The sequence below is a fragment of the Labeo rohita genome, chromosome 8 (assembly GCF_022985175.1).
Source record: "Labeo rohita strain BAU-BD-2019 chromosome 8, IGBB_LRoh.1.0, whole genome shotgun sequence".
Lineage (NCBI taxonomy): Eukaryota > Metazoa > Chordata > Actinopteri > Cypriniformes > Cyprinidae > Labeo > Labeo rohita.
The window spans coordinates 22,254,998-22,399,176 of record NC_066876.1 but is presented as its reverse complement, the minus strand read 5'-3'; the positions used below and the strand labels follow the sequence as shown (position 1 = coordinate 22,399,176).

Genomic DNA, 144,179 nt, shown 5'->3' with positions numbered 1-144,179 from the left:
AACAGACTCTTCAAGTCTCTCTGACTTAGTGACTTTTGCTCTTCAAGAATAATGAACATGCTTAGAAATGTTTCTCCTCAAACAAACAAAATGGGACAACAGAAGTGTTATGGCAAGGGATAGAAAAAGGGAAGAATTTCTAATGCAGACCCATAAACCTGCAAAAGAGCATGAAAAATGGGGTCATTGTTATGTGGCAAGTTTAATTTGTAGCTCATCAGCTCAAACTCCATAAGGACTCTGAATATGCCGCCTTCATAATCGGGTAAGCTATTATAAATCTGATCTTTTTTATACCTGTAACCTGTGTGAAAATCTCCAGTAGCTGTAGAGATACATTTCACATCAGATCAACCCTGAGCTGACACTCTTAGAGCAAGGAATTAACTGAAGCTCTGATGTGACCGCATTGCCTACAATAAAATAAAATTTCATATTTTCAGTGCAGTGCGTATATATAGCCTAATTATTATTAAACATGTTAAGTAACAGGTGTTGCATATCTGCAAAATGCAAAGAGAAAAAAAAAATCTGATCGAATCACCATGTGTTGATATTTCATACTAATTAATCCTTAAGTTTTAGACTGTTAAAACGTGTTAATTTTAAAGCTGTGATTCATGAGCAGTCAGACTGTATTGAATAAACTGGATAACTTGTATGAATAGATGTGTTGTAGTATTTCTAGTATATTTATTTTTAGTATTTCTTCTTTACAGAAACACTATGTTGTTCTTTTACTAAATTTTATAATGTACAGTGAAGTTTTTTTTTTTTTAAGTCATTTTCTTGGTATTTATGGAAGCCCGTTTCCACCCTTGAATAAAAAAAAGGTAATACAATTGACTTTTTTCCTTGCAATTTTGAGTTTACATCTTGCAATTCTGACTTTTTTTCTCAGAATTATGAGATATAAATTTGCAAATCTGACTTTATTTTTTGCAATTGTGAGTTTATATCACTCATTTCTAAGAAAAAATCAGAATTGTGACTTTATTTTTTTCCAGTTCTTACTGTATAACTTGCAGTTGCAAGTTTATATTTCACTATTCTGACTTCATAACATGAAATTATTTGAACATGAGTGTATATCTTACAGTTCCAAGAAAAAAAGTCAGAATTGCGAGTGTGTATCGCACAAAAAAAAAAAAAAAATCTGTATCTGAGACAAAAAGTCGCAATTACCTTTTTTTTTTTTTTTTTTTTTTTTTTTATTCAGTGGTGGAAACAGGCTTCCATAGTATTTATACATACTGTTCAGAAGTTTGGGGTTGGTAAGGTTTTTTTTTTTTTCTTGTAAAATTTTTGAAATTACAATTTAATAATATAATATTTTAATGTAATATTTATATATGTTTTACAATTTAATTTATTGCTGTGATGGCAAAGCAGCCATTATTGCAATCTTCAGTGTCACATGATCCTTTAGAAATCATTCTGATATGCTTATTTGAATGTAGAGAAACACTTTGTATTACCAATCTTAAAACAAATGTGGCTGGGCGATTTTGGCAAAAAAAAATGTCACGATAATATTTTTCTTATCGGTCAATATTGATAATTATCACGATAAATGTCAAATCTTTATTTCTTTCAGGTTTAAAGTCAGATTTTTGCTCCAAAGTGAAAGGTGTAGAAACCACACCATTAATTTTCCTTAACAAAATGAATATCTAAATAGAAAAAATAATTTCTGCTATAAGTTATACTGTTTCAAATCAAAGAAACAGGTTTGGGTTGTCTGATGATGATGATGATGATAATAATAATAATAATAATATCACCTTTTTTCATCTCTTAGAAATGCACATTTGATAGCTTGAGGATACAGAGGTAAATTTTTTTGTTCATTATCAGTCAGTAACATCTATAAAAATTGTAGCAACCTCAGTTTTATATGGTAAAATTTATTCTGTGGTTTATTCAGTTTTTTTTTTTTTTAAATTAAGCATTGGTTTCCCATAGTAACAAGCATACATTTTAAAGCATGCTAACAGTTAAAACCCCATGTAATGGTACCTCAATACCATGGGAAAAAAAATACCACTACATGGTTTTATAGGTAGCCTGTTTGTATAAAAAAAAACGGTAGTCTTAAAACATTTAGTATAAATGCAAACATTCTATAGCTTAATCACAAATGCATACATACTATAATTATATACCATTACTCCTGTAATAAAATTCAATGTAAATATCCCATGTTGCTGCCACAATACCATGGTGCAGTGAGTGTTAAATCCATGGTAAATGATGGCGATATGTAGATGGAAAAGCCTTTTGACTGTCTCGTTGCACACAGCTTTAAACTAGTTTGAATCACAGAATCATTTGTGTTTATCTCTGAATTCAATTGTTTCACTCTTGTTTCACACTCAAGTTCGTTATTTCAATGTAGGCGCGCAGCAGCTGCGCTCATGAAGTAAGCGACGCGAGATTATAACAATAAACGCATCTTTTGTAGTGAGCTTGCGCAGCGCAGCAGTTTGAACTTTGGTCCGAGCAGATAAACTGTCCGTGAGGCGCGATTCAAATGAGTTGCGCTGTTTTGTTCTGCTTTTGGCACATAAAAATTATATTGAACATTTATTGAATTCTTCATATCGTTTTATCGAGAAAAATTATATTGCGATAGTTATCGTTAATGAAATTTCGCCCAGCCCTACTTTTAATCAATAGAAACAAAGATTTTTTTTTTACATTATACTGTATATGTTTTTGCTGTCACCTTGGAATAAAGCTATTAATCTCTTTAGAGAATTTAAAACAAAAAACTTTCTGACACCAAGCAATAGTATATTGTATATTGTTTTGTAGTTTGAACAGTTTCCTTTTAGAATTCAGGACAGATTTCATTGAACATCAAAAAACAAGTGAGTTTTGATGGTTTCATGTTCTCGGCAGACAATAATTCACCTAAAAAAACACAAATCTTGTTTATTCCTTGTGTAACCTTGGATAGTTTCGTTTCTGGTTTTGAGGATAAAGGCAAGACAAGCAACCTGTCGATGCTGGCATGTGTCTAATTTGGCTGTTTCCACCAGGTTACTGAAGTTTGCCTTTGATCACAAAAGGAAAATACTTTCTCTTTTTGTTAATTCCTTTGTTTTATTTTCCTAATTCTGCACGGTTATTTGCTTTTTATTATTTACATTTATTATTGTTTCTCCACTGCTGTCCACGACCCTATGAGAACAGATTTGCGATTCATTTTTAGGTCACGACCCACCAGTTGAGAAGTGCTGTGTTAAAACATTTACTGCCTGCAGCAATAGAAGCTTCTGAGAGAAAGAGAGAGGAGGACCACATTTCTGTTTCCATACTTTCATTAAAACCATAAAAAACACTTGAGGAAAATGTCATTTAAAAAATGTACTCAGACTTTGCTTCACTTTTAATGAATTTGTTTGTGAGAAGATGCAACAGAGAGAAACTGAAAAAAAATAAAATAAAAACAAAGCAAAAGCCGAATATGAAACCAAGACACGAGAGAGTCAATACCAAATCTCCCAACACAGAGAGTGTCTGATGTTCTGCTGGATTCAGGGCATGGATTATGAAATTATTCAACCCTTCTCCCTTAGCTCAGATGAATAAATGTGAATTTTAGGAAGCAACCGCTTCCTTGCAGCATAAATTACGTATGCCGGTCTATTTAGCCCGTCAACATTGTCAGACAACCCCTCAAAGAACCAAGCAGGTCTACCGAATTAGACTACTGACGTAATTCAGACAATCATTGTAGATAACCCTTTCAGAGCCATGCATCTTTTTAAAAAGTACATTTCAGATACAAAGATGTAGAATTAATCTGCATTCACATACAGTATAAGAAAACAGTGTTTTCATAATTTATTTCAGAGGCTGTGAACTTTTTGCATAAGGGATTGTGGGTTTCCGAACAGGAAACTAAACAAAGCCATCACCAGCACATTTCAGAAAAGTGTTATGTGTGTAATAGAAGCATTGAGCCATTCTCATAAATGTCAGATGGCCACCCTTCAGGTCTGTTTTTATGAGGCAGACACAGGGAATATAGCGTGAACTAAAAAGGTCGTTCTGATTTCTGGCTTCACTCCTTCTTCTGTAATTCCTGGGTGGTGTGGCTCGTTTCCCTTGAGTCTTGCTGTATGTTTTTATTTTAGTATTGCCTTGTGTCTCACAAACCACACAGTAGAGTCATTCGAAGTTAATGTCATTTGAGAAAAGCACCGGGAGCTCTTTCAGGGTAAGAGGGAGCTACTTTTTGAGAGTTTGAAAATGTCTCTAAAAGACGTTTTTTTTTTTTTTTTAATGGTCAAAAAAAGCATTCCTTTTTTACATTTTTAAGACAACATCTTCTTTCTCCTTACACGTGTCTATAGTTTGTAGTTTTATTGACTTCAGCATGTGTTTTAAGGCTTTCATTCACAGTAGAATCAAATCTCAAATGGCCTTTTGAAAACATCCAGGCTTTTTTGTTAATGTTTCTATAAGTTAGCCTCATCACAATGAGGCAGACCTTGTCTGAACCTGAGCTTATTTTAAGGAGGAAAACACAATTTCAACATGTACAAGAATCAAGAACAGTAATTTTAACGGCACAATATGTACGTTTTCGCATATTCAAAACAAACAAAGAAACAAAGGCGTAGTTTGATCTTCATCCCCACAGCCGATGCAATCCGTCGGAACTCGGGCACACTGAACACTGTAGTATGAAGCGGGGTGGGGTCATTGTTGGGGAAAGTTACTTTTAAAAGTAATGCATTACAATTTTGCATTACTCCCTGAAAAAGTAACTAATTACGTTACTTAGTTACTTTTTATGGAAAGTAATGTGTTACGTTACTTTTTAAATCTGGGCAGGGTTTGCTTCTTTGTTTTTAATATAAAACAATTCTAATGTAAAAGCCCTTTTACACCAAAAGAAAAAAAAAAATGAATTCACCTCAGGCTGAAAGAAAAGTACATTTATGCAGGAGATCACTCTTCAGCTATAAAAAAATGAAGCACAAATGTTAGTTCATCTAAAGTAATTTTTGCTTATTAGTATGGTTGAATTGCATCATCGCAGGTCAGCAGCAAATGCGACACAATAACACGGTCCATTACACTAGTTCAAATTGATTATTTCTCTGGATTTAAATGTTCTTTGAAACATTTGGGATAATGTAAGTACACAAGTCAGTAAAATATATAACACTCCTCTAGTGGTTTTTGGATATTTTAATAAAAAAATCTTATATATTGTGCCTTTAAAGAAATGGTTAAATATTGAATTAACATTTAGATGCAGGGAGTATAACATAAGTTTTTAATGTTTGTAATATTGGGTCTTTTTATAATGTGTCTGAATCTTTGATGTAATATTCCTCCGTTTATATGCTGCAACATCAGTAAGATATGTAAATTAATTAATTAATTTCATAACTGAATTCACTGCAGTTTGAATTTAGATAATAATGCTAATTGGAAATGATTATAGTTCATTCTTGACAATAAATTTTCATTATTTAAATTTTTAAATCATAGAATATGAATAATAGGTTAAAAAGAATAGCATTTATTCAAAATAGAAATCTTTTCTAACAATGTAAGTCTTTACTATCACTTTTTATCAATGTAACTCATCCTTGTTGAATAAAAGTATTCATTTCTTTCAAAGAAAGAAAGAAAGAAAATATTTACTGACCCCAAACTTTGAACAGAAGTGTATATTGTTACAAAAGATTTCTATTTTAAATAAATGCTGTAAATTGCAATAATATTTCACAATTTTTTTCTGTATTTTTAATCAAATAAACACATAGAAAAACATAAAAAATCAGCAGTGTATATATTTAAACATGTTTTAACATGTTTTTTATTATGCTCACCAAGGGTGCATTTATTTGATCAAAATAAATTAATTAATTTCAAATCAGTAATATTGTGAAATATTATTACATTATTACATTTTTCCATTTTAATATATATGTCAAATGTAATTTATTCCTGTGGTGACAAAACTGAATTTTTGGCAGCCAATCATCATTGCTGGTGCAATGTAATGTAATTTTTTTGTGAAAACCATGATACAAGGTTTTTTTTTTTTAATTATTTGTTCAGCCTTTATTTTAAGTGAAGTTTTGTCACTTGCTGATTTAAGCGTCTGTGAAACATTTGAACAGTAGTGCATATTTTTGTTTATTTAATTAAATATATTTCATACACATCAGTTCCGTCAATTAACATTCTTACAGTAAATCAAAATATAAGACCTGATTGTTTTTTACGTGTTGTAAATCCTTTATATTCTTACACACATTTCCTGTCACTTATGTTATTATTTATAATAGTGATTTTAACACTGATGGAAATACAACTCAACGTCTAGACTACAGCAACGGCCACAGACTGTAAAAACAATTCCTTAGTTTATTAACAAGTTTTAAAAATAGCTTTATAAAAGTACATTTTAAAAATAGCTTTTTATCTCGTTTATAACCCTCTCCTGATCAGAGTTTAACAGTGCCGTCTGACATCCCGTTATCCTTAGACAAAAATTCCACATCAGCAGCAGAACCACAGGCTACAGAAACAGAAACAAATTAATGCAAAGGTGAAATATCAGCTTGGCGAAGGCCACAGAAATAAGACACAGTCAATAACAACACACATACACTTACACCCACACCTTACTGAATTACGACCCTCAAAACGGGCCATTAACACTTGTGGTGCTGCTATAGAAAGCGTGAGGCAACATAATACATGTGTTGTCATGTGAGTGGGCCGTATTATGTCTTTGTACTTCTGACTGTTGCCCCTCTCGCAGGTCCCTGAGTCTCCGTGCAGTGAACATGATGTGCTTGTGCACGGAGAGACCTTACAGGCTGGAGCCGGGTACATTCACGTTGCACTGTATATGTGGGAGTGTGTGGGAGTTCTCTATTTTTCTGTGCTCAGAGCTGCCAGATTTTCATACATACGCATTAAAATGCAGGATTTTCTTTCCTTCTTTTTTTTAAGGTAATTTTTCTTTTCTCTGCGAGGCAGATAAAGCTTTGTGTTTTGGCCAGGGACTGCTGAGGTTATACAACATGCGTGAGTGATAGGCAAGCAGGCAGAGAAAGAACTGTCATATGCCACAAAAAGACTTTAGTTCCACAGACAGATCAGCTTTAGTTGGAGAGGGAGAGAGAAAGTGTAGAACTAAGGTGAAAAAAAGATCTGGATTTGTAGTACGTTTTCGAACATGCTAGTTGTGAAATTTTAGATTTGCAGTTTGTATTTGTAGTAAGTAACTTGTTATGGGATAGTTCACCTAAAAATATCAATTCTGTCAACATTTACTCACCCTCAAGTTGTTCTAAACCTGTATGAGTTTCTTTGTTCTGTTGAAAAAGAAGATGATATTTTGAAGAATGTTGGTAACCAAACAGCTGACAGTGGCCACTGACTTTTGTAGTATGGAAAAAAATAGTGGCTACCGTCAAGTGAAACACCATCACCTTGTTTATGTTTATTTTGAAGTTTAAAGGTTCACCCAAAAATGAAAGTTCAGTCATTAATTACTCACCGTCATGTCGTTCCAAACCCGTAAGACATTCATTCATCTTCGGAACACAAATTAAAATATTTTTTAAGCAATCTGAGAGCTTTCTGACCCTTTATAGACAGCAAAGTAATTACCAAAGTTCAAGGGCCAGGAAGGTAGTAAGGACATCGATAAAATAGTCCATGTGACATCAGTGGTTTAACTGTAACTTTATGAAGCTAAGAGAATTTTACTGTGCACAAAGAAAACAAAAACAACTTTATTCAACAGTTTCTTCTGGTAGCCAGTATTTTTTTTCCATGCCATGTAAGTCCATGGCTACCTTCAAATAAGGGCTGGGCGATAAATTGATAACGATAATTATCATGCAATATGAATTTCCTCAATAAACGATAACAAGAGTTTGATAAATGTGACCCTGGACCACAAAACCAGTCATAAGTGTTCATTTTTGGAAACTGAGCTTTATACATCACCTTAAAGCTGAAGCTTTTGATTGATGTATGGTTTGTTAGGATAGGACAATATTTGGCTGAGATACAACTATTTGAATATATGGAATCTGAGGGTGCTAAAAAAAAATCAAAATATTGAGAAAATCATATTTAAAGTTGTCCAAATGAAGCTCTCACTAATGCATAGTACTTATAAAAAATTAAGTTTTAATATATTTACAGTGGTAATTTTACAAATAATCTTCATGAAACATGATCTTTACTTAATTTCCTACTGATTTTTGGCATAAAAGAAAAATCTGTAATTTTGACCCATACAATGTATTTTCGGCTATCGCTACAAATATACCCCAGAGATTTAAGACTGGTTTTGTCGTCCAGGGTCACAAATGTTCTATATAATGTTAATGCGACAAAGGCAGAACAAAAGAAAGCTTGTTAAAGCACGCCATTCAGACCATTTATCCGCTCGGATCAAAATTCAAACGGCGGCATGGCGCAAGCTTACTAGAGTTAACTGATGAGTCTCAGTCACTAAACAGCGAAAGTGTGAAGCACTTGAATTCAGTGAAGAACACAAATGACTCGGTTTATAGCCAGATGAAACGGCGCTGACAAACAGGAGAAACACTGTGCACAACAAAACATTCAGAAGACTTTTTATCAAATTTTTATCAAATTTTACAAATCACTATCATTTACCATAGATTTACTGTAGTAGCACTAACTGCACAGTGGAATTGTGTCAGAAATGTAGGTATATTTGTGTTGAATTTTATTATATTATTAATGTAGACATGTATTAAATGTATTGGAGGAGTAATAATTACAGTATTTTTTGTGATATGCTAAATGTATATAGAAACCACATTACATTTTTACCATGGTAGTGAGGTGTTATATTTGTAGTTTTAACTGTTATTATCATGATCTGTGGATGATACTATGGATTTTTTTTTATTAATAATTATTATTCTTGATTTAAAATAATATTGCTCATTAAAACTAAAAAAAAAAAATTTTTCCTACTAATATATTTATTTTGTTAAAGAAAGATGGCTGGGAAAAGTGTGAAGAATGTTCTGACCATAAAGAATATTTTAAAACTACAGTTAACCAGCTGGATTTTACAACTTTCACATTGTAGCAAAAACCTGCTATTAATCTTAAAATAAATAAAAATTTGACATTTATCTTGATAATTATCAATATCGCCTGATATGAAAAAATTATTTTGATTTTTTTTTGGCCATATCACCCAGCCTTATACGTCAACTGCTTGGTTACCGTCAGTCTTCAAAATATCTTTTGTGCTCAGCAAAACAAAGAATCTCATATGAAGATCTTACGAGTTTGGAATGACATGAGGGTGAATAATTAATGTCAGAATTTTTGGTTGAACTGTCCCTTTAAATTTCAGGCTTTTTCTCATAGAGAGATATCATGTGACTATAGTGCATATAATAGCGCTTTTTGTTGCTATTTCGCATTTTAGATCTTGATAGACCCATTTCCTTATTTACATTCATTATTTTGTCAATTTCATGTTGCTTATTTCAGTATAAACGTAGGATTTTCACTTCTGGTGCACTGTTCCTTTAATGTTTCCCAGTCAAAGTCGATATTTAAAAGGTTAAACTGTTTGCTCACCATTTTAATGACAAAATGAAACATGTACACACAACAACGACATTTAGAACTCACATCTCTATCCTATCAACAGATAAAAAGCACAGGTTGCTTTTTTTACACGGAAAAAGGTATAAACATTCCCGTATAATGGAACTTTATTAGACCCTTGGAGCCTTTCAAGTTAATGGAGGAAATAAATGAGGACAAGTGCATTTTAAAGGTACTCTCAGTTTTTTGCCCCGATGGAGTATTTTAGTTCAATTAAATTGTGACAGTTCCAGTAAAAAAAATTAATTTGTGAAAGTTAAAATGTCTCTGGGCAAAAGCTATCAGTGCCAATATTGTGTCAGTGAGTGAAATGGCACAATTGCTTCTGGAAAGTTCCAGAGACACAGATCTAGTTCTGGTAAGTCGGTGGTTAGAAACTTTTCTTCCGTTGTCTTCAGGAAAAACTGTCTTCTACTTGTTCTCGTAGAAGAACCTAACACATTGCGAGGTAGTATTAACCTAGCGTGCTAAACCATCCATACTTGCATTACGTCTGAAATGATTTAAATAATAGTTCTGCGTTCATACTGCATCATACTTTTGTCAACTATATTTGTACTGTGTGGCCTAAAACAATTGTGCCAGTGCTCTGTCCTCAATAAAGTTTTACACTGCTATTAATTTCTGTGGCATAGTTTGAAACCAGTGTCCGAAGGCTGGGGAATTCTTCAAAGCATGTCAGCTTTTGTTTGCACTAATGTTATCTCAGTGAATACTATTCTGCAGTCAGTAGACATGTACATTTTAAAATACTGAAAGCTAAATCCAAATGAGATATGACAATTATCATGAAGTCTTGTTGGATTTTAGTCAGTAAGTCAGAGAGCTTCATGAGTAATGAATGTTCTTTATCTCCTGTCTGATTTAAAGCTTGTGGATGAACCTTTCAATCTCTCTGGAGATTTAAATTTTCCGTCTGTTTTTCCACACAGATTGGTATCATATGGCTTCAAAAACATGATGTTCCCTGCACAAGTAGTATGAAGGCATTTTATGGTGATTTTTGCTATTTTGAAAGCTTTTGTTCTATGAAAAGATCAGCATTTTTCAAAACAGAGAATGTATTATTATTTTTGTTATATGGCTGCATTTTGACAGTGTAACAAACAGGGTTTGTAAATTACTACTACTACTATTTAGGCATAAACCTTACATATTTTTGTTATTTTATTATTTGTATTCTAATCAAACTCGCATATTATTATTATTATTATTATTATTATTATTATTTTATACAATGGATCATTTGGCAGTATATATAACCATAAAACAAACAGGGATTGTAAATTACTTTCTTTGCCACTTAAGCTGAAATGCAATTTTTTTTTATTCTTTTTTCTTTTCTTTTCTTTTCTTTTCTTTTCTTTTTTTTTTTTTCTTTTCTTTTCTTTTCTTTTCTTTTCTTTTCTTTTTTTTTTCTTTTCTTTTATTTTCATTCAATAGCAGATCTGGCTGTATATGATAGTGAAACAGACAGGGTTTATAAATTATTTCCTGAGTCATTTAAGCTGAGACATATTATTAATTGAATAGAATTTAATTCATTTTTTTTTTTTTTAATTTATTTTAGTTTTTCAGTAGCAAATTTGTCTCTAAACAATACTGAAACAGACAGGGTTTGTAAATTACTTCTGTCATGTAAGCTGAAATATAACAAATGTTGTTATTTTATTTTTTTATTTTATTTTATTTTATTTTATTTTATTTTATTTTATATTTATTTTAATTTAATTTAATTTAATTTAATTTAATTTAATTTTGTTCAACTGCAAATTTGGCTGTATATGATAATGAAACAGACAGGGTTTGTGAGTTACTTCCTGTCATTTAAGCTGAAATATAACATTTTTTAAAATTTTATTTTATTTTGTTCAATAGCCAATTTGGCTGTATATGATAATGAAATAGACAGGGTTTGTAAAGTACTTCCTTGGTCATTTAAGCTGAGACATTTTATTTTATTTTATTTTGTTTATTATTATTATTCAATAGCAAATTTTACAGTAAACGATAGTGAAACAGTCAGGGTTTGTAAAAATTGTATTTAATTTGCCATTTAAGCTTAGACATAATATACTTAATTTTATTTTATTTTATTGCCAGTTTGCCAGTAAAGTGAAACAGACAGGGTTTGTAAATGACTTCCTCTGCCATTTTGCATAGCTAGCGGCGGTTTTGGACACAACAGTAGCATGTAGCACAAGACAACATCAGATGACCTTTGGGCCGGCAGCACTTGGTGCCATCCCAAAAAGATTGTGGGTGATGGCCCACTTCTCAGAGACACCCTCCCCTTACCACCACCCATCAACGGCCCTGATTACAGTTTGAGGAGAATTTAATTGAGAGGCAGACTCTCTTCATTTTCGCTTTAATTGTCTTTTGTTCTCTTGTTCCAAATATCCGTACTTCATATTACTCTTAAGTGCTCCACGGGGACCGTTTGAGTCACTGACATCCCCTCCCCTCCTGCGAGCGCGATGTCTTCGGTACAACCAGTCCGGATGCTAGTTCTGACTGTCTGCCTGCAATTAAAGCGGCTATGGAGGATAGCGATGCTAAATTAGCCTGTGTTTATAGCTGTTGGTGTAGGCTGAAATGTTGTGCAACACAACACTGAGGGACTCATTAAGTAATGATGTAATATATTGCAGTCTCTCTTTCTCTCTCTCTCTCTCTCTATACATCTCCCTATCTCGCTTGCCCGCTCGCTCTCTCTCTTTGTCATCATGAATGCATTTATGTCTCACATAATGGCTGAGTTATTTCGAATGTGAAAAGGTGGGAGAGTTCTGTCTCTCTTAATTTCCTCGCCCTGCGTACGCTGTAAGGAGGCACTGCTGAGCTCTATTAAGATCTGAATGAACGTAAACAGGAGGCAGATGCTTAAAAGAGTCGACACCATTACCCTCATCACACTGTGTGTATCTGCCTCATTGACTTTTAGAGGTTCTCTTTTGTAGCCGTATTATCCTTAATACCAGCCAGGCTGTCAGTGAGATGTGAAGAATGGGCGGGTGGAAAAAAAATTAGCCCTCGTTTATAGCTTACACGTTTATGATGTCATTATTGCGGGCTGTCGGCGGGACAGATAAACGTAAATGGTAGTTATTACATTACTGAGTGAACATCACCGGAGAGGAGATTATAACCCTCAGTCAATAGTCAAACGCCCCTCTCCCCACCCACGCTAAAGTAATAACTCATAACACAATGCACTGTCTCGCTCTCGCTCGCACTGGTAAGGATGATTAGTGCTTTGTGAATGCTGTTAATGAGCATATTTAGATTTCGAATATATCTGCAAGAATATGTTTACTGCTCACGATGAGGCCCTTGTGTCTGTGAAGCAGCCCAACCACAACAGACAGACGAGTTCAACCCTAATGAGGATTAATTGGCTGAAACATCTTCGTATTCATTTGGAATGAATTCATGGTAGTCAGGAAATCCAAAACAAAGAGCTATAGTGGCAGTCAAGAAAGTAATAAAGACAATAAATACAGGCGTTTGACAATAAGCTTAAAGGGGATGCTAAACAGATCTAATATAAACATGCAATTTCTTTCCTAGCTTTTTAAGTTCATGCATTTTAAAGCCATATCAGTTTAAACGTCTGATATAGGGTTTTCTGAGTGCACACATTTAAAGCACGCACATAGAAAGTGCAGTCACATGGCAAGTGAGTGCTAAACTAAACTTCTCTTTCAAGTCTTATTGTGCTTAAACTGTCAAATACACACAAGTTTATGTTAAAAACACACAGCAGTTACAAAAACAGTTGCTTATAACTATATGTTTAAACTGATATGGCTTTAAAATGCATGATTTCACCACAAAAAACATAACAATCAAAACCAAACATTTTTTTTGAGTTACGAGCTGTAAAGGCACAGCCCTGTTCTGGAAAGGGAGCGGCAGCTCATTTGCATTTAAAGAGACATGCATGAAAACAGCATGTTTCTGCTTGTAGACAAAATAAGCTTTTTTTCAAAATTATATAATGAATAATCTGTGGGGTATTTTGAGCTGAACCTTCACAGACATTCTGGGGACACCTGAGACTTATATTATGTCTTAAAATAGGCATAATAGGTCTCCTTTAAAGGAATAGTTCATCCAATACTGAAAATTTGCTGAAAATGTACTCACCCTCAGCCCGTCCAAGATGTAGGTGAGTTTGTTTCTTAATTGGAATAGATTCAGAGAAATTTAGCATTACGTAGGGTGACCATACATCCTATTTTCCCCCGGACATGTGCTATTTTTGGACCAAAAAAATCTGTCCAGCCAGGATTTCTAAATCACCCAAAATGTCCGGGATTTGGCCTTTGCTTTCTACAGTCAGCATTCATTGTGTGCATTTGTATTAAAGCCTTATCCACAACTGTTTGCTTAATCCCGCTCCCACAAACATTCTAAGTATATTTTTCACGTATTTAAAATTTTCAAGTATTTAAATCGCTTTAGATGCAGCTTGTGTTGTTTGTAGGGTTGCCAAATCTGCATTTTTTTTTTTTCCACGGAAATGAGCTGGTTTTAAACTGTTGCGGTGGGTTGATTTGACCATGGGTTAAATGTTTGAAATTGCATTTGACTAAAATGCTTGTATTGGAACATTTTGCATTCTACCTGTGATAAAACTGGTAGATATAAGTTTTGTGAAGGAAGGCCACTGTGGTAGGAAGCCATTAACAGTGTTTATGATCAATCTGCATAGTGTTGACTCTAAAGTATGTAGTGTGGGAATGCAAATTACATATTTTGAGTTTTGATATGGGATATGGTCATATAATACCCCCGTCCTCTTTTTTTTGAAAACTAAAATATGGTCACTCTAGTCACTTGCTCACCAATGGATCCTCTGCAGTGAATGGGTACCGTCAGAATGAAAGCCCAAACAGCAGAGAAAAAATTCATAGTAATCCACAAGTAATCCACATGACTCCAGTCCATTAATTTATAAAACTAACTATATATAACTTTTTATCAGCTGTTTGGACTCTCATTCTGATGGCACCCATTCACTGCAGAGCAGGGGTGCCCAAACTCAGTCCTGGAGAGTTGATCCAACTTGCTATAACACACCTGCCTGAAAGTTTCTATTACGCCTAGTAATAGCTTTATTAGCTTGTTCAGGTGTGTTTAATTAGGGTTGGAGCTAAACTCTGCAGGACAACGGCCCTTCAGGACCGAGTTAGGGCACCCCTGCTGCAGAGGATTGGTGAGCAAATGATGTAAGGCTAAATTTCTCAATATCTTTTATGATGCAAAAACAATCTTAACTACATCTTGGATGGCCTGAGGGTAAGTACATTTCTAGCAAATTGTTATTTTTGAGTGAATTATTTCTTTAAAAATGCAGTTAGAGATGGTTAAGTACTTTGTTTTAACTTTAAATGCATGATGTGATGAGGACGCTGTGTTTTGGCATGATTTATGGTTGGTGATTGCAGGGGACGCCTGGCGAGTAAAATGTAAAAAATGAAATGATGTGTAACAAGATGTGGCCGGGGCGTCGGAGGCTCCCTCCTATGCTTAATAATGTCCATTTAATGAGAAGTCGGCCTTCATAAAAATGGCAGCACTTCTCACACGGGGAGTTTATTAATGGATTCATTATGGTGTCAGTATCAGCGTGCTGTTGCTGAAAATAACATTTTTCTAGATTTTCTACTCGAAAGACAGGACTAACCGTGACTCTAAGTCAAATAAACTGCCATTTTATAAGGACATAGTTAATTTTCTCAGTGCAATTATTTGAAATTTGTTTCAATCAACAAGGTTTGAACCATTTGATTATATCTAAACCATTATATTGAAGCCGTTTTGTTGTGACGTGGACAGGGTGAGTGCTTGTAAGTATACATTTAGCAGCGTTTCTACGCATGGATGTAGATAAATGACCTCGTTTTTAATCTGCTATTATCAATGTGACACGTCTATAATTGCATATTGCCATTTACCTGTGAGAGGATCCAAACATGAGTAAGTGCCCCATCATGAACATTAAACACCCCCTCAAATTCACTTCAGTCCAAAAATGTTTAAAGCCTATTTTTTCCCCTACTCGTTCTGAATGCCTTCATCTGCAGTGAGACATTTTGGCACTTTCTGTGAATATAGTCTACTTTTGTGGTCTGTTCTGAAAGAATTCAAAGGTTTTGGGGTCAGCGAGTTTCTTACTTTTAAGAAGTTAATAGTTTTATTCTGCAAGGATGCATTAAATGTTACACAAGATTTTTTTTTTTTTTAAAATGATGTTCTTTTGAACTATCTACTCATCAAAGAATCCTGAAATGTATCACAGTTTTCACAAAATTATTAAGTAGCACAACTGTTTTAATTGATAATAATAATAAATACATCTTAAGCAGCAAATCAGCATATTAGAATGATTTCTGAAGGATTGTGTGACACTGAAGACTGGAGTAATGATGCTGAATACTCAGCTTTGCCATCACAGGAATAAATTACTTTTTGAAACATTAAAATAGAACAATTATTTTAACGTTTCACAATATTACAATGTAATTTTCATCAAATAAATGCAGCCTTGGTGAGCATAACAGGAAAAGCAATTTAAAAATCTTACTGAGCCCAAATGTTTGAACGGTGTTGTTTGTGAGAATACTTTCTTCTGTGCAGGGGAATTGTGGGAGAAACATGTACATTTCTTGTTGTTGTCTTGGAGAAACAATTGTGGTGTTACCGAGATCTCTCTTCTGATTTTTCTTTTCTATAGGAACATGTCATACCTGCAGCACAGATTGTACCAACTAACTTAGGTTTTTATTCCCAGATGAAGATTTTGCAGCATTTACATCTGAAGCGAATACAGAATCAGACGTTCCCAGACATGTTCATGTGCAGTCATTTGTTCGCTCAGTCAGGTGGCCTAATAAAAGCGTTCAGTTGGACTACAGGTAGCGTCTGACCCTGGTGTGTAGAACAAACCTGCTGCTCATACACTGCTGTGTCTGCTTGGCCTGCAGGGACAGTGACAGAGCTCTGTCTAACACTTCCCAGCATGCTCTGCGCTCAAGGCCTGTCCCTGCCCCACATATTAAGCATTCATAACACAGCTTTCTTTCTTTCTTTCTTTCTTTCTTTCTTTCTTCCTTCCTTCCTTCCTTCCTTCCTTCCTTCCTTCCGTCCTTTCTTTCTTTCTTTCTTTCTTTCTTTCTTTCTTTCTTTCTTTCTTTCTTTTTTTTTCTTTCTTTCTTTTTTTTTTTTTTTAACTGTCTATTGAATGTTTAAATACTTTAAGTTGTTTACAACATTCAGAAAAACTATCAGTGTTTACACTTTATAATAAGTTTCAACCCATTAGCTTAACTTCATACGTTAGGTATCATGAATTGTATTTCATATTAATTAACAATTATTTTTATTCAAAATGTTTGGGGTCAGTAAGATTGTATTTATTTATTTATTTATTTGGTAACACTTTACAATAAGGTTCATTAGTTAACATTCGTCAACTGTCTTGGTTAAGATGAACTAAGAACGAACAATACATCTACAGCAGGGTTGCCAGGTTTTCACAACAAAACCCTCCCAATTGCTACTAAAAAGTAGCCCAGTCACATTTCGAGAGGGTCCCCCATTAAAAGTCACGTTCCGGGGATAAAATACAGGTTTTTTTTTGTTGGGGTTTCTCTGGTAAATTTGTGTATCAGGGGCTAAATATGATGTTGTTGGTGTCGCTTCAACCCGCGGACATCAAAAACAACCCATGGCAACATTGTTAAAGTAGCCAAATTCCATGGGAAAACTGCAGATTTGGCAACACTGCTCTACAGCATTTATTAATCTTAGTTATGTTTATTTTAACATTTACTAATGCATTAGTAAAATAAAAAGTTCTGCTTGTTAACATTAATGCACTGTGAACTAACTTGGACTAACGATGAACGACTGTATTTTCATTAACTAACAGTATCAAAATTAATAAACAGTGTAATAAAATGTATTGTTCATTGTTTGTTCATGTAATTAATACATTAGCATTAACTAATGGAACCTTATTGTAAAGTGTTACCATTTATTTATTAAAGAAATTAATACTTTATTCAGCAGGGCTGCATCAAATTGATCAAAATTAAAAAAAAAATATTCTGTTCTTTTAAGCTTTCTGTTTCTCAAATATTACTGAAAAAAAATGTGGAACATATATTTCTACAAAATATTACAAAACAGTTGTTAGCATAGATACTACTAATAATAAATGTTTTTATTATTAGTTTAGAGATAGGCATATTAAAATGATTTCTGAAGGATCATGTGACACTGAAGACTGGAGTGATTTCTGCTGAAAATTCAGCTTTAGTTATATTGTACAATATATTAAATTATATAAAACAAATTCAGTAGAAAACTAATTAGAAAAAAAAAAGTGACCCTGGACCACAAAACCAGTCATTAGAGTAAACTTGAAATTGAAATGTATACATCATCTGAAAGCTGAATAAATAAACTTTCCATTGGTGTATGTATTTGACTGTGATACAACTATTTGAAAATCTGGAATCTGAGGGTGCAAAAAAAAAAAAAATCAAAATATTGAGAAAATCACCTTTAAAGTTGTCTGATAGAAGTTCTTAGCAATGCATATTACTAATCAAAAATTATGTTTTTATATATTTACGGTAGGAAATATAAAAAACAAATTCATGGAACATGATCTTTATTTAATATCCTAATGATTTAAAAAAAAAAAAAAAAAATGTAATTTTGACCCATACAGTGTATTTTTGGCATATTGCTACATATATACCTGTGCCACTGGTTTTGTGGTCCAGGGCCACATATTTCAGAATATTATCACTTCATTGTATTTTGTGACAGTGTAGGTTCATATTAATTGATGATCATTCTATTCACCTTATTTTTCAATGCGAAAGTAAGCTGTTTTCTGGTAATGTGTTACACGTCTGGTTCATAATCTGCTACAGGGAAATAACGAGAAGAATATCGAAGTGCAGTAAATGGTAAAACAGTTTGCACTACAAACCAGTGTGTTCATAATTAAGATAATACATTAAAATAATATGATAAGACACACCAGTTTGCAATATCAAGCAGCAAAACGAGCTTTTTGTGCAGCTAAAAATAGCTGGAAGTGGCTGCACCCACTCTTATGGGAAAAATAAGGTGGATACTAATTTATGCAATTTAAAATGTTAAAACATGTATTATGTAAAAATTAACCTTGGTTAATAAATGCTGTAAAAGTGCTGTTCAATTTAGTTCTTCATACCTAATCCATTAACAAATGTTAACAAATTCACCATTTTTATAAAGTGTCACCACACCAGATTTCATTGCATATTTAATGAAATGGCATATATTAACACATTTTTGATAGCCCTAGAAACAAAATATTGTTTAGTGACTTTAAAAAGCTGTATTTCTCATTAGTATGTCCCCAAATAACATTTTACTATTCCAGAAGAGCAACAGTTGCCCTCAGCACCCAAACAAACATGCGGTCTTACTGACCAGATTTTCGCTGAATGTCTTTTTATTTAAACTGTTAAAAGGGCTACTTTCAGTTTGACCGTTTCTGTATTCAAGCACTAGTACATCTGAAGAACATAATAAAGACAGAAGAATCCTTCACAGCATAAATAATTTAGATGCTCTCTGTGGACCGAAAAGCTCCTCTGAATGTAGATTATCCAAGAATCCACTACTCCGAAACAATGAATCGATGGAACAAAAAAAATAACATTCAATAACACACTTTCAGCTAAAAGGAAGCAACCGACAAGTGAGATTATGTTCTGATCAATAGGGATTGTAATAGTCATTACACAGCTTGCAGAATGCAGTAGTCAATCTTCCCGTGCCTGCCGTTCGCTTCCTTTGGGCGCATTGTGCTGAGTGTTTTCTTGAGCTCGGAAGGGTCAGAGGGTGGGAAGATGAAGGAAGGTCTCCATTAAAACACCCCCAGCCCAGCCCAGCCCAGACTCTCTCTGATCCCTATCAAATAATTTATCGCCTCACTATGATGGATGGAAAGAAAAGTACCTCCCAAATCAATAAACAAGGGGCGGCGATAAGCACAAGGAGTGACTGTTGCTCACTGATATGACAGGTGATGGCATGGAAATCTAAATGAACGCTGGCATGTGTGTTTTTAAATAAGATTAAAGTCCCATCCCGAGCAGGAAAAGCATGACACGTTTATTTAGCTTCCTCTGTAAATAAAGGCGCTGTCGGTAATAGCGTTTTGGCAGTTAGCGGTCCCAAAAGGCATATTTTTGTTGGGTCAGAGACTGATATCGTAAGTATCCACAGTGGTTTTTCACTACTGTAGCTGCCCAAGTTGTCAGGCAGGAAAGGCCTTATATAGAAAAACTAAAGTGTTATTTTAACATCCAACTGTGTAATTTGATGGTGTGAGTTATTATTTTTCACATGATGGAAAAAGCAGTTCTCTCAACCCACTCTCATTGTGCCTTCGGCCCCCTTTGAGAACAGAATGCCTTATTTCCTGTCTCCAGGGACAGTTTATTTTTCTGTTTACGAAAGGTGATTGTGCCCATGTTGATTTCCTGTAAGCATGACTGAAGGAGAAATTTAAATTGTTTCTTGGAAATTTGACTTTAAATAGATATTAAATCATCCGAATAGTCTGTGGTATTACATTTTCTTATTTTAATATATGTATATGTATTCTTTAGCGGGTTGGCAAATCAAATTTGCCACGGTGAGAAGTCTAACAGCCACAAAACCGGCACATTGTGCCTTAGTTTAATTTTTATTTGCAGAGAGAAGCATGTTTGTGCCGTGTCAGAATGAGTCAAATCTCGCCACGGCTCCTTAGGTACGTGAACGCAAGTCGCAGACACGACAAGATGCAGGTCTTTGACTCGATAATCATGAGAAGACAGAAAGAAGCGAATGATGAGAGAAACAGAGTCCCCTGTGGCAGGAAATGGAAATGAGTTCATGAATCTTAAAAAAGTGACTTGATGTAGAGGAAGCCTGAAAGTGCTGGAATAATTCAAACAGATATTGTACACTCTGTTGTATGAAAAACTTGACCGTTAAGGGCACTTCCACCTCCACCTACTGAACATCACCTAAGTCTGGCTCTGTTCCAAGCTCTGTAGCAACTGACTACAAAAACAGCTGCTTTTAAAATGATAGTTCACCCAAAAATAAAAATACCCCAAGATTTACTCACCCTCAAGCCATCCTAGGTGTATATGGCTTTATTTTTTCAGACGCATACAATTGGAGTTAAAAATAAAAAATGTCCTGGCTGTTCTAATCTTTATAATGGCAGTGAATGGGTGTTAAAGTTTTAAAGTCCAATACAGTGCACCCATCCATCATAAAAAGTGCTCCACATGGCTCTGGCTGCCTTAAAATTTTAAGTTCAGTCAACTCAAAAAATGTTTATTTAACTTGACAACTTAGATACTTGAGTTGATTCAACTTCAAATTTTGAGGCAGCTGGGTTACATACCTTGCTTTTAAGTTTAACAAACACAAATATCTAAGTTGTCACTTAGTACAACTTCACATCTCAAGTTGACTAAACTTATCTGAGTTGACTGAACTTAAAATTTTAAGGCAGCAGGGTAACAAATTATTTTAAGATGACTCAACACGTTTTTTTTTTTTTTTTTTTTTTTTTTTTTTTACAGTGTATAAAATTATAGTACGGATTTATATATATATATAAATTATAAAATAAATCACAAATTAAAATGGTATTTGTTATAAACAACATATAAAAGTCTAACCAAAACGAATTTAAGAAACAGACAAATTATAAAATAAAACAAAGTATTATGGCGTTCGTAATAAACAACTTATAAAAGTCTAACCAAAACAAATTTAAAGAGAAACTGAAATGCACCAATACATCTCTCATTCGGCACAAATACAAATATTTCCCACGAGAGGCTCCGGTGCAATCGCTTAGATTTTTTTTCTTTATAGTAGTGGAAACAACTTACTATGTCATTTTTGGTTGTGTAGATAAGAATAAGACATTATTCGGAATTGTAAAAGGTTTAGAGCGTGCAGATGAAACGCAGTCATGTTAGCTTATTTTCGGAGCCTGCTGTTTGGGAACGCAGATCTGGGAGTTAATTATAACGAAGCACTTCAATGAGACTTTGCTCAAGCATTAGAGAAAAACAAAACTAGCGTCTTTCCATCGTAGTTTATGTGCATGTTTTCTTACAGGATAAGAATTTTAACCACTTAGTTGAGCACATACGTTTTTTACGTTTCGATCCAGCATTTTTTTTTTTTTTTTTTTTTTTATGCAATACCCTCACCCCGCCCCTCTCTTCTGTGGGGTGACTAGCCAGTCGCATTTAGCCACGCATTTAGAAACTTGCTAACTAGCACATTATTAGGAAAGGTGATTTGCAAAGATACATAAAAAACCCTTATACTCACTTCTTCTGTATGTGAAATTGGATCACGAATGATTTGTGCGAACATAGACACGTTTATATAGATCGGGAGGCATGTTCCCTTCACTAATCCTCTGCGTCTTCAGCGGCTCAGATGTTGGGAGTAAATGATAACCGCTATGTTCATTATTACATCTAACAACAGAACACCTCAATCGCTTAGGAGACATTCTCGTCTATAGCCCTGCTCTGGCATTGAAACAATGGCGGTCGGACAGTATACAGCTCAGTCAGGCCGGGGTCTAAGGTAAGACAGCAATGTCAATCAACTATCGTGTGGGCTGCCTTAGTATGTGTGATGTCACACAACCAAGAAGCTAAAAATGGCTTGATTTGGAAAACGGGGATGTTGTTTATAGGGATTAAAAAATGACCACCAATTGGGTTTTTATCATTATAGGGTGGCTGTGTACACACACTGCCAAAACACATGTATTTTCAAACAACATGTAAAAGTGAATTTTGCATCCGATGACTCCTTAAATAAACTGTAATCTCTAGCTTCTGCCAATTGTTGTATGTGTGTTCATGAAAGAGTGGCGTTCCATATGTTTGTTTTCAGCTCTTCATGGCCACAGTCAAACATTTACTATAGGAAATACAAACATTATGAAGGTTTACCTGTGTGTTACTATCCAATTTAAGATTTATCCAAGAGACAAGCAAAGCAAATATCCATCTGAATTAAAGTGCCTCAATGGTAAATAAGAACGTGTAATTGGATAAACTAAATGCAGGCTTGTTTTCAATGGTACATTGAATCTGGTTGAAATGTAAAGTGTAGTAAATTTACTTGTGTTCTCACCTGAATGTATATCTTGTAGTAAGAGGACTGAAGCAGTGGTGGATATCAGTGTTGTGACCCATGCTGTGCTGCACAATGTTGTGAACTGTTTGAAGATGAAGCTTTAAAATAGTATTTTACTGACGTCAATTAGACGAAAAGGTTTTTTACGGTTTCAGAAAAGGGCTCTCAAATATTGCATTGATGATCTGAAGCAGTATGTGTGAGTGTGCGTGCATGTTTATGTGTGTGTTGAGCTGAGGTGGTTTCTTCCAGGTCATGCGGTCTTCAGCTAATTGGACATTAAATCAAACTCTCTGTTGCTGGCTGTCTGTGTGGTCTTTAGTGAATCACCCTAGGCAATTGTGTGCAACCAACGATAGACATCCATCACTAAACATGAACTTTGTATATCACTGACTTAGTAAAAACTCACCTCAGGCCATTTTTAAAAAAATAAATAACATTTTTGACTTGTGTTACCTATGTATGAAAGTGAATCAATATAAAATAATGTAGTGCAATGCTTAAACATTTTATGCTTTAAGATTTAATTGGTTCAGTGTTTGGTTGCTTTGCTAAAATTGGTTACTTTTCTCCACAGCCTTTATTACATGTCTACATCACCACTCAAAAGTTTTTGAACAGTACGATTTTTAATGTTCTTTAAAGTCTCTTCTGCTCACCAAGTCTGCATTTATTTGATCCAAAATACAGCAAAACAGTAATATTGTAAAATATTTGTGCTGTTTAAAATAACTGCTTTCTATCTGAATATATTTTGAAATGTAATTTATTCTTGTGTTCAAAGCTAAATTTTCAGCATCATTACTCCAGTCTTCAGTGTTACATGATCCTTCAGAAATCATTCTAATGTCCTGATTTGCTGTTCCAGAAACATTTTTTTTATTGCTGTTGTTGTTGTTACTATTATCAATATTTAAAACAGTTAAATACATTTTTTTCAGGATTCTTTGATTAAATAGAAAGACCCAGAGATCAGCATTTATCTGAAATAAAAAGCTTTTTTTGGGAGAGGAAAGAAATGATTAATACTTTTATTTAGCAAGGATGTTTTAAATTGATTAAAAGTGATTTATAATATTACAAAAGATTTCTGTTTCAGGTAAATGCTGTTCTTCTTTTTTTATTCATCAAAGAAACCTGAAAAAATTCTACTCTGCTGTTTCAACATGCAGCAAATCAGAATATTAGAATGATTTCTGGAGGATCATGTGACTGGAGTACTGATGCTAGAAATTCAGCTTTGAAATAACAGGAATAAAATACATTGTAAAATATTCAAATAGAAAACAGTTATTTTTAAATTTTACTGTTTTGGTTGTACTTTATATCAAATAAATGCAGGCTTGGTGAGCAGAAAAAAAAAAATCTTAATGTTCAAAAACGTTTGACTGGTAGTGTATAAAGAGAAGTTATTTTGCTTTGATGAAAGAAAATTTCTAAACCGTAAATATAATGTCAGTTTTGATTTTATCTTTTTATATTTAACTTTTATTAAACAATTATATGGTCCATATCAAATTCTGTCATTGTATTACAATGTCGAATACACAGATCACTTAGAATTCAATTAAAATTTAATTTAAAATTGTTTAAAGTGTTGAGAATAAAGCCCAAGCTCTAATAAGCCTAATTTGCATAAAATGAGCTGTATTTGAAAGTTACAGAAATTTGTTTCTGCCATGAATAAAATAAATAAATAATTAAATCGGTAATTGCAACCTTTTATCTCACAATTCATCCTTTTTCCTCACAATTCTGATTTGCGAGATATAAACAGAATTATGATATATAAACACAGAATAGAATAAAAGTCATTGTGAGGTAAAAAAAAAAAAAATCAATCACAACTGCAATTCTTTTGTTTTATTCTGTGGTTGAAGCACAAAAATAGAACTGTGAGAAGTATACTCAGAGTTTAGAAACAAAACGTTAGAATTGTGAGTCGTAAAATTCTTAGAAAAAAAAGTCTCAATTGTAATTGTTAAAAAGTCACATTTTTTTATTCCGTGGTGGAAAAATAATGACAGAATTGTGAGATGTAAACTCACAATTATTAGTGAGGGGTAAAAGTATGAATTGTATAATGAAAACTCGCAATTGTTGAGTGAATTCACTCCTTAAAATGAGTCTCTTGAAAATCTAGGAAGACAGCTTTATTAAGGACTTTTTTAGCAATAAAGTGAAGTGCGAGTCTGATTAAACTCTTCAGTTAGTGGTGCCACAGATGGCAAAACTCAATTTCTCAAAAGGGTCAATCAAGACGAATATTGCTTGCAATAACACTGACAGGCTCCATTGATCCATAAGAGGAGGGCATTAGAACCGCATTAGAAGAATGTTGTTAGTGGAGCATTGTGTTGTGGGAAGGCAGTGTTATTGATACGGTCCTGTGGTGAGAAAGTGCAGCGGATGAGAAACTGGAGATTACAGTATAGATTTACACAGGAGCTGCATGTCTACAATTAACACTCTTTCTTAATGAGGCCAATCAGTGCAGCAAAGCTCACAGCACTGCAGAACTTCCAGAGAGCATTGGAAATCGCCGTTCATGCTAGACTTTCGCTTTATGCTTTTGGTCTCAGTACAATTTAAGAAGCATGAAAACCTAGTCTCATTCTTAGTCTTTGATCTCCGACAAGACTGAAGTTTGATGATAATGTTGCACTGCTTCAAACCAGCACAATGTCTTTCGAGGTCTGAATGATGAATTAATGAATATATGAGCCACTCAAACTGGTGCTTCACCTGCAATGCTAAAAACACCAGCATCGCTGCTCAACGTTGTGTTTTGGATACTAGTATGCCAGGATTATTCCTTTAATTGATTTATTCTTTATTTCTATTTTCTTTTCATTTTCCCCAATGTAGTTTAGTTTAGCACAGTGTAGAAGAAAATAAAAATATTATAAGAATTTCAAATAGTGCGGTTGTGTGGGGATCCCTATTAAGTGCATAAACCTCTGACTAATTGTTGGAGAACTTTTAGAAGTATTAATAACACAACTAATCCTTTAAATGGGTAAATAAGCCAACTGTAAACCGCTGTTAGCAGAAGCAAGAGATGCTGAAGATGAATGAAAACAGAAGAAATTACTGTAGCAGGCAGAGCAAACTCACTTCACCATGTGCAAAATATTGGAAGAAAATCTTAAATACTGAATTTGGGGTTGTGTTTGAATGTATCTCTGAGGGGAACTAATTATCTTCAGAAAAGTTGAGATAGTATTTTCTTTTCATCTTACCTCCAATGCATAGTAATGTAGTATTTAAAAGAGCATCGCGGCTTTGTTTACAGCAGGACCCAAGGAAATTCTGTATGGCTGCTGTTCCTTAAGCGCCACCTGCTGTCAGTGCATGAATTTGCTTTTTTATTCAGTCTGTGCACTGTTTTTGTCTCTTGTAGGCATGTTTTATGTAGCATAATTTCACAAAGCTAAGGTCAGACCATTTTGTTTTTCCTTCAGATTTTGAAATTATACAATCTAATTTACACCAAAAAGTGCTCATACTACTGTACATATAGCATGTTTGTTTGGATCGTGATTAAAATGCAGTGGTTCTGCAACTGTTTCATGCATTCACATTCAAATAAAGCACAGTCAGGGGGAAAAAAAAAAGTGATAAACCATGAAACTTTCCGAATCCTACTCCTCAAAAACAACAACAACAACAAAAAAAACACGATAGAGATTTTTAGTCAAACCGCCCAGCATTCTTACTAATTTCAGTCCTTCTACTTTAAAATGTTGCTGATTCTTTTTAATTATTTGTGAAATTTACAAGCAGTTTCTGATAACTTGTTTCTACATCATTTATTCAGTGTACTAGCATGCAAGAATAGCTTTCAATTTTTAATTTAGTCTATATTTCTACTTTAACTTTTATGTTTGTTTTTTAATTTTCACTTTTTTTCCCCTCCAGAGTTCCTGGTTTCAGTTTTATTAATTTTTCTAATTTAACTTTCAGTTCTTGGTATTTTAAGGACTAAACTAAAATAAAATGTGCTAATTGGTATCATTTATAACTACTGGTTTTACTGCTGTCTAGTGGCATTTTCATATTTAATGTAGGCCATTTGTAAAGATTTAAAAATGTGTAATATACCATGTTTAAGAAAGTAAAACTTAAATGATATTTTAACTATTTTTAGTCATAAATATGTATTTTAGTTTAGTTTCAGTTTTTCAAGTTGTATTAGTTTTTAATTGGGATCTCTTAAGTTTGATGTTTGGCTTGCTGAAATCTGTATTTCGGTATCTACATCCGGTATTTGTAGCCAGTGCTATCACACACATTACTCAGAGCTTCTGTCTGGATATCACACATAACCCACACATTTCAAATGAGAGACGCAAAACACTAGCTTTTTTTGTCCTCTATCACTTTAATTACTTCTTATTGATATCAGAAAGACCTTTACTCTCAGTTTCATTCAAATGTTTTATCTCTCATCTAATTTTTTTCACTTTTTTTTTTTTTTTTTTTTTTTAGAAGAAACAGTATATATCAATTTAACATAGTTCTCAGAAGCTGCTGAGTATCCAAACATACTCAGAAACAGACACGGATTTTATTCATCTGTGATTCAGCAGCATCAGACTTACAATGTATATTTCTGAGAATGATCTCTATTACGTGATGTTGAATCTTTGCGGAGAAAGATATACACTGGTATTTTTATTAACTGACCGCTTTAATAAAATAGTAGCAATATGTGTTGCTTTGAAATTCATTTAGTCTGAATACAACTGCTACTGTACTTTTAAAAGGCTGTTAGAGATGACAGAGGCTTTCTGCTCTACATTAACACTCCTGATGAGTCCTGATGAGAACTGTAATGTAATTATAAAACATGTTTATCTTCGATTATATTGCTGTTAAGCAGAATGTCATACATGGAGTCAATCAAAATGCTAATAACGTTTAAGTGGCTGCTTGCTTCTCTCCTGCAGTTCCTCTGGCATCCCTTCGCCAGCCCAACTCTGTGTTTATTTCTATTAATTAATTACATCTGGCGCTTCATCCTTGAACTCCTTAAATGTGATAAGCAAGCAACCGTTTATCAGACTCAAAACCCATGCTCAAAAATCAGTTACACATCAGTTCAGTGCATATTTTTACATTAAAAATGAAGCATTCACAAGAAGCGTTTAAAATAAATGTGAACATTCATAGAGGAAAAGATATTTGAGCTATGATGTAGTTATCACTAAATTGTTTAAAAGAATATAGGTAACACTTTACAATAAGGTTCATTAGTTAATTAGTTAATTATAATTAGTTAATATCATGGTTTCTATAAAAATATTAAGCAGCACAACTGTAAAATAATCATAAATGTTTCTTGAGCACCAATCAGAGTATTAGATTGATCTCTGAAGCATATTTTGACAACTGGAGTAATGGCTGCTAAAAATTACATTTTAAAATATATTACATCTGTAAAAAAAGATTTTTTGAATTGTAAATAAAAAGAAAATACTGTTCTAGTATTGTTTGATTCAGTGTGTTACTTGTCATTTCTTTGTAACTCTTTCTGAATTTTAATAGCAGTAATTTTGGAGTTTAGAACTGTTATTTTAATAGAAAAATAAGTTTTTCACATTTTTTTTTACCTTTTTATTTACAATTAAATTGTTTAATTATTTTAAATTAATGTATTTATTAAGTTAATGTGAATTTCAGCATTTACTGTGATGCACTGTGAACAAACAATGAATGACTGTATTTTTCTAGACTAACATTAACAAAAATTCATAAATAGTGTAATAAATGTATTGTTCATCTGTGGTTCATGTTAGTTAATACATTAACTAATGTTAATCAATGACACCTTATTGTAAAGTGTTACCAGAATATATACAGTATCTCGAAAAATGAGTACATCCCTCACATTTCAGCACTGTTTTTAGTATATCTTCTTAAGGAACAATACTATAGAAATGAAACTTAGATATATATTTTTGAGTAGTCAATGTGCAGCGTGTATAGCAGTGTATATTTACTGTCCCCTGAAAAAAACTTGACATACAGCCATTGTTGTCAAAACTGCTGGCAACAAAAGTGAGTACACCATAAGTGATAACAGCACTATGTCATTTAACCATGCAAAGCCACATGTCCTATTCATCATGTTCATGTTTTTGTCTGCTTGACAGGACCATACAAAGTTGTGTATCTTGTATAAGAGCAGTTAAAATTTGATGCTTTGAGTGCAATTCTCTCATACTGACCACTGGATGTTCAACAAGGCACCTCATGGCAAAGAACTCTCTGAATATTTGAGAATTAGAATTGTTGCTCTCCACAAAGATGGCCTAGACTATAAGAGGTTCAGTAACAACCTGAAACTGAGTTACAGTATTGTGGCCCTGGTCATACAGAGGTTTTCCAAGACAGGTTCCATTCGGAATAGGCCTCGCAAGGGTCGATCAGCGAAGTTGAGTACTCGTTCTGTGCGTCAGGTGCAGAACCTGGCTTCAAAAAACATGCATGAGTGCTGCCAGCATTGCTTTAGAGGTTGCGGAAGTAAAAGGTCAGCTTGTCAGTGCTCAGGCCATACGCTGCACACTGCAACAAGTCGGTTTGCATTGGCGTCATCCGAGAAGGAAGCCTCTTCTGAAGCGGGCTTACAAGAAAGCCCACAAACAGTTTGCTGGAGACAATCTGTCCAAGAGCATGAGTTAAACTAGATAAACTTGTTTGGCTCAGATGGTGTCCAGCATGTGTGGTGATGCCCTGGTGAGGAGTACCAAGAAAATTGTGTCTCTCCTACGGTCAAGCATGGTGGTGGTAGCATCATGGTGTGGGGCTGCATGAGTGCTGCTGGTACTGGGGAGCAGCGGTTCATTGAGGTTCATTGGATTCCATTATGTACTGTACATTTCTGAAGCAGAACATGATGCCTTCCCTTCAGAAACTGGGCTGCATGGCAGTTTTCCAACATGATAATGACCCCAAACACACCACCAAGATGACAACTGTCTTGCTAAGGAAGGTGCGGGTGAAGGTGATCTAACCTGAACCCCATTGAGCACCTATGGGGCATCCTCAAGTGGAAGGTGGAGAAGCACCATGTGTCTAACATCCAGCAGCTCCATGATGTCATTATAGAGGATTTGAAGAGGATCCCAGCAACAACCTGTGCAGCTCCGGTGAATCTCGTGCCTAGAATGATTAAGGCAGTGCTAGATAACAAGGGTGCTAGCACAAAATATTGACACTTTGGACAAAGTTTTGACAAGTTCACTTAGGGTGTACTCACTTTGGTTGCCAGCTATTTTGACAATAATGGCTTATTTTCAAGGGACAGTAAATATACACTGCTATACAAGCTGCACATTTACTACTCTAAAATATATCCAAGTATCATTTCTATAGTATTGTCCCTTGAGAAGATATACTAAAATGATTGCTGAAATATGAGGGGTGTACTCCCTTTTGTGAGATAATGTATATATCATAAGTCAGTAACTTTTTTTTTTGCAAATAAATTTATGCAAGAATGCATTACATTGATTAAAAAGTGAAAATTTACTCTATAAAAGGGTCCCATTTCAAATAAATTCTGTTCTCTTGACCTTTCTATTAATCAAAGAATCCAGAATTTTCTTAAGCACCAAAACAGAATATTTGAATGATTTCTGAAGGATAATTTGACACTGAAAACTGGATTAATGGCGGCTAAAAATCACATTTTAAAATATATTAACAAATGTAAAAAAAGAATTTGAAATTGTAAATAAAATAAAGATTACAAGAGTATGTTTTGTAAGAAAATACTGTTTTAGTATTGTTTGTAACTATTCCTAAATTTTAATAGCAATAATTGTGTTTTTTTTTTTTTTTTTTTTTTTTTGCAGTGTAGAACAGTTATTTTAATATAGTAGTCACATTTTTACAATATTACTGTATTTTTTATTCAGTACCTTTACCTTTTTCATTTACTATATATATATATATATATATATATATATATATTTTTTTTTTTTTTTTTATTATTTTGACAGAATGGGTCCGGCATGGCTAACTCTGCACTCAGTCGTCTCTTCACACTGATTGAGAAAACACGAAGCTGGCAATTCAAACTTCGATTGTATGAAAATTTATTATTAAAGAATTTATGTATGGGTCAGATCATTTTAAAAATAATGAATCACATTAAATGAACACATTAAATTGACAGTCATACTAAAAACCGCAATGCTACAGCAGCGTTAAGATGCCACCGAAGTCTCTTCTGTGAGCAGGTGATCTGGAGAAGGATAAAATGTGAGCTGAAGGAGATGTACAGCCATCTGATATAGTCTCCGAGTGAGGATTCTGGGCCTTGGGCCACTGTGGTGTGTGAATCTATGATGTGCACTGACAATTTTTGATAGCCTTGGGTAAAGACAGAGTGGTGGGTCTTATACACCGCTGCTGTAAAACACCACAACTCTTTAGTTTATTACGTTTTCTCTTTCTGTTCTATGCTTTATCTATTTTTTTAGAATACACCCCTCCCCAAAAAATACTCTCCTTTCTTCTGCTTATCCCCATCTCGCTCTGACACGCGTGTGATTAATGTTTTTCATTTGATGTCCTCCTCTTGCCTCCACCAAGTAGCAACAAATAAAACTCCCAGCCAGAGCGTGCAAATGATCTCTCAAAAGAGCTGTAAAAGAGGAGAGATAAACAGAGAAGGTGGGAGAAACAGCGAGAGAGAGGATGAGCGAGTGCGTGTTGGGCTACATAGGACAATTCAGTATAGTTGAAATCTGGCCTTTGGAAAGGAAAACATTTGCGGAGGAATGTGACGGAGGTGTTTCTCTGTGTATAGCTCTCCTCCCTAGAGAAATTCCCTCGTTGCTAATCTGCAGTTATTGCGATTGCCAGAGGCACTTTCCAAATTAAAGCAAGAACTCGGGGAGCACTTTCAAACCCCCCCAATCCCACAAAATCGTCATTTCCACTCAGCTGTAACTCTCTCCAGCCTGTTGTCACAGGGAAATTATCAGTTGTATGTTCCTTGCTCTCATTTTTTTATAGACACATTGATATGTTCCTCAGGATAAACAAAGATAATGAAGTGTTACTGATACAGACTCGTGGGCTGTGGACTGAGATGATGATGTGCTATTGTTGCAATTTAAAGGGATAGCTCACAAAAAATTAATATTCCGTCATCGTTTACTCACCCTCATGCCATTACAAACAGACCACCGTGCTTTTCTTTTTTTTGTGGAGCACAAAAGAGGATTTTTTCCCCCATACAATGAAAATTAATAGGGTCCAATTTTGTTTTGTTTTCTACAATTCAGTCATACTGGTTTGAAATGGCATGAGAGTAAATAAATGATAACAGAATTTAATTATTTGTTTATTTGTTTACTTTTTTTCTGGTTGAACTATCCATTTACAAAATGCTTTTTTTGTTATTTTGGTCTCACTGACCTTTTCATACATTTTTTTAAAAAAAAACATGTTTTACAGATTTAACTTTTTTTTTATATACAGCAAAAAAAAAAAAAAAAAAACTTGAAAAAGCATCAAATATGAAGTGTCTCACAGGGGGTTCTGGGAATTTCATTTTTTTTTACTGTAAATTGAGATGATTTTTTACAGTTTTTCACCATCTACACTACCAGTCAAAAGTTTTTGAACAGTAAGATTTTTTTTTTCTGCTCACCAAGCCTGAATTTAACCAAAATATAGCAAATACTGCTAAATATTGGTCCAAAATACAGCAAAAGTAGTAATATTGTGAAATATTATAACTTTTTATAATATTATAACAGCATAATTACTCCAGTCTTCAGTGTCACATGATCCTTCAGAAATCATTCTAATATGCTGATTTTCTGTTTAAGAAACATTTTTATCATTATTATCAATATTTAAAACAGTTGAATAATTTTTTTTTTTCAGGATTCTTTGATGAACAGAAAGATCCAAAGATACACAATACCATTCAAATACCTTTTTTTGTCAAAGAAATTATAGAAATTAATACTTCTATTTAGCAAGGATGCTTTAAATTGATCAAAAGTGATGATAAAGACATTTATAATGTTACAAAATATTTCTATTTCAGATAAATGCTTTTCTTCTGAACTTTCTATTAATCAAAGAAACCTGAAAAAAATTCTACTCAACTGTTTTCAACATAATAATAATAATAATAATAATAATGTTTTTTTAGCAGCAAATCAGAATATTAGAATGATTTCTGAAGGATCATGTGACTGGAGTAATTATGCTAAAAATGCAGCTTTGTAATCAAAATGCAGCTTTGTAATCACAGGAATAAATTACATTTTAAAATACATTTCAATAGAAAACAATTATTTTAAAAAGTAAAAATATTTCAAAATGTTACTGTTTTTGCTGTGCTTCGGATCAAATAAATGCAGTCTTGCTGAGCAGATGAGACTTCTTTAAAAAACATTAAAATTAACTGATTAACTGGTCTTTACCATGACATTTTTACCATCTGTTACCAGTAAAATTCTAATCTTTTTTAATTTAATTTAATTTTATTTTATTTTACAGTGTAGGAGTTAACTAGGACATATGACGCCGTTCTTCATCATCTACCATCATGCCCTGTTGGTGCCTCTTTGCAGATTCCGGAAAATGCAGAGATAATGTGTCCTGTGATTTGTCCTGGGGTCGTTTAATTTAGTTTTATTCACACTGCCAGTGATTTTCCGGAATCTGTGTGTGTGTTCACACATCCTGTAAAGATCCCCTAAAGACATGTGACATTAGAATGTGACGTGTACCGTTCCACTGACGCAGATAGTGACTAGCTGCCTGATCTCTGCTTTATTCCAATTTGCACCAACCCGATCTTACCGCAGTGTGTACATTTGCCCCTAAACTTAACGTCACAGAAATCATACAAAAACTTTGTGAACGTTGGTCTGTCTTCAAAACGCCTAAAAAAGTTGCACCATGACACACCCTTTATGGCACTGGTCCTGCCTTTTGTTCACAAAGGGCTTGTTCTGGGACTGATCCCGGCAATATTACTTGGTCCTCATCCCGGGATCGTTCCCGGGATCAATCCTGGGTCGTATCTGCATTCACACAGAAGGCACTCTGGCAGTTTTTCGGCAATTTACCGGGATCAACACTGTGTGAAAAGGGCTTCATGAAGGATAAACTGCAGTTTTGTAGGGCGTCAGGTGACGTTTGCTGTACATACTGTATGATGAGGCATTTCCTACTTTTCAGTGTCCTTTAGAGGTACTTAAACAAAAGGTTACATTTTGTAAGTCAAGTATTTGAGATGTGCAACCAAGCATCGAAAGAAACATCCATAGCCAGTATATAAACAGATGCTTATATGAAACTTCTCTTGCACATCAATGCGCAACTTTCGAGCAGATGTTTACAGTCAGACTTTCCTTTCCTGTAGGCTGATATCAAACGCGGTAGTGTAGTGGTACTATCATTTCTCTATCATGCTGGTGCATATTTCATATTTTATGATATTTTAAAACTTGTCTCTAACCAGAAAAGACCATCATTTTTTATTTTTTTAGAGCACTGGTGGTAAGCAGGATTCTTGGTTATTTGTTTATACCTTTAGAGTAATATTCTTTTCTCAAGGGGACTTAAGAACTTCTGATTCATCTTATCATTTGAATATTTTGAGTAGGCTATTTTTATAAGAGTCTCTGACTCATTACTTTGCACAGTGATTTGGTTTATCTGGACAGAACATTATTATTATGCCCACAGTAAATCTTATGATTTCCTGAAAAAAATGTATTCCCTTATCAATCATTAATAATCAGTTCAGTCGCTTTAAATATAGAATCATATTAATGATATGGAGACTCATTCATCTTTATATGGAGTTAGATGAATCAGTTTTAACACTTTATCTTTGTACTTGTAACCAGACAGTTCCGGTGCACTGATTCCCATTCAGTTACAACCAAAGAATGTTGATAGAAAAAGAGGATGTTGTATTCTGCTCAGAAATTCACTAGAAACTCTCTGGTTGAGGGAGATTAAAATCAGTAATAATCTAGTTCTCCAGTGATCCTAAAGGAAAAGAGTCTTTTTTTAAATCTGAAGCACTTGCAATATATATTTTCACTCATATCAGGAAGTTGAGGTGATCATCTGGCAGTTCAAAGTCTTCTGCTTAGGCTTTAGATGTTCTCCAAGTGGCTTCATTCTGTTTTCAGTCTGTGTGGATGAAAAATGCTGTGCTCATGCACAGAAACTGCACTCAGCAGCACATCAGCCTGTCATCCCTCCATGGCAACAGCAGTGAAGGAGAGCTTAGAGTGTGTGATTAAACGCTGCTTCTCATGTGGATGTTTCAAACACCACTCTACAAAAAACACCACTGCCCCTCACTTCTGCATAAAGTCTGGCCCATTTTAGCTTATTATGGACAAGGAGTACAGCCCACTTAGACAGAAAGAGGCTGTCTGGTGGTTGTGTGAAATAACCAGAAATTATTTGCTTGTTTTACATTATATTGAGGGGTCAAATCAGAATATTTTTGTGTTTAATGCATATTAGACTAGAGGTTCCCAAATTTTTGCATGCTAGGAACCACCGAGAGAGGTAGAGTCAGAAATATGAAATATGAAATAACCCACATTTGTTCTCTTTCAGTAAACATTTGTATATGTATTTTTTAATGTTCCATATTGTATTAAGTTATGGAAATGTTTCTGAACTTTCTCTGAATGCTTAAAACTTATCATTTTTCTTGATTATGGCAACAATCCATTTAGTAAACATTATGAGAATGTTACTTTTGGTTGGCGCCAATAGCCTTGTGGGCAGCGTGCCGACATGCGGCGCCATTGCACTCCGGGCGTCCCGTGTTCGAATCCTGACTCGAGGACCTTTCCTGATCCAACCCCCTCTCTTTCCCCAGTCAATTCTGATCTGTCTTATCACAAAGGCAAAAAATGGCAAAAATAGATCTTAAAAAAATAAGCAGAATGTTACTTTTGAATATTCTCTGAACATTCTGAAACAAGTAAAAACATTTTTAAAAAATGTTAGGTGAACGTCCAACTAAAATGTTTCAGACAAAAATTTTCCAACAATGTTAAAGGATTAGTTCACTCCTGAATTAAAATTTGATAATTTACTCACCCCCATGTCATCCAAAATGTTCATGTCTTTCTGTTCAGTCTAAAAGAAACGTTTTTGAGGAAAACATTCCAGGATATTTGTCCATATAGTGGACTTCAATGGAGATTAATAGATGAAAATTCAAAAACTGCAGTTTCAATGCAGCTTCAAATGGCTCTACACGATCCCAGTGGAGAAATATATGTCTCATCTAGGAAAACGATCAGTCATTTTCTAAAAAAAATAAAATAAAAACATATATACTTTTTAACCACAAATGCTCGTCTTGCACTAGCTCTGCGATGTATGTCTACAACTTCATACATGGTTAGTTCTGTGTACTTCGGTTCAAAAAGGTAGGGTAGGGTGAAAAACTCCATCTCATTTTCTCCTCCAACTTCAAAATCATCCAACGTCGTTGTTTTACTTTTTTTTTTTTTGTATATTGCGTTTGACTTTCTTCGCATGTTCGCTTTGTAAACTGGGTCGGTACTTCCGCTTATGTCACGCATGACCTCCAACATGACTACATACACTGCCCTGGAAACGCCCTAGAAAAGTGGGGTTTTGGACAATATTGTCATAAATCCTTTTTAATAAATCCACTTAGACAGAAAGAGGCTGTCTGGTGGTCGTGTGAAATAACCAGAAATTATTTGCTTGTTTTACATTATATTGAGGGGTCAAATCAGAATATTTTTGTGTTTAATGTATATTAGACTAGAGGTTCCCAAATTTTTGCATGCTAGGAAACGCCCTAGAAAAGTGGGGTTTTGGACAATATTGGCATAAATCCTTTTTAATTTGTGATAATTTTGCATTGATAAGGGACAACACAAACTACAAAAACATATTTTATTACATAAACAGTTTATACATAGAAAAAAAATTAATTTTCGATTCATCAAAATATTCACCATTAGCAACTATTACAGCTCTACATAATCTGGGCCTAAATTCATTGTATTCTAAACTTAATTGGCAATCAATTGTTGAAGCTATTAAGGTGTGCTGACCCAAAAATCTTTTAAAAACCTAGGCCAAGTTTAAACCAGTAACCAGGCATCACAGCTGGTAAAGGGGCATGTCTGACTGTTTTTGATATTATTGCTGGTCTTCACTGATAATGTCAAGTTACTTTAATGTATTTGCACTAAAAAATGATAAGGATTTATGCTGATATCGTCCAAAACCACACTTTGCCACTTTGCCAGGGGTGTTTTCAAACTTTTGGAGGGCAGTGTAATACGTGAATTCGCGGGCGCAGAGCTAATGCAAGATGAGCGTCTGTGATTAAAAAGTAAATTCCCTTATTTATTTTTTTTTTTAAGAAGATGACAGATTGTTTTACTAGATACGACCCATATTCCTCAGCTGGGATTGTGTAGAGCCATTTGAAGCTGCATTGAAACTGCAATTTGGACCTTCAACCCATTGATCTCCATTGAATTCCACTATACAGAGAAAAATCCTGTAATGTTTTCATCAAAAACCTTAATTTCTTTCCTACTAAAGATTGAAAGACATGAACATCTTGGATAACATGGGGGTGAGTGAATTATCAGGACATTTTTATTCTGGAGTGAATGAATTCTTTAAAATAATGCTTTTGTGCTAATGTTTCAAGAACAGTATTAAAGACCTGATAAATTATTGATAATTACTGTAACGTTACTGGAAGAATGTTTGTTTATAACTTTGAGAGAGCCTTGCCAGAACATTAGGCAAAGTTCTGAGAATGTGCCCTATTAGCTGGGTTGGTAAGCTATAAAAATGAGGATAAACATGAAGGCTGAGAGGTATACAGATAAAAAAGAAAATCTATTTTTTGCTTTTTTGGTGGTGCAGCAAGTAAGAGATGCAGCCTAATGGGCTGTTGAAGTAATGATGCATAAACATTGAACTTGCAGTTCAGTAAGCGAGCCATACAGTGTGCTGATTTAGTAGCTGCTCTGACTGATTCAAAAAAGTTCATTCAGTGAAGGTTTCATCAGACTGATTCTTTTTCAACTGCTAGATGAAACAACTTGTAAGAGTGATTTTGTTTGTGAATCAGACTACACTCTTGTGGTGCATGATGTACGTTAAGTTCTTCCCACCAACAAACTTGTTAATTGAATTTGAGACCTTGTATTTTTTATATTTTCACAATTTGCACGACCCACTTATTCCCACAGTAGGAAAATGGCTGTATTAGACGGTCTGTGAACAGCCCATTGGCGGTCCGTGGGTGGTCTGTAGGCGTGCAGATAGACTACAACCTACAAGACACTTCCTAAATATATTACCACAAAATGACCAGAACACACATTTCCCAAACACATTACCACACAACACTGAACACACACTATCAAACATGATCATTTAAAAAAATGAGCCGCGAACGCCATTTAAAATCTAAAGTATAATTTCACATTTACCAGTGCAAACATTACAACCTTTAATACTCATTCATAAAATTTAAGAAGTGTTATAATGGTGCAGTTATTGATGAGTGTGTTGTTTTTTTGGTTATGAAGACCCTGGGGCATTTAGCGAAAGTAGATCCTTAATCAGAGAAGTGCTGGCAAGAGAAGCCGGTTTTATTTTAACAAGACGTGAACCAATACATAGAGCACGTAATAAATCAGCGCCATCAGTCAGCATGCACTTTGAGGCCAATCCATCACCTCATTGACACTTGAACCCATAAGCATAACGCTTTCGAATCCAAGGGCGCTGTTCTGGGATCAGTTTCCAGTCACTTTATTCATTTGGATGTGAAAGTGAGCTGATCTCACATCAGTAAAGTTACTGTAAGAAGTTCAAGACGAATTACTGGCATATAGACCCAAACGCAGTCAACTCTTCGGTTCATGCCAGTTTTTTTTATTTTTTTTTTATTTTTATGAAGCTCTAGTGCCTCTCAGGAACTGAGGATTCTGACTTAATCAGCTATTATGTATCATGTTTTGCTTGAGCTCAGAGCAGCATATTTGAAGGCGAGTACAAAGAAACTCGTATGAGTCAAAGAAAATCTTTTTCTGCACTAGCTCTCAGTGAGCGCAGCGAAACAGCTTTATGACCAGCAGGAGTACCACAGTGTAGTTTCTAATAAATACAGCCCTTAGGAGTTTTGTGCATATTTAACATTCAACTAATTAAAGCCCTTCAAAGATGTATGAAACGGCATGATGCAAAGCAAGTTTTAAAATTTAAAGTCACAGTTTTAAAAGAAAAACACCTTTAGGTGGTTTTAAGCTTAGTTGGAAATGTAGATAATGTAATGCAAGATTCATATGAGCTAATAAGGAAGAATTCTGCCAATATAACTTGGAGCACAAACCTTACGTGCAAACTAAATGTCAATGTTTTGCCTCAACAAATTTCAGTTACGTTAAAAGGCAGTTTGTTAATTGAGTCGGGCACTCAGATGATGTAGAAACAAATTGACATTTCCGTTGCAGGACCTCCTAAGGGATCTCTCCCTTCTTCTGTGCTCATGGAATTGGGTTGTGTCAAAGTGTATTGCTAAGACAGGCACTAGCTTTGTTAGATAATCTAATGATGGTAAAGCTTTTTTGTATGTTGAGCTAATTTATCTTGATTTATTGGCAAGCCAACAGTAAACACGCTTCTTTTAATAAATCCAAATTAAGTGGTGGATTGTTTACTGATGGAAAAACTACCTAAGTAGGTTTTATTGCTGGTACGAGGTAGCTGGTAAAGCTGGAAAATCAATATGGTGAAGCTACTGTAGTTGATGTGGATCTCATGCTAAAGGGTTAGTTCAAACTGAAATTCTGTTATTTGAAACACATATGCCTCATATGAACCCATATGTTTTATTCTCTCTTTGCAATTACGATGAACTGGGACTGAAGCTTTCAGGCTTCAAAAAGTCACATAAAAATATCATAATAGCTCATGCCTGTGGTTTATATAACTCTTGCGCTGTATGTCAATATGACTTATGTATTCAACATAACACATTGAAAATAACTCATTATTCACTGAATGAATCTATGAATTGTTGAATAATTGATTCATTGAATCAGTCAGTTGATCCAGTTCTCAAACGTGAATGAAATTGTTATAAACATTATATAAATGTTATGAAAATTAAAAAAATGTTTTAATATTTTATTATTATTATTCTTTATTAATTACATAATATTACTAATATGCTTTATATATAAAATGTATTAATATTATTATTGACTCAGTCATGCAGGTTGACGGAATAACTCATTGTTTACTGAATGAATCAGTGAATTGTGAGTTTAACCATTGATTCATTGAATCAGTTGGTTGATCCAGTTCTCAAACGTGAATGAAATTGTTCACATATCACACTGATGTGTTTCACTGACTCAGTCTGGTTCATTAAGAAATTATTATAAAATATCATATAAATTATATGATATTGTAAATGTTTTGAGTTTGTGAAGGATATTTATAAATAAAATAATTTAATATTATTCACTCAGCGATGATTAAGTAATTCAGTCATGCTAGTTAACAAAATAACTCATTATTCACTGAATGAATCAATGAACTGTGAGTTGAATCATTGATTCGTTGAATTAGTCGGTTGATCCAGTTCTTAGATGTGAATGAAATAGTTCACAAATCATACTGATGTGGTTCACTGACTCAGTCTGGTTCACTGTTCAAGGAATAATTACATGTTTTTTAAGCTTTAGACTTTTTAACCTATTTTGATCTGGATATGTAATTGTTTTGATTTTATTTTGTATGTCGTTGCAATTTACTGAGTTTTTTAATCTCTCTTTGGCATGTTTACCTTTTATATTGTGTTATAGTGTTTTGAGTGTGTGAAGGGTGATTTATAAGGACTTAGTTTATTTTTTACAGAAAAAGAGACAGTGCATGTTTAAAAACAAAAAGCTACAATGATGTCCTCCTCTCAAGTTGTAGGAGAAAATAAGATGGAGTTTTTCGCCATACTCAGTACACAGACGATGAACTTACAAAAATTATTTAACCGACTTGGACCTTTGAGTCTCGTTCAGCAAAATGAACAAATCTTTTTTCAAGTCATTTTATTAATTTTAGCAAAATATAATTAAAATGTTACATGTTACTTCCCTTACACATCTACTGCTTACACAAACATTGATCACACTACAAACAAGACAAAACTATAATGGTATTAGAAACAGAAAAGATAAATTCATTGTTTACCTGGGTCTTTAGTCTATGATTAGCTCACCTCACCTCTTATCTGACAAGTTTTTGGGTTTAAGTCGTTTGTTCATCACGTGACAGCCCCATAAGATTAACGAATGACTCGAAAAACCCGAAGACTCAAAACAGGTGAACTAATTCCAGTACAGAACCTAATAGGATGTTGCGCATGCGCGACTGAACGAATCACTCCCCGAGACGACTCGTTGTTCCAGAGTCACATTAAAGATTCGTTCAAAATGAGAGAATCGTTCAAGAACGACCCATTACTAATTCGTATCATCATGGATGCGCATCCCAAAGCCTGTGCTACACAAGCTTTTGTGCTTAAAAAGTACACAAATTTTTATATTTCGAAAAATATGACAGATCGTTTCACTAGATAAGACCCTTCTTCCTCGTCTGGGATCGTTTAGAGCCCTTTGAAGCTGCATTTAAACTACATTTTGGAAGTTCAAAATCGGGGCACCAATCAAGTCCATTATATTCAGAAAAATCCTGAAATGTTTTCCTCAAAAACCATAATTTCTTTATGACTGAAGACAGAAAGACATGAAAATCTTGAATGACAAAGGGGTAAATTATTTGTAAATTGTTGTTCTGGAAGTGGACTTCTCCTTTAATCGCCTGCGTTAACGCGCTAATTTTGACACCACTACTTACAATACATTGTATAAATTGTAAGATACTTTACTTTCACATCCTTTTTGAAGTTTGAAAGCTCCAGTCCCCATTGATTGTAGTTGTAGTTTTGGGTTTTCACTGAACGAATCAATGAATTGTGAGTTGAATCACTGATGTATTGATTCATCCAGTTCTTATCATACTGATGTGGTTCACTGACTCAGTCTGGTTCATTGTTCAAGAAATGATTACATTTCTTAAACTTTCAATTTTTTAACCTATTTTGATTTGGATGTGTATTTGTTTTGATTTGATTTTATATGTCGTCGCAATTTACTGTGTTAGTTTTTTAATCTCTCTTTGGCATGTTTACCTTTTATATTGTGTTGTAATGTTTTGAGTGTGTGAAGGGTGATTTATAAAGACTTAGTTTGTTTTTTTACAGAAAACTATGTTTGATATTATTATATTGCTTTAGAAGAATTGGAATACATTGGACAAATAGTATGATATTTATACATCTTTTTTGAAGTTTGCAAGCTCCAGTCCCCATTCATTGTAGTTTTGGCTCAGGACGCCAACACATGGTCATACCATGTTGAAGACCAGCAGCCAAAACATATCCCGTGTGTCTTTTCAGCATGAATTGTTAAACAGCTTTGTGCAATATCAGATCTACAGTTGGGGAAGGTGGGGAAAAAATGGGAGAACAGTCATAGAGATTGAATTAGTTTCAATTCATTGCTGTAGTCCACAGGTCATACTGTTAGGCTCAACTAAATCATTCCCCGAAAAGCTATAAAAAATGTCACAGCATAGATTTAAGGCAGTCTTAGCATGAACTTTCCCTTTCATTCTCTTTCTCTCTCTCTCACTCTGTCTCCTTCTCATTCTTTTTCCATACCACCCCGCCCGACTCATTTTCACTCTTTCTCTAACCCCATCCTTTCTGTGGCTGACATTTAGAAAGGAGCCTGTCAGTGTGTGCGTCTGAGTGTAGGAAAGAGAGTGATCATCTCTGCTCTATAACTTTAGCCATACACCTCAGTCACCCAGCTCCTGTCAGAAAGAGAGAGAGAGATGTGGACCGTTCACAGTTAAACATCAGCTGCTTCAAACAGCTTTTATCTGCGATTCTGGGGGATTTTCGTCTGAATGGTTTTCACCAGAGTCCTGAACAATCTCCTTGGCATTTCTGCATTCATCTTGTCTCTTTGATACTTTCTTCATGCTTTGAGAACAATACCGCTCGCCGCGTGTGTGGTGCACTCTGTAGTCACTGAGCTAAATTTAATAAATTTCTGTTTTGACGTAAATCAGCATCACATTTTCTTTTCTGGCTTGTATGCAGTGGCTGTTCATAGTGAGCCTGAGGGAACTCGATTTAGACTTGTGTGTTTAAAAGATTATCCAGTCAAACCTTGATCCTACTTCATCCTTATTACCTCACAGTAGCTGGGTGGGCCAAGCTTGTGAACAACAAATAATGTTTCGGCTCTCTGACATAGAAAGAACTTTAAATGGTCTCTTTGACCTGGAGAGGAAGTTGAGAATTCTGATTTTTTTTTTTCTTACTGTGATTTATTTAAATTGTATGTACATATTTATTTTTAATTTTATTATTTCATTAGCATTTATATATATATATATATATATATATGTATATATATATATATATATATATATATATATATATATATATATATATATATATATATATATATATATTTACTTTAATGTCTGAGAAAAAAAATATATATATATGTACATATACACATATATATATATACACACACACACACACACACACACACACATGTATATATATGTGTATGTGTGTATATTATAATTACATTTTTGTATTTATTCATTAAAAAAAATAAACAAATAAACAAAATTTTGTATGATATAGCTCCTTTAATATTTGAATGATTAAATAGAATCTTTGTTATATATTGTTATATATTTAATTATTTATAAAATCTTTTAATTTAATCAGAAGTATTTTATTTAGTTTTTAATATTTTCAGTATTTTAAATACTTTTATTTATTCAGTATTATATTTAATTTATAATAAAATTTAATTTACATTATTTAGCTATTTTCTTAGCATTTTTGTGCCTTGTATCTTTTGTATCTTTTTGTATTTATTTATTCAATCAAATATTTATTTTGTATGATATAGCCCCTTTAATATTTGAGTAATTAAATAGAATCTTATATAATTTTATTCATTCAGTATTTTATTTAATTTATAAAAAATGTAATGTTATTTATTTTATTATTTATAAAATCTTTTAATATATATTTTTTAAATTTTTAATATTTTCAGTATTTTAAATACTTTTATTTATTCAGTATTATATTTAATTTATAATAACATTTAATTTACATTTTTATTTAGCTATTTTCAATTTTGTACCTTGTATCTTTTGTATCTTTGTATTTATTTATTCAATAAACACAATATTTATTTTGTATTATATAGCCCCTTTAATATTATGAGTGATTAAATAGAATCTTTTTTGTTTATTTAATTTATAATAAAATTTAATTTTTGATTTAATTAAATTTTTATTCATTAATTAATCATTAATTTTTTAATGATTTAATTTTTATTTCATATATTGTTTGAGTATAGCTTGATGTAAAGTTTATTTTTAGGGTTTGCTTTATGCCGATAGTTTAGACAATTCATTATCAAATACAATCTTCCTCAAACTATTGCATAAGCAGTGCATCAAATTGAATACTGAGTATAGGCCTTAGAATACTGGAGCATGTTCACATCAAACCTAACAGACATGGTTTTAATATCAATTTCTTTAGAACTTTAAAAATGACTGAATTTTTTTTTAAAAAGCATCATGATTAGCAAATGCGTAATTACATAAGAGATTCTTTACTGCCAAGAAATCTTCAATATGTATGAGCTTAGTGTCCAGCTTCTTTGAAAATGTAGCTGATTTTGCGCAATTGCTGTGAACCTTCAGGAGCTTTTTGCATTAGACTTCTTTCTATCGAGAGATATAGCATGATAAGCAACAAGATAGCGTACATGCCCAAAGCAGCAGCTATTTATTATATATGAAGGAAACACAGCTAAATCTGCATGATTTTTTTTTTTTTTTACTGGATTTGCTATTCATGCTACGTAAGTAGAGAAAAGCTTTTTAGAAAATGTCATTGTTTTTGCAGTCCTGTGATGCAGGACACAATTTGTCTATAACCTCACATATCTCTCTCTTCCAGCACCTCCTACAACAAAACACACGTTAAGGTGTGATGAAATTTACAGATGGTAGAGATGAGGGCTGAAAGGGACAGAGGTAGACTTGGGGTCATTTGGAAAAGGGCTGGTGTTTTCACACTCAGATCTCATAAAGTGTCAGGACAGGAAAAAGACTCGGGTCTCGCAGGTGACAGTCTGCGCAGAGCCCAGAGATAGAGCAGCCGCTGCCGGCATGCTGAACCTGACCGCCGGGGCCACTGGAGGGGTAAGAAGAAGCACTATACAACCCATTAACCACAACGGTGTGAGCACATGTTGGGAACACGAGTTCAGAGAAAATATGCGTCAATCTCTGTCTCTCTCTTTTACTTAAATGCATTTATTCCAGCTTATGTCTTCCTCTCTCCCCTCAAATGGATGAAAAAGGTCACTAATGATCTGTTTAAATATACAAATACACCTAATAACCGTGTGCGATCTTGCCGAAGGCACTCGAATGAGCATGTTTATTGCTTACATACATCAGGGAACCTCTTGTTATCGCTGTCAGTGTATTTTGAGTTCTTCGACACACACTTCAGTTTCACTTTTGAGGTGATAAAGGACAAGTGAGCTGTCAGATGCAAGAGAAGAAGAGAGGATGTGACAAGACAGAGGGTTAATGGGTGTTTCCCCTGTAGCTGGATTAAAATAGATGCACAGATTTCTTCTCTTCCTGACTCTGTGCTATAGTCTCTGGCTTGAGTTCATGAAACTCACACATACAGGCTGGTGAATATCAGCCCCTGTCAATCATTTGCTGTGATGCATTGTGAGTTTTGCATGTAGATATCAAACTTCACCTTTTGAACTCATAATGAAATTGCACTGAATATGGATATTGTTCTATTAGTGATTAGGAAGCTTTAAGTGTTTACTCTCACAGTAAGCATATAATAAAATAACCTGATAAATTAACAGTGTGATGTATAATTGCAGTAATTCACAGACCATTATGGATAACAACTAAGCACTCCCATTTGCTGTTTTCACTGTGACAACAATAAAAAGTTCATATAGTGACAGTAAGTGTTATTTCCAATAGGTCTGGTCTTTAAAATTGCAGAGAAAAAAATAATAATAAAGGCCTCATGTAGTTAATCAATGCATTTTTGCAAGAAAAATATATCCACATTTAAAACGTAAGAATCACTTTATTCTAGCTTGCGCTAACAGTTGTACACGGAACTTGCTTTTTTGACAAGGGGCGTGGCAGTACTGAAACACCGTCTAAGCTGTTTGCCAATCACAACGCAGTGGGACAGGCTAACCAATCACAACACATTTCGTTTTTCGGAGGGCGGGCCTTCATTAAACCCGGAACTAATCAACATGTTCTAGTACACCCCCAAAACAAAATCAAGACTTTGTAAAAGAGCACAATAGGACCCCTTTAAAAAATAAGTAAACAAGTCACACACTTAGATATAATCACTTTGTTACATTAAAATTAAAATGAAAACATGATCTGTGTGAGTTTTTAGAGAGTAATCAGCTTGGTGAAAGTTTAGTAAATCTGTGTCTGTGACCAATGTTTATCAAGCTTTAATGACTGATGATCTGAAAAGTAGTTAACTATTAAAAATAATTTACAAATAAAATATGTGACCCTGGTACTTGCAGCAATAGCCAAAAATACACTGTATGGGTCAAAATGATCGATTTTTCTTTTATGCCAAAAAATCATTATGATATTAAGTAAAGATCATGTTCCATGAAGATATTTTATAAATGTCCTACCATAAATATCAAAATGTAATTTTTGATTAGTAATATGCATAGCTAAGAACTTTGTTTGGATTTTTTTGCACCCTCTGATTCCAGATTTTCAAATAGTTGTATCTTGGCCAAATATTGTTCCATCCTAACAAACAAACCATACATCAATGAAAAGCTTATTTATTCAGCTGATTCAGATGATATAAATCTCAATTTCAAAAAACTGACTGGTTTGTGGCTTTTGGCTGGGTTTGTGGTCTAGGGTCACATATATTGTTTAAATTGTTACTGGCTTGAGTTATTTTTATATCTAATAAATAATATTGATTACATTGTTAATCTAAAAATATAAAATAGGATTTTTTGCTTCTTTTTCTGATAGTGAAAAAAAAAGAAAAGAAAAGAAAAATGTTTGTAATTTTGCTTCTGTGGTAAATTTATCTTTCGAGGATGCTTAAATAATTTCACTTGAAATTAAGATAAATACTGTATAAGAAAATGTTTTTCCCGTGTTAGCTTTGGGTCTTACATAAGAGCTGTCTTATAAAAGATAAAACAACAGCAACCTGTTCCACCTGCATTTTCCGAGTGTTTTAATGGGATCTGCTTTCAGCTGCTTTCAAAGACTTTTAGAAAACCTGAGCATTGAGCATGAGCATTATGAAACAGATGCATCAGCTACACGCTGACATTACAAGATAAACAGCTATGCTTTTAATAAATATATATTATGTATAATACCATTCAGAGGTTTGGGTTGATAAGTTTTGTTGTTGTTGTTGTTGTTGTTTTTGCTTTGTTTTTGAAGAAAATATCTTATGTTCACCAAGTCTGTGTTTATTTGATAAAAAATACAGCAAAACATACAGTATAAAATTGTTTTCTATTTTGTATATTTTAAAATGTAATTTATTCCTGTGATGGCAAAACATTTGTTTTTTTAAAAAAGGGTATTTTTTGTCAATTTGGGGGCAAGTTGTCACATTAGTTTTATATGTTATAGTTTCTGTAACTTTCTGTAACATTTTTGCCATTTCATGATTTGTTTACTCTCTCATTGTTTTATTATAATTTGTTGTTAAAAATGCAGTGGGCTATTTAATTGTAGATTTCCCAATGTAACCCAGAAAGTGTGACAACATTATGCAGTATGAGCCATTTTCAGTGGACATTTATTTATTTATTTATTTATTTATTTATTTTATTTATTTATTTTTTGTATTTCAGATTTTGAGGTATGTGCCTATGCAGAAATTGAGTAGGGCTACTCAACATTTGTCTCCATACTCAATTTCTTAATTTTCCAGTTTTTCTCTCCTTTTTAATAAAACAAAATAAACTCTTTCCATCCAAGTAGGGTTGGGCGATTTTTCTGATTTTATTGATTCATTTGAATTTAATGTTTTCGCCACGATTTTATTTTTTAGAAATCGAGGAATCTCGAGGAATCTTTTGAATAGAAATATTACCAAATGTTAGAATTAGTTCGCACGCTCATATTGCTAGGCACCATTCACACAGAACACACTTTTGTGTTGACAAAGATGCGACACGGGCAGTGGAATAGGGAAAAAAGCAAGAAGATGGGAGTGAACTTCTTTTAACTTAAGCGTCACATTTTAAGAATGCCGTTTCACGCATGAGACACTGCAAGAGACAAACGCGTCCATGTTTACATAGAAAAAACAATGAAAAAGCAGTGCAATCGAATAAAAAACCCAGAGAAGAACTCCTACTCTATGTCTGATATTTCATGTTTGCATCATTGTGACAGGCTGAAAGCTGCTGTTCATTGTTTTTACAAAACAATTGTAGTTAATAATAATCTACTGGTGTTATACCTTAAGTCATTTTGAGTTTGAATTACTCTGACTTATTTTCCTAGTATTATTTGTGAACATATATTATATATATAAGTTTGTACAAGATGTAGTTGTAGTTCATGCATCTTTTCTGGAAGGATGTTTAACAAGTGATTTGTTTAACATTTACATCATGTTGACAACTTCATATGTGGTGCACTTGGAATAGAATTTTCTTTAACTAGAGGATTAATAAAGAAAAAGTTAATTGAATCATCTTGTGGTTACATTATCAAGTTGACTAGTTAAAAATCGAAGATCGGTCAAACGTTCTGAAAAAATTGAGATTCAAAATTTTTGCCAAATCGCCCAGTCCTACATCCATGTATCTAGATTGAGTTATATCAAAGTGTCACCTATGCACACTGATCACAGTCAGATCAGTGTTACCGATAATCCAATTCAGTCGTTCCATGTGACCGTACAGGTCAGGCAGAACAGCTCTTGGTCTCTTCGTGGTTTCTTATTCCCAAAGACTCCGCTGACCCGAACGCACCGTGTAATCTGCCTCCTTGTGTTTTTTTTTCCAACTGAATTTCTTCTCTTTCACTATTATGCCTGTTTCCATAGCAATGACTTTTTCTACACTTCAGCGTTCAGACCCTTCCCAGGTGAGAACTGTGTTACACTCCAGACTCCAGAGGCCTTGTCAGGAATCTTAATCAAAGACAACATCAGATGTTGGGCAAATGTGAAGTCCGCCTCCACAGCCTGGAGATGAGATTATTGAAATTGTCTGGCTGACATTCCCCACTTAAAATGGCCGAAGGTTGCATGTAATATGTGTCCATGTCGGCGTCTACGTGTTTATGAGTTCTCAGATCCTCTTGTACATCAAACATACACCTGACCTGATGTGTGCAGATAGAAATGCAAATATTTAAAAGTCAACATTCAGCTACAGTGTGTAGCAAACTGTGCATCTGTAGACAGCAGTGTATTTTTCAAGGGGGATTGGTAGTACGTCATGTGTTGCCCTTCAGAGTATAGATGAGCAGTGAATTAATGCACAAGGCCAGGGCTCACACCTCCTCATTTGGCTCCTCTTTCTCGCTCACTCTGTCCCTGTCATTCTGTTTTATATTTTGTCCCTCTTATGTGCCGTCTATCACCTGTGATTCTTCCCATCATCCTCTTATAGAAGTCTCTAACCGCCTGAATGAGAGCTCTGTGCATCAAATATCATTTGAACAGTCTGTATGTTTTTGTCTGGAGGGTAAGACCCAAGTTGGGGCTTATTGTGGACCCGTTACCCTTAAGAGGTTTGCTGATAAGTGGCTGTTGAACTGAAAGCCGCACTTTTCGCAGAATGACTGATGTAAAATGAGCTTTCTTTGAGTTAAAGCTGCTGAGACTCTCAAACATTAAAAAAAAAAAAAAATTTCAATCGCTATTCTTCACCATGAACACCTGAAATAGAAAATGGATTCTCTGATGTATACTAAATAATACCATCTGTTGCTCAAGTCCCTATTCAGGACTACTCTATTGGCATGCATACTGATATTTTTCTTTTCTTTAGTTACAGTTTAATAAATTCTAGGAAAAATGACTAGACTTTTATGTGAACTATACCTTGTGAACATTAAGTGTGCTTAATTATATTAAATGTACACTTGTACTATACTTAAAATCTTATTTTTATTTTTTAATAATAATTTTAAACATATTTTTTTAATAATATTTGCAATTAATATAAGTTTTAAATGTTTGAAACTTTAAAAAGGGCCATTCTTGATTGTGATTTTAACTGTAGTGTGTTATTTCACATTACATTTAAAGTTAATATATTGTAAATTTACTAATTTGCAACTTCCTCATTACAAATGTGTAAATATATTTAAATACATGACATACAAGTTTCAATAGAATTTATGTAATTTACCATGGATTATATCCTGTGTTTAACAGTACAATTTATGTTTGCAATAATTTCACATTCAATCTTCAAATTAATGTAGAAACAACATAAAGTTTTTAGTATTATATTTATGACTGAAGGTGAGTATCACTGATACCAATATTATTGATGTCTCTTTTTTTTTCCTAATATTTAACCATTGACTATAGTCATTCAACATTACAGTATAATAGGGAGCTATTAATTTGAACCTTTATTAAACTTTAAAAAAATAACGACTTTATTTAAATTAACTTAAAACAATCTTCACATAAACCCATTAATTACCTGTGCCCTTCAGCAAGTAGGAAATAAACAAAAATTGAATAGTTATCAAACACTAAATACTAAATTAAATATAGATGAATCCTTAAGGCTACAAAAGTTATTGATTTCCTTTTTTTTTTTTTTTTTGTTCTTTGATTAATAGACATCACAGCAGCTGGGTTATTAAGTTGTTTGGCTGCTATTACTTTAAGAGCTGTCGCTGCAAAAATGACGCAGATCTGACGCGCATACTTGTAGATTCATATGGAAGGCCAAAAGGTTCAAAAACGTGAATTTTAACATGTCAGCAACACGTAAAATACTATTTTATATATGTATTATATATTATAAATTATTATTTTACGCACATATTTCACATTGTAGTGGGAAAATCAGCGCTGTTAAAATTCATGAACCATTTGGTCTTCCATAGTTTTATTCACGCTTTAACGTGAAATGATACAGACTACAGTGCGCGCTGCCGCATTTGTGCGTGCAGTTGAAGCGTGCATGCTACGAGCACAGTACAACAGCTGGCAGGACAGGTAAATTCATTTTTTGAATGAATTTACCTTTATGAAACTTGTATCTTTCCCACGCTTGTTTGACTAGCACTTGGGAATTAAGCGAAGTTGGAGTGCCCGTTTGATGTGGTTGTAAAGATGTTCTGCGACTAAATAAACACACTTCTTGTCAAGAAAAAAAGAGACCGAAGCAGCAGTTGTGAATGGGGTGGCCAAACCTAGCCCAGCCCCTGCGTTAATTGCGTTAAATATTTGTAACACCGTTAAACTGGCAAAATTAATCGCGTTGTGTTAATACACTAATATTGACAGCACTAGAAATTACTTGAAAAAGTTCTCAAAAGTTGAAAAAGCACTCAAGTTCAATTACTTGCATTTAATATAATTTAACTAATGAACTATAATATATTTTCATTTCATTGCAAAGGCCGTTAAGTGCCTGAAACATTACATTCAGTAAATGCCTTCTTTTAAAGTATAATATTTCCATAATGTGTACTCTTTTTATATGCTAAAGTGCACTTCTTTTTCACATAGGGATCCCTTTAGGTCTAGTATCTCCAGCATCATCGGGAACATTCTGGTGCTTTCTGGCGCCCGATCCATCAAACCTAAGCTTCAAAGTGTTTTATGGACTGGCAGAGCAATGATTTAAAACTAGCAAATAAGCCCTTTTGGGTACGCATTGTCCTGTTAACTATCTTGGACTCACAGTTCATTGTGCTCAAATAGGCCCTCTTGTTTCTCTCATCTCCAATGTTTCACTATCAGATAGAGGAGATGTCCTCTCTTCAGTCCGGTTGTCATGGTCACTGTCTTATTGTTGTGGCAGCTATTTGTGTCTCATGTTGTGTTCAAAGTGATTTGCAATTATTCCACCTTTCAAGGGGTTATTAACAGCTCTGAATATTGAGAATATTGAGCATATAAAGAAGAGCGTTCCTTGAAATATTCAAGGCCCGCTGTTCTGTTGTATGAATGAAACAATTGTTATAAAATTATAGAGTTATAGAAATATTAAAGAAACACGGCTTATGTATTCAATAAGGAGGAATGACAAGGGTTTTTGGCTTTTGAATTAAAAGTGTTCCACCTGAGATTCGAATTCCTAGACATTCTGAAAAAAGGATTGTCATATTGTACCCAGTTATTGATTTGACCCTGGACAAATATTATGTTGGTTTCAAGGTGTTCCTCTAATAATATACTGTGTGCGGGTTCAGGAGAAGGATCAATAAATCATCATGTAGTTTTACAGTTCTAAATATAGAGCATTGATTAACCCCTCAAAATCTAAACATGCCTTGATGTATTGAGGATCTCATTAATGAACTGACAGTTGGAAAACTGAGGTCTGGCATATGCTAACTAGGTGCTACTAGTCAACTCAGTCACCAAGCCTGCATTTATTTTATCCAAAGTGCAACAAAAACAGTTGAAATATTTTTACTGTTTAAAATAACTGTTTTCTGTTTGAATATATTTTCAAATGTAACTTATTCCTGTGATCAAAACAAAATTTTCAGCATCATTACTCCAGTCTTCAGTGTCACATGATCCTTCAGAAATCATTGTAACATGCTAATTTGCTGTTCAAGAAACATTATTATTATTATCAATATGTAGAACAGTTGAGTACATTTTTTTCAGGATTCTTTGATGAATAGAAAGATCCAAAGATCAGCATTTATCTGCAATAAAAAGCTTTTGTAACATTATACACTATACCAAAAGCTTAGTCAGTATTTTTTTTCGAGGAAAGAAATTATAGAAATTAATACTTTTATTTAGCAAGGATGCTTTAAACTGATGATAAAGACATTAATGCTGTTCTTCTGAACTTTCTATTCATCAAAGAAACCTAAAAAAATTCTACTTGGCTGTTTTTAACTTATAATAATAAAAAAAATAATAAATGTTAATAATAAATCTTTTTGAGCAGCAAATCAGAATATTAAAATACTAAAAATACTTAAAAAGGATCATGTGACTGGAGTAATGATGCTAAAAATTCAGCTTTGAAATCACAGCAATAGATTACATTTTAAAAATATTACATAGTGAAAATATTTTACAATTTTACTATTTTTGTTGTACTTTGGATCAAATAAATGCAGGCTTGGTGAGCAGAAGAGACTTCTTTAAAAAACATAAAAAAACCCTTTTGACTGGTAGTTTACATAAACTGAACATGCATCCAATCTAAATGAAAGGCCAATTTTAACTAAATGCCATACTTTTATTTAGCAAGGATGCAAAAAACGGTCACAATTTCCACCAAAATATGAAGTGTCTGTTTTCAACAAACAACTGTTTTCAACAAAGAATTATTAGAATGGTTTCTGAAGAATCATGTAATACTGATATGGCTGCCTAAATTCACCTTTGCCGTCAAATATATTAAAATAGAAATTGGTTTTTTTAAATTCTAAAGATATTTCACAATATTACTATTTTTAATCGAACAAATGCAGCCCTGATGAGCATAAGAGACTTCTTTTAAAAACAGCCTTTCTAGATGGGGTGAGTTTTAAAGTAGAATATATTGGTTTTCAGTGTATATGAGAGTATTTGAGAGTTATTTTGAGATATTAAGAGTATAAATAATGAATTGTGAAGTCAGTTTTGAGTTTATGGTCAGTGAATAATAGATTAAGTATTATAGGGTAAAGGGTCAGATAGGTTGGTGGTACTGAGGTAAAAACAATAAGGCTGAACATTGAGAAGCTGTTTGGTTTTGAGTCAAGATGATGATTCGTGAATGCTTAACATGTTTTATGCAATTAGGACATGGATAAACAACCTTGCAGAGTATTCTGGCCAAGACACACCTGCAGGCTAGGTCTGTCTAGCCCACATGAACAACAAAGCGCTCTTTAAATCAACCCTGTACCTTCCTCAACTTTATTTCCAGATGGACTAGCGCACCGACTGTTGAAAATTCCATCGAAGCATAGAATTAGTCCAACTTGCTTGTTTTGCTGTACGCCTCAGGCGGTCAGTGTATGTATTGTGGGCGGCCCGACTAGAGTAAGAGATTTGATTGATAGAATGTTGATCCCATCAACATGTCTTACTTGTGTAAATCACACTGTGCTCCTGTGGACAGTGTGGAGAATGGTGATTCAATATCTGCAATCTCTTTCTAGGCCTGTTTCGGAAAAATCTAATCATCATAAAACACCTAAAGCTGAAAATCCTTGCCACTTATTAGATTTAAAATAAAACTTTTATCCATTAGCATAACCTGTGCTTAAAATTCATGACAAAGAATTCCCATGTCCACAACCCTCACCTTTGACCTCCCTGACAACATACACTAACCCTTGGTCGTGACCCTCAGCCTTTCAAATCAGAAGCAGCTAAATGAATGCAATGCGATTCAGCTAATTACCAAAGACAATACACTCTGAACTCCTCTTTATTTGCATATGATAATACAATTGTCTGAAGCTGGAGTAATAGCTCAATTAAAGCAAGACAGATAAGACCTCAGTTTCTTGACAAGTTTAACTAATTACAGTTATCTAATTATTGCAGGTTAGCAGAGTGTCCAAATTGTTATTGAACCTGGAATGCCTGTGGTCGATGTCGTTGACAAAATACTATTTCGAGTCAGCATTTAAGGGTCTTTACATTGGAGGCTTAAATCATCAGTGTAAGGATTACACAGTAATCCCGTGTGAGTAAATACGCAGTCTGATACATACAGAACGTTATGAATAACTCACTCAGCAAAAACTGTGCAACTGTTTTCTAAGAACTGCCAGGATTTCGTTTTACAGCAATGAAGTGACTAGTTCAGAATAAGATTCTAAAATTGTGTGTTTTTTGTTTCTTTTTCAGCATGAATTAAACATAAAATCATTATATAATATAATTCCATGGAGTATATGGTTAAATGCGTTGGTATTTATCCTTTTCCCCCTAATATATCAGGTTTAAGAACTCTAAGTGCATACATACGGTAGTGTAAATGACCTCTTAACAGATGCTAAAGAAATGTAGTTTCTCCAAAATGCATTTCCAGTAATGGCGATAAAATGCCGAGCTGCTGGAATCTGCTGAACATTTGCTGTTAAGGCTGGATTTGATATGCCGTACTGCTCTTTAATGATGCTTATTTATCTCTTCGTTTTCTATTTCCACACACACCCGATTTATACTGGCATAATTTAAAACAGCTTTCCTAGATGATCACAGATGTTGTAAACCTTCCGCGCCTCGCGTTCAGAAAACACGCCTCGAAACTGCTTATCCGCTGTAGAAAGTGATATAACCCTGCTATTATGTTGATGTTTTCTATTGTTTTTATAGTGAGCTAATGATATTTTCTTTCCCTCACCCTTAGATGTAGCCCTTTTTATATTTTTAGACATTATTTATTGTGTTTATTAAGCTGTTTTCTCGTGGGGACCGTTAGGTGGTCACCACAATGCGTGTGATGGGTTTAACTATCCTTGTGGGGACTGTTTTTTCCCCACGCTGAAGGCAAAACACGACACTTCATAACCTCAACACACGCTAGCGTTTTTCAGGAATGTATTTTCTTCATCAGGGCTGTTTTCACAAAGCCCAGCTCTCAAACGCAGCGGCTTAATGAGCTTTCCTGCTGCCTGACAGACTACAGGCAGAGTTTTTATTCATTTTCAGCCAGCTAAAGCCGTTCCTGTGAAATAAACAGGAATTCTGCCTTAGTCAATGCCACTGCTGTCTCTTTCTTCTTCCTATATGGAAAATTGGAGTGGAAGATCAATCATCTTAACAACAAAAAAGTGTTTCTGTGTTTCACAGGGAAGAAAAATGTGGCAGTACGCTCTCATGTAATTTGCGGGATATGGCTCTATTGCTTCAGTAAACCCACTAGACACTGTATTAACCTTGGGATGAGAAACTGATCTCCCCCTTAGTGGAAAGTGCTGTACACTGGTTGAGCTTTTCATAGCCCATACGCACACTGATTTATCTCGGCGAGCAGAGACTGGGATAGAACTGGGTTCGGATGAACTCCTTTGAGAGAAACAGGGCGAAGGATGTGTAAAATGTTACATATTTTACTTTAAAATGACGTCACGGGTTTGTCAGCTAAAGCAGGACTGGCAGGTTGTTAGTCAGACGGAGGAGGGAAGGAGAGAGAGTATGTGAGAGAGAGGGAGTGAGGGTGGATAGCGCGCACAGTGGTGATAACACTATCTATCTATCTATCCAAATGACGAGCGTCGCTTTCACGCGCTCCACTCATCACGCGCCGTGAAGTGGTGTTTCATTCCTCACTTGGGGTTTTTTCGCGTCACTGGTTTATTTGAGCTCTAAAAACATTGCGAGAACTATCGAAGAGCTTCTTCAGCCGATGTAGGACATGGTTTTGCGCCACGGAAATCTCGATGTTTTATCTTGCGTTTTTGCCTGCGCTCGTTCTCATAACAATGTAGAGAAAGTGCGCGGTGACCGCGAGCACAGCGCACGGGCGATGTTGACGCTGTCACCTTGCCGCCTGGTCCCCATAGCGTCTTGACTTTTTTTTCCAGTGGAGTATAATCAAGACGAACTTGTGAATGTAAAAGAAGGCGGCTGTTGAGAAGCAACTGAACCGTCCAGCTGCCCACGCTGCCGCTGCACATCCGTGCGCACTTCTGAGGAGAAAAACAGCGAGCAACTAAAAAAGGGGACAAGACGCGTCCTTGTTTTTTCGTGAATATTTCGCCCAGTCCTCGTTTGGTGCGCTCTGGAGAGACGTGGAGCTATTTCAAGCTTTCTGTTTCTCGGGATATATAACATTAGAATGCTAACATTTGGAGTAAGGTGTCTAACTTAAGGTGACCATTACGTTCGAGCGTCGACGTTTGTTGGAACGCATAAATGGACGAATACCAGGAGGACTGATTCGGAATTGTTGTCTGGAAAAATGTGGCTGAAACGGTGTGTCACACGCAGGTAATATCCCTTTTGAGATCTCTCAGCTAACGGCTGAATGCATTAAACGCCCATTGCCAAAATCCTGTCATCTGTGAAGAGTTTTTTGGCAAGTTGATGCGCGTCATGCTGTTTTCACTTCACTTGTTTTGAACGTGATGTCTTCCTTAAACCTCGCAGCTTTTCGTTGGTAATATTCCCAAAGAAAACGTTTAAGTGATGCTGGTTTGTATGAATAACTAGAGGGCTCGTAATTAACAAGATTGCGAATCGAGTCGAAGTTTTTAGCTCAGCGCTCGCTAGGGGTCGCCAAATAACCGCGATGCGATACCCAAAGACTTGACGCGCGCAAATTAGGTCGAGTATCAGCTAAACACACCCTCACATACCACTGTACACCCCGCCACAACATTTTCTGTGCGGTCAAGGCATTTATGCCATTTTATGAATCACATCTCACTGTGACATTTTGATCATAAGGTTGTGATATTTGCCAGTGTTGAGTCAGAATCAGAAGAGCTGTAATGGCCAGGGGTTTATTTATGGTTAACAGGAGCTTTTAGCACTTACTGTACGTATATAGCAAGAATAGGATTCAATCCAAAACGCATCTTTATTATACGTCCTGCTTGGGCAAAAAGTCAGCCAAATTCTTTTGCTCAGGAATTGCAACAGCTCATAAGTAAGAGCCATTAAAGGAAGCACTTTTCATTGAAATGTTCATTAGTCTCTAGTTTTGTAATACGTACGACTCCCATTCCAGAGAAGACGAAAACTGAGCAACTACAAGTTTGGTTACTCAAAGTGGCAGAATTTGACAGCTGTCCATGCCATTACATCTGTTTAGCAGCTGTTCCAGAGGCATAATGTGAAGGGCATGTTTAGGATGGGATTGACATGAAGTCAGGCCAGCATCATTGTTCATTCTCTACCTGATGAAGGATGCTGCAACATCTTGCATGCACAGGTTCTCCAGAATGTGCCGTCTTATTATAGTCACGTACGATGCGGTGCACATTTTACATGTAATATTGTTGCATGTTCTGTGTAGATGTGTTCTTAATTGATAGAGCCATCTCATACTGTCAAGTGGCTGCTTGAGAGTAGTCTTAGATTTTTAAATTTTATTTTATTTTTTTTTCCCTTTAGGACTGGTCATAACTTATGTCAGTTACTTAAGAGCATAGATTGGTCTAATATCAGTTGGAAAAGAAAGATTGATTACCCAATGACTAATTGCTAGTTTGTCTTAATGGCTATGCAACTAGCCTCCTATATACGCAACACAACTATATGCAGCACAATCCAGCCTGGTTAGTTAGGCTTTTCTGGACAATCCTTGTTGTTGTTTTTTTATCCCGAGACAAATGTAACACAGATATGCATCTCATCTTATTTTTAGTGGCTTTTCTATGTGCTACTTTGAATTAAAGCATCAATACGAATGAAAGTTTGGGTTATCTAGAATTCAGTACGGTGAAAAACGAAGAGTTTGTGCATCAGTGTGAGCCATGGCTCTTGGAGTTTAGCAGTGTGTTAGATAAGGAGAAAATTAAGTAGGAAATTGTAGGATATTTCACGTCTAGGTGATCTGCTGGTAAAAAAAACACAACTAACTACTGCGAATCTAGGCTCCCCAGCATGCATTATATATATCTAGATTATTTTTCAGTTTTACAATACACAGTGGCAATAAGGCACATGCTTTGTTGCACTCCAGCAAGGTCTAAGGTGGATCCGCTGCCAAGTTACGAGACAGCGGGGAATCTCCCTTTAGCAGTTTGGAAAATTCCTCACTATTGCGAGCAGGCTGAATAGCCTTGATGAAGATCATTAGCCGCATCTCTTAATTGCTCCATCAACTGCTTTAATATCTTCACATCAAGGTTATGCATCCTCTCACGGCTCCGACGTTCTCTCGAGAGCCTTGATTCTCCGGTGTACCTTGCAGATTATGCTGATGCTCTCAGCCTGGCGAATGGGTCCTCATATGCCGCAGACTGGGCATGTATCTCAGTGTCCAGTTCACTGACCTGGAAGCCGTTAGGAGAGTAAACAGTGATATGGGAATGTGGGGAATATCAGCCCGTGTGCTGACCTGAACAGCAGCTGGTTCATTACGGGCTCTGTCACTGGAAAGAATTAGCTCGTCTCTGCTTTGACACAAGCCGTTGGGTAAATTTTATTTTTTTGAAATGTTTAAACGACTTAATTTGACCCTATTTTTACATTTTCTTCTTCTCCTTGTCAGACGTGGTTCTCTAAGTGCACACTGTACAGCCGTCAATGTCTTAAATGGCAGCACACAACTATCTCATTACCATGTACACTGTAGCGTGTAATAGCATGACACTTCTGTCATTTTTATACCACTTTTTTCTTGTCGGATGTAAGCTCACACAGTAATGCATGCCTGGTTAGCGCGAGGAGTGCTTCTGCTCTCCATTTGACACTCTTGATGGTTTGATATAATGGCAGGACGATTTGATTGCGCCCACCCCCACTTAAACTGTTATGTAACAACATCTTCAAGGGTTCAATAAGCCAGAAACAACTCCATACCACAGCTAATAGCGCAAATGTCAGTAAAGCCGAAGTATCTTAATCAGGAGAGTTTTTAAAGGCCAACGAAAACAAAATTCTTCGATATCACTCAGGAAAAGACATTTTAAGGTTTTGACTGGTTTAAAGGCATAAATAAAATTGAGACGCAGTGTGTAAAAAGTAGAGCTCGACAAATTCTGGTTATGTAATTTCTGCCTTTCGCAGGGGGAATTGACGGTATTAGCATATGTACATTCAAAGAGTTTCTTCAAAGCCTTGATCGGAGTCGAGTTAAATGTTATATAGCATCCTGAAAGATTAAACAAGTTATAAAGGAGTGATTTTTAACATACAGACACTAGAGATGCACACACTCTTAAAAAGATAAAGGTTCTTTTGATGGCATCTGTAACACTGCCCTACATCATATTTGCTAAAGTAAATCCAATATTTGTTTCTTGCTAATTTTGGGGTGCTGATTTTAATAATAGTGTCTGTTTTGCATTAGCGTGTAACACTTTCTCACAAAATAGGTAACACTTTACAATAAGGTTCATTAGTTAACATGAACTCAGAATGAACAATAATACTTATACAGCATCTATTAAACTTAATGTTAATTTTAGGTAGTTGAAAAATGTTTTTTTTTTTTTTTTTTTTTTTGTGAAAGACCATTTTTGAAGAAGGAATGCATGTATTTTAGTGTGAAGTCTGATCTTTGAGAAAATATAAAGGGTCCCTAACTTACATTTTTATTGTATTTACTGTACCATACATTTGTCCTATGGTGTGACAGTAAAAATTAAGGAAAAAAAAATTCTTGATAATATATAAATAGCATAAAAGAGAGATTTATCTTAATTGTTAGACACTTATTGTCATACAGTGCTCTTTTTTTAGTATGAAATTATAATTAACATTTTTTTCCCCATGACTTGTTGGACAATTTCAAGACAAACTTTGACAAGACATACTTTGCTGTTATCTGTTCAAGACTGCTGAAAATTAAACCATTTGAAGATGTGAGATATTTCGGTCTCCCCTATTGCAGTATTTAGCTGTTTTTCCCTTCCCTTCTTGTGGATCCCTGTTAATTTTCGGTGTATATTTCCACATCTTTCCGATTCAGAAACAAAGTATCACATTTTATACGTATTTTCATGACACTTTATAACAGTACATGTTTTCTATAAAAAGTCAGAAAATGGTTTCATGTAATTAATGCATTTAAGAATACTGAAAAAAGTTTAATATTTAAACAATTCTGAGATAAAAATAGACCATGTGCGTGTCATGGGTTTGACAAGGGGCTTCAGTAACATGATTATGAATGGGGCACTTCAACTAATAAAAGTTTTTTCTGGAATTGGCCGGTTTTCAGAGACAAAATGTATCGAGTTCTTACACTTTCGGAAATATATGGATGAAAAAAAATTATTGGCATTTACTAAAATAGACACTTGTACAATTATGCCGGAGGTATTTATTAATATTTTTATGCTTTTCTTTTTAATTTAAGAAATGGAATAACACTACAGCTTGTATATCAACAGTTCTGTGTAGGACAAAGAAATGTTTAATGATTTATAGCATTTTAAATAACAAAATTATATTCATTTTTATCTTGTGGGACACTGGAAATGCCATGTCACATCAACAACCCATATACTAATGGATTATTAAAATCACAAGTTGCGTTTGCTTACAGTTAATGCACTGTGAACTCACATGAACAAGCAATGAACAACTATATTTTTTATTAACTAACATTAACAAATGAAGAGTTCAGATGCAAAACCCCCTAAAACCATCTCGGTCAAAAATGAGATAATAATACTGAGTGAATGCTCTCAACACATAGTATATGTCCATCTAATGCTTTTACTTCAAAAACGCTAAAATCCCAGCCTCAGCCCAATCGGAAGTACCAGTACTTACAAAGAAACCTATATATCAGAGGGCATTTTTTAAAGAAAGACGTCAGATGGATTTTAGAGGCTTTTGCATCTGAACTCTTCAAATACTAATAAATAGTGTAATAAATGTATTGTTCATAGTTCATTCATGTTAGTTAATACATTAACTTATGTTAACAAATGACACCTTATTGTAAATAATAACCACAAAATATGAAGCAATTTTTGCTTTCAACGTCCATTTGTAAGATGAAGAAGTCTTGAATTATTCCTTAATCACCAGAAAAAGACGATTTTCACATGTATGAATGATTCTGAAGACATCATTTCATGCCTAATCCTGATTTCAAGGTTAGAATTATGGCCAGAGAAAATACAAACATGCCTAATTATTTATAAACCTGTGTTTATTAAACGTTCTTTGGCAGTAAATGGAGATTGTAAGTTAAATTATACATTTTGAATACTTTTTGTCATTAAAACCAAAACTTCAGACATTTGACTGCTTTTGTTATTTTAACGAGTGCATTAAAGCTAATATGTACTTTTAAAAATGATTACATTTTTATTTGCTGATAAAACGGTACATGGTGGAACATTTATATCAATGTTTTGAAACCTGCATAATCAAATTGGGTAATATTATGCTTTTTTTTAATTTACTTTTACAAACCAGAAGATTTTATTTTTCAAGCTGCTGGGCTGTGCAATTCCCAGAAGAACCTTTCACTTCCATTGAACCTTTCCATTGCACAACATGTTCTTTATAGTGGAAAAAGGCTCTTCAGATTATTACAATATTCTTTACACTAAGCAAAAATGCTTCTGTCTGTTCACTGAATGTTCTTTGTGGAACGCAAAATGGATGTTTTATGAAATCACTGTGTTTTATTTTTGAACCTGTATTATTAAGAGTGCACAGTCAGTGTTATTTATCCAACTTGAGTCGCCATGGCAGCCGAATGCCCTGTACCCCTCAGCACTGCCTGTCTAACAGGGCATGAGTGGCACACCTGAACCACACACACACATGCTCATGTAGCGCCTTTGTTCAATCAATACCGCTTCTATAAAGCCTCAAATTTATCCGTCATGGCACAAGACCAACAGTCCCTGCTAGCCCTCCAGGGCCATGTCTCTCTCTCTCTCCCTCCCTCTTTTTTTTTTTTTCCCACACACGTCTTGAAAATGAACAGTAAACACTTTTATATGAGTTTAAAAGGACTCTAAGGATTTCTCCAAACATCCAGGGTGTCTAGGTTTGGTCTGAGAGGAAGTCAATGCCTCTAACTAATGAAACTACATATTTAGTAATGAAGAAGCGTATGGTTTCCGTTGTTTAAGCTTGTACGCACTGCATGCGCGGATGGTTTATTGAGCCTGTGGGTCGTGTACACCGTTGTGCTGAGGGATTTTAGTAATGGGTCTTTAAATGCCTGTGGCTGTTGAGGCTCTTTTATCTGCAAACTTTAGTTTGGAAGATCCCTGCAGTACAGATGCAATGCAGATCTTTTCATCCATAATAACAGCTGATCCTCTCCTCCAAGCAATGTTCTGTATTAGACACAGCTAGAGTGTCAGTTGGTGTGTGTGTGTGCGCATATTTGTTGTTGTTGTTTACTGTGTTAAAGTGCCACTTGACTGTACTTACTTGACCTACTATAACACACACACACATATATGTCATCCAACGTTGGACATAGTCTGTTATTACCCATTTTAAAAGGTACAGCAAACACCAGTGTACCTTGGCTCAACTGAACTCTGAGGAATTGGATGTTTCTACTGGATTATTTGTGTATAAATGACTAAATGGGAGCATTAACGTTCGTTTTCACCAGAACATTTGTTTGACAAACCGTAAAATTGCATCTGAAATTATTCTAGTCTTTGCCATTGAGTAAAAAAAATGTGTTTAGATTCTGAACAAATCCTCATATCTTTCACAAATCAATTTAGTTCAGTTTTTTGCACAGTTCCACTTATTCTTCACCTTTATTTGAGAGGCGATCTCCATTTCAGCTGATTTAATCCGCTCAGTGGCTTCATTCTGCCAATCAGCATAATTATTGGATTAAAATTTGGATCATTCCTCAGGTTGCCGTTTGGCGTTCGCAGTAGTATTTGTTGGATCTGATCTGAGCATTGTCTTGGCATTTTGGATTTAATGGGAGTAAACAGAATGTAGAAATATGACATTTCACGATTCAGCCAAACAGCTGTCCTGGGGGAGATGCTGGTGGCATCAGTCCATTATTCATTCACTCAAGAGGAAAGAAAACCATTAAATTTATTACAATCAAATTATGTCATAATTTTTCCACTAATCTGCTCATGTGAATCTGCTTGCAGCAGAGGTGGCAGCTAACTGTAATGGCTCAGAAACTTATATTCATTCATTATCCATCTCTGGCCCTTCCTCAGATTTTAATAATATTTAATCTACTCGCGTTGCGCTTCAGTTTAATTTATGATTGGTTGTAAATTTGAATTAAGCCAGGGGCGGTAAATCTTAAAAAATATACGCTGCCTTTTAAAAGTTTGGGATCAGTAAGTATTTTTGCGCATAATGGCTGCGTTCATTTGATTAAAAATACAGAAAAAAATGTAATATTGTGAAATATGATTGTAATTTAAAATAGTTGTTTGCTATTTTAATATACTTTAAAATAGAATTTATTCCTGTGATGTAAAGCTGAATTTTCAGCATGATTACTCCAGTCTTCAGTGTCAAAAACTCTTCCGTAATTATTCTAATATGCTTATTTATTATCAATGTTGGATCAATGTTTGGAAACTGTGATACTTTTTTCAGGATTCTTTGGATAAAACCGTTTAAAAGAACAGCATTTATTTAAAATAGAAATCTTTTATAACAATAAACACTACCGTTCATTTTTTTTTTCTTTCTTTGTTTGACAGAAATGAATACTTTTATTCAGCAAGGATGTTAAATTGATAAAAAGTTATAGTAAAGACTTATATTGTTAGAAAAAAATTCTTTTAAATTTCTTTTAAACTTTTTATTCATCAGAAAATACTGAAAAAAAGTTTTAAAAAAAATATTAGGCAGCACAACTGTTTTCAACATCGATAATAAATCAGCATATTAGAATGATTTCTGAAGGATCGTGTGACACTGAAGACTGGACTAATGATGCTGAAAATGTAGCTTTGCATCACAGAAATAAATTATATTTTACAGTATATTAAATTAGAAAACTGTTATTTTAAATCACAATAATATTAATTTTTTTCTGTATTTTTGTTCAAATAAATGGAACTTGGATGAGCATAAGAGACTTCTTTTAAAAAAAAATTTTTTTTAATTTTTGCCAAACAGCTACTGCTGCCAAATAAATTCAAAATGTTTAATGCATGAACTGAAACACAACAAAAATCGAACTAAAAATAAGATGTTTTCCATGCTATTTAGAAAGAAAGAATAATATTTATTCAATATTTTAGAATTCTTTTATTTTACTAAAACATTTTACTATATGAAAAATCTTCAGATCATTCTTTTAATTGATAATACAAATGATGAGTTTAAGATTTAACAAAATTAAATAAATTAACAATATTTTTGGTTCTGAAGTTTATAGTTTTGAGATTTTTCTTTTTTTTTTTTTTTTTAAGTCAAGTGACAACAGTCTACTATTTTGCCTTTCATTTTTCATTATTTTAAATTGGTAGAAAAATCATCACACATTTGTGAATTTTTGGCATCACCCAGCCCTAGTTTGAGTAAGTGAAAACTTTGTCCCCAGACCCTCAGTCTTTGAGTTTGAGTTTCTGGTCCGTGTTTTTGCCTGTGATAATGACTTGCGCTCGAGTTCCCATAACGCCACATCAGAGCAAGCAGACAGGGGAACTTTAGCTTACATGCTAATTACAAGTCTCAGATAGTTTAGAAATGTAATTGGACAGTGTAATTGCTAACTATGCGTGACAGCAATATGGACACCAGGGACACGTAAACTGCCACAGAGAGTTCTGGAAGCTAACTGGATGTTTTACATACTCTGTGACTTATTGAGGTCAAGCAGGGATCGTTTATTTAGCGTGACGAGGCATTAATTTGTGCTGAAATGCAATATATCATGTTAGTCCAAACACAAGCCTCTGTTGGTATAGGAACTAACAGAAGAGATAGAAATTACAGCGCTCTGTGCGCCAGCGAATCCTATGAGTCCATATCAGCTGGTACGCAAAGAGTTGTTTGCATAGCCATTCGCTCTAAGAGACTTTGCACACAGAGAGTACGGATATACCAATAAAGCCATCCTTTCACATTCAACACATAGCAAACAGAGGGAAATCTGGTGGGATCAATGCACTCTGCCATGGCTTGGGTGAAGTTTAAGTACCATATTAAAAGAAACCAATGATTTTGTTTTAATGTTGCTCAAAAATTTTTAAATAATGCTAATGTTGCACTGTTAAATTACTATATTTCTTGCTTAAAATTAACTTAAAATAGATAAGATATAACTCAATAAATAAACATTTATTAATAAGTTAAATAAATAATAATTAAATAATAAATATTTTTTAAATTGCTTATTAATAAATGCCCTGGTAATTATGTGTTTGATTTTTATTTCTAGCCTATTTTGGATTCATTTTAAGCCAGCCATACAGTCATTTTTTAAATAATAGAGTTAAAACTACCCAGAAGTTTGGGTTAAATAGTTAAGCCAACTGCTGGGTCAAAAAAACCCCGTCGCTGAATTTATACATTTTTTTTTTTTTTTTTAAATAAGTCTCTTATGTTCACCAAGGCTGCATTCATTTGATCAAAAATACAGTAAAGATACTAACATTTTAAAATATGATAACTTTTTTTCTACTTTAATACATTTTAAAATGTAATTTATTCATGTGATGGTACATTTTCAGCAGCCATTACCTCAGTCTTCAGAAATCATTCTGATATGCTGGTTTGGTGCTTACTTATTAATAATGGCTCTTATTAATATTGAAAGCAGCTTTCGCTGCTTAATATTTTTGTGGAAACCATGATGCATTTTTTTTTTCAGGGTTCTTTGACGAATAGAAAGTTCAAAAGAATTTATTTGAAGTAAAAATGTTACTGTCACTTTTAATCAACTTAATGTGTCCTTGTTGAATGAAAGTATTAATTTCATTGCAAACTTTTGAATGGTAGTGTATCATGGTTTCAAAATATTAAGCCGTAAAAACAGTTTGCAACATTTACATTTTTTTTTCTTTCTCACCACCAGTAACATTTTATTCATGCAACAGCAATAATAAAATCAAGGATGTTGAAAAAAAGTACATTACTAAAATTATGAACAGTAGTAGTTTTCCAGTGCAGTGAAACAAAACACTAGGCTGAAACCCAATCATAATTGTCAAGTCAAAATGAATTGAGAGGACCTGTGTTGAAGCTCATGATGTCTCTATGGAGATTTGATTGACATCACATTTGATTGGACATGAACAGTAATGATAAAGTGGTATGGGGTTTGGCAGATAGCAGTAGTAGTGGAGTATGATGGAGAGAAAATAGATGAGTGTGGCCCAGAGGCCGTCCAAGAAGCATGCTGAGTCGTCTGATGGACACTTTTGAGGTAAAAATAGCCAGCTCATGGGGGTCAGTAGGAGTTTGACTTACTTTGATCCAGCACTTACTGATTTTCCATACTCTGAACCTTCAGAAGCTCCTAAATGTTGTAATCAATCTCGGCTCTTTGAAACTTGATGCCCAGTTTGAGATTTGAGTCGTGACCTTGAAACCAGACAGCATTTCAGACTAAATTCAGTGTCAGTGAAGGTTTCAGCCCCCCACGGCCCTCTCCGCACTGTTCCATAATTGCCTTCAATGGGGAGCTTTCTGCTGAAATATGATTCCATCAAACCGGCTTTATGCTTGGTTAACCAATTAATTTTCTACTGAAGACTTCAATATGAGGAAGATTTGAACATCCTCACGTAGGCAAAACTAAATCTTTTCTCTCTAATAAAAGACGGCGATGGTATTCCTTCACAGTGCTCACATTTTGTCCCTGATCAGCAGTTGGCCGTGAGTGGGTAACATTACCCACATTCCTGAGAGCTTGCCAGACACCGGGACAGAGAACATTCCAGATAGCCATCCTTCCTAAAATGACTGAAATGCTTGTGGATGCATGCAGTATGACGTTGAATTGTGCATCACGGTTCCTGCTGGTTTTGGAATGGAAGTCAGTTTTATTTACTCCATTTTCCTGCAGTTATGTAATACAGCATACTCATCATGAATCATTTATCTATCAGATGACAGATCCTGGTTTGCTACACAAAAATGCTTTAGATCCACTAGCATGAATTTATTAAACACAATAGTTATTTTAATAATATTATATATACCCTCATTTATATATATATATATATATATATATATATATATATATATATATATATATATATATTAAACACAATAGTTATTTTAATAATATTATATATACCCTCATTTATATATATATATATATATATATATATATATATATATATTTTTATTATTATTACTGAAATAATCTGCCACAGTAAAGAATGGAACCAACGGAATTAGCTGAACTAGTTCAAATTGTTTATTATTCTATTATTCAATTATCTATTGAAAAAAAAAAATATAATTGTGCATCAAAGTCTTCTACATACTTCTTCTGACATAAATAAATCAGAGAGGCATTTCAAAAGAGAGTTTTTCACCAAAATAAAATCTCTAAATATTATTACTGTAATTGTAGTTTTTATATAAAATAACAAATGAAACTCTACAGTTCAGTAGTATTAAGATATTTCTGTATTGAGTTGCCTAATTTGATTAAATAATAATAATGATGATAATAATAATAATAATAATATCAATTAGATGCGTTTACTCAGTTTGTTTTGCCGTTTTTTCCCCCGTCGTCGTCTTTTATTTATTTATTTATTTATTTTTTAATAAAATAATGCCAATAAATATGGATGGTAAATTTTTTCACTGGCCATTGGCAGTAGTGTTAATTTTGCCATTTTTTTATTTAGTTTTATTCTTAGTCTGGTGTCAAATTTTAGTAGATTAAATGAGTATTTCAGTCTAGTTTTAGTCAATGAAAACATTTTCGTCATGTTGTATAATGGTTGAACTGATAAAAAAAATTTTTGCTCAAAATTATAACTGCAGTGATTGAACAAAAAAATAATTTTAGTCTCGTCTTTTATTGTTAACAGTATTGCATGTTGATATAGTCACAGTTATTGAAAAAAAACTTGTCAACACATTTTTCATCATAGTTTTGGTTAATGAAAACACTAAAATAAAAAGAGATTATTGGATAGTTTTTATTTTTTAAAATAAATTTTAGTCTCGTCCTTTATCGTTAACAATATTGCATGTTGATATAGTCACAGTTATCGCTTATTAACCTTGTTGTCTCATTTTAGTCATGAGAAAAAACTTAAACATTTTTCATCATATGTTTTAAAAATGGTTCTAAATTTAAACAACAATTGTGGCACAGGGAAATAGTATTTTTGGAATCACTTTCAGAACAATTTTGATCCATCTGATAAATGATAAAAACATTTACAGCCATCCTGATTTAAAGAGCTTTACTGTGCATCGGTGTGGATGCTAATATAGTTATCTTTATAGTTAGTATTCTTGGTGTAAACGGGCCTTGACGTGAAGGTCAAAGCCAAACAGGATTCTGGGCAACATAAGAACATGAAGGTGAATATTGTTCAAGATTTTTTTCTGAGTCGCATGCTCTCTCATCTGTGTGTAATTTATGTATTAATGAATTTTCTGGTATGCGTTGTGGCGTGAGAGCACATTATACACACACACGCACATTCATCATCTCAGCAGCGCTCGGGCTCCTCCGCGTACACTGATCTTCCTTTGCATTTATTGGTTTTTCTGTCAGAGTTTGCTTGTTGATCTGAGGTCAGTAATCTCATCTAACAGATCTGCCTGGGAAACTCTCTCTCTTTCTCCTTCTCTCGTGCTGTCGCTTAATTAGTGCCTTGTCTTTACTGCTCCATATGTGTGTGGTGCGAGACTCGTGAAGAGTAATGGCAAGATTAATCTTGGCTCGAGCGTGCACAGGCAGCGCAGAAGAAAATGGAGTCCAGCTCTTCTCATAATTTGCTGTTTGCTCCTCCAGACAGGCGTTTTGCTCAGACGCTTGAGCCAGAACCGACCTTAAGGCTTTAAAGTGCAGCGGTGTTGACCTCTCTCCTTCAACCATTATTATTCTGGGCCGCTCTGCCTTAAAGGTACAAACTCTTATTAAAGGCAGCGAAAAGAACAAGTCAATGTTTCTTATCTATTGCGAATCCTTTTCGGCTTTCTCACTTATTCTCTTTCTCCGGGGCGGCATTTGGGAGCCGTTTTGAGTCCTGACTAGCATTTGATTCAAAGAAACAAAAGAAGTAGTTTCTTTAGTACAATAAAAGACAAAGAAACAGACAGAAACAGTTAGAGAAGAGGCTTTAAATGCACAGTTGCTATGGAGATTTGCCAGTCTGTATAAAATACACAACTGTTCAAACATTTGGGGTTGGCAAATTTGTAATGTTTAATTAAATTTTGTGCACCCCAAGGCTGCATTTATTTAATAAAAAATTCAGCAATATTGTATAATCATTTTTTATTTAAAATAGCTAGGTTCTGTTTTAATATATTTTGAGATGTAATTTACTCCTGTGACAGCAAAGCTGAATTTTCAGCAGCCAAAAAAGGTAACTGGCAATTTAAATAATAAACAAACAAACAAAGATATTAAATGTGATGTTAGCAGTGAAATATATTTTTGAAGTTGAAAATTCCTTTTCATTTTAACCATCAAACCAAAATATATTTATGAAATATTTTATTATTTTTATATTTAGATTTATAATTATTTAATAATGTTTAATTTTTTGTATTGCAATATGTAATTTTCAAAGTATTAACAAAGTATGTTTCTTTCTTATTTTTATTGTAATGTGTTACACATTTTAAAATGTATGGATGGCAAGTTTTTTTTAAATGCTCAAAAAGAAAACTATGTATGTTAATATAAAAAAAATAATATAAAAAATAATAATAATATAAAAAAAGTATAAAATATATTGTTAGAAAACACATTTATGTAAATATAATTTTTATATATATATATATATATATATATATATATATATATATTAGCATATTAAAAAGAATTCTGAGGGATACATATATATATATATATATATATATATATATGTATATGTATGTATGTGTGTGTATATATATATATATATATATATATATATGTATATATGTATGTATGTATGTATATGTCATTTTATTTTATTTTTTCAAACATGTTTTTGAATGTTTTTGTATATTTTGAAATCTGTCCTTTTTGCTGTATAGGGTGATCTCTCAGAATTAATTTTATATTTATATATCATTGCCCAGTTTGTGGGAACTGATACATTTTTGGGTGATTTTTTAATTGATTAAAAATGTATTGCAAATAGAAAACATTTCTAGCACTATATATATATTTACTGTCATGCTCATCAATTTAGTAAACCCTTTCTGAATAAAAGAATAAAATCTGAATAAAAATCAATAAATAATTAGTTATTTAATTAATAAAATAACTTTACTTTCCCCAAAACTTTTGAACAGTAGTGTAGGTTCTTGTTCTCCGATTCATAAACTGGTATGGATATTTTCCCCCCTCTTTTGCTAGTCGTTGGTGCTCCCTTGCTGCTTTGCTGTTTGGCCACCCTCAGAAAAGCCTGTGGGCAGGTTACAGGTGAGGTCTTGTGCAGGTGAGAGAGTGCATTTCCTGTCTCGCTCCCACGCCCTCGTGCCTGCGTACATGAGACGACCTCATAGTGCAGCCGAGCTGAAAGCATAGATTATTAATAGAGCAGATATAGCCTGTGGTTTCAGGACCAGAATAAAACAAATGTTGATGCTTGTCATTTAGAATTACACTGAGCCACTGCGCATTAAAGAGCCCAGTTTTATAGACAGGTACGCAGTGATCCGGGCTAAGCGAAGATGTGTGGGCTGTCCATTTCATTTGCTGATAAATCCACAGAAACCGCATTTATTTCATTATTTTTATAGGTCTTTTCACATCAGATGCGATTGCCGGTATTATTTGTGTCAGGCACTAAAAAACATCTTTTCTCTATCAGTGTCCACTGTCCAGAGTCCAGGGACGATGCTAAAAGCGAACTTTAAAATCTCATTCCATAATGAAAGAAAAGAAGGATAAGGCGAATGCATTGGAGGTCATCAGTTATCTGTTTTCCATCCGACTGCTTTTGGAAAAGGCAAATATCTCTGTCAGATATAAAGAACAACGGTTGGTGCTCTTGTCTCTCCGTTTCTTTCTTTGTATCTATTTTTCTGGCTTTGCATTTAGGCACTTTCACCCAGTCAGATGAATAGGCATGTTTGATCACGTAGAGTTGCCCCTGGAGCGAGAAAAAGAAAGAGAGAGAGCAAAAAAAGGACCCTCACGGAGCTATTCGTGAGCTTCTTCTAACGCAATGCAAATGAAAGGTTTCTTGTATATGTTGACTTCTATTTTAGGTGTGTGAAAAGCAGCATGGAGACTTGCTCTAGGAGATACTCATTTGTAGTCCAAATGTGACCCTGGACCACGAAACCAGTCTTAAGTTGCTGGGTTTTGGGATTTGTAGCAATATCCAAAAATACATTTGTATGGGTCAAAATGATAGATTTTTCTTTTATGGCAAAAATCATTAGGAAATTAAGTAAAGATCATGTTCCATGAAGATATATTGTAAAATTCCTAGTGTAAATGTATGAAAACTTAATTTTTGCTTAGTAATATACATTGTCAAGAACTTTATTTGGACAACTTTCTCAATATTTGGATATTTTTGCACCCTCAGATTCCAGATTTTCAAATAGTTGTATCACAGCCAAATGTCCTATTTAACAAACCATACATCAATGGAAAGCTTATTCAGCTTTCAGATGATGTATAAAGCTCAAATTTGAAAAACTGACCCTTATGACTGGTTTATGATCCAGGGTCCCAAATTAAGGTGTTTCTGACGAAATCCAAGCACTTTCTGACCCTACATAGACAGAACGCAACTGACATGTTCAAAGCCCATAAGGACAGTAAGGACCATAAGGTAGTAAGGATATTGTTAAAATAGTCCATGTGACATAAGTGGTTCGACCTTAATTTTATGAAGCTATGAGAATGCTTTGGTGCACAAAAGAAAAAAATAACTTTTTTTTCTTTTTTAATAATTTCTTCTCTTTTGTGTCAGTCGACACACGTCCCCGAACTTCTGAATGGTAATGTATATTGTACTATATATTGCATTACTTTATTCATTTAGCAGATGATTTTATATAAACATCTTAAATCTAAAGAACACTGCAAGCAAGTTGTCATGCAAGCAAGAGCCAACAATATTTGCAGTACCAAGTCTCAAGTGGAAGATTAGATTAGTACACAAGCTGACATGAAAGGCAGAGAAGAAGAGAAAGCAAGTTATCACATGAAGTTCCTTTGTTTATGCTTGTGCTTGGGTGTGGATTGTTTGTGGATTGTTACAACCTAAAGGTTGTATTGGTCTCAACAGATCAGGTCGGTTTGCTGCTCATTCAGAGGAACAGAGAGAGTGAAGGTTCTGGAAAGCAGCCACCAGGCACCACTCATTTGCTAACTTCCTAGGGTGAGATCAAGTAGAAATAACTCTGTAAGGTAAAAAATGAACATTTTGACTACTTCGTAGTGAAACACTAGGTATCTTTCCATCCAGAGATGCAATTTTAACTTGTGCGCAAAAGTGAAATATCGCATAAAACATTTGTGAATAAAGCATAATTTCCATCCAACGAGTCAAAGAGAACAAATTCATTAGTTCCTGATAAACTGGCACTAAATATCATTAATAAAAGTAGGAGAGGCTACTGAGCATAATGATTTTCATATTACTTGCCTCAGAGCGAGCAGGCGAAACACATGCGGTCAGTGCTTTCAGAGGCGAATGCCTGCTGTTTGGGAACACAGTCGTGTAAGACAGTATTAGAAATACTTGGATGACAGACATTGCTCAGGCATTTCAGAACGACCAAAACAAAATTCCAGGTGCTGTGCAGCGAGATCGGTCCGCTGGTTAGTCTAGTTATCCCATCCCATTGTGCAAAGTCACATGACTTTTTTTTAACGCGCATGGTGGAATGTATTCGGTAAATGCATATCCATTGTAGTTTATGCACATTTTTTCTTATCGGATAGAAAGTTCAACTCAGTTTTAAAATTTATGCACATATATATTCTAAAATGCTCATAAAAATAGGTGGATGGAAACACAGCTGGAAGGATTGTCTAAACTTAGAAAAATTAGTTCACGGAATAAATATTTCCTGATAATTTGCTCACCCCCGTGTCATCCAAGATGTTTGTGTCTTTCTGTCTTCAGTCGCAAAGAATTTTTTTTGAGCAAAGAATTTTTCTCCACATAGTGGACTTCAATGGTGGCCAACGGGTTGAAAGTCCAAATTGCAGTTTCAGTGCAGCTTCAAAGGGCTCTACACGATCCCAGCTGAGGAATAAGGGTAAGACCCGATCGGTCATTTTTAACCAGAAATGCTTGTCTTGCAGTAGCTCTGCGATGTGTGTCTATGACTTATGTATTCACATTAGAAAGGTCATGCGTGGTTAGTTCTTCATCTGTGTACTTTGGTTCAAAAAATAAGGGTAAGGTGAAAAACTCCATCTCATTTCCTCCAACTTCATGAAGTCTAACTAGTGCAAGATGAGCATTTGTGGTTCAAAATTATATATATTCTTATTTTTCTTAGAAAATGACCAATCGTTTCAGTCGATAAGACTTATTCCTCGGCTGGGATCATGTAGAGCCCTTTGAAGCTGCACTGAAACTGCAATTTGGACTTTTAACCCGTTGGCCACCATTAAAGTCCTTTAAAGTTGGCCACCATTAAAGGAGAAAAATCCTTTGCTCAAAAAAATTTCTTTGCGACTGAAGACAGAAAGACACAAACATCTTGGATGACATGGGGGTGAGCAAATTATCAGGAAATGTTTATTCTGTGAGCTAATCCTTATTCCGTGACCTTCATCCTGTTGATCCCAATTGAAGTCCACTACATGGAGAAAAATCCTGGAACGTTTTCTTTCCAAAAAAAAAAAAAAAAAAAAAAGACATGAACATCTTGGATGACATGATGGTGAGTAAATTATCATTTTTATTCTTGAAGTGAACTAATCCTTTAAACCTAATCCTGAAATTAAAGGCTAATGAATGTTGTGAAAGGCCGAACCTCAGAACCCAAATCCTAAATTCTGATAGGTTGATAGGAATTGTGTTGTTTAAGGAACATGTACTGCTTGGCTACATGGTGAGCTAAATAGAGTTTAGCAGAGTGTGGTAGTTGGGTAATGTAGTAAATCTGTTGTCTTATCTCTGCTGGTGTTATATTGTCTTGTTGACCGTGACCCTGAAGCAGTAGCTTGTTTTTCTTTCTGTATGTGTATAATGTAGGTTGAATGCTTAGAACTTAATCTAAATGAATTAAATTGAAAGATGAGGCTAATTAATGTCTTGCGTTTAAGATGATGTTTTGAGGTTACACTTTACAGCTCGCTCAGACACAGTTCCTGAATAAAAAAAGAAAAAAGAGCTCCAAAATAAATCTCAAATAAGCTTTCTCTCTACTTGTATACCATCTTTTTGACATTATGAACTGTGATGATTGCCCATCCATGCCTGGTTCTGACATTTTCTTCCCACTGTTGTGCTGTTGTGACTGGCAGTCAGAAGTCTCGGCGCTGTCCAAGGTGCTGAAGAGAGACCTGCTGCTCATTTGATTTGAGTCTCTGCCCCAGACAGCTTCAACTGTCTGGCATGTCTCTGAAACAACTCACTGAGTTGTTCGTTCTAATCTCAGTGTACTTTTGGGACCTTTATGTCTTACTTCTGCAGGTACTGCACCTTTTTTTTGCTGATTCATAAATCTGTGTTTGGAGAAATAACATTGTTACGCTGAAGAACTCAGGCATGTCTTTGAAAAACTGTGAAGATAATCTCACTGATTTGCTGTACTACCTAAAACCTGTCAGCAGATTAATGTGTGAAATCTTTCCTATAGAGAGTTAATGACAGGGCTTTGCAATGACGTCACATCTCTCCCAACGAGAGAGCAGGGATTTGTCCTTTTCCTTGGCTAAGCCTCATTACACACTCTCACATACGCAGACACCCCTGTCATGCCTCTCCAGCCTGCTTCTGATGCTTCTATATCTGTGTCTGTAATTACTAGGAGATCCTTCTTGAATAGTTTCCCACTGGTCATTTTAAATCCAGACTAGCAGTGCTATCCAGAAAAATACAGTATTTTTATTTTATTTTATTTTATTCACAACACATTTTCCATGTTATTTTTAATGTGATGTTAAATATTTAGTTTGTTTTAGGAATGTATTTTGTTTTACTTTTGTAATTTATTTATTTTATTAACAAATTGGCATTATTTGCCTGCCATGTTTAATGTGGCATTCATTCATTCATTCATTCATTCATTCATTCATTCATTCATTCCTTTCTTCCTGGCTCTATTTGCCTGCCATATTTAAGGTGTTTTTTATTTTATTTTATATTATTTTATTTTTTGTTAATTTTTTTATTTTATTTATTCACAACTTACCATTGTTATGGTGTGTTTAATGTGGCTTTTAATATTTTGTTTATTTTATTTTATTAATTTATTTTATTTTATTTTGTGATTTATTTTTGTTATTAACAAATTAGCATTATTTGCCTGGCATATTTAATGTGCCATTCATTCATTCATTCATTCATTCATTCATTCATTCATTCATTCATTCATTCCTTCATTCCTTCCTTTCCTTTTTTCTTTCTTCCTTCCTTTCTTCCTTCCTGGCTCTATTTGCCTGCCATATTTAAGGTGTTTATTGAATTGAATTGAATTGAATTGAATTGAATTGAATTGAATTTAATTTTATTTTATTCACAGCTTAAATTTCTTAATGTGTTTTATTTGTAATTTATTTATTTCATTAACAAATTAGCGTTATTTTCCTGGCATATTTAATGTGACATTGATTAATTAATTAATTAATTAACTTATTCATTCGTTTGTTTATTTACTTACTTCTTGGCTTTATTTACCTGCCATATTTAAAGTCGTAATTTTTATTATTTTATTTCAAAGTTTAATTTAATTTAATTCACAATTCACGTTTTTTTTTTTCATGGCATATTTAATGTGGCTTTTAATACTTATTTTATTTTCTTGTATTAATGCATTGTATTTTATTTTGTAATATATTTATTTTGTTAACAAATTTGCATATTTAATGCAGCTTTTATTTATTTGGCATTATTTGGCATTATTTGCCTGCCATATTTAAAGTGGATTTTTATTTTATTTTATTTTATTTATTCTATTTTATAATTTTATTTTATTCACAATTTTTTTCATGGCGTATTTAATGTAGCTTTTTAATTTATTTTATTCATGTATTTTATTTGATTTTGTAATTTATCTATTTTATTAAAAATTTGGCATTATTGGTCTGGCATATTTAATTTAATTTATTTAATATTTTATTTTATTTTAACAACTAAGCTTCATTTGCCTGTTGTATTTGTTTTTTTTTAGTTTAGCTTTAGCTTTTACTAATTTCACTGCAGATTTCACTAGCATCAATGGCCATTCTGAAATTTTATTATTACAAACCTTTAGTCTTTAAGTCTCTCTTTCTCTTTCTCTCTCTCTGAGGCATTGTATGTGTCTATGTGTGTGTATTTGTGTTGAGAGGGCGTATGTGTGAAGAGGGAGTCATGTTCTGTCATCATTGTGGCAGGGATATGAAATGTCAGTGCAAGGCTGTTGGAGATATCTCCCCCACAGTCACAACACACAAACACACACACACAGCTGAGCTCTCCAGTGGTTCTACACACACTCACACACACACACACACACACATTCTGTAGCACACAGATCAGAGCATGTGAAACAGCCATTTACATCCCAGTGATCCAGCAGGAAGCATATTCTGATGCAGTGCTGTTATACGCTCATGTGCTAATGGGCCAGTGTGAGGACGACAGCTGCCTGTTCATTACTGCCACTCTTTAAATATGAAATGTGAAATCCTTCCAGTTCATCTGTGAGCCATGTATGAAAGACGAGGCCAGTTATGTCCAATGATGATGTGTTTTTATAACGTGGTCGAATTAGTAGTGATATTCACTTTTTTATGTACTTGGAACTAGAAACATTTTCTGCCCATATTTTCTGCTTTTATGAATATCTTTTTGGTAAAAATTAGCCCTTTTGATTTGACAATTACAACAGACTCCACTAGTTATCTTTTAAAATAGATTAGCATGTAATATATGTTAATACAGATAACTCTACCTGTTCAATTACATTTTGATTATTTTCACTCTGCTGAGGATAAACCATCTGACTGATCCAAGGATTCAGTCGGCTGTATGAGGATCAGACTGACTCACATATAAGCTGCCCGCTTATCCAAAATGCAGGCATGGAATCCATATTTATTTGCAACACTTCTCTGAAGTGTAATTCAGCTGAAAAATCGGCCCATGAGTCATATGTCACTGAGCATTTGGCTTGCCGTCAGAAACCATTCTGCTCGGGTTTCTCAAGTTTCGTCTTGTGTCTAGAGAATATGTGTGATGATTCGCAATGGAACGAATGAAACACGCCACTTGATTGTCTTGTGTGAAGACATTCACTCATCGGATGTGAAGACAGATGAGTAACCGGTACTGGATGTTCCTGAATTTTCCACCAGCCATATGCTCATCTACCAAATTTCCGATCTCATTATTAGTAACCTGGGACAGTGCTTACCATAATCCTGCTGGATATACATTGGGCTTGCATTATTCATTTTTTCTTTACTTTGCATTCTCTAAAGTCTGAGTCCATATTGCAAAATAAATTCCAAAATTAATTTAGACCTGCAAAATATAGGGCCCTATAAAATCAGTTTTTATTTTTCTAGACTTTGTTTTAATAATTACATTTTAAAAAATGTTACTCAGAAAGCATGTCTAATTAAATTGAAATCATGAAACCTACACAATTTATTAAAAGTTAAACAAAAATTAATTTTTTAAAGTGTATGAAATACATTATTATTATTTTTTTTTTTAACAAATGATGTGTTTCTATTAGTTTTCTGGATTCCATTTTAATGGTTTCATTCCATTGTAATAATTAAATGCATATCTAAATAATTGGTTTTATATAAAATTATATTTTTATATAGATAGATAGATAGATTGATTGATTTTTAGAAATACTTTGTTGTGCATTAAATAAATCTTTTCTTTTCTGATAATTATTCCTTATAAATAAAGTTTTAATAAATATGTTATTAGGAGTAGTACTATCATTACATTAAGCAATATATTTCTGTCACAGTTTCTTATTTTTAACAAATTATGTGTTTCTATTAGTTTTCTGGATTCTATTTTAATGGTTTCATTAAATTGTACATATCAAATTCATTTCTAATGAATTGGTTTTATAATATATATATATATATATATATATACGTAATTTTTTTCCATTCAGAAATACTGTATTGTGTATTTACATTTTTATGGTAAATAAACTGAATTTTTTTTCACGATAAATATTCCTCATAAATAAAGTTTTAATAAATTTATAATTAGGAGTAGTACTATCATTTCATTTAAGCAATATATTTCTGTCAGTCTCTTATTTTTAACAAATGATGTGTTTCTATTAGTTTTCTGGATTCCATTTTAAAGGTTTAATTACATTTTAATAATCAAAAGTATCTAATTAGTTTATAAAAATTAATTGGTTTTATAAAATTTTTTTTTATTTTTTCAGAAATACTGTGTTGTGTATTTACATTTTTATGGTAACTGTGGTAAATAAAGTTTTAATCATTTTATTATTAGTAGTAACATCATTAAGCAATATTTTAGAAATTTAGAAAAAAACATTTCATTAAGAAATTTTTTTTTGTCACAGTTTCTTCAAGTTAAACCAGACTTATTTTGATGGTGTTTTTTTTCTTCTTTAAGTTTCTGTTTGTATATAATATGACAATGTTTTTTTTTCTCAAAACAAGCGGTAAAATGCTGGTAAAATAGTTTTTTTGTGGCTTAATATTCAGACACTAGTCCATATTTTGTTCTTTGTGTCGCGAAAATCACAGTGTCCTAAAAATAAAAGTTTTAGGGTTTAATAATATCAATGTTATGATGTAAAAGAAACACAGAAATAAGATTTCTTGATTGCTAATCAAATTTAACATTGATCAGATGGTAAGATTTTCTAGACCTCAAAATTCTTTTTGGATAATTTCAAATCATGTTAAAGTCAATATGATAATAAAAAACTGAAAATTTGCTCAAAATCTGTGTGATGAAGAAACAAACTCATTTACAGGTAAACTGTTCCTTTAATGTTCATTTTTAATGTTGGATCTTCCTACCCTGTGGTGGGGGGTAGGAATGATGTATTATTTATAGCCTTGTCAGTATTATTTGTTGTACAATGTGATGTGTTAGTAATGACATCTAGTCCAGAGAGGGGCAGTAAATGACTGTCTGTAAGGTGGAGTAATATAAAACCTGTCCCACCCTGCAACACTAATCAGAACAGACTGAGCTACACACTGAATTGAAATGTTAATATAGAGAAGAAGAGAGAAAGAAAAAAGAGAGAGGGAAAGTTCAAGTGATCAAAAGAGTACGCTCTCTTCGCTGTATAATGGTTAATAAAGCTCTTTTATTGTGTTATTTCCCATAATTCGTTGCATCATCAAATAAGAAGTGTCTGTAACCTTTAGCTTCAGCGCTCAGGGGAAAAATTGCTTCTGTAGTTTCAGATTTTGTGTGAATTTGTGAAACCACAGACAATATGAGGAAAAGCTTGGACATTCACTCAAATGTAAATGGGAGAAATTACAGTGATAAAGAAAAGAAAGATGTATAGAAAAAGAACATGGGATGACACATTTATAAAGAAGGGATATTTCAGCCAAAAATGTAACTACTCACCCTCATGTCGTTCCAAACCTGTAAGGCCTTCATTCATCTTTGAAACACAAATTAAGATATTTTTAATGAAGTATGAGAGCTTTTTTTTTTTTTTTTACCCTGCTTAGACAGCAACACAAGGCCGAGAAATGTAGTAATAACATGGTTAAAATAGTCTGTGACATTTTTTTGTGCACAAAGAAAACAAAAATAATGACTTTATTCAACGGTTTCTTCTCTTCTCTGTCAGTGTTTGACACATACTCACGACAGTATCTTTCTAGGCCTTGAACATGGTGAAATAAACGTTTAGATGTTGTAATTAGAAGAGAATTAAAAAATGATCAGAAAAATGATTAGGTTTTGTTTTGATGGGGGAGTCAATATATTTTCAGCCTTATTTGGGCTAAAACAATCATATTTTTCAAACCAATTTGGCTGTTTTTTTTAAGTGATTTGTTACATGTTTTTGAAATGTAAGTCTTTCCACAGAGCTGGAGTCTGTTTTGCAGCATTTGACTAGAAGTAGCTGTTATGAAGATGACCTGAAAGGACTCTGGTGAAACTCACGATCAGTTCAGTCAGTGTTTATAATGTTATTCCCTTTACTTTTGACCGAGCGGATATGAGCGAGATGGAAAAGGGAGATGCTCTTATCATTTTCTTTCCGGCATTTTCAGATAGCACATTTTCCATTTAACTTTTTAGGAACTCACAGGCTCCTTCTTTCAACTTGCTTGTGTCAGGGAATGTGTTCTTTTAGCGGGTTCATTTATTAAATACAAATATATTTCCCCCTATTATCATGAATATGGATGAGAAAAGAAATTATATATTCCCACTGAGTCTATATTTGTGCTGCTGTTGAATCTAAGCAACTAAGCACAAATCTTATGCAAGCTGGCAAACATAGTGAACATTAGCCTAATGAATATTCAAAAAGAAAAATCTACTTTATTCTTGTCTTTGTCCCTTGTAGTTTTAATTTATTGCGTTCATTTATTTATTTTTATTTGTTTTAAATTTATATCGTTATTTTCATATCAGTTGTGTCCCGCAAATGTGCAGAATGCAAATTCGGTGAATAAATAAAACAAAATACTATAATTCGCCAGTTGACTGGTAACTTTATTAACAACTTTGGTTGAATTGGAAGACAGGGTATGTTTATGTGCATTATGCAATTAAAGCAGTCACAAGTTGATGAAATGTCAGTAGAAACAACCACAAATTTAGAGAATATACGAATGCCAAATAATTGGAAGCGGTTTGCCCTAAGTCATCTTAATTGGCTTGTGTGGCAAAAAGCTAATTTTGAATTGTGAATGTCTCTGTAGTCTGTGAATTCAAACTGGCTGCTTTAAAAATCTAAATAAAAACAAGACCTTTGCTTTGTGGGCGATGTGTTGAATTACAATGCAGAATCTAAATGGGTTGCGCCGTGCTGAAGTGACCCGAATCGTAGCTGATGTGTTATAAGTAAAGAGCAGGGAGGGGTTGTTCATGCAAAGCTGTCCTCACTTTCATTCACACCCTGTCTTGCATGACCCTTAATTTAGCCCTCATTAATATCACAGCAGCCTCGCTGAATTCACAATGTAGCCACCTAATTTCATCAAAAACCAGCGGACGGGTGATCATTAATAGCACAACATCGGTTCCGATACGTCTCCTTAAGTAAATACAATGATGTTCCTGACAGGAATTACATTCTAATGGAACACATTAGCACAGGGAGTGTGAGTCATGCCCCCCGGGGCCCAGCCCATTGGGATTGAAGGACCTTATTAGTGAGGTAAATCTCTCAGATGAGTGGCCAACCCAAGGTCCTGACCCAGTTCAGTCAGACCAGATCCCACAAGTATGTTTTTTTTCGAATAGAAAGTGAGAGAGAAATGTAAAGAGAGGCTAGAGGAGGGGAAATGGAAAGCAAGGGCTCTCTCATAGCATGCTTGAGAAATCCATTTCATCCGGATGAAGCGGCATCCTGAACAAGCTCTTAAGTGTAGGTAAATGAAAGAGGCTCTTTAGATGAGAAGTGAATTTATATTGCTTTCAATTTGTGGCTTTATAAACTGTTTTAGTATATTTCAAATATATGATTTTTTAGTTTGAGTTATATGTTACTTTGTGTTGGACTTATTGGTTCAGGCATGCTGGTTCACCTGTGGGTCAGGTAACTCTATAAAATCCATCATCTATGAACTCAAAGGCCATTAATAGTATGTGTGGCCAAGTGTGGGCTCTTTAATCCCTCTAAATTAGCCTTTGACCGTGACCAATATTATTGAAGGACAGGAAAGATTACAGATATGCTTTGATGAACTCTCCTTCTGTCTGGATCAATAGAGATTCTTGGCTTCTAGACCATGGGTATGACAGCTCATTTCAATGTGTTTGAGGTTCTGGAAAAGAAAAAACAGCAGCCCTCAAGGAGAAGTTCAGATAAAACGAAAAGAGAGGTAGAATTGCAGCAGAAGGGACAGTTTGTGGTTTGAGGAAATTGTTATTTTTATCAGTGGTCTTCAAAGTGGGTTCTGAGACCCTCAGGGGACCACAAGGGGGTGCTAGGGTGTCTACAAGAAAATTGGAAAAAAATTGTGGGAAGTTGTACAAAATGCTGTTTAGGGCTGTCATAATAAAGAAATGAAAAAATATTATTATTTTTATAAACCACTGATAGAAACGATTCTGTGGTGTAGTAAATACTTAAAAAAAAACCCAAAAAAACAACAACAACAACAAAAAAAAACATGTAATTTCTACACTGTAAAAAATAAACAGAGTCAGCTTAAAATAATTTCCCTGCTGCCTTAAAATTTTTAGTTCAGTCAACTAAAATAAGTTTAGTCAACTTGAAATGTTAAGTTGTACTAAGTAACAACTTAGATATTTGTGTTTGCTAAACTTAACAGATGGGTAAATAACCCAGCTGCCTTAAAATTTTAAGTTGATTCAAATCAAATATCTATGTTGTAATTTAGTATAATTTAACATTTCAAGTTGAATAAACTTTTTTTTTGAGTTGACTGAACGTAAAATTTTAAGGCAGCCAGGTTACAAATTATTTTAAGTTGACTCAAATTGTGTTTTACAGTGTACATGAGAAACTTAAACTTAAAAAAAGTAAGTTCTATGTTGGTGCTTAATTCAAGTTTGAAGAAGTTAATAAATATAAACATTATAAAATTAAGTGAATCCTACTCAACTTTTCTGATACTGGTGTTCTCATCAAGCACTGGGACATGAGTAATTAATAAGGTTATTTCTTTTATTTTCCTGTTTTCCAGCTGTATTTACCCAGTTTTATTAATGTTTTTGCGGTTAGATTCAGTATCTTGTGATTTTTGTTACATCATGAGTTTATTTTCTACTCAAAATGACACATTCATGCTCAAAAATGAACCACAGAATGTTACCATCGTCGTGTATTTTGTACCAAGCATTAAAGTTTCTTCGTTTGGATGAGCGCCGCTTTACTGATTATGTAGAAGGTGTCTAAATCACTGTAAAAAAAAAGATTTTTGAGTCAACTTAAAATAATTTGTTATCCGGCTGCCTTAAAATTTTAAGTTCAGTCAACTCAAAGTTTATTCAACTTGAAATGTAAAGTTGTACTAAGTGAAAACTTAGATATTTGACTTGATTCTACTTAAAATGTTAAGGCAGCTGGGCAACAAACCCAGCATTTAAGTTTAACAAACCAAATTTATAGTTTAGTCAACTCAAATATCTTGTCACTTAGTACAACTTAACATGTTGACTAAACTTATTTGAGTTGACTGAACTTAAAATTTTAAGGCAGCAGTGTAACAAATTAAGTTGACTCAACAAATTTTGTTTTTTTGTTTTGTTTTGTTTTTTACAGCGGTGTCTATTGTATCATTTACTAAGAGGTTTCTAAGTAACATACACTTTAAAAGCATGGTTTAATTAGTTTCTGTATTAAGTAAAATCAAAGTATTAATAGCCAAGTAAGTAAAGCAAAAAATACTCAAACTTTTATTGGCCAAGCTAAAGTTACTTATTTTCTTTTTTAAATGTACTTAACTTGGGTAAGTAGATTTTACTTAATTTTGTGAAATAATACATAATTATGTAATATTCACTTAATTTCTTTATGAATGTTAAGTTCAATTGTAAGTAGACTATACAGAGCAGTAGCAGTAAAATTTACTCAAAATATGTTTTTCAGTGCACTAAGTTTGATTATACATTACATTACTATTTCATTCTGCTTATAAAAGACTAAAAGGTAAAATGTTCCTAAAAGGAACAAAATGTCTGGATATAGTTTGTGGAGAAAAGGTGAGGGTAAAATACAGGAATGAAGTACCTGGATATAGTTTGATTTAATGAGTAATTTATTAATAATATAATAAATTTGATCATTTTTAATTTCAATTTTAAGTTTTTACTTAATTTTAGAATTTTTTTCGCAATATAATATAAATGGGTTTTTATACATATAATTATAATTTTCATGCACTTTATAGTTGTGCTTGTTTTTTATCTGTAGCCCAACATTAGATCACTGGCAGACTCTAATTTTTAGGCTCTAACTTTGAGATTCCAATAAATATTAGAGATTTGGCACACTTTTCTCCAAAGCAATATACAGTGCATTCAAGCAATACATTTTATTAGAATGTGTAAACCCATGATCTTTATGTTGCTTGCGCCATGAGACCAATTCAGCTAGAGGAACGTTTGTTTACAAAACTAAGTAATTGAAGAGAGTACGGGCGAAGTCTTTGAAAGTAAACGTCTTTGAAAACAACATTGAAGTGTGCTTTTAGCATCTAGCTGTTATAGGGGAATCACACATCTAATTAATATTGGAGTTCAATTTATGAGAACTTAGTGAGTCACAGAGCAGAACGAAGCCTAGAGCGAAAATCGCTAGACTGGAAAATGGTGTTGGAAATAAGGACATTACAAAGAGTGCAGTAAAGCCCAATCTACTGTAGTCAGTCCTTGAAAGATCTAATAAGACAGTCTTTATGGTAAAGAAGTTGTGTATGCATAAAAGTAATGCGGCTGATTTCTCTCTCTTATTCTTTCTCTTCAGTTCCATGGTTGCATGGAGACCTGGAGGAATGCTGGGATGTAGAATGTGGATCTTCTTCATCCTTGTCCATCTCACAATGGATCTGTCTCTGTGTGCACCATCAGGCCAAGGGCTCACCCTCAAACTACTGCCCAGATCAGTGCCCCGCCGGCAACCGCATCCTCTGCCCAGTTGGGACACGCTAACCGGCCAGCACTTGAGGACTCTGGGTGTCTTGCATCGCGGTGTTCCCCCTCCCTTGCCATCACTAGGCAATCACGGGGAGCTGGGGGGCACCAAACTGTGGGGGCGGAAAAACCGCCGCTCGCTCCAAACACGACAACTTTGTGCAGAGTGCCAATTGACCCCCTCCGACAAAGGAAAGTCGGTTGCATTACCAGAGGGGAGTAAATCTGATTTAAATCTGCATTTATCTCGCTCACGGAGGCAGCTGAAAGGGGACGGCTATGACTCCCTGGAGGGGAGGACCACCACAGTGGCAGGATTTATTGACTGGGGCCCGACAGGGGCCGACGAGGGCCTCGAGGAGGAGGCGAAGGTGATCCCGAATGCCACCGTCACCTCTTTAGCCCCTTCCACCACCACAGTTACCGTAACTAGCACTACCACACGCAGCCCCCAAAGGACGTATGCGGTGCTTACAACCGCGCATCCTAAGAGGCACAGCACCACACAGCCAAGCAACTCCAGAGTGACTGCCAAACCGCCGAAACCTTTTGGGGACACACCAGGTAGGGCGACTGTTTCCTCATGTAGCTTTTGTTAAGATACTTAATCAGCTTATGTTGGAGCACGTATTTAAAATTCAGAGGCAGCGAAACACAAAGAGATATTTTTAGGGGCCGTCAGGCGGTTTAAGGTCATTCATGAACATGGTGCAGAGGTCTTTGGGTCTCAAACCACAATGCAGTGCATCAAAAACACTGTGTGGGTTCTCTGAAAAACCGAGGGTGGAAAATACTCACGAAGCTGTAATTGGCACACAACTGCTCGGCAATTTGCAGCAAAGAAGGTGGCTGAGTTGTCGAAGGGCCAAGAGCGTGCATCTAGCTAGCTTTTTTTGGTAAAAACATTGGCTTGTTCTTAAAATGTTGCTGTGAAAAAAACCTCAGCTGCTGCGTAATTATGGAAAATAAGCAAATGTGGTGAAAATAACACAATGTACTGGTGTTGTAAGTTGTCATATTGGTTAACAGGCTATTTTGAAAGTTTTGTGAAAGTGGAGATGTGTCACTTTTGCTTTTTGTGATTTAAAGTTCTTAAGCAGGCAGAAGAATACAGTGTTGTACATATATGGTATGATTTGTTTTTAAAATAAGTCTCTTATAAATCAAGGCTGCATTATTTAATTCAATTCAATGAAATTTAGCAACCATTATTCCAATCTTCGTTGTCAGATGATCCTTCAGAATTCATTTTAATCTGCTGACTATCTATAATTCTTTCAATTTTAATTCAGATGTAGGATTTTAACTGGAATTTAAAAGGCAATTTTTTATTAATTAAATTTGGAAATTCTTCATTTGGCTTGTTTTAAAGGCAGCGCAGTTTCCTTTCTGCATCCTTTGCTGTTTTTGATATTATACGGTATGGTGTGTGAATAGTAAGAATTACATTTGAAAAAAGTTTACTTATTAATGTCCATTTTTTTCAACACTCAGTTTCTACTAAAAAAATAAGCATCGCAATCATCTCTAAAACTTTCTTGATGTTCTGAAGCCCCGGAAGCCTGAATTTTTTCATATGCAATGTTTAGTCCTCAGAGGGATAGTTAAGCCAACAATGAAAATTCTGTCATTAATTACTCAACCTCATGTCGTTCAAAAAAAAAGCGCAAGACATTCGTTCATCTTCGGAAAACAAATTAAGATACTTTTGATGAAATCTGAGAGATGTCTGACCCTAAATGGAACATAAAATTTAACGTTTGAACCACGGATGTCACGTGGACTATTTTAATTATGTCCTTACTACCTTTCTGGTCTTGCATGTGTCAATTGCGTTGCTGTCTATGCAGGGTCAGAAAGCTCTTGGATTTCATTAAAAATATCTTAATTTGTGTTCTGAAGATGAACGAAGGTCTGACGGGTTTGGAAAGACATGAGGCTGCCTAATTAATGACAGAACTGTCCCTTTAACTGACTGGGCATAGAGGCAGCAAGATGGTTTTCATGCACTTCTGCTGTTACATTTATCATCTTTGGCTCCATTGCATAATCCAGGCCTTGGTACTGGATGACAGAGTAGCCTACATATGGCAACATCAGTATCCGTCAGTAGTACTTGTGAATCCTGGGGAGATTATTCCATACTCTGTCCTAGAAGGATGATGATTGGCATTAGCTCTCATGTTTGCCATTAGGCTGCAATCTGTCCTCTGTGTTTGGTATTGCACAGCATTAGACTAGTCATCCATTCAGTGCGAAGACCTCTGGGTAGATCAACTATTGTGCTCCATAAATCTGTGCAAAAGGCAAAGCATCTTGACACTTTCTACAAATTGGCCTGACACTATCTGTGCATGTCGTGCGCTGAGATCTGTTATAGTCTACGAAGTGGGCAAAAGTTTAACGCACAATTAAGTTTACAGAAAAGCGTGGTTCAGCGCCAGACATAATAAAAGACAGATAGCATGACCCCTAAAACCGACACGTTGTCGATTTGCAGAAAAAGATGTTTTAATCTCCTAATTCTACTCTACAGATCTGCAGTACTGCGAAGTTATTAATCTTCACAAGTTTTGCACATTAGCATGCCATAGATTGCATTAGCTGCGAAAGATATTACCAATAAAGACTCCCATAAAATTAGATTCATGGTGAGTAATATACAAGCGAGAACAATTTTACGACTCCCCAGAATGGAGACTTACATACATCCATGCATGTCCAATTGTATTTCAGCACAAAGGTCAACCTCCAATCAAATGTCACGGCCTCATTAACCACAGGAATGATTAGCAAAATGAAGTCAATCTGGAGTGACGACAGCAGTGTCATTACATCTGAAGGCCAGCGTAAGGTTTCCCTTAATCTCTAAAGTGCTGTTCAAATAGTCCTCTTTGCTTTTCTTCATCATTTCTTCTGATCTTTATAAAGGCTATGAGGTGAACGCAAAATATCGATCACCCCAAAACCACAGTCTAACACCAGTAGAGGAGAATGAAGAATTTTTTCATTACGTCTGTGGTTTAAAACTAAACTATTCTGTCATTTTTGTGCCGTCAGAGGCATCAGCTAGAATTACACTGTGTTTCTTTGCTAGGCCTGACTGGGCTGGACATCACACTGTCATCACCAATAGGTTATTTTTGCATTATTGTTTTTTATTATTAATTAGTTTTGGGGTTCTGTTTGATAACATTAGTGATGCAAAACTTACACACTTGATTGCCGGCCAAGCAGTCACTGTATCATCTTAAAGGGATAGTTCACCCAAAAATGTAAATTCTGGCATCATTTACTCATCCTCATGTCGTTCCAAACCTGTATGAGTTTCATGCTGAACATGAAAGAAGATATTTTGAAGAATGCTGGTAATTAAGCAGTTAATGTTCCCAATTGACTTCCATAGAATTTTTTTCCCTGTAGAAATCAATGAGGACCAACAGTGTTTTGGCTCTTCAAAATTCTTTGAAATATCTTCTTTTGTGTTCAACATAAGAAAGAAACTTTTACGGGTTTGGAAAGAAATGAAGGTGAGTAAATGATGATAAAATTTTCATGTTTGGTAAACTGTTCCTTTAAGTTAATTGACTACGTACATATGTTTTTTATGGGTTTTAAACATAAAACATATGGTTTTCTGCAGTGTATTAAATATTAGGCAATGGCAACTAGCTGATTGAGGTTATGTTGACATTTCTAAAATAGTATACGGTTACCATCAATATACAGTTGCAATTGAAATTATTCAACTCCCTTGACCTGCAAGAGAACAGAGGCATCAGTACACTATTGGAGAAAGTTTATTAATACACATTTAAGGTAATTCTGAGAACATAAGTTGATGAATAATGAAAAATCAAATTGGCTCTAAACGTTCATGTTCAAAATTATTCAACCCTCAAAAGTAAAATTTGGTGCTGAATCTTTTATTCTTTAAAACCACCAAAAATACTGCTAGGAAGTGCTTAGAAGCTTCTGTCACCTCTCTACTGCAATCTTCGCCCATTTCTTTCAGATTTGGATGTATACTTTGGAATGTTTGTCCTGCAGAAAAGTCCATTGATCATTAGCTTCAATCTTTGCACCAAAGGCATCATAATTTTTGCCAAAAATGGCCTGATACCTTAAAGAATCCATGATATCCTTCATACTGTCATGTTTTCCCACTTTCTGCTACAGTAAAACAAACCCATAACAGGGCTGGCCCACCTCCATGTTTGACTATGGAGATGGCATTTTTCTGCACCAGACATACTGCTGATCCGTAGGTCCGAAAAGTTCACTTCATAAAACATTCTTCCAGAATTTCACAGCAGAATTTTAGCATGTTCAAGTAGGCCTTTTTGGTCTTCTTGGTCAACAGTGGTATTTGGCAAAATACCCCAACATGAAGCCCATACTTGTCTAGTGTTTTTATACACTGCATTGAAATGTTTTTCCTCCTTTAGTCAGGTCATCTCGCAAGTCTTTGGTTGTACTTTACAGGTTTTTCTCAGCTGCTCTGATCAAACATTTTTTATTTCATCACCCTCAAAGGTTTTCTGCTACGACACACTTTAAACTAAGGAATAAGGCTGCCAGCTGTGTCTCTAGGAACTTTTAATATCTTGGAAATCTTTGTGTAGCCTTAGACTTTTTAATATAAAAAACTGTTTCTTCTCTGTAGCTTTTTGTGAGAGCTCTGTTGACTTTACCATATTTGCTACTCAACTTCAGCACATGTATGGGCTAAATGTATGTCTACGTAACAGCCCAAGCTGATTCTGTTTTTTAATAGTTTCTAAGGGCTTAATTGTTTTAAGACAATTTTGTTCCCTACCATAAAAATAAGTGCCTTAAAACAGCAATGTTGCATACTTATGACAGCTGTTATTAATCCTATAACTCAAAAACATTACATTATATATTGACATTATCACTTTTAATATGGCAGTAAATTGTTGTAGATGCGACTTTTATAAAGTCCTGCATCTTCAGAACATTGTGTGTTTGAAAGGACTGCAGTCTCTGGGGGGTTTAATAATTTCGATTTTTAACTGTATATGTTTACAATTTATGTAAATATGTATAAATATAAATTAACAGATTTGACACTTATTTTTCCGGTTAAAATGTTAACATGGCAAGTGAAAATCTCAACTACAATACTGAAAAAAAATAAAATAAAATAAATAAAAACAGTTTTCTTTTAGAAATTGCTGGTAAATGTAATAAATAATTAAAAAGAAATGGCAAGTAACACATTGAATTAATAAATTTTAGTAGTATTTTCTCGTAAATATACTCTATAATTTTTGTTGTTCCAAAGATGATGTTGTTGCATTACAAAAATAAGTTAGCAGTGTTTCTTTGTTAAAAGTTTTCTTAATACATATAATTTATATAAAAAGTGAATGTAAATTGCTTTTTTGTGTTTTGCGGGAAACCCGAGGTAGTGGTTTACATTGTTAGCATGCCGTCACAGTATGTGCAGTAAGCAGTTTAATCTAATATTTGCTGCTAAATTAATTTGAGTGGTTTGTGTTTTTTGCTCCCGTGTGTGGAAGCAAGTGTAATGGGCTCATACAGACAATGCTGCAGTGTTTTTGCATATTTTAATTATCTGGTGAATAGGAAGAATACCGGTGTTAATTGCAGTTTTAATACAACTGAGGCGTGAAAATTGAATAATTTGTTTGCTGCACACAGTCCGTAGCTGCCTTTAAAGTGCTATTTTGCCATAAGGGAAACAAAATATAGCAAGTCACTCATCAGTGACTCTAACAAATATCAAGCAACCTGAGAATATTAAAACTTGATGTAACTGCAGAAGGAAAAAATAGCTGTCGTTGATAAGTAAAGCCCTGATGAATACAATCCTTCATTCTGTTCTATGCCGTCCACATGGAAATAGTAGTAAACGGCATCAAATGCTGGTTGGTGTCTCTTGATGTTTTAGATCTTCAGTATCTGAGATATCAATGCATTATGTAGTATGCTGCCTTGGCATGTCTTTCATATATAGTATGAAAGTGAGTCCTATGTAGTGCCCTTAAGGCATGCCGTAATTATCCATCTCTGTCAAGCTACAGCCGAACCTGTCTGATGAAACGAAATACCTATCAAGGTGAAATCCCTCCGCTTCCTCTTTCAGCGAGCAGCCCGGGTAAATTTAGCCCCTCGCAAATCTGCACCAGTACTAAACTGCTTCTGACATGCAAAGTAATGGGGGGGGGAAATAAGCAATGGGCTGTGAATACAAAACTAGAGCATTAGACATGCATGCGAGCCAGTGTTCGGCGGAGTTCATTTCAAAGCATGGGAAGTGCATGGAGGTCAGTGTAACCGTTCACATGCCTGATTAAAATCCAGGACACCAACAGCATTAACTCTTTTCATTTTAGTATTGCAGATGTTTTACTAGTGAGGTTTTTTTTTTTTTCCTCAGGGCTCTTAAAGGATTACTTCACTTCCAGATTAAAATACTTCCTGATAATTTACTCAACCCCATGTCATCCAGGATGTTCACGTCTTTCTTCAGTTGAAAAGAAATTAAGGTTTTTGAGGAAAACATTCCAGGATTTTTCTCCATATAGTGGACTTGTGGACAAATTGCAGTTTTAATGAAACTTCAGAGGGCTCTACACAATCTCAGCGAAGGAGAGAAAGGGTCTCATCTAGTGAAATGATCAGTCATTCTCTAAAAAAATAAATAAAATAAATAACTAAAAATGTATGTACTTTTTGACCACAAATGCTTGTCTTGCACGAGCTTGCATAATCATGTTGGAAAAGTCACACACGATTGGTTCTTCGTCTGTGTACTTCGGTTCAAAAAGATAGGGTAGGATAAAAAAATCCTTCTCAATTTCTTCTCCAACTTCAAAATCATCCGACATCATTGTTTTTTCTTTTTTTTGGAATAGGGAATTGATTTTCTTTGCACGTTCGCTTTGTCTGTACTTTTCGTCATTACGCAATGCGTGAGGTTGAGCTAGTGCAAGATGAGCATTTGTGGTTAAAAACTATATATTTTTATTTTATTTTATAATTTTTTTTTTTTTTTTTTAGAAAATGACATTGTTTCATTAGATAAGACCCTTATTCCTTAGTTGGGATTGTATAGAGCCCTTCGAAGCTGCATTTGAATCATTGAAGTCCACTATATGCAGAAAAATCCTGGAATGTTTTCCTCAACTTTAATTTCTTTTCAACTCAAAAAAAAAAACATGAATATTATCTGGAAATTTTTATTCTGGAAGTGAACTAATCATTTAAATGCATAGTTCACCCAAAAATGGAAATTGTGTTATCATTTACTCACCCTAAAATTGTTTCAAACCTGTAGAACATTCCTTTTTTCTGTGGAGCACAAAATAATTAATTTAAAAGAATGTTTCAAGCATCCAAGCAAGTTGAGAAATTGAAAACTGCTTCATATTTATTTGGGAAACCATGGTATTCCATGATTCTCTGATGGACAGTTCAATTTATTTGAAAAATAAATCTTTTGTAACATTGTAAATGCCTTTAATGTTATGTTTGAACAGAAGTATTACTTATTATTACTTATTATTACTTTTCTTACTCCAGTCTTACTTTTCAATGGAAGTGTATCATGGTTTCCAAAAAAATCTAAAGCAGCACAACTGTTTTCAACATTCATATTGATATATCTAAATAAAATACAGTTATTTAAAAATGTACAAATATTTCACAATTTACAGTTTTATGCTGTATTTTGGTCCAATAAATACAGCTTTGGTCAAAATAACTTTTTGACTTTTACATATATACTTTGAACCAGACAACATCTCTATCCACTTTCATTCATGAAAAAAATAGCAGCTTGGACATTGTGCAAAATACCTTTTTTTATATAATAATTTTTGTTTTACCCAGGAAAAAGTCATACAAGTTTGGAACAAGCGTATGATGACAGATTTTTTTTTTTTTTTTTTTTTGGGATGAAATATCCCTTTCATTTTCCTTTAATAACGAGAATCCAAGACAGCCTAGAAACCTTTCGCTCAGTTTAATGATGAACTATATCAGGCTTTTCCCCAAGGACCATTGCTTCGCAACTGTGTGCAATGTATCAAGTCCAAGCTTCTTTCCATCAGCTCAGTGCTGACTAGACTATATTTTAGAGTCACGTATTATTTCTGCTGGTGACAGCCTTGACTTTGCGGGTCTGTTGATACAGCACAAGGAAGATTTTATCGCTGCAGACCAAACATGATTCAGCTGTTTACCCATCCGTTTGTGTGTCTATGTGTACATTCAGAAGGGTCAAGGTTTGACCCAGTTAGCCCCTGCTGGTAGGAACCGTAACTACATCATCTGGTTCTACAAAAACATATTTTTTCCCCATTGATGGCCAACCTGAAGTAGCCATATAAAAAAATTATATATGCAAGCAAAATTTGCAAAAATAATCAATTATTTTATACTTTGTATGTATTACTACTTTTTTGTGAAAATATGTGTATTAGAAGTCACCCAACTAAATTCTCCGAATTTTGGCTAAAGGTTCTCTCAAAATGAGTTTAAACGTACTACTTGTTTCAGAAGGTTCTAAGAATATTCTAAAGTAGCATTACCATAAACATTTGCGAATTTATAAAATGGAATCTTCTTTTAATGTTCATATAACAAAAGAAGTGTTATTAGAAACTGGACGTCTTAATGGAAACATTATGGAAAAGATTCTTAGAACATATTTTTATTAGATGTCAGATTTCGAATTGCATACTTGCAACAGATTGATTTCTCCAGGTATTATAAATGTGCTCCGTGCATACCTGTGTGTGTGTCCTTTGTCTTCATTCAAGATGCTAGCATTACCATGAAGATCACAGATGGAGCCATCAGGTTAACGATGTGCGTGAGTTGATTAAAATGCCTTACAGTCCTGCTGCTCAGCACTCCATGCTCGTTATCACCTCCCCAGGCTCAAAGGTTAATTGAACATTTAATAAGGAAAAGACAAAATTATGCATTTATCCAAGCCGGACTGTGCTTAAGAGTTAATGGTTGGAAAAAAGAATTTTTTAGTTAATTTAGTGAAATTATGTTGTGACATCCTAATAACTCCTAATAACGCTCTGCTCAATGAAGGGCGTTCAATAGTAAAATAAGAATTATAATAATTACTGGAGAGCTGGAAATGCAAATTCTCATCTAATGAACATCTAATGAACATCTAATCCTTCGCATATAGAAAAAACAGCAGTAAGTTCTACTTTACTGAGGGATAATATGTCAGACCCAGGTATAGTTTTTTATTTTGTAATACAATAATCTTTGACTTTTTTTTCTTAGTTTGATATGATATTTAGTATAAGCTATACTTAAAACGTGTGGCTTCATTTAGAAATGACATTTTAAAAAGACATACAGTATATTGCTTAGTCTAACTTCTAACTTTTAAAATCTAACTTTTAAAGTGCATGTCAACATGCCAATTAATAAGCATGACACGCCGACTAGAATTATAATACCCATAATTCTCACGTACTACAACACGCACACCACATCAAATCCTCAGGGCTCTCAAGTGTCACGCATTGAGCGTGACAGTCACTCATTTCGGTCTATTGTCACGCACTCCCGCCACACATTGTATTTCTCACGCAGAAAAAACTATTTATAATATATTTAATATACCGCAGCGCCCAACATTTCTCTGGCCGCGCCGCTCTCGCTATGGAACCGGCAGGATTCAAGCGCGTCTCCCCTGGAGTTCTTAGTCGAGCCTGCCACTTATCAGCCAATCAAAAAAAAGAAATAGGCTACACAATAGCCAATCAGAAAATAGCACTATTGTATCTGGGTAAGATTTAACGCAACAACCAATGAAAAAAAGCATCCTGAAATTGTTCACCATCTTCCTCGTTCACCCACAGAGGAAACCACTGGAGCCCCGAGCATCACTTTGAGCACAAAGTAAGTAATGATCTCCTGTTACAGCAAATTCACAACTTGTTGTGACATGAGATGTCACTCTTGCCTGTCTTCAAAACTTGAGAGCCCTGAATCCTACAGCGTTTTTGCGCCTCAAATATATACGTTTTTTCCCGCCATGACGCATGGATGTGTTTTTAAGTGTTTTTTTTTTTAATACAATTAAAAATCGAATGAGTAAAATAAATAAGTAAACAAAATTAAATAAGTAATGTGTATATTTAGATATTATGGTGTAAATGTAACAATAAAACATGATACCATTTTATTTTTATTTATTTAAGATTTTTTTCTTTAACATTTTTTTTTTTTTTTTTTTTGATAGGACAGTTGGTAGACAGGAAGCTATGGCACTATATGTCGGCACTCTGCCCTCAAGTCTATCTGCTATCTTGCAATTGACTTATTTTCTCAGAATTGTGTAATATAAACTTGCAATTGTGAGTTATAAACTCCAATTCTGAGAGGGAAAAAGACTGTGTTCTCAGAATTGCAACTGTTTTATCTCACAATTCTGACATAACTTGCAATTGCGTGTTATAAAGTCAGAATTGCAAGAATTAAACTTGAAATTCTGAGGAAAAAAGTCAGAATTGTGAGTTTCTATCTCACAATTCTGACTTTTTTCACAGAATTGTGACTTTATTTTCCGCAGTTCTGAGTTTATATCACACACTTCTGACTTTATAACTGACAATTGCAAGTTAAAACACAATTCTGAGAAAAAAAGTTTATATCATGCAATTCTGAGAAGATTAAAAAAAAAGTCGCAATTACCTTTTCGGCACTATATGTCAGCACGCTGACCAAAAGGCTATCAGCGCCGATGTTAAACCATTTTATTATGACCTTTTTAAATAGTTAAAGATCTACATTATTATTTTACAGAAGACAATGGATAAAAAGGTTAAATGCTCTTTACCTCCATTTAAAATTAGCTGTAATGGATGTTTATTTTGTGGCTACTGACAGAAAGACATAATGTTAGGTCCCAAAGCGTCTACCGGATGACCTTGTGTTGCAGCAGCGGTACAGGGTTTGTGAGATGTTTACAGATGCTCTAACTTTAGCTAAGGTCTGTACTTTAAAGTTATTGCTTTCAGTTTGATGTGTTCCAGTTTTATTAAAAGGCGACATTTTTCCTGTCAAAGGTGTGCTAAATTCACTCACAGGCTCCTTAGGGATGTGTCTTACCTGCATTGTAATACATGAACTATATTATGTTAGAAGCACCGTCTTTCTCCAAAACGTTCATCTAACAGGGCCGTTCGGTTTCACCGAGGTAAACCTTTTAAAGACGTGATAAGCTCACAGGGCTGCTCTGACAGACAGCCGTGAAGAAGTTCCATCCAGGACAACTTCATTATCTGTTAAGTAATACAATCATAGAGTCTACTTTGACCACCTCTCCCTCCCGCACTGTACGGAGCGATTGAATTATGCAGGGGAGCCTTTGACACTGGGAAAAGGCATTTAGAATAATTGCTTTTGATCCTCCTTGTTTTTCTCTTTCTCTTTTTCCTCTCCATTTCGCTCTGCTCTTGCAGTAAGGGTTTGGGAACGCTGTAGCTCGGTGGAAGTCAAGTGAGATTGACATCTTGACTTCTACGTTAATTGGCAATCGTGGACCATCAGCAGGTGCGACGAGAGTTTTCCCGCCATCAGGTGGGGCGCGTGGGAGGACGACAAACGGAGCGAAGGGTGGGAGAAGGTTAACACCCGGGGGAGGAAATACTTCAAACCCTTCTCCCCTCCTCTACAGATCCAATGCATTCCAAATTAGAGCTGGATATTTGCAGTTTGTGGTTGTCGGTTGGTTGGCAAAGATTTTCATCAAACCCGTTTCCACAAATGAATGAGAGAAGGGCACTCAGCAGGAGTCAACAGCTCTGTGAACAGAAAGCTGATGCAATCAAACGTAAATGTAGCTAGATTCACGAAGAGCACAAGAATGTAACTGATGGAGATTTAGTCTTTCTCACTGGTCTGCGGGAGGAGAACTGGTGCAGAAATAACAGTGTTTTTTTTTTTTTTTTTTTTTTTTTTTTTAAATAATGTACTGAACAAATAGGGTTTACACATGAGAGCCTATGCTTGTGTATTGCTATTTCTATTATCCACCCATGAATAAGTTACGATTCCATTCATAAGTGGAAACCTCTCAATCACATTCATTTTTCGGTGTACACGCTTTAAAAACTTTTAAAATTCAGTGGCCATGAAGCATAAATTGGGAAACTAAACACGTTCTGTTCCTGCGCTGAATTATAAAGCGTCAGAGTAGTGCTGTGGGCTTTGTTACATCACACTTGTTTTGGAACATCGGGTACAACACAAAAGAAGAGATTTTGAAGAATGTTTCAACTGTGTTTCCCCATACAGTGAAAGTCAGTGGGGTTCAGAACAATAGTGAACTAGTTTTGAACCTAGTGACTGTGTGAACAAAAAAAAAATGGGGCATTTTTCAAAATATCTTCTTGAAAGAAAGACATTTTGATGGTATGGAAGCCTGTTTCCGCCACTGAATTTAAAATTTAAAAAATAATTAATTGCGACTTTATCTCACAATTCTGACTTTTATTCTCAGAACTGCATGATACAAACTCGCAATTCTGACTTTTTTCTCAGAATTGTGACAAATAAGAGTATTTTACAAGTTATAAAAGTCAGAATCGTGAGATATCAGCTTACATTTTTGAGTTATAAAGTCAGAATTGTAGGATATAAACTCACAATTTTGAGTTATAAAGTGAGAATAGTGAGATATAAAGTAAAAATTGCGGGATATAAGCTCTCAATTTTGAGTTATACAGTCAGAATACTGACATAAAGTCAGAATTACAGGATATAAACTCAATTTTGAGTTATAAAATCAGAATACTGACATAAAGTCAGAATTGCGGGATATAAACTCAATTTTGAGTTATAAAGTCAGAATAGTAGGATATAAAATCAGAACTTCTGGATATAAACAATTGAGTTATAAAATGAGAATAGTGAGATATAAAGTCAGAATTGCAGGATATAAACTAAATTTTGAGTTATAAAGTCAGAATAGTGAGATATAAAGTCAAAATTGCGGGATATAAACTCTCAATTTTGAGTTATAAAGTCAGAATACTGACATAAATTCAGAATTGCGGGCTATAAACTCATTTTTGAGTTATAAAGTCAGAATACTAAGACACAGTCGGAGTTGCTGGACATAAACTCACAATTTTGAGTTATAAAGTCAGAATAGTGAGATATAAAGTCAGAATTGCAGGATATAAACTTACAATTTTAAGTTCTAAAGTCAGAATAGTGAGTTATAAAGTCAGAATACTAAGACATAGTCAGACTTGCTGGATATAAACTCACTATTTTGAGGCAGAATACTGAGATATAAAGTCAGAATTGCAGGATATAAAGTCACAATTCTTACTTTTTTCTCATAAATGCAAGAAAAACCTTAAACTTTTTTTTCTCAGAATTGTGAGATATAAAGTCTAATTCCGAGGTGAAAAAAAAAGACTCAGAATTTATGATTAGTGCGGTCAGTGTTCTCAGAATTGTGACTTTTTATCTCACAAGTTTGACATAACTCACAATTGAGTTTATATCTCACAATTCTGACTTTATTTCTCAGAACTGTGACTTTATTTTCCGCAGTTCTCAGTTTATATCACACACTTCTGACTTTTTAACTCACAATTGTTAATAAAAAGTTTTTATTACAATTCTGAGAAAAAAGTCAGAATTGCAAGTTCATATCATGCAATTCTAAAAAACAAACAAACAAACAAAAAAAATGGTGAGATAAAAAGTCGTAATTACCTTTTTTTATTTTTTATTTAGTGGCAGAAATGGGCTTCCATATGAAGGCTGAGCCCATGAAAAAAATGTTTTTTTTTTTTTTTGATTTTATGAAAAATCTTACTAATTTTATTCAGTAACTGAACTGTGCTGTTTGAAAAAAAAAATGCTGTTCTCTATAACAGTTATCACAAAAATTAAGCAGATCAAATGTTTTCAATATTGATCTTAAAAATATTGTTTTTTGAGAACCAAATTAGCATATTAAAATGATTTCTCAGTTTTAAAAAAATCAGCCGTGCCATTACAGAAATAACATTACATTTTACAACATAAAAATACAAAACAGTCAAAAATGCAATAATATGTCACAAAGTTACAATTTTGTTATTTTTCAAAAAAGAAATGCAGCCTAGTGAGTATAGGAGAGTTGTTTCAAAAACATTAAAATAGTAGTTTTCTGTAAATTCTTATATAGAGCAACACAAAGTGTGCAAAAAGAAATGGTTAAAGATGTTTGTTCTGATTTGAAATCATAATATATCAAATTTGAAAGCAGCTAAAGGTACTAAAAAGCTCCTTCAAAAGGTTCATAGGGACTTAGACTCTTAATTTGGCTTTCCCCAAATCCCCATATTTCAGAAAATGCATAATTGCTTTTGGAAAATGATTTTAAAAATAGATTCCTAAACCCCAGAGATTCTGCATGCACAGAGAATATATGCATAGACTAATCACTTTTAACACACAGTGAAAAAGAACATTTTTAATAGCGCTCAGTCATCATGGAAAAAAATGATTTTCTGTCTCCTCATGCTCTTGCTGTCTGTCTTTCTTTCTCCCTGAGATTTCACTTATAATGAAATTACAGCATTCCCATTAAAACTAAATCGACTTCTTAGATTACTGTGAAAAATCTCTGGTGTTAGTGCTGGGATTTGCACCGAACAAATTCCAAGGTGTGATTTTGGCGAGATTGGTGCTCCTGTAAAGTCAATTTAAACTTGGCAGCCGCACAGCAGTTCATTTGAAGTTTGAAGGATCTGGATCCTCTTGCATACAAATTCTGAAGGTCCTTTTTTCCACTTTCATGTTCTTGCCTTTTGAACGTGCAGTCAAAGCTGTTGCTTTGCCATGAGTACTCCTCCAGCCAAACCACAACATGATTGAAAGCGCTCAGTGAAGGCATCTCCTTTCCACTCCATCTCACTAGCCCTTTACAGCCATCTGTAGCTGCAGATGCCAGGCCTGGGCTGCACTAATAGAGCATTTAGCTGACAGATCCACACAATGTCCCACTCCAAACCTCTAAATGTCCTTTAGGTGCATAGAGGAGCGTCTGCCTCTGTGGTCTCCACTCCATGGGGCCCCAGCAGCACAAACTCATAACCTTCAGTTAAAATACTGCCCCCTGTGTATAAGTGTGTCCCCTTTGCATATATTTTTCAAGGTCTGTCTGTTAAAACGGTGCTATTTGGGTTTTATATTTGTCCTAGTTTTTTTTTTTTTTTTTTTTTTTTAAGCTCTCTTTTCTTTCCACTACTGTCCTATTTTAATGGCAGTCTCATGACATTTCACTTTGTTAGGCCTTATTTTTATCTGGACCAGTCTGGTCTGCTATGTATCACTGGCCACTAGTGAATCTTTATTAATGGGTTTTGTAAATCCAGGTTCTACATATTTGTGACCCTGGACCACAAAAGTAAGTCTTAAGTAGCACGGGTATATTTGTAGGAATAGCCAAAAATACATTGCTATTCCTCGAAATTGTCGATTTTTCTTTTATGCCAAAAATCATTAGGATATTATTAAGTATATTCATGTTCCATGAAGATATTTTGTAAATTACCAACCGTAAATATATCAAAACCTAATTTTTGATTAGTAACGTGCATTGCTAAGAACTTTATTGGACAACAAAGGTGTTTTTCTTAATATTTTGATTTTTTTTTGCACTCTCAGATTCCAGATTTTTAAATAGTTGTATCTCGGCCAAATATTGTCCTATCCTTAAAAAAGAAAAAACAAAAAAAAACATACATTAATGGAAAGCTTATTTATTCAACTCCAGTTTCAAAGAATTGACCCTTATGACTGGTTTTGTGGTCCAAGGTCACATTTTATTGTAAAGGCAACACTACATTTCCAAATACATAATTAAATGTATTTGGACAATGGACTTCATGTATCTATTATAATGTCTTACAGTGTTATTGATTGCAGAGATGAAGTGGAAGATAAACAAAGCTCTACTCAAAGCTCTACTCAAAACAAAGCTCTTTTTGTAGTACAAAAAAGTAGTTACTTTTTTTCCCTCCAAATGTCACAAAGTTGAAGTATTCGAACACAGTGTGATATTTTATGAATAGCTTAACAAAAGCTTTTTCAGTTTTTATTAAGCTATAAATCTCTCCCATTTAAATTCAGATACATCAAATACATAGTCACTTATTATTATTTTTGATTAGTGCTGTCAAATCGATTAATTGTGATTAATCGCATCCAAAATAAGTTTGTTTACATAATTTTGTGTGTGCTGTGTATATTTTTGTGTATATGTGTACATATAAAATATAAATTTACACAGCACACACAGACATTTTATGTAAACAATTTTGGATGCAGTTAATTACGAATAATCGATTTGACAGTCTATTTGATATTTTAATTATTTTACTAAAAAGCTTCAACAAACAGTAAACCAGTGGTCTCAAACTTAATTCCTGGAGGGCACAGTTTTGCTCCAACCCTAATCAAACACACCTGATCCAACTAATCGAGGTCTTCAGGATTACTAGAAACTATTAAGTAGGTGTGAGTTGGAGCTGGTTGGAGCTAAACTCTGCAGAGCTGTGGCCCATCAGGAATTGAGTTTGAGACCACTGCAGTAAACTATTTTAGAAACCTATACTGTTTTGAAGACTTTTTAAAGCAAATTTACATTTAAACTTCTTTTGCCATTTCATTTTGAGGAGTGCAATCATTTACACTTAACTGTAAATGCCCACTGAGGTTTTTCTGAGTAATATTTTTCATCTAGCAATGCAACCTTAAATATATCATAATAAAATGAATTTTATTCATTTTATTTAGGAAGTGTACAGTGCTCAGAAATAGAATGTTTTGTTTGTTATTTTGGCCTAGTCTGCCTCTGAATCTAAACCCTTATTAGTAAATAATTTTTTTGTTATTCAACATCTCTCTGGTATTGAGACTAAAAAATTATTGAATTTTGATAATGATAATGAAAACAAACTTTTTTTTTTTTCGTTGGAATTACATGCACTTATGACACCTGCACAATAAGACCAGGAGTCTTTATTAACAAACCGTAAACAGTCGCTTTTACATTTCATGTTGTATTTAAAAGGAAACCAATTCTGAATGGCTGTTAATTGAGGCTAACAGGGTCATGTTAATCAGCCAGCCTTGAACTCTTTGCTGCAACCGAAACAAATAACACCCTGAAATAGTTTAATACTCCAGCTCATTCAAACTGAAATGCTTAGCAGTATCTCTAGGCGTGAGGACTCTACATCATTGCGGTTTTGGGAGTTTGGGAAGTACAGTGCCTCTGAGGGTTGGGCTCTTTTGTCCTGATTATTGGCGAGGCGCCCAGGGAAACAAAGGCTCACCCCACGCACCTGAAGCAAGGTGACTCCATCACTGGCAGAGTCAGGAAGGAGGGTGCCTGGTACCACAGCACCAGGCTGTTTTCCTCTTTTGACACTTTCCCTGATTGGAATTGGTGCGTCTATCTCTCTCATTGCAGGTCCAGGTGAGACAAGGTGATGTACGTCCTGTTCTCTCTGCCTGGGTGGCAGTAATAAGAATATAATGGGGGTACATTTGCATTCGTCTACTCTGGTATTATAAAGCTCTATATTACACAAATGTGATGGGTTCGCTGTGACAGAACGGGGGAATGAATCTTTCGAGCTGAAATCAATACATAAAACAACAGGCCAAGAAGCCAACGAGAGTTTTGACTCAGAGCAAGGTCGAGGACGAAGAGCTCGTCTCATAAAATTTCACAGATGCATAAACACCTGAATATATCACCCGACACACTCTCTCAATTCAATCTGCTGCCTTCCATCTCAGAGAAAGAGGGACGGAGGGCGAGAGAGAGGGAAATTTAAATAGCTGTCCGATATGTTTATGTGTTGGTGTAGCTGGGGGACTCCATGCCAAGGAACAGTGTTCAGGCCAGGGACTGAGATAAAATTAATCTAGCTCTGACCCGGACGCAGAAAACAGGGAGGGAAAGCAAGGCGAGCTTTTTTCCCAGATGCATCTGCATGCTTCCATCAGTCATAGTGCCAGCTAAGCAATCAGGAAGGGTCAGAACATCAATATGAAGAAAGCAGTTGCCCTAACTCCTCTGAACCTTAACGAATCCTCCTCTAGGTCGAACCTTTAAGGCACTGCCTATAGTGAATCAAAACTGCATTAGAACAAACTGATTTTTTCAGGATCAGTTCTTCACACTGCTTTGTTAGACTGATTTATTGACTAATTATAAATGATGTACCGAAAAAATGCATTTTTATAGACAAACCACATCTAAATAATAGAGGTCACAGATTGAGCTGCTGTGGAAAATGTGTGTGACGCAAAATGCTCAGAAACATGAGAATGCTTTAAATAAGTGCTTCGACCAATCTCATAAGTGTAAAGTAACATGGCTTGCCCTTTTATTTGCTTGACAGATGTGTGCGCTGTTCAATGCATTCGCCAGTTATTTCCATATACGTAAATGTTAGAAATGACAGCAAAATTCACAGGCTTAACCAAGCAAGCACAAATCTGAATAAATGCATGCGTGTCAAACAAATGAAGTGCTACAGAAAAGAAGCACAATATTTCTAACTAAAACATAGAGTGCTGCAGTAATGACATATTTCATTGTATGCCAACTCAGAAGATAGTATCACCCTGGTTGCCTCAAGAAACCCCAAAAGGATTTTGGCATTGCCTTTTGGAGTACTGCAGAAAATAAGCTCTGTGACCAACAAAAGTATATGATTCTTACAAGTTTTGTTCACCGTAATATTATTCACAAAACTTTACCGCCCCAGTGACAGCTTTTGTACTTCTTTTCCTGAGAGTGTAGAATTAAAGGGATAGTTTTCCCAAAAATGAAAATGTTTTCAATAATTACTCACCCTCATATCATTCCAAACCTGTAAGCAGTGTTAATTTTGACAGCAAATTGTGATTTTGTCTTAGTCATAGTCTTTTGACTAAAATGCCATTTAGTTTTAGTCATATTTTAGTCATCTGAATTGCGTTTAGTTTTAGTCGACTAAATATCATAAGATTTTCTAAAATCAAATTTAGCTTTACTTACAGTGTATTGCATTTATTAAGCATTTCTCTCAAATTACCAAACTCATTATATATTGATATTAAGGTTTTATCATGATAGACAGATTTAACTGCTCTGACATGCAGCATGCCCTTATATTAATATTAAATGAAACCACTTCTCATTAAGAGACAAGAACATGGTCTTCTTTTCAATGAAAAACAATGGTTATATAGGCTAATCATGCATTCTTTATAACAACTTGTTTACCACATTCTTTCAAGCAGACATTTTTATTTATATAAATAAATTTTGATTCATCTGTATTAGGGCTACTAAAGTGATTCAGTCAAGAGCAGTGAGTGATTTTCTGTCTTTGCTTTGTTGCTTGATTAACATCAATGCCACAGACAGTAGCAACTGCACGAATGCATGGATGCAATGTACTGATACATGTCCGATGTTCTCCCAACTGTTTACGTTCACCTAAAATGTAACTGAGTGTGTTTGTGTGAATAGTCGTCAAAATGGACAATTCAACATCATTTTGTGTGTATTTCTCCATTCGTGAGACGCGAAAGTGTACTTGTGCGCCATGTGAGAGGCGCTGCTTCGGTGTCCGTGCTTAGAAAACTGAACCGAATTGAGTTCTCCTTTATGTTGTCAAATGTATCCATATGTGATGCGATCTGGGAAAACCCATCAGATGTCATGCTGGGACATTTTCAGATAATTTGAAAAATAGGTAGAATGTCATTTTTTTTTTTTTAATCAAAATTGAGTTTTCATTAAATTATTATTCTATAACATATTGTCTATCATCTCTGAAAATATCTTGGCAAAACTTACTTGTATTGATTTTTTGCAGCAAGCAGAAATGACTGTCTTTCTCTTATGTTAAGAACGCACTGCAGAGGTGCTTTCTCTTAAAACCACAAAAACAGTAAACCTATCAAAATAAACATATTTAATAAAGGTGTATCAATGCACTTTCCAAAGCTTTTCCCAGCTTTCATATGGTATCAAAACCTAAACAAGGTAAAACTTCACCATGTGTTGGGTTCTCCTAGATCGCATCACATATGTCATCACATTTTTGAACAATTTTATGAGATGTGCAACAAATGTATGCTAACTTATGTCCCACCGGATAGATCAATGTACGCCTCTAACCTCTCAACCACGCAGCAGATTCGTTCTGAACGAATCTCTTCCCAAATCGTCCCTCCCTAACATTTTCGTCTCGTTTTTATTCGTAGACGAAAATAGATTTTCGTCATAGTGTTTGTCATTCAAAATTAATTTTTGTTTCGTTATCGTCTTGTTTTCGTCTGTGAAAAAATGTCATTGGCGAAAATTATTTGTCAGCGAAATTAACACTGCCTGTAAGACCTATGTTCATCTTCGGAACACAAATTAAGATATTTTTAATGAAATCTGAGAGCTTTCTGACCCTGCATAGACAGCAATGCAACTGACACATTCAAGGCCCAGAAAAGTAGTAAGGACATTGTTAAAATATTAGTGGTTCAACCTTAATGTTATGAACCTACAAGAATACTTTTTGCGTGCAAAGACGACAAAAATATCAGCTTTACTGCGTGTGGTGCTGCTAACGCAGGAGCTGGAGTTCTGACATAGAACCTGGGTTGATGTCTGTGCAAAGTCAGAAAGCTCTTGGATTTCATCAACAGTATCTTAATTTGTGTTCAGAAGTTGAACATAGGTTTGGAACATATGTGTTTTTTGAACAACACGAGAGTGAGTAATTAAGGACAGAATGTTTGTTTTTGGGTAAATTGTCTCTTTAAAAGGTTGAATGCAGGCTATAAACGAACTGCACCACTGTCACATGATGTCACCATTAATTTTGTTAAGCACAGACCTTATTTCAGGCATTTAACCAAAATAAAAAAAACATTCAAAAACCCACTTGACTGAAAGTGCTAAAATGCTAGCACATTTTTGGGTTTTGGCCGTTAAAGCTATGCCATCCCTGCAGCACTCTATTAATACGCGGTGTGAAATAGTACTTAAAACTTGAATGACGCCTGACAGCAAGTGAGTCTGTTAAACTTCACTGAACGAGAGCACAAGTCAAACAGAGCATAACTGAAAGTGAGCACAATAATTCAGACTAAAATACATGATCTGAAACTGAAATGAAGGGTTATTGGCTTATTTATAGTTTTTTTTGTCTTTTAAAATCCAATTTTATTTGCAGTTCTAGTTCAGCTACAAAAATGTATTTAAAGCACCTTGATTGTCAGTCTAATAAGTGTTTTGTCACGTTACAGTTTATTTTCATAGACATAAATACTTATTCAGCTTATTTAGTAAGACTAGTTAATATGAGGGGTTTTCCTGGAATTTATTTTTATACATTCTCAATGTGCCATAAGGAGCACAGCTCAGCAGAGCTTGTTGGCCCTAAAGGCTAATGTAGTCTGTCAGAACTGGCCCAGATGGTAAACGTCACATACATACATGTACAGGTTTGTAAACATTGAAGTGTTTAACTCTCTCTCTCTGCGTGTCTCTCTCCTCTGTTTATATCCTTTTCTCTTTCTTTTCGCTCTCTCACTAGTATTGATTATTCAGCCAGAACTTGAGGGGCTCAGCACCCGAGAGGTCAGTAGGGTTAAGTAAACCAGTCCAGTGTTTTCTGTTCAGCAACACAGTAAAGTCTACCTTGGCCCTTCCTGCCAGCACTGAGACATTCCTGTAATTGACTCTAAAACGAGATACGTCTATAACACAAGGGCACTAGAAAGGTAAATGATGTGCAAACTGACAGACACACACACACACAGTAGCACAACAAGCACTTATATTTGCTGCCCTGTTAGCTAAATAAAACAAATGCATTAGGAAGACAACACTCTTTGTGAAATGATACATCACCTTTATTACAATATACTGAATAATGCAAAGAGTCCGACGGTGTGGCGGCTGCAAACTGGGGACTGCAGTGGAGTAGAAAATTTTTTATTGTTCTCCAAAGGAAAAAAAATGACAGTCCTGAGTTTGTTTTTGATTACTGTCGAACACTGTTCACTTCTTATTTTTTTCCTGGCCACCCCAAACATATCCAAAAAAAAAAATCAAGATTTTCAGATGTCTTTCTTTATGATGCTGCTGATGTCTTCATGAAAGTAAATATTTCATGCGGCATGATCTAGTCAACATGCTTTACTGTAAATCTCATTTCAGACTGAAATGTCTTGACAGAAGCAACATATATGGATAGTTGATGCATAAAAATCAAAATAAGGATGTGTAGGTGCATGTTTTGGCCACATTTAAATTTTGTTTTTCACAGGTTTAATCACATTTAAGTCCTAATTAATTAATTTAAACGCTCCTGTGGGGTGATCAATAAATTCTTTATATATACTTTTGTTCCTTTTTTATATTTCACTTTCATAAAAGTGTCAGCCTAAATATATATATATATTTATTTATATATATTTAGGCTGACACTTTTATGAAAGTGAAATATAAAAAAGGAACAAAAGTATATATAAAGGAACAAATATATATATATTTATTTATATATATTTATATATATTTAATATATATATATTTATATATTATTTATATATTTATATATATATATATATATATATATATATATATTTATATAAAGGCGGATTTAAAACATCGACAACGAAACGTTTGGTGATCAAATAAAGTCTAGACCGCCGCTTGAATTGAACACGACGCGTCCAGTGTGTGATACCAGATAGCTGCGAGTTCTTCTAGATGCGACGCTGCACTTTTGCCCATTGTGAGACTAACATATTTTTATATTTTGATCAGATAACCACAAATGTTCTAGAATAGAAGCCGTTAAATTGTGAAAGCACACAATATCCATATGTATGTAATTTCAATACTGTGGCCTTTGTGTAGATATTTAAAGATGACCATCTTTAGCCTGATTGTTAATGTAATGGTAACACTTTACAATACGAGTTTACAATAGGCTGCTTTTTTTTTTTTTTTAAATAGTAGAGCACTCTTTATTTTCCGTTCAGTATCCATTTTAAAAACTATCGGTCGATTAATCGGTATTGGCCAGTGTGGTCCAACCTAGTTATCGGTATCGGTACAATCTAATATCGGTCGACCTCTAATATATATATACAGTAGTCAACATTTGAAGTGGATCAAGAAAGGTTTATCAAAGTTGTTCTAAGACAAGAACAGGTATTATATATATAAAAAAATAATTTATACATATTGTTGGGTCTTATAGTGTGTGCTAATTGCATAAATGTAAATATTGCATTTAGTCCTTAAATACATCATAACACCTACATACATACATAATTGTGGAAGAATGAGAAAAATACTTTTTACAAATATTTTAAATGTCAATGTCACAATTTCATGCCAACTACATGTATCTTAAAATAGGGAGTATTTTGACCTACTTGATCTTGTACTTGTATTTGTAATAAACTTGTAATTCTGATATAAACTTGCAGTTGTGAGTTATAAAGATATAAACTCACAATTCTGAGAAAAAAAAGTCACATTTGTGAGATATAAACTCGTAATTCTGAGAAAAGTCACAATTGTAAGATATAAACCTGTAATTCTGAGGAAAAAAGTCACAATTGTGATATATAAATTCATAATTCTTGAAAAAAAGAGTCACAATTGTGAGATATAAACTTGTAATTCTGAGAAAAAAAAGTCACAATTGCAAGATATAAACTCATAATTCTGAAAAAAGGTCACAGTTGAGAGACATAAACTCGTATTTCTGAGAAAAAAAAGTTACCATTGCAAGAAACTTTCAATTCTGAGAGAAAAGGAGACAGAAACTCGTAATTGCGAGGAAAAAAATCAGAATTGCGAAATACAAATGCAATTACCATTTTTTATTAATTTTTTTTTGTTTATTCAAATGGTTAAAATATAGAAAATACAGGTTAAACACCTGTCAAAAATCTATATGAAAATACTTTATATTAATACAGTACATTGTACCTTTTTTTTTGTTTGTTTGTTTGTTTGTTTGTTTTTTTTACAGTAAAAATAACATTATGACAGAACTTAGTCCATGTTCATATGCTCTGTCCCGTATTAAGGTTGACACTTAGTTCCATGTGAAGGTGAGGTAAGGTTAACTAGCGTTGTACCTGAAATGGTTATGTGAATAAATTAATGCTGGAACTGTGGAACACCCTCAGGTCCTGCAAACGAATCACTCACATAAACGCGCCAAGCCGTGCCGCATTCTCATATTCCAGATACTTTAATATGGATGGCGCTGTTCCTCGCAGACCCGCACACAAACACTTTAATATTGATGGGGAAATCCATAAAATTGCTTCCTTCACTCTTATCAGCTCCAGCAAGAAATGGAAGTCGTGGCACTCTTTATATCTAAAAGTCTGTAACTGCGGCTTCCCGCAGGGTTTCATTTCGATCCATTTGGGAGTGACGGAGTGAGAAAGACAGCGTAGCTCATAGCTCTTGTGACGATCTTTATTCTGGAACAGAGAGTTCTTGTTCTGCATTAATTGTTGTTTGCTGACCTTTAACCAGCTGGTGTGCTTGCCATCTTCTCCCAGTCAAGCTGTTTCATGCTCCAGCCTTTGTGAAATGGTCAAATGAACAATTGAATTACTGTAACGGTGGCAGACGGGGCTTAGGCTGGCACAGATAGAGCAGTACATGTTATCAGTGTTATTGCAATCAAATACCTTACAAAAGGCACTGGCGCTCACATTAGTTGCCATGGAGACATTGATAACTATGCTGTCTTTGTTTTTTTGCTCTTCTCTTCTTAGGTCTGGCTGTTCACCAGATCATCACCATCACTGTGTCCCTCATCATGATCGTTGCAGCCTTGATCACTACTCTAGTCCTTAAAAACTGGTAGGAAACATTCTTTTCTTTCAGCACTGTGTCTCAGTGATTTTTTTTTTTTCCTGTCTGTGTTCTTCCTGTCTGTCTCTCCCTATTCCTGTCCCTCTGTCTGTTTATCATCTTTTCAATCTTTCCTTCTCTATCACTCTGTCTGTCAGTGTGGACAGTGAACCCTTATTGCACCAAGCAATCCGGACACTCGTACACAATAGCTTTTTTCCCCAACCTGTTGAGCTTCCTTTGTAGGCAGCATTTTAAGGCACCTAGGATACCGTCTTTCATAAATTCTATGAATCCTCTGCAGAGAGAGCAATCGCAGAGTGCACTGCAACATGAATCTGAGAGCTTTTTCACAAAGTATGTTCACAAAAAATGTTCGTTAAATTATAAAGTAGTTTTTAAAAATGGTTAATAATAAAAATAATGCTAATAAAAATGCAAATCATTCAAAATACTAAAATTTAGAAACTAAAATGTACAGTATTTCTAAAAATATTTAGAAAAATCAAAAGAATACTTAAAAATTTAAATTTTAAGTATAATTAATTAAAATTATTTCAATAATTGTGTTGAAAATGTAAATAATAATAATAATAATAATAATAATAATCAACATTAAAAAAAAAATGGAAGCTGATTGTTTTACAGATGCAAGAGAAATGTTCATTATTCAAGATTCATTCAGTACTGCAAATTATTTCTAAATATTTTTGGTAATAAAAATAATTTTAATAAAATGTTAATCAAAAATAGTTTACAAATAATTAAAATGTACATTATCCAAAATACGGATAAATAATTGGTGGTGGTAGTAATAATAATAATAATAATAATAATAATAATAATAATAACAACAACAACAACAATACATAGTTTAAGAAAAAAGTTAATAATTCAAGATTGATTCAGTACTGCAAATTATTTCTAAATATTTTTGGTAATACAAATAATTTTAGTCAAATGTAAATAATCAAAATTAGTTTACAAATGATTAAAAACTACAATGTACATTATCCAAAATACTGATAAACAATTAGTAGTGGTGGTAGTAGTAATAATAATACAACAATAATACATGATTTAAGAGAAATGTTCATTATTCAAAATTCATGAGATACTGAAAATTATTCCTAAATATTTTCGGTGATAAAAATAATATTAATAAAATGTTAATGAGAAATAATTTTAAAACAATTAAAAACTCAAACGTACAGTATCCAAACTGCCAAACTATCGGTAGTAGTAGTAGTAATAATAATAATAATAACAATAATAATAATAATAATAATAATAATAATAATAATAATTTAAGAATTCATTTAAAATAATATTATCCAAGATAATGCTGAAAAAACGAAATGTTAAAAATAATAATAATCAATATAATAATATGTTTTAAATAATTAGAAGCTGATTGTTTTACAGATGCAAGAGAAATACTGAAAATTATTTCTTAATATTTTTGATAAAAAAATTATATTAATACATTATTAATATTCAGAAATAATTAAAAAATCATTAAAAATGCAGATATTCATTATCCAAGATACCGCTTAGCAATTGGTAGTGGTAGTATTAATAATAATAATAATAATAATACATGATTTAAGAGAAATTATTTGCTGAAAATTTTTTCTAAAAATATCAATGAAATAGTACTAATAACAAATGAAGAGTAGCACGCTCACTGCATGACAGATGGAGGTGCAGGTGCGGTCACTCGCTCTTAAAATACTCTGTCATTTTTGGTCATACAGATAAAAGTAATACAACTTTCGAATCTGTAAAGACTCTGTTTATTTGTGTGTACTCACAATAACAACAAAATGTTGCACTTCAGTAAAATAAAGCAAACAGGATGCACTTTCTGCTGTCTCAGTCTCTGTGAACTTGAACGCGAAACTTCGAAACTCCATCAAACGTCTACTTTTAAATAAACCGATTCAAACAGAAAACAAATATTTTCAGATTATGTAATCTGTATGAAACATGCGTAAAGGCGCATCCACTACTGTGGATATGACAAGTCGGTATTGTCATCTCCATACTTGTCATCTTTATTGATAAACTAGTGCTTGCTTTGTTTTCGGCTTAAGAGATGAAGTTGGCGAGACTTCATCTCTTAAGCCAAAAACAAAGAAAGCACTAGTTTATCAATAAATTATTAAAATGTTAATGCAGTCTCCTTGCTGTTTTTCTCTAACAGCCGGTGCACCGTGGCAAGCTTATTAGGCTATGTAGGCAATTAAAGGCTCATTATTATGATTTTTATGGTTAGTCGACTAATGCTCAAAATGAATGACTACTAGTTGACCAGAAAAATCTTTAGTCGAGGGCAGCCCTAAGAGATACAATTGTACATTTGTGTGTACTATGTATATTTAAGTTGTTACACTGAAACTAGCTTTTGTTGAGCCATTTTGCTCCACTTTGCTGCCTATGTAGAGCATTTCAGATCAGTCGTTTATGAGGCTCCACTTCAATTAGGATGCCTATTTAGGAAATGCACAATGAGGAGGCTCACTAGGTTTGGAACTGAGCTAAATTTGTCTGTGTCTGCCTCCCCAGTCCATGTTCAATGTAGGACAGACACAGCGGTTCAAGGTATGATTTTATGTTGGCTTTGTGAATTTGGTGCGTGTTTTTGTAGTTGTGCGCAGTCCGGGAATGGCCGACACAGCAGCCATCAGAGAAAGATCAACCAGCAAGAGGAGAGCTGTCAAAACCTGACCGACTTCACGCCCGCCCGCGTGCCCAGTAAGGTGGACATCTTCACCGCCTACAACGACAGTTTACAGTGCTCGCACGAGTGCGTGCGGGCCGGCATACCGGTGTACACGGACGAGATGATCCAGCACACACCCATCTACAAGACCTCCTACAATGGAAACAGGCAAGAGTCCAAAATTAATATATATTCTGGAGGAAAAAAAAAAAAACTAGGCTGGATGTTGTTGTTGTTGCTGACCAAGTAGTTTGGACAGCCAAGAGACTGCACTGACAGCCTTGTCTGTATATTCTGACAGGGTTTGGCTTAGATTAGGTTTAGTGCTGTCACAAATAATGTTTATTCTAAAAAAAAGCCTGAACACTGGACCAAAGCTGAGCAGAGGAAACATTATGCACAAATGTATAACATCCTGTTTAAAGTGCACACCACATTTGACCCTGGCTGTTTGCCATTTTGACTTTTTTTTAACTAAGGGGCCATTTACACAACACTGTTTTCATCTAAAAACAGAAAAGTCATTTTATTTTGGGAGCCCATTTCCGCCACTGAATAAAAAAAAAACAAAAGCGAAAAAAGGTAATTGCGACTTATTTATATTACAACTGACAACTTTTTTTCCTACAAATGCGAGTTTGCATCTTGCAATTCTGAGTTCTTTTCTCTGAATTGTGTGATACAAACTTGCATTTCTGAATTTTTCCCCTCAGAACTGGACTTTATAACCCGCAATTGCGAGTTTATATCTCACAACTAAGAAAAAAAGTCAGAATTGCATTTGTGAGAAAACGGTTGCAATTCAGACTTTATTTCTTGCACTTGTGGGTTTATATCACACAATTCTGAGAAAAAAAAGTCAGAATTGTGAGATACAAACTCACATTTGTGAAAAAGAAGTTGCAATTCTACCTTTATTTCTCACAATTGCGAGTTTATATCCCGCTATTCTGACTTTATAACTCGCAATTGTGAGTTTATATCACACAATTCTGAGAAAAAAAAGTCAGAATTGCAAGATACAAACTTGCAATTCTGAGAAAACAGTTGCGTATACACAGAAATGTAAAGGTATTGAAGACATTTATTGCTATTGTTTAGTAGAATGTACGTAATACTATTATTACTATCATTACTAAACTTTATATTATTAAGGAATAATTGCACAATATTTCTTTCATGTTTTGATTTTAATAGTAACTTTGTTTGCCAAAAAATAAAGTTTAACTTTCATTTGATTAAAAGATAAATTAAATGAATATTTTATGCCTTTATTTGCCTTCAAATACTATAAAAATAAACCTAATAAATTAAGTTGTTTTATGCAATCAACTAATTAGACATGGTTAAACAGAATTTTGTAACAATAAAACAGCAGGTGAGAAAAAAAGAAAACATTTCTTAGGGCCCTAAACATGTATTTTTTGTTAAACTTTTAATAAATTGATGTTAAATTTATTAAAGTCTAAAATCTTTCTAAAATGTATTATTTTAATTAATTAGACTTGCTTTTTGATTAATAAATTGTAATTTAACCATTAAAAAAATTAAAACGGAAAAAACAGAACTTGGAAAAAATAAAATGGATCCCACAGGGCCCTACAATTCTGAGGTAAAAAAGTCAGATTTGCAAAATGTAAACTTGCAATTACAAGACAAAAAGTCAGAATTGTGAGATTTTGAGAATTTGTATTTATTAATTTTAATTCAATGACAGGTTTCCATAGTCTAAGGTTATCTACTGTACTTGAATGATTTTTTTTCTCTCTATATATTATATTTTTAACATTGCAGTCTCAAAAAGTACAAATCGGTTACGAGGGTGGTATTTTGAGGTGAAAAAAAAAAAACCTTTTGAAACTTATGGTACATATTAGTACCTTTAAAGTACATGTCAGTGCCTGCAGTGTAAGTGTAGGGTTTTGTACCTTTTTCTGAACCGTACTTTAGTTGACAGACAGTTTCCATGTTAAAACTTTCTTAGAAAAGTTGCATCTTTAAATTCATTCTCCATAATTCAGCACCGCTACTGCCATTCACACGCAGACAGACTCTCTGGCAGTTGCATCATGTCTCATGCTGTTTTTTTCCTGTAGTTATTTTTGAGCTATTTATGACAGCTTGTCAGGTTAATAATAGTCCAACTTTTAAATGTCAGTGGTCTTAAATCCCCTGCATTCTGTTCCATTTAAACAGTTTTTTGAATGCAAGAACATGTCTTCGTTTTAAAAAATGTGTATTTTTACCATTCTTAAAGTGCTGCTTTTGACATGTTTTTCTCTGCTACAATCTTCAATAATAGCATAATTTAACCTTTAATGTGCATTTTGAAAATAAGCAGTTTAATCTGCCAGAGAGTCATTATTTTTCAGATAAGTATGTTGTGACAGTTGCGTAGTCTTGTTTTTTTGTCCTTCCATTGCCCTCGTCTTTACAAAAGACTGAGTATGAGCTTTAAATTGTATGAATAATTTCAGTGCTGCTTCATTTAATACTGTATGCTTCAGAATACAAAAGCCTAGATGAGAGGGTTTAGAGGAAATGTAACTGTGGGCGCTTTGTTTGTGGTATAATGCAGTTGCCATATAAAAAAAGAGTCTTGAATCAGGGAGTGGGACAGAAGTGCTTATATCTGCAGGATTGAAGAGCTGATCTGTCTGTCTATTCCAGACCGTCGCCCACTGAAAGGCAGCTAATCCCTGTGGCCTTTGTGTCTGAGAAATGGTTCGAGATCTCCTGTTGAGGCCCTTTTACTACCTTTGGGTTGAGCCCACGTCTTCAATTTGTGCCCTGGTATGTACTGTATTTCCTATGGCTCTGAAGTCTATATGGTGTAATTCTGCACTGGTTTTTTAGTGCTTGTGTACTTACTAGAAAATCACAGTTCCTCAGGGTTCAGAAGGAATATTTCACTAGTTCTAGAATTGAAATGCGCATACAAACTTAAAATTGTGCTGAAACACCAACAGCAGAAATTTAGTATGACATGAAAATACTAATGTAGGGGTAACACTTCCATTTACATTAAGTATCATAAACTAACGATGAACCAGTTTTACAGAATTGGTGACAATAACAATAAGTTCCCATTAGTTAATAATGCATTAACTAAGATTAACAAATAATGAGCAATACATTTGTTTATTATTTATTAATCTTAGTTAACGTTAGTTAAACAATACAACCGTTCACTGTTGGTTCATGTTAGTTCAGGTCCACTCAACAATATTCACAGATACAACTTTTGATTTTAATAATGTATTAAGTAAATGCTTTATTAATAGTTTGACTTTTTTTTTTAACAATTTTTTTTTTTTATTATTATTTGTATTATTTTTTGCATATATCGTTTTTATTTTAGTTTAGTTTTTGTTCATTTTAGTACATTAAGTTAAACTAAATGAAAATTAAACGTTAAAAATGCTCAACAACTGCTGATACAACCTTTGATTTTAATAATGTATTTGTCAGTGACATTATAGTATCATAAGATGCTATGGCAGGTTTTATTAATAGTTTAAATTTTTAGTATACACTACATGTCAAAAGTTTTTGAACAGTAAGGTTTTAATGTTTATAGAAGTCTCTTCTGCTCACCAAGCCTGCATTTATTTGATTCAGAGTACAGCAAAACGGTAAAATTCCGAAATGTATTTTTAACTGGTATTTGAATGTATTTTAAAATGAAGTTTATTTGTGATTTCAAAGCTAATTTTTTAGCATCATTACTCCAGTCATATGATCCTTCAGAAATCACTTGAATATTCTGATTTGCCGAGTAGAATGTTTTCAAGTTCTTTGATGAATAAAAAGTTCACCCGTGGGACCCTGGCCCACAAAAGCAGTCTTATGTTGCACGAGTATATTTGTAGCAATAGCTAAAAATACATTGGATGGGTCAAATTTATTCATTTTTTTGCCAAAAATCATTAGGACATGATCATGTTCCATGAAGATATTTTATAAATTTCCTACTGTAAATATATTAAAACTTAATTTTAGATTAGTAATATGCATTGCTATGAACTTCATTTGGACAACTTTAAAGGCGATTTTCTCAATATTTTGATTTTTTTGCAACCTCAGATTCCAGATTTTTAAATAGTTGTATCTCGTCCAAATATTGTTCTAACAAACCATACATCAATGGAAAGCTTATTTATTCAGCTTTCAGATGATGTATAAATCTCAATTTTGAGAAGTTTACACTTATGAATGGTTTTGTGGTCCAGGGTCACATTTATCTGAAATAGAAATTTTTTGTAACATTACAAATATCTTTTTTATCACTTTTGATCAATGTAAAGCATCGTTGCTAAATAAAAATATTAATAGTAATACTATTAAAAGTAGTAAAACAAACAAACAAAAAACTCTAACTCAATTACAATTATACTCAATTATTTCAGACAAATGCTTTGAATATTTCTATCCATCAAAAAAATCCCGAAAAAATGTACTCAACTGTTTTAAATAATAATAATAATTAATAATAATAATAATAATAAATGTTTCTTGAAATTCAGCATATTAGAATGGTTTCTGAAGGATCATGGACACTGCAGACTGGAGTAATGATGCTGAAAATCATAGTTTTGATCACAGGAATAAATTACATTTTAAAATATATTAAAATAGAAAACAGATATTTTAAATAGTAAAAATATTTCAAAATTGTACTGTTTTTGCTGTACACTGGATCAAATAAATGCAGGCTTGGTGAGCAGAACAGACGACTTTAAAATTATTATAAATATAACTGTTCAAAAACCTTTGACTGGTAAAGGGGATATATATTCTGTTTTAATTTAAATTGTTAAAGATTTAGTCATTGTATTATTTTTTGTTATTATTTTGAATATGTCTTAATAGTTTTAGTTTTTGTTAAGAACATCAGAAAAAAAAATGTTTATTTGGGACTAGCTGAATTAAAATAAAGTTTACATTTATTTTATTTTAAAATGTTAACATTTTATTTCAAGTAACAATTTTTTTATGGTTTTAGATTTACTATAATAACCATTGTATTAGTAAATACTGACTTTAATCTTAACTAAGACTAAGAAATTCAGAAGTAGATTTGAAGCAGATTTTTTTTTTAATTGTTAGTTCACATTAACTAATGTTAACTAATAACAAATCGAGCCTTATTGTAAAGTGTTACCAATTAATTAATCTAGGTTAATATTACTTTTTATATGTGCTAATATGTTTTAACATTTCAAGTTGTGTAAAGTGACAGCTAAGTTAATGCATTATTTTTTCCTTTTATATTTTTAGAGTAGTTTAAACAAAGTTACACTATCCATTCTTGTTTATTAAAAATGATCAATTTAATATGTAAATACTTACATGAAATTTTCTCTATTTTCAGGATCTCATTGGAAAACCTGTGAATCAAACACAAAAGACTCTTAAAACACAAAGCAAAACAAAACCACAACAACGACAAGCAATTACAGAGCTGGGAAGCGAGACGAACAGGCAGTTTTGTACAAAAGTTGGATCTCTAGAAGCGGACTGAAGATGTTTATTTTTCTAGACTGACGCAGTGCTATGGATACCACTCCCAAATTATTTTCCATAGACATGTGATCATTTTAGAGATGATATACCTAGAGCTGATATATTATATACGTGTATTACTGCACATGTGGGTGCGCTGGAGCGGAGAGGCCGCGGGGACGCTCTCTGACACGATACGTCTGCTTGTGTGGAGAAAAGACTCTCTTGAACTTTGTGCCAATAATGCCATTATGTGCCACTACATATATAGATGGGACGCGTTCAGTTTTGTGGAAAATTACAGACACATCAAGTAATTTCAGTGACTGTCTCCCAATATCAATCTGTCATCCGTTTTTGTATAAAAAGTATCAATATGTATTTGAAATATGTTTTGAAATAGCTGAGGAAACGTGTTACAAATGTCCAAAAAATATTTATATGGAGCACTATTCATTTAGATGAGAAAAAAAAAAAAAAAAACCCAGTGAGGAATAGTATACCCAGGTTTTAATTTCACTACATTGTTACTAAGCCCCGTTTTAAAGGAATAGTCTCTATTTTTGTACAAACGAGGTTACTTATGAATCAGACAGACCCAATTCAACAGGACTCTTGGGACTGTTAATCTGCGAGTGGAGGTTCAATGAAACGTCGAATTTATTTTTTATTTATTTATTTTTATTAAAGGCTACCAAACGACGTGGAAGCCAGATACAGTATTCATTTAAAAGCTTATTTGATTTGCCAAAGCCATGCTTCAGACGCTTCTTAAGTTTTTTTTTTTTTATTTAACTGATGAGAAATAACATGTACGGGTTAATCATGTTTACGGACTCACAGATCCTCAGAGAGGTGTTTGATACCTGAGAATTACCAGACAACTGTTAGTTCGAGGTCGATCCTAAATAACACAATCTATTAAAATAGCTAATAAACCTCCTCTATGCTTTAATTACAAAGCTTAATTTGAATAAATCACCAGACAATTATCAGCCTTGTGCATAGACTCCTAACGGACATAATATTGTTTACTTTCTTTTCGTGCCTAGTAATTTGTGCCAACTTGTGTTTACTTCTATATTTCAATTTGAAACAAAACCATGAATGTCCCTTTCATTGTGTGCTACGTGTTTTAATTTAAGCTAATAGTTTATCATCACAGTTTGATTTATTTGAGCAGAACTGACTGAAAGGCAAACACTCCATCAGCAGAAACAGAAACGTCTAGTGCCAATCATTTTAACAGCAATCCGAAATGCAGTAATACACAAACAGCACGAAACTTGCCAATCAGTTTCATGTATTGATAAGTCAGCAGGAAAAACGACACTTGTGTGCGTGTGTGTGTGACAGAGAGAGAGAGAATGTGTGTATGATCGCAACACTACTCAAGCATCACTAGACCAAAGAGCTCCGCTGTGGGTAGCAGTACGTCAGCAGGACAGTTATTCTGCACATGACGAGTAAAGAAAATAAGAGTGCGGATAACTATTATTTTATCCCAAAACAGATGGTTTAATGGTTACAATTACATATTGTACAAAGGCAAACACTGTGAGCGAGGAAAATAGTTGTTTGCAATAGTCTGTCACTGAAAGTGAAATGTCTTGGAGTAACTTTAATCATAGGTTTATAACAAGTAGAGAATTGTGATTCCTGTTTTCATCCTTGGAAGACAGCAATACATATAAAGTCATGTCGAAGCATTTCTTTTTTTTTTCCCTCCCTCTCCACAATTGTCTATAATCGACCAATTTAACAGATCATGTGAACCGCACTGGCCAATCATGTTAGCTGTTTAGAAAGGTACTAATTATATACTGGAACACTAAAGCTCTGTATTATGTACATGTGTAAATGTGTTTTCTATATATTTACCTCTATTCTATCTTGTGTTTTTTTTATCCTCTTTTTCACAGGATCAGAGGATTTGAAAGTTCAAAACCGATTTTTTGTTTACATTGCATAAGCCACTGCACACGTTACAGACAGAAAAATATACACTGACGTTGTGCCAAGCCTCAAAAACACTGTTGTTTCTGCAGTAGCTGTAGTTCTCTTAAACGTCATGGGTTAGGCATTTTTAAGTAATGGACCTTTATCACACTTCCGTGTTTGAAAAGCGGAAGTTTCAAATAGTAGCGTAAAAAACTTCCGCTGCAGCCTTTTTCAATGGCACGAGATAGTTGTGATTTATTAACGTAAAATTCAGCACAGATACGTCTTCTAAAAATACCAAACTCCGAATATTGTGAAACCAAGGCTTCATGATATCCCGACGTATATTTCGCGACTTAAAGGAGAGAGTGCAAGTCATACTGTGTGCGTATGCGTAACACTTCAGAGTCTGACCACATTATGTTATTAAAAAACTGCAAGAAAACAATACAAACAGCATTTCACCTTAAAGAGCATGTCAGTTAGCCAATGATTAAAATATTAATTACGACTAAAGACTGTGGGAAACATACATTCAACAATAATGCTCACATTTTTCAAGCACGCACTTTACAATCCAACCCTCAACAGTTACGTCAAATTAAAGTTGTTCAAATAAATGATTATTTCCAGCCCATAGACGATTATTCCAAAACAGTATTGATCATCATAAATTATTCATATACTCTGTGATTGAGTGTGTTTATTGAATAGCATTATACTTTATATAAAAACGGGAGGTAAATCATAAATATACTGCAGGAATAAACAAATTAATACTAAAGATAAAATGTGAATCACTCCGATTATTATTTAGAGCACTGCGTTTCATTTAGGCCATGTCCACAACAATCCACATCTTTTTCTCTCCGTTTTGGCCTTCCGTCCACACTGAGACGGCGTTTTTGGTCAAGGAAAACTGAGTTTCTTAAAACACTCTCCAAAGTAGATAAATCTGAAAACGCCGTTTTCGCGTTGCAGTGTGGACTATGAAAACTGAGGCTTTTGAAAATGATGACGCATGTTTAGTCATGTGACGCATATTGTACCAATAGATATCTATGTTTATACCGATAATTGTGGCTATTATGTGCACTGCTATGTGCTATTCACTTCTACACTGCTGCTAAAGATATATTTGTACACTCTTCATATTACAGTCCTAAAAAGATGACAGAAAATGTACTCAGTTTCTGTCCTGACTCCTGCAGCTGAACATGAGGGCAGCTGCTTTTTTGATCAAACATGAGAGCGCGCGACATGAGATATTTCCGTAAATAAATTGATCCTGCCAAGAACTGCGTTAAAACTTCTTATGTCTGTTTCGTCTAAGTGAGTTTTTACGCATGCGCATTATGGCGAATTTAACGTTTTCCTACGTTTCAGTGTGGATGAGAAACATTTGGAAAACGCTAGTGTGGACGGAGAGTGTTTTAAAACGAAAACTCAGTTTTCAAATGTGTCCGGATTAATGCAGATGTAGCCTTAATCTCATGACAGCCAACAGTGGCAGTGTCGAGCAGATAAAGTTACACATTAAAATGAAGGATGACATACATAGTGTGTCGGTAAATAATAAACGGTTTTGCAAATTGCAATTTAACTTTAATTTTTAAATTAGTTTAATTTTCCTTACTAAAGTTGAGCCTGTTCATTGACAATAATACAGGCAGAAAATCCTTTACGCTACTATTCGGAATCGGATGTGACGACGGGGACTGTGATAAAGGTCTATTGTCTGGCAGATTGACATCCATGAGGAGTCCTTTTTAATTTTTTTTCTTTCTTTCTTTTTGGTTAAATTAAAAACACTTCAGGTGTTTTGTCATTCTCTGTCTCCCAGAGAATGAAAATGGCTCCAAACCATCTCAGTTGACAGCTCAATAAACTAAACGTCAATTAAAAAAAACACAATAAGTCTAAACAGACGACTGGCCCGTGTGACAGCCGGCACAGGAGGAGAAGATTTGTGCCGAGTCTGATGAACATGTCTGGAGTTTGACTGAGTGTGGAATGTTGATTCGTTCTTCAGTCTTGACAGAGCTCACAATCAGCTGAACAAAAAACTGCTGGACTAAAGGTTAATTGACTCAGTGCTAAGCCCCGCCTTAAAACGCTACTGACCAATCCTACTGTACCTTAGCAAGCTGTTTGCCATATCACGAAACAAGCTTATGGAAGCCCAGCTTTGTTAACACGTCAGTTTATTTTGTCTAGATTTAGCATAACTTTAAAGAAAAAAAAAAACAACAACAGAATATTCATTCCATTTTCTTTTTTTTTACAGGCAAGTCATGCTTTTTATGTATAACTCCAGTCATTCCTATGGTAGATTCTGATAGGCTTATCTAAGTGACAACAGTAACCAATGGGGCGGAGCTTAGAGAAATGGACAACTGACCATTTTCATCTGTGCGTTACACCTGAATGTGCTTTCTCATTCATTTGGAGTCTATAAGAACTTTTTCTAAATGAAACCTGCTGAATCCAGTGCAATATAATGTTTTTTTTAAAATGACAAATGCTTCTAAATCAAAGCCCTCCTCGTTGTTGACATGTAAATTACACACTGCTTATTGTAAAGGCTTATTTTGTTGTCATGTGTTGTATTTTTTTTGTTTTAATGTGGTACTATACTCAGGCATCATCTATCTATGAACGTTTTGTTTTTTAAAAGACAAGTATCTAATGTTTACGGACACAAATTTTTGTTGGCTTCAGTTCTGTTAGTTTTTTTTTTTTTTTTTAAGCAACGCACATTTGCAGAATCATGATGACAGGTTTCATATGGTGCAGAACGTACTCCTAAACGTCCCCCCCCAAAAGCCCAGGGCTGTCAGGAGAGATTACGCCAAATTCCTCCTTGTGTGACAGAGATCCGTAAAAACCGTTTAAACTTATAGAAAGCGGAAACTCTTTACTGAGGCTTAGTCAGGGAGTATCTGAGATGGTCTTTGGCTTTTGATTTGCTGCAGGTACAATTTATTATTCCATTGCTCCATATTCCATGCGAAAACAACCTGACACATGTCCTGTTGTTGCCATAGAAATAAAAACTTTGTACTTTGTGTACCTTAACTTTTTATATTTGTGTCTAATATATCGATGAGTACCTCTTTTTTTCTTTTATATAAGATCTATGAATATAGTACACAACACAGTATATGAGAAAACACACACACATGAAAACACATACACGGATGCTGTATGAACTAACAGTCTCTGTGTCGAAATAGTGCTGTGTACTTTTATTTTGTGTCTTTGAGTCTCTCTCTCTCTTTCTCTTTTTGTAGGTATTGGTAAAGTTACATTTCCAGGTGACATTGATTTTGATTCTTGTTCTAAAGCTCTCTGTGTTTTGGCCACTGTAAATGCAGCTGTCATCAGAATGAATCTGTACATTTAGTACTCTCTCAAGTTGCTATTAATAAGATGTTAAAATGAAATGGGCTGTCTTTCTATAAACACCATCAAATGTTTGTAAAATGATTATGGGGTGTTATTTGGACTGGGACAATGATATTGAAAATAAAAGTCATTCAAAAAAAAAAAAAAAAAAAAGAAAAGCACTGTACGCTGCCATATTACTGCTGATTGCTTCTTGAAACTATTTATTTCACATTCTATTCACGCAGCACTATTTACTAAAATTGCATTTCGTGAACAGGATTGTTGGTAGCTTCTAATTTTTTTTCCAATTGATTGAACCAGATGAGATTGTTTTGCAGACGTTTTTGTATCTTTTAGCGGATAGCTAAACCATCAGGACTAGTTCTACGCCGGCACTAAGACGTGAAAGAGTCCGACCGGATTTTTACCAGATGGACCGCTGTATGATTTCCAATAAAATGTGACGTTATGTTCCCATTTATCAAAAGACTAGGCTAAACAAAGCCTAATGAGCAGCATTTCTCTGTGGTGATGATGATCGAGATGAAAAATGAAAACACTCCATCATGCTGCAAGGAACAACAGGAGGCAGAAAGACAGAGAAAGATTTTGAAAAGGATTGTGCCGTGAAATCAACACGACAGTGTGCCAAAATACTGTCCATATTGATGGATATCCCAATAAGCTGGAGTTTACGGAAAGTTGGAACCGAATCTAATTTATTTAATTTGATCTTTTAGTCTATATGTTGTAAAAACAAACCTATAGAACATATTCAATAAAACTGAGGTACTGTAGAAATTTGCACTTAATTTGTTTTGGTAGATTTGGGTTGATTGGGTAGAACCTGTAAGACATTTGTTCATCTTCAGAACACAAATTAAGATATTTTTGATGAAATCCGAAAGCTTTTTGACCCTGCATAGGCAGCAACGCAACTGACACGATCAAGGCACAAAAAGGTAGTAAGAATATTGTTAAAATACTGTAGTCTGTGTGACATCAGTGGTTCAACCTTAATTTATGCGTTGTGGTACTCTCATGAATGCACGTCAAATACTGACACGGAAGAGAAGAAATTGTTAAATATAGTTGGAGTCTACATACACAAGTCTACAAGTTTACATACACCTTGCAGAATCTGCAAAATGTTAATTATTTTACCAAAATAAGAGGGATCAAACAAAATGCATATTATTTATTTAGTACTGACCCGACCACTATATTTCACATAAAAGACATTTACATATAGTCCACAAGAAAAAAATAATAGTTGAGTTTATAAAAATGATCGCGATCAAAAGTTTACATACACTTGATTCTTAATACTGTGTTGTTACATGAATGATCAACAGCTGTGTTTTTTTGTGTTTAGTGATAGTTAGTCCTGAACAGTTAAACTGCCTGCTGTTCTTCAGAAAAATCCTTCAGGTCCCACAAATTCTTTTTTTTTTTTTTTTTGTTTTTTTTTTAGCATTTTTGTGTATTTTAACCCTTTCCAACAATGACTGTAGGATTTTGAGATCCATCTTTTCACACTGAGAACAACTGAGATATGCAACTGTTACAGATAGTTCAAATGCTCAATGATGCTCTAGAAGGAAAACAATGCATTAAGAGCCAGGGGTGTAAACTTTTGAACAGAATGAAGGTGTTTACATTTTTCATATTTTGCCTAAATACGTTATTTTTTTCATTTAGTACTGCCCTTCAGAAGCTACGGAATATACATGTTTCCCAGAAGAAAAAAATAAGTAAATAAATTTACCCTGATCTTCAAATTCAGCTCTTAAGGCATTGTTTTTCCTTCTGAAGCATCATGAGTCCCTCAGTTGTCCTCAGTGTGAAAAAGATGGATCTTAAAATCATACAGTCACTGCTGGAGAGGGTTCAAATACACAAAAATGCTGAAAAACCAAAGAATTTGTGGGACCTGAAGGATTTTTCTGAAGAACAGCAGGCAGTTTAATTGTTCACTACAAACAAGGGACTCATGAACAGCTATCATTAAACAAAAAAACACAGCTGTGGATCATTCAGGTAACAACACAGTATTAAGAACCAAGCGTACGTAAACTTTTGAACAGGGTCATTTTTATAAATTGAACTACTATTTTCTCTTGTGGACTATATGTAACACCTTTTTGTGAAATCAACAACTTGCATTTTGCCTGATCCCTCTTATTTTGGTAAAATAATTAACATTTTGCAGATTCTGCAAGGTGTATGTAAACTTTTGACTTATTTTTGTTTTCCTTGCGCACAAAAAGTATTTTCATAGCTTCATAAAATTACGGTTGAACCACTGATGTCACATGGACTATTTTAATGATGCTAATCCTTGCTACCTTTCTGGGCCTTGAACGTGGTAGTTGTGTTGCTGTCTATGCAAGGTCAGAAAGCTCTCGGATTTCATCAAAAATATCTTAATTTGTGTTCAGAAGATGAATGAAGGTCTTACGGGTTTGTAACGACATGAGGGTAAGCAATTAATGGCAGAATTTTCATTTTTGGATGAACTATCCCTTTAAATTGGACACAATTAAAACTAAATTGTGATGCTTAAAGTCATCTTGAATTAAACCAGCATCAAAAATATTTGATAAACTATGACATATTCCATATTCTCTCCCATCATTTCTAGTTATTTTAACTCTAACCGTTTGATAAATGTTTTTCAGACAGAACGCTCTTGTCACCGCTCTTATCTGATGTCCCCATCCAAAAAGGACGCTTTAATCTGATTGGTTCTCTTGACAGGGCGCTTCCTCTCTGGGGCGTTGAGAGTGAGAACAGGAGATGAACACCTGCTGTCAGAGCCGCTTACATCTCCTCTTGGAGCTTCAGACAGCAGACGATCCCACAGTCCCACAAAAGCATCAACCCGACACCAAACCGACTCACATCCACAACACCCGCTTATTTATTGATCCGTCTTTGCTGCAAACAACTAATAGGCTGTACATGCAGGTGAACGACACACAAAGCAACTGATGATGAGATCCGAATTGCATAAATTGCATCTTTATTGCCAACATTCCCATCAGCCCACTGCTCAGATCTTCATTAGCGGTGTGACGGCGGTTCGGCGCTCTCTCCGGCGGGACTCGAGTCGCTCCTGTGACCAGGGTACTAACACGCCTACTCGCCTAGATTTGCATTAGCTTCGGCTTTCCATTTCTCTCTGTCATATTTGCCAAAAATAAATATTGAAAGGCTTTGTAATCATGACAAGTGTATTTGTGTTGCTAAAGCAATTACGTGTGATAAAATCAAGGTAAATATTACGAAACATAAAAGCAAATTGCGTTTCTCTCTCACACTGCCTCCTGTTGCTCCTAAGGAAGTCTCACTGCATTCATATGAGGCTGTTCTGATCCCTAGCCTGCCTGACAATCACACACAAGCACATTCTGGATCCTCTATTCACACACACACACACACACACACACACACACAGATACATGGATACCGACTGACAGCCATACTTGCATCCTTTCCACCCCTTGACAGCTGCATACACACTCCAGACTAGCTGACAAAAGGCCATCATCAAACACAAACTCACTCACAGATATGACAGACATCCGCAGAAATGTGCACTTCACACACTTCGGTGCTTGCTGACTTCATCACACACACTCAGTTCCAGCTGTTAGTCTATTAATTGTGATTATGCAGGCAGTGCCCACGTCCTCATCACAGCGAGGACAGCAGCTGGAAGATGGAGCTGGAATACCTTCAGCCCACTGGAGCTGCTGTCACTCTCGCTGTCTTCCTGACAGTCACGCCCTGCTGCTTCACAGACCGTCATTCACATGCACATCCTCTAGCATCTACATTTTCTTCCACTGTTCTTCATCATTATTTTAAAATCTGTTGCTGCAGTGTTCCAGAAACTCCGTTGTGGATATAGAATTTCCTCCATCGTTACTGTGCTATACAATTTGATAGAAAATCTACTAAAAAAAAAAAAAAAATTATATATACACTACCGTTCAAAAGTTTGGGGTCAGTACATTTTTATTGTTTCTTTTTTTTTTTTTAAGAAATTAATACTTTTATTCACCAAGGATGTATTAAGTTAATAATTAAAAGTTTATTAAAAGTTAATAATAAATAATTGACATTGTTATAAAATATTTATATTTTGAATAAACACTGTACTTTTTAAACTTGTTATTCATGAAAGAATCCTGAAAAAAAAAAAAAAAAAAAAATCACAGGTTCCAAAAAATATTTGGCAGCACAACTGTTGATATTATCCAACATTGATCATTCTAATAATAAATCCGCATATTAGAATGATTTCTGAAGGATCATGTGACACAAGACTGGAGTAACAGCTGATAAAAATTCAGCTTTTCATCACAGGAATAAATTCTATTTTAAAGTATGTTAAAATAAAAAACATTATTTTATATTGTAAAAACATTTTGCAATATTACTGTTTTTTTTCTATATTTTTAATCAAATAAATGCAGCCTTGATGAGCATAAGAGACTCCTTTAAAGACTATTACAAGTCTTACTGACCCCAAACTTTTGAACGGTAGTGTATATATATATATATATATATATATATGTGTGTGTGTATGTGTGTGTGTGTGACCATGGACCACAAAACCAGTCATAAGGGTCAATTTGAGATTTATGCACCATCTGAAATCTGAATAAATAAGTTGATGTATGGTTTGTTAGGATAGGACAATATTTGGTCAAGATACAACTGTTTGAAAATCTGGAATCTGAGGGTGCAAAAAATCTAAATATTGAGAAAATCACCTTAAAAGTGACCAAATAAAGTTCTTAATAATGAATATTACTAATCAAAAATTAAGTTTTGATATATTTACAGTAGGAATTTTACAAAATATTTTCATGGAACATGATCTTTACTTAATTGTCAAATGATTTTTGGCATAAAAGAAAAATCAATTATTTTTACCCATACAACATATTTTTGGCTATTGCTACAAATATACCCCAGCGACTTAAGACTGGTCCAGGGTCACACACACACACATATACATATATATACAGGGTGGGCCATTTATATGGATACACCTTAATAAAATGGGAATGGTTGGTGATATTAACGTCCTGTTTGTGGCACCTTATAAGTGGTCAGAAACTTGTAAATAACTCATGAAAGAATAAAGTTACGTTAAAACCAAGCACACCATTGTTTTTCTTGTGAAATTCCCAATAAGTTTGATGTGTGATGTATCCATATAAATGGCCCACCCTGTATATATATATATACACACACACACACACACACACGTTTGCTTTTGTGAATTGTGGGGACTTTTCATAGACTTCTACAGTTTTTATATTGACTAAACGATATTGTCTATCCCCTAACCCAACCCTAACCCTAAACCTACCCCTTACAGGAAACATGTTTGCATCGTTACATTTTCAGATAAACACCATTTACTATTTTTAATAATTTTTTTACATTGTGGGGACCGGCCTGCGGTCAAAAATTTCAGGTTTTACTATCCTACTAACCAAATGTCCCCACAATGTAGCAAAAACAAGTACACACACACACACATACATATACATATATATATATATATATATATATATATATATATATATATATATATGGGGTGTCAGTTGATTACAATTTTCAATCTAATTAATTACATGATGTGTCTATTAATTAATCACAAAATACATTTGACTGAAAATACCCACAAAAGATTATTTAAAGCTATTTTTGTGATAAATGAGAAAGTAATAAGTAGACATTACAAACTGTATCTTTAGAAAGAAATATTATATTTGATATTTTTTTGATAACATAAAATTTATTGTACATAAACATTTAGGCTGCAATGGCCGAACATAAACTATGGAACATAAAAGAAAATAAATTTTAGAAATATCTCAGTATTTTTTGTTCATATAATGAAAGTCATGGTAACCAAAACAGCTTTGTTACCAACAGTCTTCAAAATACTTTCTTTAATGTTCCATAAAAGAAAGGTTTGAAATGACATGAGGGTGAGTAAATGATGACAGAATTTACATTTTTTTTGGTGAACTATCTCTTCTATGTTTTTATTATTATTATTATTATTACTATTATTATTTAGTTTGTTTTAATTAAATGATACTCTAAATAAATAAAACTAAATCCGCCAGCAAGTGGCAGTGAATGTCTTTATGAGTCATTCACTTATTCGATTCGTTCAAATGTCTGCTTCATTCAAGAATGAAGTAAATGGCTCTCTTTATAAATGGGTCTTTTGAATCACTGATTCACTTGATTCGTTCAAAACGTGGATTTATTCAGAAACTAAATACCACTGTGTTGGTCAGAGACACGCAACAATTCTGCTATGGCTAAAGTAATATGTAATATAATGTTTCAAATATAATATCACAATATCAGCTTCTTGTTGATACTGAACTGTTGTATAAAATCACATTTAAGCTTGTGATAGATGGGGGAAAAATCAGCACTGGTGTCATATTGCTCTTGCTGCCCATGTGACATTGTGTGATACGTGATATATATATAAATATGAGAGAAAACACACAACTTTTTGAAAGATCCCCAAATATGATATGCTTAGTATCATACAGGCAGCTATATATTTCAATGATATACGTTTCTCTCTCTGTGTGAGAGAAAGTCTGATATTATAGACAGGTTTTGTTTGCAATATTAAATTATTTTAGAGTGTGTATGCAACGTAAACATGCAATGTATCTGCAAAGTTGTAAAGCCAAAAGTGCACAATAAATAAAGTTATTGTCTCCCAAAAGAAAGAATCAATTCTATGAATGAATCGTTAGTCATCGTTAGAATCGAATCCTACTTCTGTGACGGCTACATGTCATGGGGTAACACATTTGCATAATGTCTGTCTATGTTTTTCCAGAGATTGTCTTACTGGGAGATGAGAGGAACTGTATTACTTACTATTGGAGAAAGCATAATGGTCAACTTGGATCACGTGTGCCTTAATAACCAATCACACTAGAGCCTTGACATCATTACATTTCAGTCAGAGCTGTGTGACACTCAATCGCCGTTTAACGAATACCATAGGAATGAATGAGAAGTGCTGTAAACTAAATCCCACCTGTCACAAAAAGTCAGTGACTTCTCTTTTTTTTTTTTTCGGTGCATTTTTTTTTTCGGTGTAAACTCAAAAAAAGTTCAATCCAAAAGTATTGTTTAGTGTAAAACATGTTGAAGGTTATTCAATAGTTTGTCAAATCATTAAATGATGAGCTGTTTCCTCTAAAAAGCTATTTATTTAGAATAATGAATCCTCTACTCCATTGATACCCATTTAAAAAAAACTGCAAACAACTTGACCTGCCCTCAAACACGTCACTTAAATGACGACTGTTTCTCTGATCTCGGGGAGTTCAATGCATGATTCACAAAATGCTTGCTTTTGAAAGATGGTTTAATACCCAGTTTTTATTGGACCAGATGGCTCCACTGAATCACAACCTGTAAGCATGATAAATAATATATTTTAATATTTTATACTGAGCATTCAAAATACAGAACTACGGCAGTGGGCATATCGTTTCTGACACGTGCTGTACATGGTAGACCGATCACAACAGACTGGGCCATCTGACCAATCAGAGCAGAGTAGGCTCAAGGAAAGGTTAGAGGTTAGAGAGACTGATTTGAACTGCTTCAAACAAATCATTTGAGAATTGTTTGAAAAATAGGTGATATTAAATGCACATTTTGAGAAAACAAAAGTGTTGTTTGACCTTGCATACATGTAAACCTATTGTAAGAGACAAAATTAGGAACCTTAAAAATGGCATAACAGAGGCACTTTAATATTGACTTTGAAGAATGGATTTTTATTGTTACTATAATGAAGCCAAAGCAAAATAATTTTATCTGAAAAATACAGAAAAGCTGAAAAGAAGTTAGATAGCACATCATCTTCTATCCTTCAAGTCATGATGAAACAGAAGTGATGACAGATCTTTTTTCACATCATGACGTACATCTGAATGACATTGACCATCTAAAAAGAAAAAAAAGTCTTGGTTCTATCCAATGATTGCTGACTGAAGTTCAAGGAAGTTCAAAATGTACTGAAGTTCTGAGAGCAGTCTGTCATTTCACCCAAAGACTGAGTTATAATTAAAAATGATGAGGAAAAAAATATGTTAACGTAATGTATACGTTCATTATAAGATCAATAAAGTGTTTAGAAAATAGGTCATTATTTTTGTATTTTAATTCACTTTAATTAGATGCATAATCTGAAAATGCATATTTTTATTTAAATTCAAATTTAAAGTGATAGTTCACCCAAAAATGGAAATTCTGTCATTATTTTTTAGTTCCCATATGTCCATCGAATAAGGCATTTTGTAAAAAGAAATAAACAGACAACTGTGAAGTAGAAGTTGGACTAATAAACATCATGCTGACACAATCCAACAGGACAGAGGTCACACCACTACCAAAATATTTGTCCACAATTGGCACGATAACCCTCATCTTCATCCGTTCCCTGCAGAACTACAGGACAAATGATTCAAGCCACAAATTCTGACCTAAATACATCAGCCTGTGGCAAACTTCATCAAATGGCTAAACAAAAGATCAGCTTTCTCTGCAGCAGGCTTGGTAAACAAGCACTGATCTGTAGCTCTGCATGACAGTAAAGAGCCAGAGATCCAGTTTCCACCAACAGTTGTTTAGTCAGAGCGCCTGATATACAGCTAGGGCTCTCCAAAACAATAAATATTCACGTATATATCCCTCTAAATGGCATCTCCCATTCATACAGAACACAATGAGTTCTGATGGGTGGCACTCACTCTTACATTAGGTCTGATGTTGTAATCAGACATGTGATTGCCGCTTCCTATAGTGGTTCTTAGAGGGGAAGGAGGAATGTTGTGTGATTGCAATTACAAGTAAGATATTTTCATATTTCCCAGACATGACTCCGCCGGTGTGACCTTTCCCCTGTTTTCCTGGGACTGGGCGGTTCTCAGAGCAGCACCAGGGTGGACCTGTGGGGACGTGGCATCTCTCCATGCATGTATTAGACTAATAAATGTAATACAAGGCTCCAGCACAACTAATCCAAGCACTTTGGGGAAGCGAGACCCTCTCATGTAACACACACACACACACACCGTAGGCATTGTCTGCTTGTTATTATGCTGTCTGTCAAAATGTGTTTTGTTTTAATGCCATTTATTGTGCAAGGCTTGTAATTTCACAAGCCCTATTTTGCATTTCAGAGATCACTAAACATATCTTGCCCATAGTAGCCAATAACAAGAATATTTTTCAAGGAAGTTCAAAATGTACTGAAATTCTGAGAGCAGTCTGCCATTTCACACAAAGACTTACAAAGTGTTACAATTAAAATGAAATGAAATTAAAAATTATGAAAAAAAAAAAACTATGTTAAAAATGAAATGCATCGATCAATTGTTCATTATAAGATCAATAACATGTAAAAAAAAATAGGTAATTTTTTTGTATTTTAAGTTACTTTAATTAGATGCATAAATCTGAAAATGCATATTTTTATTTAAATTCAAATTTAACGTGATAGTTATAGACCCATAGACCCAAAAATGAAAATTCTTTCATTAGTTACTCACACTAATGTTGATCCAAACCCGCAAGACCTTCATTCACCTTTGGAACACAAATTAATATATATTTTTGAAGAAATGCCAGAGCTTAGACATGTTCACAGACATGTTCAACTTGTCCAGGCAAAACCTACGCCACCATGCTAAATTGCTAAGGGGTTCTGCGTGTTCTGTAGAGTGCTGCTATGTGTGACTTTTGGCAAAAAGCTGAAAGTGGCTATTTCAAAGTCTCCATCATGTTCTGATACCTAGATGTGGCTCAGGGCCCTGTTTTTGGGGGGAGATTTTTTATCACCAGTTTTATCCATTACCAGGCAAAAACTGAATGATAAAAAGTCTGATTGCTCAGAAAAAAATAGCTCCCTTTTACTCAAGGAGCCACACAATATGAGGTTTCTTTAAGGTCTCGAAAATAAGGAGTTTTTTTTTTCCAGTAGTTTCAGCACAAATTATATTATTGCAGTTACCATGCCGCCCCCAGACCTGTACTTCACCTTATATTTCATACAGTTGACTGTTAACAAATATGATGCAGGGCAACAACTCCATAAATGCAGTTATGTCCTAAAATTCAAGATATTGGTGCAAAAAAAAAAGCCCCTCTATGTGTTTTGTTTCATATTTCTATATATATCACATATCGCACTATATCACACGGGCAGCAAGAGCAATAAGAGACAAGTGCTGATTTTGTCCCGATCTATCACAAGCTTAAATGTGATTTTATACAACAGTTCAGTAAACAAGAAGTTCATATTGTGTTAAACTTTAAACACAATATTATGTGTTTTTGCTCAGTTTTGTAGAGAACATATTTTTCTTTGAAGTCATAGCAGAATTGTTGCGCATGTCTGAGCAAAACAGTCGTGTTTAGTTTCTGAATGAATCCGTGTTTTGAACGAATCATGTGAAATCAATGATTCAAAGGCCCATTTATAAAGAGAGCCGTTTACTTAATTCCTGAATGAATCAGCCATTTGAAAAAAATTGAATGAGTCAAATACATTTGCTGCCACCTGCTAGCAGATTTAGTTTCTCTAAAGATTTAGTTAGAGTATCATGTAAAACAATAAAAATAAAACTACTACTACTACTACTACTACTAATAATAATAATAACAACAACATTAAAAAAAAAAAAGTCATCATTTACTCACCCTCATGTCGTTTCAAACCTTTCTTTTGTGGAACATGAAAGTATTTTGACGGCTGTTAGTAACAAAGCTGTTTTGATTACCATGACTTTCATTATATAAAAAAAAATACTGATGTTACTCAAATTATCTTCTTTTATGTTCCATAGTTTATGCTGTCTGTTGCAGCCTAAATGTTTATGTGCAAGAAAAATTTATGTTGAATCAACTAAAATATTTTTTTCTAAAGCTAAAATTTGTAATGTCTACTTGATACTTTCTCAGGTAACACAAAAACAGCTTTAAATAATATTTTGTGAGTATTTTCACAGTCAAATTTATTTGACAAATCATGTAATTAATTTGATTAAAACATTTAATCAACTGACATTTATTTTTGTATTTGTATTTACTTTTTTTTTAAATGAATTTCAATTTTCTATAAAATGTCTATTTTCTTTTACAATGATTCATTGATTTATTTTTATGTTTTAAAACAGATTTTTTTTTTTATTAAACAAAACAAATGTTATTATCCACCAAGTAAAAACTGTAAGTCTTACAACTGCTGTGAAATTGAATACAATTGCCTTTATTGAAGAAGCAACACAACACAAGGTATAATAACAGTAAGTATTTATTTATTTACTTGCCTAGTCAGTAGTCCAATCAATCAATCGGTAATTGTTTCATTCATATTTTTAATTAATTTAAACGTATAAGATCATTTCTCACTTTAATTTAGCATTTGTCACTTTTTTATACTTTTAAAACTATTTATTATTCAAAAATAATGGTTTAAAAAAAATGCACGCGTACAGTAAATGTATTCTTTCATCAAATGTTTTCAATAATAAATGATACAATTATAATTATAAAGACAAATTTAAGACTACCAACAGAAAAAATTATGGCATACATGTTAAAACATTACTCATTTGTTTGTCATTTTATCTGGGCAATTTTGTGTTAAAAAAAATCAGCAAGCATTTATCTTCATTTTTCACCCACAGGAAGGACTGTGAAGAAATCAACATGAATGATCTCTGCAGCTTCCATCCCTTACAGATGTATTGGAAAAAAAAGTGCGCGCGTTTGCGAGGGAGAGCCTTTGATGTTGTTTCTAAGCATTGTGCTCACGGGGGTACGGGGTGTAATCCAAAGGCTCTTTTCAAACCATCTCCTGCCTCAGCTAACATAAGATTAATCTTGATCCACACCAAAATCCCAGAGTGTGATTCATTTCAGTGTGGGCACATGCTGATGAAGAATATCACACGCACCACGCTGTGTTTACTAATGTCTGAATAACTGTGAGTATCAGCTCTCTCCATCTCTGACCTGAATAAACAGCACCATCCCACCCCTTTGCTAGCTTAATCTTTCTAAAACGTTTCGTTTGGAAGTGTTAAGACGAAGAGGACTTGCCAAATGCAAGGACCGACTCCTGGGGTGTAAAAGTCACTTCCTGTGACTGGCTCTCTGTGAATGACAGCCGGATGAGTTGCGTTTCGGAGCTGCCGTGGGTTTGATGGGTGTGGATGAATGATCATAGCCTGTGTGGCGTGCTGAAATGCGTCCGCTTGAATCTGTCGCCATGATTAAACCATGCACGACGGCACGCTTCACTCGCAGACCGATGTTAGCGAGCGTCTGCATGCGCGCACCACCAGACATTTATCCATGTTTTGCAGGCTTCACCTCAACCAAATATTAATGGAATTCTGTCGTGGTGGAAACGCCTGTCGTGCACAGTAAGCAGACATCAAACACAAAAATGGAATTCTTAGGAGATGTCAGCGATGAAAGAGAAAATGGTTGGTAGACATGCCAGTCTTGGACTATTGTATGTGTCATTGTACGACTCTGAAACTTTAAAAGAAGGAAAATTCTTTCCAATATTGGAAACTTTAAAACAGGATTCACAACCTGTGTAGTCTGATTCACAAACAAATCACTCTTGTGTTGGTTATTTTAAGGAGTCGTTCGAAACACAGGAGATACTGGTATGAACCAGTATGAATAGTTCAAATTAATTATCTAAATTAACCCACAGCTAATGAAATTGATAAGTAGCATTACTAAAAACAATAAAATGATAAGTTAATAACAAAAATGTTTTAACTAAGAGAAAACAGATGCATTTGAACTCATATTTTTCATGAATTTTAAGTGATTTAATGGTCTTGACTGATTATACCCAACACACTATCATAGATATACATAACTGTGTGTTTTGGCAAATTGGTGGCTAATTCGCATAAATTGATGGCTAATTTGTAACTGTAATGCACAGTTTCAGATGATTTGCTTATCCCACAATGCCAGTTGGGTTTAGAACATGGACCTTCATGCTTATGCTTTGTTCTAATAAAAAACAACAACAACAACATACTTTTCCGTAGAAATCACATGAATTAATGCAAAATCACCTCATAAAGTTGCTGTCAAAATTAGTGCATTAACACAGGCAATTAATTTTTCCAGTTTAACGCCATTAAAAATATTTAAAGCAGGGGTGGGGCTAGGGTTAGCTGCTTCTGTCTCATTTTTCTTGAGAAAATTGAGTTAATTTAGACACAGAACATCTTTACGACCACATCAAACAGGAGACTTTTCAGATGTGCACTCCCACTTTGCCTCAGCGCCAGGCGCTAGTCATGTGTGACGAGGGAGCTTCAGTAGAACAACAGTGTACTGCGGTCAGATAAGATGTTGTCAGGCCATATGTCAGTAAAAGCGAACTTACCTGTTTGGTCAGCTGATACGCTGTGCTCGTAGCGTGTGCTCTTCAAATACATGCACAAATGTGATGCGATCTAGGAAAGCCCAACACATGGTGAAATTTTACCTTTTTTAGGTTTTGACACCATATGAAAGTTGGGTTCAAGCCCTTTCCAAAACTGTTTTAATTTTGTTCATAGAACGTAACCAAAGTCATGGCTAGGACTGGGCGATAATTTGATAACGATAATTTTCGCGATATAATTTTCCTCGATCAAACGATATGAGGAGTTCAATAAATGTTCGATATAATTTTTATGTGCCAAAAGCAGAACAAAACAGCGTGACTTATTTGAATCGCACCACACGGACCGTTTATCCGCTCGGACCAAAGTTCAAACTGCCACCCTGCGCAAGCGCACTACAGAAGATGCATTTATTATCTCGATGCGACGCAGACGGGTCTGGAAAAACCGAGCGTGTTGCACCGCATGCGTCCCTTCCGTTATGAGTGCAGCTGCCGCGCGCCGACATTTGAAATAATGGCGAAGGGCTCCGTCACGCGAGCACTAAACAGCGCTGTGAGATCCAGTGTGAAACACTTGAATTCAGCGATGAACAAAAATGACTCTGTGATTCAAACTAGTTAAAGCTGTGGGCAATGAGACAGTCAGAAGGCTTTTCAATCTAGAACATGCAGAAATTAATTTTTCTATTTACATATTTATTTTGTTAAGGAAAATTAATGGTCTGGCTTCTACAACTTCCACTTTGGAGCAAAAATCTGACTTTAAACTGGAAAGAAATAAAGATTTGACCTTTATTGTGATAATTATCCATATCAACTGATATAAAAAAAAAATTATCGTGATAATTTTTTTGCCCATATCACCCAGACCAGGTATGTCTATCTTAAGTTGGCTGATAGCGATGATTTTCAAGAATGGAATTTGGAGAAAAACGGCTTTAAAGTGAGACAGCTTTCACTTTACGGGTTTAACGAGAGCTGTCAGTCAAGTTAGGAGCGCTAAACTGCATCATTACACAAACAGACTAACATTGTTTATCATGTGCATAGTCTCCGAACTTTTGGTCACCCATTTTATGTTTAGATAGCACGAATAATGCAGCATACCTTGTAGTAAAAGCGAGCGCAGCACAACTGTTTGCGCACTGTGCTTAAAACAGACTGTCATCAGACTCCTCTTTAGTAACTTCATCATCCGATCCATTTAGGGCACTGACATCAGCAAGATTGAGCAGATTGAGAGAGTAAGATCGGTTAAGTGAGCAGCTGCAGTACTTTAGACGGCATTGTTGTGCTCCGCCATCTCACGATATTAAAAAAAATAAATAAATAAAACTTTGCGTGCCGTAGTTTACACAGGACTGGCGGAGAATGTGAATTGATACACCTTTACTAAATATGTTACGTGGTTTATTTTGGTAGATTAACTGTTTTTGTGGTGTTAAGGGAAAGCACCTCAGCAGCGCGTTCTTAACGTAAGAGAAAGACACAGTCATTTCTACTTGCTGCAATAAATGCCTATTTTTCTGCACTAAACAAGTGAACTTCACCAAGATATTTTTAGAGATGATAGACAAGATGTTATAGAATAATAATTTAATGAAAACCTAATTCTGACAAAAAAATGACATTCAACCTATTTTTCGGGTTTTCCCAGATTGCATCACAAATATGGTGGTGCACTGTAGCCTGTATCATTTCATATTAAAGTGCGAATGAAACTACAAGCATGGGTGTCAGATCTGTGTCATGTTCAGCTCTAAAAGTAATAGCAGCCAAAATACCTAATAACCCAGCTGCTGTGATGTTTGGTAATCAAAGAACAAAAGAAAAAAGGAGAAAATCAATATTTGCTTTAAGGATTCATTAATATTTAACTTAGAATTTAGTGTTTGATACCTTTATTTAATTTCTGTGTATTTCCTACTTGCTTAAGGGCACAGGTATGACATTTATTATAATGGTTTAAAGAAGAAGTTTACTTCCAGAACAAAAATTTACAGATAATTTACTCACCCCTTTGCCATCAAAGATGTTAATTTCTTATTGACTGAAGGAAGAAAGACATGATGTTTCTTGAGGAAAACATTTCAGTATTTTTCTCCATATAGTGGCCTTCAATGGTGCCCCCAATTTTGAACTTCCAAAATGCAGTTTAAATGCAGCTTCAAATGGCTCTAAATGATCCCAGCTGAGGAAGAAGGGTCTTATCTAGCTAAACAATCTGTCATTTTCGAAACAAATTGACAATTTATATACTTTTTAACCTCAAACGCTCATCTTGTCAAGGTCTGCGTGAACTGTTTTTTTCCCTGTTCAAGACAGGGTATATCAAAAAACTCCCATCTGGTTTTCTTCCTCCACTTCAAAAGAAGATCAAACACCTTTACAAAAAAAGGTAAAACAGCGATGTAGGACGATTTTGAAGTTGAAGAATACGACATGGGAGTTTTTCGACATTCCCTAACTGTATTGACCCGGATTACACAGACTACATACGCAGAGACAAGACAAGACGAGCATCTGAGGTTAAAAAGTACATAAACTGTCAATTTGTTTAAAAAATGACTGATCATTTCGCTAGGTAAGAACTTTCTTCCTCGGCTGGGATCGTTTAGAGCGATTTGAAGCTGCATTTAATAAGGCAAGACACTGCAGGTGAATAGGGTAAAAAAAAATTAACTAATCGTTATCACCTTACTTACCCAGTTGATTAATTGCACTGATATTTGCAAAAAAAAAAAAAAACCTGTATTACAAATTTTCTAAAATGTTAGGCTTAAATATACACTCCATAATTCAGAAAAAACTTAAAACAATATATTTTTTTACAATTTTTGGGGGAATAAAATCAAGCAAATTATATATAAACAATTCCCTCTTTAAAAAGCTTCAGGATATAGACAGGAATAGAAATGTAAAGTTTGGTGTGTGTAGGTGCTAGTGAAGTGGAGATTTATGGCTCAGTGTAGGAGAAAAAACTCCTTTTAAGAAAACAGTCTATAAAAATATGGATTGTAATTTAAATCTGTTGACACCAATAGATAAAGTGCTATAAAAGAAACACTGAACAGTGTGTTTTGAATATTTTCTTTCCACTAGTCTGAAAAAACACTTTATAAAAAACCCAAGAAGCCCAAAATCTAAAATTTGACAGGTGCATGAAAAAACTGCGTTTTGGAAAGATTAAACTTTGGCCACCATTGAAGTCCACTATATGGAGATCATTTCTAAAATGTTTTCCTCAAGAAACCTTATTTCTTACTGACTGAAGAAAGAAAGTCATGCACATCTTGGATAACAAAGGGGTGAGTGTACTTTAATGTGAAGATTGTTTTAAGTTCACTTAAATTATAAATTGATATTTTTTAAAGCCTTATAAATGTTAAAATTGATAGCTCTCAAATATATTGTAATGCTGAATGGCTATAGACAATGGTTAAAAATTAGGGGGGAAAAAAATAATTTCCTACAGACATTAGTAGTATTGGTATCAGTGATACTCAGTCATAAAAAAAATGCCATTAAACAAATACTAAAAATATAAGGTCTTTACTTTTATACTGTGTTGTTTGTACATTAATTTGAAGACTGAATGTGAAATTATTGCAATATAAAAGTAAATAAAAAAACTTTAAAGTTAGGTGGGATTAATCACGATTAATTGTGATTTATTTCAGAAAAAAATGTTTAAATTAATTTTTTTAATCAATTGACAGCACTATTAGTTACGTTTTCTCATGAGATTGGGTTAATACCTCTCTAGGTGGGTCCCAACATGAACACTTAATTTCGATAGTTGGCGTACTGTAGTTTTAAAGTTACTCAGAGTTAGTGGAATGTCTAAAGCGGATTATCAAAATAAAGTGTAACCAAAAATGGTTTGGGAACCCAAGTGTTCCTCATTTGAAGTCTCCATGAAATCAAAATTGAAGTTTTTTGGCTTCTAGTACGAATATTTTAGCCATAATGTTATCTATAAGCTAGTGTGCTTTAAAATGATGACAAACTTTGCATTTACAAGATATAAGCATTCAAAACTTACAGTCTTTAACTTCCATCAATATGGATCAACGATTTTGATCACAACACCCTGCACGTCAGCTTCTCATCAAACTTTCTGTCCAATCAAATGCTCTCTAGAAAACGAAGCATCCCGCCCCCTACACTATAAATAGACGCTGAAGCTGAAGCTGAAGCTGAACTTGAAATTGGTCACTTTTTCACAAAGTTTGTATTTTCTGTACGTTGAATGGCATGTACTGAACTACCCAGGGGATAGGGAATGATTCAGACAGTGTACAGATGCTTTCCATTAGGGCGAAAGAAGTCTGGTTTTGCGCTTTCACGCAAACCACCGCAGCGCGTGCACACACCCTGGTCTGATCCAGAGGCACTTATAGCACAAAGCGGATAGTATGTGTGAATCGGCGCAGACCACAAATCGGACCCATTTGAATTCTACACAGAATGCCATATTTTATAGCAATATGGATGAGATTAGAAGGAGAAACAGGTAGACAAACAGCACTGACAAGCAGAAGAGACTATACAACCTCAGCATCATTATATTCACTGTTTTGCTTTAGCAGCTCTTTCATATTGAATCTGAAGGGGACATCTATTGGCTGTCATACACTGTCAAACGCATCTTTACCGAGCTCAACGGCTCTGGCCCAAGCCGTGATATAAACGAAATGTTATTGGCTGTATAAAAAGAGGGCTGGGCTGCTTGATATGTCTTGCACATCTTCCTGTTTCCTGAATAAGCACCAAATAAGCATATTACAATGACTTCTGAAGGATCATGTGACACTGAAGAGTGGAGTAATGAAGCTGAAATTAAGCATTGCCATCATAGTATAAAATATATTTTCAAATACATTAAAATAGAAAATAGTTAAGAATATAATAATACTTCACAATAAGTTTTTACTGCATTTTTGATTGAATAAAAGTGGCCATTTTTTAAACTTTCATTGGTCCTGTGTCATCTCTTGAGCAGAAGGAGATACAAGTTTGTGTTTTGTTGAGTTCTGTGAAAAAAAAAATGAGGGCGCAGCAGTTTTCTGGCCAAAATGGATCAGCTCCAGACATCCGGATATATAATTCACAAAAACACCCTCTCACACACACATACACAAAATTTTTTACTATAACTTTTACACACACTGACATTTCTAGAGTTTCGCAAGTAAATGAGTGTCAGCTAATGATTCAAACTTGAAACAACCATTAAAATCCTGATGGAATAACTTACAAGCGTGTTTTTATATATTTTGCACACACCCCCGTGATATATAAAAGGTGTGTTCGTATAAGGCTGCTCATTGTGGTAAATCAACGTTTGCTATACAAAGCTCAATCTAGTTCCAGTGAATTGGCCATTGCATAGTGTCAGACATGCACTTTTTCAAAAAGAGAAAATATCCAATAAAACGTCTTCATATTGCATCATAAAGCAGTCCGATCGGATCAGGTCCTGTTATTGCTATATTTCAGAATCCATCATCCCTCCGATGGGACAGAAACACAAGGACAGATTGGCTCGCTGGAGGGCACCTTTCCTCATACATCAAGCAAAACAATACACACCTGCTCCATCACCATGGCAACCCCACACTGAGAATGCCATTTTGGTGCACCTGTCTAACTTCACCTAAAATACCAGCGAATCACTGCACTCTGCTCTGCCAAACCGCATGCATGTATCATTAAAGGAGCAGTTCATCCAAAAATGAAAACTGTCATCTTTTACTCAGCCTCATGTCATTTCAATCCCGTATGACTTTCTTGCTTCTGGAGAAAATCTGAAGAATTGCACTTGTCATTCTATTCCATGCAATTACAGTGAAAGGAGACTGAGGCTTTCAGGCCTCAGAAAGGATATAAGATGGTCCACACAACTTGTGTGAGGAATGGAGAACAATATGAGAGTGAGTAAATGATGTGGTCTATTCCTTTAAATTGCAGTTATTGACACTAACCGTACAGATTTATTTTCAGAGTAAGACTCGGGCCTTTGAATTGATTGTCCTGGTCCACATGATTTCTAAAGACACTGCACCAGAATGATATCAGTTATCTTGAACATCTCTTTATCCTGCGGCCGATGA

General features: G+C 34.3%; 1 protein-coding gene across 1 annotated transcript; it reads left to right on the top strand.

Annotated features, from left to right (window-relative positions):
- Positions 1-56,506: 56,506 nt before the first annotated feature.
- ajap1 (adherens junctions associated protein 1) lies at positions 56,507-123,413 on the top strand. Its single transcript, XM_051117523.1, has 6 exons — positions 56,507-57,301; positions 85,889-86,619; positions 110,914-111,001; positions 113,643-113,885; positions 116,388-116,510; positions 119,092-123,413. Exons 1-5 carry the CDS (start codon positions 57,273-57,275, stop codon positions 116,458-116,460), a joined length of 1,164 nt encoding a protein of 387 aa, XP_050973480.1. The 5' UTR covers positions 56,507-57,272; the 3' UTR covers positions 116,461-116,510; positions 119,092-123,413.
- Positions 123,414-144,179: the final 20,766 nt, after the last annotated feature.

Bases quoted from the DNA above. Each gene is read 5' to 3' on its own strand.
- ajap1 (XM_051117523.1), top strand. From the start codon at position 57,273: ATGTGGCTGAAACGGTGTGTCACACGCAG. The intron at 57,302-85,888 runs GTAATATCCCTT...CTTTCTCTTCAG, and splicing joins AAACGGTGTGTCACACGCAG to TTCCATGGTTGCATGGAGAC. The intron at 86,620-110,913 runs GTAGGGCGACTG...TTCTCTTCTTAG, and splicing joins ACCTTTTGGGGACACACCAG to GTCTGGCTGTTCACCAGATC.